At 43.4% G+C, this 121,896-nt stretch overlaps 3 protein-coding genes across 26 annotated transcripts; 2 read left to right on the top strand and 1 right to left on the bottom strand.

Moving 5' to 3' along the window:
* The first annotated feature begins 11,274 nt into the window (after positions 1–11,274).
* On the top strand, positions 11,275–44,414 carry ZNF674 (zinc finger protein 674). 16 transcript variants are annotated; one of them, XM_025468908.3, is made up of 8 exons: positions 11,275–11,429; positions 12,565–12,668; positions 13,344–13,410; positions 13,515–13,662; positions 14,261–14,305; positions 18,403–18,529; positions 18,830–18,925; positions 41,284–44,414. In XM_025468908.3, exons 3-8 carry the CDS (start codon positions 13,382–13,384, stop codon positions 42,786–42,788), a joined length of 1,950 nt encoding a protein of 649 aa, XP_025324693.1. In that variant the 5' UTR covers positions 11,275–11,429; positions 12,565–12,668; positions 13,344–13,381; the 3' UTR covers positions 42,789–44,414. The 16 variants fall into 16 exon arrangements, with proteins under 16 accessions (XP_025324693.1, XP_025324701.1, XP_025324696.1 ...); XM_025468911.3 differs by having other exon boundaries at positions 11,276–11,381; XM_025468906.2 differs by lacking the exon at positions 11,275–11,429 and adding an exon at positions 11,638–11,774.
* Positions 29,113–68,791, bottom strand: KRBOX4 (KRAB box domain containing 4). 9 transcript variants are annotated; one of them, XM_049107713.1, is made up of 10 exons: positions 68,634–68,791; positions 67,395–67,498; positions 66,653–66,719; positions 66,401–66,548; positions 65,758–65,802; positions 61,533–61,659; positions 61,137–61,232; positions 45,576–45,608; positions 45,413–45,490; positions 35,160–35,837 (listed from the first exon to the last, which is right to left on the bottom strand). In XM_049107713.1, exons 3-10 carry the CDS (start codon positions 66,679–66,681, stop codon positions 35,731–35,733), a joined length of 663 nt encoding a protein of 220 aa, XP_048963670.1. In that variant the 5' UTR covers positions 66,682–66,719; positions 67,395–67,498; positions 68,634–68,791; the 3' UTR covers positions 35,160–35,730. The 9 variants fall into 9 exon arrangements, with proteins under 9 accessions (XP_048963675.1, XP_048963670.1, XP_048963669.1 ...); XM_049107712.1 differs by lacking the exon at positions 68,634–68,791 and adding an exon at positions 68,289–68,396; XM_049107715.1 differs by lacking the exon at positions 68,634–68,791 and adding an exon at positions 68,199–68,307.
* A 45,632-nt stretch (positions 68,792–114,423) lies between these two features.
* Positions 114,424–115,017, top strand: LOC112673281 (FXYD domain-containing ion transport regulator 5-like). Its single transcript, XM_049107710.1, has one exon. It carries the CDS (start codon positions 114,494–114,496, stop codon positions 114,884–114,886), a length of 393 nt encoding a protein of 130 aa, XP_048963667.1. The 5' UTR covers positions 114,424–114,493; the 3' UTR covers positions 114,887–115,017.
* The last annotated feature ends 6,879 nt before the right edge of the window (positions 115,018–121,896 follow it).

The following is a 121,896-nucleotide window of genomic DNA, read 5'->3' as shown; positions in this document are numbered from 1 at the left end:
TGGTTAAAGTGTTACATGTTATGTGCATTTTACCACAATAAAAATATTTTTAAAAAATAAAGGGATGGATAAATATATACCATGCCAACAGCAATTTAAAGAAAGCTGTTTAAAGAATACCTATATATATTTCATACAATGTGGACTTCAGAACAAGGAGCAATAAAAATCCTCAACATATATGCACCTAACAACACAGCGTCAAAATACCTGAAGCAAAAAGTGATAGAACTGCAAGGAGGGGTAGATAAAACACTATTATAGTTAAAGACTGTAACACTCTTTTATCCATATTTGACAGGTTCAGCCAGCATAAAATCAGTAAGGATATGGTTGAAATGAATGGCATCATTAATCAACTGGATCTAGTTGACATTTATCCAACAACAGCAGGATACACATTCTTCTCAAGCTCACATGGAACATACACTATGATAGACTACACACTGGGCTGTATACATACTTTAACCTATTTGAAAGAGCAGAAATCATGCAAAGTATGCTCTCTGATTATAGCAGAATTAAACTAGAAACCAATAGCAGAGATAATTGGAAAATCCTAAAATATTTGAAGATGAAACTACACACTTCTAAATAACACATAAGTTGGCCAGTGAACATCATAGACAAATGAAAAAGCTGCCAAAGGCGAGCAACCCTGAATCCAAGAGGATCCCAGTCACTTTGAAATACCAACAACAGGGCAGCCCTGGTGGCTCAGTGGTTTAGTGCCGCCTTCAGCCCAGGGCGTGATCCTGGAGACCTGGGATTGAGTCCCATGTTGGGCTCCCTGCATGGGGCCTGCTTTTCCCCTCTGCCTGTGTCTCTGCCTCTGTGTGTGTGTGTGTGTCTCTGATAAATAAATAATTAAAAAAAAGAAATACCGACATTAATAGCTAACACTTAGATGTGCTGACTCTGTATCTAAATACAAATAGGCACTGATTATTTAGATAAATATCTGAACACAGATAAGGCCCTGTTCTAAATACTTTATTGATATTAGTTCCATTTAGTCCCCACAATGGTCCTAAGAAGTAGGTATTCTTATTATTCCTGCAATAACACAGATGAGAAAGCTGAGGCACAGATAGTTTAATTAACTTGCCTAAGACTACACAGCTAGGAAGGGGCAGAGCCAAGCTTCAAACTCAAGCCGTTGGGCTCCAGAGCACATGCTTTTAGTCACTGTGCCATGGTGACTTTCAGGAAGACAAGGAACTCACTGCAGTCTGACGGAGACAGGGCCGGGTCACCAAGATGAAAGAATACCCCTTATGCCTGAGAAATACAGAGACTGCTGCCAAGGAGAAGAAAATGAACAACCATTGGCTGGGTACCAATGAACCTGCTAGTTGAAGTAGATTCTGTTGGGGTCATGCATAAGCATTGTTAATATGTTCCTTATAAATGCTTTATTTAGAGATGTCTGGGTGGCTCAGTGGTTGAGCATCTGCCTTTGGCTCAGGTTGTGATCATGGGGTCCTGGGATTGAGTCCTGCATCAGGCAGGACTGCATCAGGCAGCCATAATAAATGGCTCTCATAAATCAATAAAATCTTTTTTTAAAAAAATGCTTTATTTATGTGAAAGGGAGAAAAGAGAGTGTAAGTCAGATAGGTCTTTTTAAATAAACCTAGTTGAAAGTATTTCCTACTTTTTATGTATTGGTTTTGAGAAAATTCATTTCAAGTGAAACATTTAATTAGTCTTCTCTTTTCACGAGGCTAATTGTCATGGAAATCTAGAAGTAGGTATATTGTGTTAGTCTAACAGCTTTGGAACTGGGCAAGAGACATGAAGTTGCTTTGGGGTAACACCACAAGGATGTTGGGAATTCCTAGAAAGGAAATGTAAGATGTGAGCACTACAACCCAGGCAACTGAACTAATTATAAATGAAGAAAAGTATAGGGGTGCTGGTTGGTGACTCTTGATCTTGGGGTTGTAAATTCATGCCCCATGTTGGGTATAAAGATTACTTAAAAATAAAATATTCAGGGGTGTCTGGGTAGCTCAGACATTTAAGCATCTGACTCTTGATTTTGGCTCAAGTCATGATCTGAGGGTCGTGAAATTGAGCACCGTGTCAGGCTCTGCACTCAGCTGGGAGTCTGCTTGAGTTTCTCTCTCTCCCTCTTCTTCCCCCTCTGCCCCTTCTCTCATTCATGCTTGTGCTCACTCTCTTGCTCGCTCTCTCTTTCTCAAATAAATAAAATCTTTTTAAAATTTTAAGTCTTTAAAAAGAAAGAAAGACATACAGACAAGTGCAGGCCAGTGTCACTCATGAACAAGGGATGCAGAAATCCAAAATAAATATTAGCAAACTGAATCCAGTATATATATATATTATATATATCTTATTCCAGAATGCAAAGAAGGTTTGTTTTGGGGAACTCTATCAATGTAATGTGCCATATTAACATTCTAAAAAAGTGACTTGATAAAATCAATTGATGCAAAACAAATTTGAAAAAATTCAACATCTCTTTATGATAAAAGTCCTTGGCAAACTAAACTAAGAGGAATTCATCCTCTTGACCAGGGCTTGACTTACGATAGATGAAGGAGGCATTTGATAATGATATAATAGGGACTGATGAGAACAAAACAAAACTTGCCTTAGAAAAAATGTTCTCCTTCAGGTTCTTTTCACAGGCTTTTCTTCTTGTTTGTCTACCTGGACTCACGATAAGCCCATATACTCTAGTAGAGGATATGAAGTCACACTGTTTTCAGTCATAGGAGGTTACTGTAAGGGAAAGATCTCATCAATCACTGAAAGTCTAAAAAATCCATAACTTGTTCTTTAGTCTTTAATTCTTCTTGCCTTCCCTTTCCATCATTCCCTTAGCCCTCACTCCAGCTCCAGTTTCATTACTTCCTACCATCATCTACTCCTTCCATCTCAAAAGCCTTGACAAGTAATGTAATAAAGTGTAAGGTACACAGCAGTGTGCCTCTCAGATGTCCCTCCCTTCAGAACTAAGTTACTCATCCTCTCAGTTGCTAAGAGATTTGGCAGCTAATAATTCTCATCTGAGTCTCTCCAGGCATTGCCTCAGGAAGAAGAAAGTTACTTGACCATAGTTATGACCCATCTCCAAGGGCAGTCCACATCCAGTAACTCGTAGATGTGGGGTTCAAGGCCTGGCACCTTTGCCCCGATTAGGGATAACACTGAAGGACATTTCCAAATCCATGAAGACTTTGTACAATTCGCCAACTAACATAGGGTTCCAAATCTTGACAACTCTATTTGGAAAATTTTATCCCCTCATATCTGAGCTGGATATTTCCCTTTGCTTCTACAGATCCACTCACCACCCTTTCTATCCTGTCCGCGTGTCTTAGGAAACTGGCCTCTGCATTTACCAGGCTCCCTTGCCTTCTGGTTTCTAGTTGGATTCGGCCAATGGGGGTACCATCAAGAGAGGCTACATGAAAGGCAGGAAAGCAGTTGAGAAAATGGGAGTCCAAAAGCAAATATTAACAGAGCAAGAACATGGGCATAGTCAAAAAGCCCATCTGGGAGAAATTTTTTAGGAATGGTGAGTTCAGGAACGCCTGGGTGGCTCAGTGGTTAAGCGTCTGCCTTCAGCCCAGGGCATGATCTTGGAGATCCAGGATCGAGTCCCACATTGGGTTCCCTGCATGGAGTCTGCTTCTCCCTCTGTGTATGTCTCTGCCTCTCTCTCTCTCTGTCTCTCATGAATAAATAAATAAATATTTTTTAAAAAAGGAATGGTAAGTTCTGCTCCTTTCCTCTTATTTTTCATTACAAAGCTCTCTGTGCACTTATGAGCCTGAATTAGACTTGTCATCCTTCTTTATTAAGGTCATAATGAGAAGATTTCTGCAGTGAGAAGACAATTAAGGCACTGGTTTGATGGTAGTACTTAAAAAGCAGATTAATTCTAAGGCTTACATATTTAAGATATTTTACCTCTCAAGTGCACACATTTAAGACAAGGTATAAAACTTCTCATTTATTTATCTATCCATTCAACAAATATTTATTGAGCCTCTATTATGTTCCCAGCAGTATTCTAGGCACTGAGGTACAAAATATGTAAAAATCCCTGTCCTCGTGAGAGCTATATTCTATAGAAGTGGTGGAGAATAACAGCATATCCATGCTTGAAAAAGATGACCTTACCAGAGGATTTAAGGTGTGTTTTTGTAATTGTTAAATTAAAATTGAATTCACATAACATAAAATTTGCTGCTACAGAGGATCCAATTCAATGGTTTTTGGTATATTCACAATGTTGTCCACCATCACCATTGTCTTCACTCCCAGAAAATTTTCATCACCCTGAAAAGAAACTCCACACCCATTTGTGACAGGCTGAATGGTGTCTGTCCCCCAGATTCCATGTTTAAGCCCAATCCCCAGAATGCAACCTTACTTGGAAATAGAGTCATTACAGATGGAACTAGTTAAAAAAGGGGAACTTTAGACGCTGAAACAGATACATACGCAGGGAGGACATAAGTGAAGATGAGGTTTACACTGCTACAAGCCAAGGAACTACCAGAAACTAGGAGAGAAGTCTGGAACAAATCCCTCCCTAGTACCTTCAGAGGGAGCATGAGCCCTGGTGACACCTTGATCTCAGACTTCTAGTCTCCAGAGCTATGAAACCATAAATTCCTTTCCCTCCCCCTTCTTTTTGGTGAGACAATAAATCTGTTATTTAAGCCATCCAGTTGTCATACTTTGTTATGGCAGCCTTAGCAAACTAATAAATTATTAACAGTCACTCCATTTCCCTTTCCGCCCAGACACTGGCAACTGCTAATCTGTGGTATGTCTCTAGGTATTTGTCTCTTCTAGATATTTCTTTTCCTTAAGATTTATTTATTTGAGAGTGAGAGAGGAGGGGCAGTGGGCGAGGGAGAAGCAGACTTCCTGCTGAGCACAGAGCTCAACGCAGGGCTTATCCCAGGACCCATGAGATCATGACTTGAGCTGAAACAGAGTCAGACCCTCAACTGAGCCACCCAGGTGCCCCTATTCTGGATATTTCTTATAAATGGAATCATAGGATATGTGGCTTTTTGTGTCTGGCTTTTTCCACTTACAGTGCTTTCAAGATCCATCCACAATTGTTTATTGCATCAGCACTTCATTTCTTTTTATGGGTAAGTAATATTTTATTGTATGGATATACCACCATTTGTTTATTCATCATTTGATTGACATTTGGTTTGTTTCCACTTTTGGTTATTAGGAATATTGCAACTATGAACATTCATGTATAGTTTTTTTTTCTATATGTGAACAGGTTTTTTCAATTCTCTTGGGTATACACCTGGGAGTGAAATTGATGGGCCATATGGTAACACTATGTTTGACTCTTTGAGGAACTGTCAAATCGTTTTCCAAAATGGCTGTAACTTTTTACATTCTCACCAGCAAAGTAGGAGGGTTCCAGTTTCTTCTCAGTAATTTTAATGCAATGATTGTATGTTAGCATATGATTAAAAATATGATGATGAATTTGTTTGGGTCTTAATAGATTTGAAGTGTGAATTTGATTTCCAAGCATTAAGAGCAGTAGGCAGCAGGAAATGCAGAATTAGAGCTTAGAAAAAAGTCAGAGTCAGAGATATGGATATGAGATTCATCACACTTTCCCCTCAAATACAAACTTCCTTTCTTCCACTGTTGAAACTATAACCACATGGTGTATCATTCAAAAGAAAAACAAAACTAATTTTAAAATAGTGACTTTTTTCTTGTTCTAGGACTTCCCTCTTCATATTCTTCGTTTATTTTTCTATTTGTATATTCTCTTTTACATAAAAGTTTGTGAGGACATTGTTTACTAGGGATATTAACTCTTTGTCACAAATGTAAATATTTTCCCCAATGTACAGGTTTGTCTTTTGATTTTTTGTGGCATATATTCTTTTGGATTTTATGTTTATTCTATCTGGATATCCGAAATATCCATGTCAGGCACCTGGGTGGCTCAGTTGGTTAGCACCCACCTTCATCTCAGGTCATGATCCCAGGTTCATAGGATCAAGTCCCAGGTTGGGCTCCCTGCTCTGTGGGGAGTCGCCTTCTCCCTCTGCCTCTCTCTCTGTGTCTCTCATGAATAAGTAAAATCTTTGAAAAAAATAGTAAAAAAATTTTTAAATATCCATCTATTTTTAAATCTTTTTATTTTTTAAGTTTTAAAAATATTTTATTTGACAAAGAGAGTGAGAGCACAAGCAGGGGCAAGTGCAGAGGGAGAGGGAGAAGAGGTTCTCCTCTGAGTAGGAAGCCCTAGATGGTATTCAATTCCAGAACCCCGGAATCATGGTCTGAGACAAAGGCAGCTGCTTAACTGACTGAGCCACCCAGGCACCCCTATTTTTTAAATTTTTAAAAAGTCATCTCTACATCCAACGTGGGGCTCAAACTCATGACCTCAACATTAAGAGTCAGATGTTCTACTGACTTAGTTCCTTCTTTTGGATTTTAAAGATGTTTTAATGAAATCTAGGATTTACTTTATGGCTTCCAGATTGTTTTTGTTTACAATTTTTTTGTTTACACATTTATCATAAATTATTTTCCATATATACATGAATATACATTGGACTTTTTCTACTTTTTTGTCAACCATTATAACTTAGCACTATGTATAGGAAGTCAAATTCCCCTCTTAATTTATTTTCATACTCTAGTTGGCTAAACTTTAGACATTTAGTGTTTCATATACTCCATTCTGATTTCTTCTTCTGTTACAGTGATCTTTTTTATTCTGCTCTATACTAGATTTCATTTGTTTCTAAATTTTTTGTGTGTGCCAATTTTATTTAGTGTAGAGTATGACAGAGTATGAGTCTTCCCTTATTACAACTAACCTCAGAATACCCTTGGCTGCTTTCATATATAATTTTTCCCTACCAATTAAAATAAAGGATTGTACTATACGTCCTTGAGCCTATTGAGGACATTGATTCAAACTGGCTGAAATTCATGGACTAGGTTTATGGACAATTGGGTTTTTACAGTATTGCATTTACATTCAGGAGTACAGTTTCTTTTTTTAAAAGATTTTATTTATTCATAGAGACAGAGAGAGGGGCAGAGACACAGGCAGAGGGAGAAGCAGGCTCCATACAGGAAGCCTGACATGGGACTCGATCCTGGGTCTCCAGGATCATACCCCAGGCTGCAGGCGGCACTAAACCGCTGCAACACTGGGGCTGCCAGTTTATTTTCTTTATATAGATGATGTGTAATCTTCTTTGGTTTATTTATAGTTGTGTTTTTGCTTTTTGATGTGCATCATTCTTAGATATATTTTACTAGTTATCACTGACACGTGCATGATGGCTAATCTAGATTCTACAAAGTCCCTAGTTGGCAGCTAAGAGGTCCATGTACACTGACAATGATCATTTCAGAAAAACAAAAGTGACAATGAAAAAGTTGATTTGAGTTGCAGAGGGGAAAAGGGAAGCATTTCAGGTAAAAGAGAGTTACCAATACTAAAGAAAAACACTAAGAAGGCACAAATGTAATAAACCTGGTAAAGGTAACCATTTGAAGTCAGTGGTTGTTAAACAAAAGTATTTTCACAAAAGGAATTAAGAGAACCACAATATTATGTGTCTGATGAAAAATTCCCAAATAAATTTAGTCACAATAAAGGAAGTTGCTTATGAAAAAGAAAAATCTTTGAAATGAAATGGAAGTGAAAAGAATTCTACTCATTTGCTCAAGGAGAGATTGTCTTTTGAAGAAAATTCTCTTAAGAAAAGGCAGAGATTTATGTAATGCTTAGACTTTTCGCAACATCAGAAAATGTATGGTGCAGAGAAAAACCTACAATTTATTTTTTTTAAGATTTTATTATTCATGAGAGACACACACAGAGAGAGAGAGAGAGAGAGAGAGGCAGGGACATAGGCAGAGGGAGGAGATGCAGACTCCATGCAGAGTCCAACGTGGGGCTCGATCCAAGGACCTTGAGATCATGACCTGAGCCAAATGCAGATGCTTAACTATCCGAGCCACCCAGGTGCCCCCAAAATGAAATTTAAATAATTGTAATTCATGGGTGATCTGTGGCTTAGCATGTGAAATTCACACTAGAGATGGTCATTAAAAATTTTGGTTTGTGCTTCAACATTATTAATCAAGAGGAAGTCCACACAGAGATAACTAAAGCAGGGAGAAATATAAAATTCTATTTGATTATAGGTGATAATTTTCTTACATGAACCAGGACTCCAGCAAAAGATACCCAATGAGAAGCTATATGGCAAAAACTACTGTTAAATTCACATGAGAGAGTGACCTCAACATAGGAGGTGACAAAGCACCAATGAGTGCAGGGACAGGCACTAAAGACCTTCATTTCTGACTACAGCAGGGCCACTCACTCTTGGTACGCTCTCACCTGTGCAAATCCAAAGGACCAGCAGGACAGAGGACAATGTAGTCCAGCCAGGAGAACTCCTGCAACTGGCCTTACATCCTTTACAGCAGGTCAAGTTCAAATAGAATAACATTAAGGCATTGTTTGATGGGCCGAACACCTTGGCCATTATGCAGAACTCCGGGAAGAGGCAGATACCAGGGACCCTCCACAAACACAGAAAGAAAGCAAGCTTGGTGAGCTCGCTCAACTCCTACCCTGGGCATGCGCTCAGGACCTCTATTCATCATCACAGATGAAAAAGCACAAGTGTCCTCCTGATGTTACTGCTGCTGTAGTCGGCGACCTGTGTATCCCTGAGGGCAGTCAAACTGGGTTCAGAAGGTCCGCCTAGTGGGATGCTTGAAACCAACTGGAGAGTGAGTACACATCTGAGCATCAGGAGCAACGGTGTAAAGAGAGTCTCTAAGACCACCCTCAGGCGAGATGCCGCTCTAGGACTCGGGACTCAGAAAAGCTGTTCTCCTTTCCAGAGTCCTGAGAGTCCTTCTGAGCTGTTTCTTTTTTAAGATTTTATATATTCATTCATGAGAGAGGAGAGAGAGAGAGACAGACAGACAGACAGAGGGAGAAGCAGGCTCCACGCAGGGATGTGGGACTCGATCCCAGGTCTCCATGATCAGGCCCCGGCCTGAAGGCGGCGCTCAACCGCTGAGCCACCGGGGCTGCCCCGCCCTGGGCTGTTCTATACCCGGTTATGACCTACTACAGTGAAAGCCTGCAGAGTAGAATCAGCAAAGGGAAGAGGTGCCTGGCGGGCAGGGGGCGGAGTCCAGCAGAAACCAGTCATGAGAGGTCAGTTGTTTTCTCCCAAAGGAGTCACACAGTCAATGCTTAAATTCTCCCAGGAAGGATGTGTGAACAGAAACCTGCCAGGTGCTACCAGCCAGGGAAGCTCCCCCAGCCCTGGGGGTCCAGGGTTTTTAGGGAGGTGATGTGGCCGTGCAGCATCCATGGGACTGATGTTAGCTCCTCGGGCGACAGCCCTCCAGAGGTCAAGCTAATATAGCAGGGCCCAGGGCCTCACACATGCAAAACCAGATGTTCACCATAAGTCACACTGTTTGCATAAACGATCTGGCCAAACTGGAAAAGCAGTGCTTAGAATACAAAAACACTCTTACTAGGCAGAATGTGACACAGGGGCTTAGTGGTGGTCTCCCCAGAGCCAGATAAGGGGCAGTCCTCCTGAAACAGGATTTTCCTTTGAATTTACGGGGCTTGAGCAATCCAGGCCTCCTAGGTTTACTCCTTACAAGTCATCTCCACTTCTTTAGAAGTCTAGTCGCCAACAGAAAAAAAAAAAAAAAAAAAAAGGTGTTCAGCTGACTACGAGGGGCGATCCTGGGTGAGGCTGGAGCCAGGCACGGGCCCACAACCGGGCACGAAGGTGGCAAAGGGGAAGGCCACACTGTGGGAGGGGACCGCAGCGGCCACAGGCACGTTTACCCGGTGTGTATGAGAAAAGAGTGTACACCGTCACCACGAACCAGGTGCCTGCTGTGGGCTAAGCCCTGGGCTTGGGGCTATCAGATGCACCTGACATCGATCACAAAGCCCTTTAGGCAGGTGGTCTTCAGCTGTGAGCCAAGGGGCCAGAAAGAGGTGGAGACAAGCCTTCTCCCCTATGGACTGACATACCCTAAGAGCCCGGACAGAGGATGCACCGGAAGAACACCCCGGCATGTTTCGAGGTTCCAAAGTGACAGAGTCACACTAGAAATGCTGGCATTGCAGGAGTGCCAGACCCGTGTCCTTCACCAGGCCCTACCCGGACCATTAGGTCTTCCCTTTCCGCGTGAGCACTTGTCCCTGTATCGTGAGGACACGGGCAGGGTCTGACCAGGGCCGGAGACCAGGTATTTCTGCAGCTGGGGCTTTCTCCATGGTCCCCGGGGCACTGGCCTACTAACTCAACTTTTCGCGCCTCCTGATAGGCATGTCTGAAAAGAAGGTTAGCGGGTCACCGCTCCTCTAGAAATGCAGAAGCAGTATCTCTCGGCCTGGCCATCACTTATGGAATTCATTCCCAGCGGAGAGCAATACCCCCTCGCATGCCTGAGGGAACACAGGCTCTTCTCCCTCCCGGGACGCCAGCACAAAGCTTGCACGGTCACTTCCCAGAACCGTGCGCTGTAGATCTGGGCTATGAATCATCTCGATCATCCAGGGAACATAAGTTTCCCCTCACAGAGGGGAAAGGGAAAGAGAGGGGGGAAAGCAGTAGGTTCAAATGGAAGATCACATACACGTACGATGGATGCCACGATGGTTTTTGTCACATGCTTCTCTCCACGGTGCGTGGCACCTGCTGTGGCTCTAGCGCAGGAGGAGCTCGGCGCCAACTGAGCTGACACCCGACCATGCACCGCCCGAAGAGTTCTGCGGGGTGACCAGGCACCCTTGTAGGGCCTGGTCCTACAAGGGCGGCACACACTTGGCCTCTTTCCCCCAGATCCTGACAAGTAGCAGAAGTCTGTCCCCAAGGGCACTTAACAGGCTTTCTGTGTATGCTACCCACTGTGTATGCTTACTGTGTAAGCTACCAACGACTGCCACTGGCAGAGACCAAGACTCTCTGCTTACGTTAGGCAATGTTGTCCAAAAGCAAAAACCAGTCTCCCCGGACGCCCGGGATGCCTGACTGGGGCCACGGGATTTATTTCAGGAGAATCCGGCATCGGGGTTTCTCAGTCTGCGCGTGGGAGTGGCCCTGCAGCTTGCTCCCGAGCCCTCCTCCGGGCCACTTCCCGCAACTGGGCCTGACCCCTGCTCTCTGACCCCTGGGCCTGGGAAGCATATGGCGCCCAGGGAGCGGCCCCGCCCCCAAGATGGCCGCGCCCATGTGCCGCTGAGGACCGCAGCAGGCGCCACTACCGTTTCTTATTCTGAGAGCCCAAGGAAGCGGACAGCGCGGCTTTGGGAGACGGAGGTTGCGCAGCAGAGCGGCGCGACAGAGGGCGCTTCGGCCTCGAAGGCGGTGGGACCGGGGCCCCTGACAGCCTCCGCTGGCGCCTCGCCGACGGGAGACGCCACCCCACCCCCACCCCGGCCCCCGCGCCGGCCTGATGTGCGCCGAAAATGGTTGCACGAACCGCTGTTGGCGGCGCGAACAAACCGGGGCAGAATCGCTGCCCGCGACGCGCGCCATCTTGGGCACTGGCAGCAGCGCCCCCCTCCTTCCCAAAGCCGATCGTGCGCGTGCGCGGCGCTCCGACCTCGGGCTGCGGGGCGACGGGAGCGGAAGTGCTCCGCCGACCCGAGGGCGGTGCGAGGTCGCGCCGGTTGTTGTTATCCGCCCGGACTGGCGGGTTCTGGTAGCCAAGTACGGGGAGGCGGAGCGGACACGGGCCGGAGGGGAGGGCGGGGTGATGGGTTCGCGTCCTCTGAGGGCTCGGGGGCCCGGGGCCGAGGGGTGAGTGTGGGCGGCGCGTCGCGGGCGACGCCGAGTGACACAGTCAGTGACTTTGCTGAGGGCCTAGTAAGTGCAAGGCGCCCTTGGGGGTCACGGTCATCTTCGCGATGGCCTGTGAGCAGGTGTTACCGTTATCTTCGTCGCGAGAAAGCAAGAACAGAAAGGCTCGGAATCCTGTCCAAAGTCACACAGCTAGTAAACCCCTGCGGATCCTTCTAGCCACCACCCCCGCCCCGCCCCGCCCCAACCCGCCCGCCAGCCCTTAGGCCTTTCTAACTAACGTTCCCTCCCACCCTCCCGAAGGTGATCGCGTTTGCTGCTTGCTGCCTGCCTTCACTGGTAGAATAGAGCTCCACCACAAGGGCGGGGAACTCTGATTCTTTGGTTCCCTGATGTGTCTACCTGTCTGCAACACGCAGAACAGGCATATTGCGGGCACTGACATTTTCACCGTGAATGAAAGGGACAGGGCAGTTTCATTTCAGAAGGGGGGGGCTGCGGGGGGGGGGGCTTTTATGAAGGAAGTGTGTGGTCAGGTCCTTGTCTGGTGATAATTGGGGCCCTACTAAGCGTCACTCTCCAGACTCAGACGAGGCCTTGTGCTTCCTTCCATAAAGGAGAACATTTGAGTTTTCCTCAACTTCACGCCATAGGGTGAAGGGGTTGCTAATTGCATCTCCTGTTTGGTCCTTCCTTCCAGGATCAGGTTGCAGCGCTGAGACCACTGCTCACCAACTGCAGATTCCAGCTCACCTGCACCTGAGCTTCCTGGTCTACAGAAGAGCCAGTCTGAGGCCTCGGAAGGTGAGTTCCAGCGTCAGAGGCACAGATGGGGTGCTGCAGTTGATGGTCCTAGCTGAGGTGCGTTTGTCGTCTCTGAATCCTTTGGTCCTGCATCCTTAGGAGCAAGAGAGCTCTTCTGAAAGGCTTAGGAGGAGGAACTTCAGCCCAGACCCAGAGCCCAGGGCAGAGGATGCAGGCTCTCAGGACAGATCCAGAACCCAGAGTGGGGAGTACAGGCTCACAGGACAGACCCGGACCGTAGGGCAGAGGGTGAAGGCTGAAGGACAGCCGATCCAAGAAAAGCTAGACCTGGAGTGGCCCCTGTCCCTGCTCCCCCTGGGAGAGAGCATGCTCAGCATGTGACGGTGGGCAGTTGAACCCCATCAGAGGAGAGAGGTGATGTGTACAGGTGGATGGAGGGATGCTGCCAGGAGGCAGGTGGCCCGCTACAGTCCTGCACGGGCAGGGGCAGGGTCACGAGGATCACTGCCAGCCTCACAAGAGTTTCTGGTCTCCTGACGCTAGACACACATAATGCTCCCCTCTTTTCCATTGGCTGTTTCTGGAATGCGTCAGCCCTAGAGTGTGAACATCCCACCCACCTCTAGCAGAAATGTGGGTTTTCCCTCTAGTCTGGCTAAAGCGTACAATAGTTTTGTATCGGTTTCTTTTTTACTTGGCAAAATCTGTAATCAGTCTGGAGGTACGCCGTCTTCTGGTTCTGCTACCTCGTTATGGTGCTGCTGTCATTGGACCTGAGGGCGTGAGTTGTGAAGCTGCACGGAGCCGAACCCTGTTGTCCCGAGGCTGCCTGCCTGGCGGGAGGGGGGGTGTGTGTGCTGTGGTGACAGCAGCTACTCTGTGCAGAAGCTCCTTGCGGAGACTCCTTTTGAAACTGCAGAGCAGGGAAGAACAGGCCGTTGAATGGACCTCCTGGGAAAGGAGGAAGTCAGGAGCCAGGAATGCGGTGGAGGCGGGCCAGCGAAGGGCAGCGTGTGCAGTGCAGGGTGCCAAGGTCGGTGGTTTCCAGCTCCTCGTGGAATGACCAGTGCTGGGCTCCTCCCCTCCCTCCCTGCGCCCTGCCTCCCCTCCCTGCCCCTTCTCCAGCCCTGGTTTCTCTCCACCTGCAAACCACAGCCAGCCAGATGTCACTGTCCCCCAGACTCTGCTCGGGGTCTGTCACCTCCGAGGCTCAGTGTAATCATTCCTCATTTGCATCTTATGAGTAATGATGTTCACGTTCAAAAACGCAAGTAAAGAAAAGCAGAAAAGTGAAATCCCCCGTCCAAGAAAACCAATGTCAGCCATTTTAATAAATGCTCTCGTATGCTGCTGCTCATCAGTATGCATGTAACGGTGAACAAATGAGCTTGCGTTGCACTTGCTTTTTCTTAATCTGCTTCTAAATATGTGGAGAAATGAAACAAAATTCGTTTTGGAAGCCCGTAAACACAAGTCGTGGGCTTATCCACGTCCCAAGGGACCGGGCTGGAGGTCCCAGGCACGTTTGCACGTCATTCTCCCCAGGACGCAAGGGTGATTGTTATTAGGCTGGTGGGGATGGTCTCCTGGCTGAGCACCCTGATCTTGAGCCCCTCATTCTGTCTCCCTAGATCTCCGCCCTTTGTCCAGGGCAGACCGAGATGGCCACGGCCCAGGTGAGTTCCTCTTTACCCCCTCCTTTGTTTCCAGTGGACTTGAGGCAGCTTTGGGGGATCTGCACTGTAACCTTAACAAATCGGTCCCTCCCCTCAGCTGTGGCTGCTTTCTCTTCAGGCTCTGATCCACCTATGGTTTCCCTGATCCTTCCCCTCCCCATAGAAACTAAACACAATAAAACAAGAGAAGACAGCAAGAGAGTGAGCATTCTTGTCAGACTTCTTCCTCTGGGAAACGTGCCTCCTCCGTTTTCTTTTACTTCTCGGGGAAGCTCGTTCCGGTCCATAGACTCGTGTGCTCTTCCCGTGTCTCCATTTCCACCTTCCACCTGTTTGCTTTTTCATTATGTTCAAAATGGCGAAAGGAAAGCCATGCCTGACATTCTGTGCGTTAAAGAATAGTCCGAATGCCCCTGTTCCTTCTGCCCCCGGTGCCACGTTTCTCCTCAGACTCCCCACTGGTAATAGTTTCGGGATGGTGTGGGGTGGCTGCATTTCCGTCAGGTTCACTTGCTGAGAACGGGTCCGTCGGCCGTGTCGGGTGGGTGTTTTTGCACAAGTGCCATCCGAGCCCCGCTCCCATCTTCTTTTCCTGCCTGGTTATTTTCTGGATGGTGTTCCTCCTCAGCACAGAAAGATGATTTCCGTTACTCTGCAGTGCTAGGGATGTATCATCCAACTCTTGCTCTGTTTGCGTATTCAGGTTTTGAACGTTCTTTTTCTGTTGTATATGGTGCCTCTTGGATGACTCTTTATGTGTGTGCTCAACAGTGCGGGGGGGGGGGGGTTTATGTATCCTCACCTGGAGGTTGGATTTTGGGTCTAAGGTATTCACACTTTAATTGGCTGTCCCAAATCCTACACTGATTACTCCTTTCCCAGAATGTGAAAAAAAAAAAAGAGACCAGATAGTTCCTGTGTCCGGCTTTTCCAGGATGTTGAAAGTCGAAAATGAGTCCAGTCGGTTCTGTGAAGCCACTTCACCTTAGGTTTGATAAAGATGTCACAGAAAGTAAGTTACATTCCCGATGCACTTGACAACACGGATACCAAGATTCTAGAAACATGTTCTGAATAGGGCGTTAATAAGCTGAATTGAGCACTGCCGAATGATTTGTCCATACGGTAAAAAAAATTCAGACAAAAGCCTTGTTTGACAAAGGGTACACACTAATTCTTGTGTGTCCCCCATGCCCCTTCTCCTTCCTCGTTCATTCATTCTTGGAGAGATCACGCATGCACATCTCTTTCTTGTAAGAATGCCCTTTACTTCAGATTTCTTCCTTCACGTGAGACTCAAGCACATTCCGGACTTTTCCGCGACCATTCCATTTCATTGTGCGTCTGAACAACCCCAGAGTTGGGCACGCTTGGCACGTGGGTCAGGTCAGGCTGTGTGTAGAGGGCGGTTGTGTGCCTTGGAGGATAGCTAACTGTGTCACTGCCCTGGATTGTCTTGATGTCAGTGTCCCCACCCACTCCCCCTTGTGGTGACAATGAAGAGTTTCTTTTTTTTTAATATTTTATTTTATTTTATTATTTTTTTTATTGGAGTTCAATTTGCCAACATATAGCATAACACCCAGTGCTCATCCCATCAAGTGCCCCCCCTCAGTGCCCGTCACTCAGTCACCCCCACCCCCCGCCCACCTCCCTTTCCATGAGAGACTCCTAAGAATGAAGAGTTTCTACAGACCTTGCCAGCTGTTCCCCGGAGGGCTAAATCACCGGCGCGTGGTACCCCATTTCCAAAAATGGCTATGCGATATTCCACTGGCTGGAAATACCAGTATGTCTTAACCCTTCTGCCAGGGATGTACATCGAGGATACCCTGGTCTTTTGATGTCATAAACGGTGCAGCAGTACTTCCCCGTGTACGTTTTCAGTTTGTTCCTCGCAAGCATGTCTGGTCTGCAAGGTAGCTTATTAGACGTGAGGATTCTAGGTCAGCGGCGATGTGCATCTTGAATTTTGACAGCAGATGGCCACTGAGCCAGGTGTTGCCCTGTGCTCACCAGTGTGGTCATGGTCCCTAACACCTGACTTGTCACTTGGGAAGGGTGAGCAGGGGTGGGCTGCTCTGAGAACTCCTCCTGCTGGCAACACATGCCTGTCACTGCCCCTGTGCACACGGTGTGGCCTGGCGTGTGTCGGTCTGCTGGACTGAGTGAACTGCTGCCACGTGTGGCCTGTTGGGGCCCTACGGGTGCCACACATCCCCCAGATCAAAGACCGGCCAGTGTGGGTGGGACAGGAGGAGATCCAGAGCGTAAAGGGTTGGAGTATTGCGCGCGCGCGCTCTCTCTCTCTCTCTCTCTCTCTCTCTTCCTCCCTCTCTCTCTCTCTGGTGGGAATCTGGCCACTCAGAAACTTCTGAGCTTCTGTGTGGTGCTGACAAGACCTTTCCTTCTCTACCTCAGTCTGCTGACCGGGTCAGACTCCCACCCTCCTGCTTCCTGTTCCCTTTCGTGATGGAGTAGCCACAATCAGCAGTCTGAGGACTGTGAAGGAAAAACCCAACGCAGCCGTCGCAGTCCTGGAAACAGCCCGGTTCTTCCCACTGTGTCTTTCCTGCCTATCTTTCTCCCGTGTGTCTCCTCCACGCTCACACGGAACACTTTCTCCCCAGAGGTGTCGAAGGTTTGCCCCACCCCCACACAGCTCTCTGCCACAGCAGCTGGGCGTCCTGCCCCGAACTCAGTATTGACACCATCTCTCTGGAGAGAGATCCTAGATCACATCCCACAGGTCGAGGGTTTGGTCCCACCAGACTACCACCCCCCCCCACATGCCCCATCAGATGCCAGCACCAGGCACAGGCTTTCGAGCAGCACGCTATAGATGAGAGGGACCAGTGATCCCCTCCTTGGATTTGATTACTTGCTAGAGTGGCTCGCAGGACTCGGGGGCACAGTTACTTACATTTACTAGTTCATTAAAGGACACGATGAAGGACCCGCATGAATGGCCAGATGAACAGATATATAGGGCAAGCCTGGGAGGGCCCTGAGCTCGAGAGCTTCTGTCCCCATGGACTGGCAAGCATCATCCTCCCGGTATATAGATGTGTTCACCCACCTGGAAGCTCCCCGAATCCCACGCTATTGAGACTTTATGGAGGCTTCAGAGCACAAGTACGATCAATTGTTAACTCCACCTCCAGCTCCCCCCCTCCCAAATCTGGAGAAAGGTGAGTGGGGCTTAAAATCCAGAGCTTCCAATCACAGCTTGGCCTTTCTGGTCACCAGCCCGTCAGCTCAACTAGAGTCACCTCATTAGAACATGAGGTGCTCCTTGTATTCTTCTCACTTGGGGATTTATAAGGGTTTCAGGAGCTCTGCAACAGGGACCTAGAGCAAGGCCTGTATATACTTTGTTACGTCCTAGTCCTGACGGAGGCGCTGTGTTTAGAACCGTTGTCATAGCTCTGTGTCCCCGCGAAGCCTTCTCTGCCAGTCCCAAGCGGAACCGACTTCCTTCTATTCTCTGTTCCCTGTGCTGCATCTGCACCGCCCTCGGACAGCCCCCCTCCGCACCCCCGCCGCCCTCCCTCCCTTTCATAGGTGAGTTTGTAAGTGTTGTGTTCCTCCCTCTACTAGGTGGAAGCTCCTTCCGTTCAGAAGGTGTGTGCTTGTTTTTATCAACCTTTATATCCTCTGGCCGTACCAGCTTGGTCTGTGTTCAGTCAGTGAGCCGAAAGACTGCATTTCCAGAGGAAGATACTTTTGACACCTATTCTGTTTCTTTATAAAGTTTACGATAACTTTGGTTACAGAAACACTCCGTGCACTACATGGTCTCAAATTGCGTAGTGACTGGCAAAGAACAGTTATGTAGAGAAAGGCGGTGCAGTGTCGTGTTGAAACACGTGGGTGCGGAAGGCAGAGCACACGTGTTCTGATCCCTGTATCGGAGCTGTGTGACCCTGGGCAGGCGACTTTCCGCTCTGTGTAAAGCCAATCTGTCCTCATCTGTCGGGGTCTCCTGGGGTGGGAGCCATATTGAGTCTCTTCTACCTGTGGAAGACTTAGGATGGGACATACCGTCCGTTCCCCAAGCCCATCCCTCTGGGCTAATGAGGCCTGTGCTGTTGCAGGAATTGTTGACCTTCAGGGATGTGTGTGTGGACTTCACCCTGGAGGAGTGGCAGCAACTGGACTCGGCTCAGAAGAACCTCTACAGGGATGTCATGCTGGAGAACTACAGCCACCTGGTGTCCGTGGGTGAGGGCGGTCCACAGTGTGACCGGAACACAGCCCACTCGTGTCACCCACTCTGGGGCTTGTGAAGCCCAAGGCTCCCTGCTGAGAAGTCACAGTCCCGATTGCAAACACCTCCCCCCACCCCGCCCCGGGATATGTATGGCTTGCACTCCTCTGTGAATGTTCTGGGCTGAGGGGCAAAGGGCTCTCCTCATGGGGCAGGCTTCGAGGCTGGACCCTCTGCAGTTGGCAAGGCTAGGTCTCGGTTCTGGAACGCCTCTGGCGTTGATAACGACCTCCTGTGTCATTTCCCGTCCTCAGGATACCTAGGTGCCAAACCAGATGTGGTCCTCAGATTGGGACGAGGAGAGGAGGCCGGCATGACAGAGGGAGAGACGCCAACGTGGAAGTATCCAGGTGAGCGGGCGCTGGGCCAGTCAGGCCAGGCCAGGGGACCTAGGAGGTGAGCGAGAGCTGGGTGTCAGGGCCATGCCTGGGAGCTCTTCTCGGCGCCCCGGACTCGGGGACACGACTTGGGTTCGAGGAAACGAGCCGCCGTCATATCCAGGAGCCGCCTGCACCTGCCACCCTCCTGGGGTTCAGACAGTGTGGCCACTGCTGCTGTCAGATGCCATCTCTACCTGCCAGTACCCTGAGCCTTCCCTCTTCCCCGCTCCCCCTCCTTTCTGGAAGGTTTCAGGGTGTTTCTCCTCCCCTGGGCATTGGCTTTTTCCTCAGAAGAGGCACGGCTGTAGGGGTGAGGCTTCCCCTTTATTTGTCATGCTGTGGGCCTCTTACATCTGATGCTCAGAGTTTCTTCAGCCTCAGGGAAGTTATCCTGCCTGACTTGTCGGGGTTGGTGTGGCCCTAAAGCGTTGCTGGCACCCTCTGGCTCTGCCAGGCCAGGCGGCCGCCATGCTCTTCTCTGCGCCCGTGTCGTGCTCGTCAGCGTCTGCCTTCCCGGGACCGTGTCCTCTCTTCTCAGGTCCTCAGTCTCTTCCAGACGTGACTGGACTCTCCACCTGATGTCAGATTCCAGCTCTTACCCATGCCTCCCTCCCACTCACCCATTTTTGTCTTCTGTGTCCTCTCTGTGTCTACTCAGAACACAAGGGACCTAGACAGGACGTTACTCCCAGGCAGCCTGCTTCACGGAGCTTGGCCGCCATCCTGGGCACAGCTGCTCTTTGCCTTGGTCGTGGGTTTGGTTGGTCTGGGTCCCTCGAGCGCTCCACATGCTCTTCAGATGCCGGTCTGCCCCCGTTCCTTGCGCACTCACAGTGGCGTCTCTGTGGGCCTGTCCGAAGACATCTGTCTAGAGCCCTGGGACTACCGGGTGTGCTCTGTGACCTGCAGCCCCGGCTCTAAGCAGGCTCTCGGGGGCCACCTCAGCTTACACATGTGAATCCGCTCTGCACGGGGGTTTGGAGTTTAGCTGCAGAGCCCTGGCTCTACTGCACTCTGGCCCGGCCACGACCCCTCGTGTCTCCCGGACGGCTGCCCCAGAGCCCTCCTCTGCTGGGCTGTGCACCCTCTTCCTCAGGGCCTCCCTGGGCTGGCCCTCACCCACCTCCCTGTAGCTTCTCCCAGGGCTGTGTGGGGGTACGGCGTCCTCTTCATTGCTCCGTCAACCTCATACCCACTGCTGCTTTGCACAGATTCCTCAGGCTTTTTGCTCTCCCCGTGGCATACTTTTCCCTGCCTCCAGGGCTTTCCAGGTATTGAAATGTCCAAGTCCCATTCTCAGTTCAGTGGTGCCCTGGGAGGAGGAAGCGCAAACTCAGAGGCACAGTCCAGTTGCCTCGAGTCCAGTTGCCTTATGTGAAAATCTGTGTCATACTGAAAGTAACCGTGAGCATGCTCATTGTCAGCGCGGGCAGTACAGGAGACGGGTCGCGTCAGCACATCCCCAGCCACACCTCCAAGGGCTGCCTGCCTCTTCTCTCGGTTTCTGTTTGTAATTCTGCTGAGGGTCACCTCCTGGGTCCCGGGAATGCCTTCACACCTGCATTTCTGGAGATTTCTATGTGATCTCCCCTCTATATGGAAAATGAGGATTTAGCTCAGTTACACCGTGGCCTTCTCCTCAGATCTTCGCAATGTCTGTTAAGTTGTTATTTGTAGTTTTCCTGTTACATTTATAAGGGTAACCAGTATATCTAAGGTGCTTTTTTTTTTTTTTTTGAAGATTTTATATATTATTTATTTAGAGAGAGCAAGCAAGGGGAGGGGGCAGAGGCATAGGAGGAGAGGGAGAGAGAATCTCAGGTGGACTCTACACTGAGTGTGGAGCCTGACTCGGGCTCTCTATCACGATCTTGAGATCATGACCTCAGCCAAAAGAGGCAGCCCAATAGAGCTGAGCTTCTGTGCCTGCATTCCATCTGGTAGCTTCTTTTAAACGGAGCTATGTGTCTCTGGCTGATTTTCTGCCTGGAACACAGAGCCCTAGAGAGTACCTGCATCTCATTCTTACCCATCCAGGTGTGGGAACATTCGGTAAGTATTTTTTCCTTTTGGAGAAGAGCAGAGGAATGAGGTTCTGTGTCCATCTGCAGCCAGCCGTCAGCAGCTTGGGCTTTGGAGCTCAGAGCCTGGATTTGATTTCTGGCTTCTTTGCTCACTAGCTGTCCCTCTGCGCACTTGACTCAGAGTCTCTTTTTTTTTTTTTTTTTTCCCCTGTTTGTAGAATGGGGCTCATGCTAGAACTTACAGGATTGTTAGAATTTCATGAGTGGATGAATGTAAAGCACCAAGAAGGGTGCCTGGCACCCTGGGAGCTTTCAGTAGATGCTATCACTGTTTTTGTTGTTGACAATAAAATATTTCTTAATACAGTCTTTGTTACCCCAAGGTGTATCACATAGTGACCTGTGGACCCCTCACGATACTCACGCGTAGGCCCACCACCATGTGGAAATGGTTTCAGAAAGCCTCGGGTGGTACTGGTTCTGTGTATTTTGAGTGACGCTCCAGACAGTTCTGATGCCCATGTCCAGTTGAGATCCACTGGTTTCAGTATCCCCTGACAAGGGTTCAAAGGCACAGGGAGACATGGCCAGGCCTCACCCAGGGGCATGGGATCAGGTGGGGTGGGAAGACAGGAGCACGTGGACTCACTACTGGACTCCCTTGTTTTCCCTTTCCCCATTGTTCGAGACTTCAGGCTACTTCGGGACTGCTAATTCCCCTGGGCCCTGGAGGAAGTTTCTGGCAGGTCCCATAAATTCTCTAGTTGTTCTAATGGCGCCTCTGGGTGCCTCAGTTGGTTGGGCTCTTGATTTTGGCTCAGGTCATGATTTTAGGGTCTTGGAATTGAGCCCTATGTCAGGCTGTGCACTCAGCTGGGCACCTGTTCGTCTTCCTCTCCCCCTCCCACTCTCCCTGCTCGTTCTCTGTCTCTCTCAAATAAATAAATCCTAAAAAAAATTCTCTGGTTTTTCTGAGATAAATCTTCTAGGAATGGTTAGTCTCAAGAGTGGCCTCACTATAACCTGAATTTTCCAGTCATGGGGGAGCCCTGGGTAGCTCAGTGGTTTAGCGCCTGCCTTCGGCCCAGGGGCGTGATCCTGGAGTCCCGGGATCGAGTCCCACATGGGGCTCCCTGCATGGAGCCTGCTTCTCCCTCTGCCTGTGTCTCTGCCCATCTCTCTCTCTCTCTCTCTCTCTCTCTGTCTCTCATGAAAAAATAAATAAAATATTTTTTTAAAAATGAATTGTCCCATGTAGTAGTGTGAAGTCTGAAGTTCATCAGAAGGTTGTTGAGCTCTTCAGAGAAAGGTCTTTGCCTTTCTGCGTTTTCCCTGTGTTTTGTTTTCTGTTTTGTTCACTTCTCTTTTACCTTTATTTCCTTTTTTCTACTTACTTTGGGTTTCCTCTGCTGTTCTTTATTTAGTTTCCCCCCCAACATTTTATTATAAAAATTTTCATGCCAAACAAGTGAAAGAATTATAGTTTGAACACCCATAGAATTCCCCCTAGATGCTACAATGTACATTTTGCTGTATTTGCTTTTTCTTCTGTTTGTCTGTGTACTACTAATTCCTCTGTCCTTCCATCAGTCCCTTTTTTTTTAAGATTTTATCTATTTATTCATAGAGACACAGAGAGAGAGGCAGAGACACAGGCAGAGGGAGAAGCTGGCTCCATGCAAAGAGCCCGACGCGGGACCCCACCCGGGGTCTCCAGGACCACACCCCGGGCTTAGGCGGTGCTAAGCCGCTGCGCCACCGGGGCTGCCCAGTCCCTTTTCTTTTTGTGATGAGTTTCATAGTAAGTTTCGGAGATCAGTACACTTCACCCCGAAATACTTCCACAGGCCTGTCATTAACTAGAGGTCACTACTTGTTAATATTGTTTGTCCTTAATGCTTAATAGGTATTTTAATTAAAGGAAATTCATAAGTAGCATCATATGGTATTTGGTTGTATGTGATAAAGTTTTAACATAATCCCCATGTGTATTACTCACATATTTTCGTTTTATATTTATGGTGATGTGACTCTTGTTTTTTTAAGTGAGCTTTATTGAGGTATAATTTATATTTTTTGAAGTTCACCATTGTTAGGTATACAGTTTTGTATATTGAGAAAGTGTTAGTCTTGTAATACCACCAGGTTCAATATATTGGACCTTTGCATTCCCCTAAGGGATCTCTTTGCCCTGTTGTAATTCAACTTCTTTCTCTCATATCTGGGATTTGGACACTTGTCATTTCTATTCTTCTAGTTTTATCCTTTCTGTAATACCTTATAAGTGCCTCTTACGGTAAATAACCTTATGTGTGTTGCTTTTTTCACTTACCTTAATGACTTTTAAGTTCATCCATGTTTGATGTATTATCAGCATTTTGTCCTTTTCAAAGGTGAATAATGTTATATCTGTTTGTTTTATTAAGCAGTTTACACACTTTAGAATTTTTAAAAATTTTTGGTTACTAAAGGAAGCCTGTATGAACCTTCATGTTCAGCTGTTTGGACATGTTTTCATCTTCTTGGGTAAATATCTTGACTGGGATTGTTTGGTCTTATGGTAAATGTATGTTTAACTTCACAAGACATCATCACACCGGTTCCCTGCATGGCTGACCATTTTTGTCGACCAACAACAACATGGGAGTTCTAGGTGTTTTACATCCTTGCTAGCTCTTGGTATTACGAACATGGTTAGTCTTTCTAGTAGCTGTGTTGGAGCATCTCATTTTGATTTTAATTTGCATTTCTCCAATAACTAATGTTTAGCGTCTTTTCATGTGCCTATTTGCCATCTGCATATCTTGGGTGAACTGTTTGCCATAATGTTTTGCCATTTTTGTTGCTATGCAATGTTTAAGAGTTCTTCATATATTCTGGATGCAAGTCTTTTATCAGCGCCGTGTTTTCCACATATTTACTCCCAAACTGTGGTTTGTTTTTAATAATGTCTTTCAAAACAAGACATTCTTTTGATAATGCCCTATTTATCAAGCTTTTCTTTTATGATTCATGCCTTTTGTGCCCTATTAAACAATTCTCTAATCGATGGTAACAAAGAGCTTCTCATATGATTTCATTCAGAAGATTTACAATTTTAGCTCTTATATTTAGGCCAATGGACATAACGAGAGAAGTATTTCTTACCAGGTGTGAGGTAAGGATCAGTGTTCTTTTTTTTAAGATTATTTATCCGTTTGACACAGAGAGAAAGAGAGAGCATGTGCATGCGTGTGTGCCCACAAGCAGTGGGAGTGGCAGGGAAAGGGAGAAGCCGGCTCCCCACCAAGCAGCTTGATGCAGGGCTTGATCCCAGGACACTGCGATCATGACCTGAGTCAAAGGCAGGTGCTTACTTAATGGACTCAGCCACCCAGGTGCCCCTCAATGTTCTTTTGTGTGTGTGTGTGCATATTCAGTTATTCCAGCAGCATTTTTGAAAAGACTGTATTTCCTCTATCAGTTTACCTGGGCCCCTTGTTGAAAACAGTTGAGCGACAGGTCTACACGCCTATACCACACTTCTTAATTACTAAAGCCTTACATTAAATGTTCAGATGAAGTGGTATGAATCTTCCAACTTTGTTCTTCCTTTTCATAATGTTTTGGCTATTCTGGGTCCTTGATATCTTCATGTAAATTTTAGCATCAGCTTGTCAGTTTCTACATAATAGCCTGCGGGAATTTTCTTTGGGATTGAACTGAATCTGTGGATCATTGAAATACTAACAATATTGAGTCTTCCAATTCACGAACATGATATCTCTCTCAATTTATTTTGGTCTTTTAAAATCTCTCTCAGGAATATTGTAGTTTTGAATGCATGAGTCTTACATAGGAAATGCAGTTGCAATTTAAATATTCTATTTTCAACATACTTTTAAAAATATTTATTTGTTAGAGAGAGAGAGCAAGAGAGAAAGAGTGGGTGAGTAGCAGACAGAAGGAAAGGGAGAAGCACTCCCTGCCCAGCAGGGAGCCCAATAGTCCAGGATTGTGACCTGAGCCCAAGTCAGACCTGAGCCAAAGTCGGCTGCTTAACCAACTGAGCCACTCAAGTGCCCCTCAACATATTTATTTTTATTTTTTAACATATTTATTTTTTGACAATATCTCCTTAATCTATTTTTTTTAGTTTAATAGTTGCTCTAGGGATTAAGATCTGGTGTGTAAGTTAACCTTTTACATTTTACTTAGACTTACATTTTATTTTTTGTTTTAATAATTTTTAATTTTGATATAGTTTCAAATTTATAGAAAATTTCAAGATTAATACCAGAAGCTTCTATAGACTCTGCCCAGATTCACGAGTTGGTTGCATTTCACCCCGTTTGGTTTGTCATGTTCTGTGTCTACATCTATTTATTATCTATATGCATATACTTATATTTAAATCCATTTATTCTGAACCATTTAAGACTGGAGGCACAATGTTCCTTCACCCATTAACACATCACCATATATTTTCTAAAAACCAGTATTCTCTTGTATAACCCACTGCTGTTATCACAATTGGGAACTTTCACGTTGATATGGTTCTCATATCTAACACACTGTGTTCAAATGTCACCAGCTGTTCCAGTGATGTCCCACTGGGGGGCCTTTGCAACACAGGTTGCCATGGCAACATTTTTTTTTAAATAGTCAAAACTACAAATTTATTTATTTTTTAATAATAAATTTATTTTTTATTGGTGTTCAATTTGCCAACATATAGAATAACACCCAGTGCTCATCCCGCCAAGTGCCCCCCTCAGTGCCCGTCACCCATTCACCCCCACCTCCCACCCTCCTCCCCTTCCACCACCCCTAGTTAGTTTCCCAGAGTTAGGAGTCTTTATGTTCTGTCTCCCTTTCTGATATTTCTTACCCATTTCTTCTCCCTTCCCTTCTATTCCCTTTCAATATTATTTATATTCCCCAAATGAATGAGAACATATAATGTTTGTCCTTCTCCGATTGACTCATTTCACGCAGCATAATACCCTCCAGTTCCATCCACGTTGAAGCAAATGGTGGGTATTTGTCGTTTCTAATGGCTGAGTAATCCATTGTATACATAAACCACATCTTCTTTATCCATTCATCTTTCGATGGACACCGAGGCTCCTTCCACAGTTTGGCTATTGTGGACATTGCTGCTATAAACATCGGGGTGCAGGTGTCCCGGCGTTTCATTGCATCTAAATCTTTGGGATAAATCCCCAACAGTGCAATTGCTGGGTGGTAGGGCAGGTCTATTTTTAACTCTTTGAGGAACCTCCACACAGTTTTCCAGAGTGGTTGCACCTTCACATTCCCACCAACAGTGTAAGAGGGTTCCCTTTTCTCCACATCCTCTCCAACATTTGTGGTTTCCTGCCTTGTTAATTTTCCCCATTCTCACTGCTGTGAGGTGGTATCTCATTGTGGTTTTGATTTGTATTTCCCTGATGGCAAGTGATGCAGAGCATTTTCTCATGTGCATGTTGGCCATGTCTATGTCTTCCTCTGTGAGATTTCTCTTCATGTCTTTTGCCCATGTCATGATTGGATTGTTTGTTTCTTTGGTGTTGAGTTTAATAAGTTCTTTATAGATCTTGGAAACTAGCCCTTTATCTGATACGTCATTTGCAAATATCTTCTCCCATTCTGTAGGTTGTCTTTTAGTTTTGTTGACTGTATCCTTTGCTGTGCAAAAGCTTTTTATCTCGATGAAGTCCCAATAGTTCATTTTTGCTTTTGTTTCTTTTGCCTTCGTGGATGTATCTTGCAAGAAGTTACTGTGGCTGAGTTCAGAAAGGGTGTTGCCTGTGTTCTCCTCTAGGATATTGATGGAATCTTGTCTCACATTTAGATCTTTCATCCATTTTGAGTTTATCTTTGTGTATGGTGCAAGAGAGTGGTCTACTTTCATTCTTCTGCATGTGGATGTCCAATTTTCCCAGCACCATTTATTGAAGAGACTGTCTTTCTTCCAATGGATAGTCTTTCCTCCTTTATCGAATATTAGTTGACCATAAAGTTCAGGGTCCACTTCTGGGTTCTCTATTCTGTTCCATTGATCTATGTGTCTGTTTTTGTGCCAGTACCACACTGTCTTGATAACCACAGCTTTGTAGTACAACCTGAAATCTGGCATTGTGATGCTCCCAGCTATGGTTTTCTTTTTTAAAATTGCCCTGGCTATTCGGAGTCTTTTCTGATTCCACACAACCTTTAAAATAATTTGTTCTAACTCTCTGAAGAAAGTCCATGGTATTTTGATAGGGATTGCATTAAACGTGTAAATTGCCCTGGGTAACATCGACATTTTCACAATATTAATTCTGCCGATCCATGAGCATGGAATATTTTTTCCATCTCTTTGTGTCTTCCTCAATTTCTTTCAGAAGTGTTCTATAGTTTTTAGGGTATAGATCCTTTACCTCTTTGGTTAGGTTTATTCCTAGGTATCTTATGCTTTTGGGTGCAATTGTAAATGGGATTGACTCCTTCATTTCTCTTTCTTCAGTCTCATTGTTAGTGTATAGAAATGCCATTGATTTCTGGGCATTGATTTTGTATCCTGCCACGCTACCAAATTGCTGTATGAGTTCTAGCAATCTTGGGGTGGAGGCTTTTGGGTTTTCTATGTACAGTATCATGTCATCGGCAAAGAGGGAGAGTTTGACTTCTTCTTTGCCAATTTGAATGCCTTTGATGTCTTTTTGTTGTCTGATTGCTGAGGCCAGGACTTCCAGTACTATATTGAATAGCAGTGGTGAGAGTGGACATCCCTGTCTTGTTCCTGATCTTAGGGGAAAGGCTCCCAGTGCTTCCCCATTGAGAATGATATTTGCTGTGGGCTTTTCATAGATGGCTTCTAAGATGTTGAGGAATGTTCCCTCTATCCCTACACTCTGAAGAGTTTTGATCAGGAATGGATGCTGTATTTTGTCAAATGCTTTCTCTGCATCTAATGAGAGGATCATATGGTTCTTGGTTTTTCTCTTGCTGATATGATGAATCACATTGATTGTTTTACGAGTGTTGAGCCAGCCTTGTGTCCCGGGGATAAATCCTACTTGGTCATGGTGAATAATTTTCTTAATGTACTGTTGGATCCTATTGGCTAGTATCTTGTTGAGAATTTTTGCATCCATGTTCATCAGGGATATTGGTCTGTAATTCTCCTTTTTGGTGGGGTCTTTGTCTGGTTTTGGAATTAAGGTGATGCTGGCCTCATAGAACGAATTTGGAAGTACTCCATCTCTTTCTATCTTTCCAAACAGCTTTAGGAGAATAGGTATGGTTTCTTCTTTAAACGTTTGATAGAATTCCCCTGGGAAGCCATCTGGCCCTGGACTTTTGTGTCTTGGGAGGTTTTTGATGACTGCTTCAATTTCCTCCCTGGTTATTGGCCTGTTCAGGTTTTCTATTTCTTCCTGTTCCAGTTTTGGTAGTTTGTGGCTTTCCAGGAATGCATCCATTTCTTCTAGATTGCCTAATTTATTGGCGTATAGCTGTTCATAATATGTTTTTAAAATCGTTTGTATTTCCTTGGTGTTAGTAGTGATCTCTCCTTTCTCATTCATGATTTTATTAATTTGAGTCTTCTCTCTCTTTTTTTTAATAAGGCTGGCTAATAGTTTATCTATCTTATTAATTCAATTCTTTCAAAGAACCAACTCCTGGTTTTGTTGATCTGTTCCACAGTTCTTCTGGTCTCGATTTCGTTGAGTTCTGCTCGAATCTTAATTAACTCTTCTTCTGCTGGGTGTAGGATCTATTTGCTGTTTTTCCTCTAGCTCCTTTAGGTGTAAGGTTAGCTTTTGTATTTGAGTTCTTTCCAGTTTTTGAATGGATGCTTGTATTGCAATGTATTTCCCCCTTAGGACTGCTTTTGCTGCATCCCAAAGATTTTGAACGGTTGTATCTTCATTCTCATTAGTTTCCATGAATCTTTTTAATTCTTCCTTAATTTCCTGGTTGACCCTTTCATCTTTTAGCAGGATGGTTCTTAACCTCCACGTGTTTGAGGTCCTTCCAAACTTCTTGTTGTGATTTAGTTCTAATTTCAAGGCATTATGGTCTGAGAATATGCAGGGGACGATCACAATCTTTTGGTATCATTTCAGACTCGATTTGTGACCCAGTATGTGGTCTATTCTGGAAAAAGTTCCATGTGCACTTGAGAAGAATGTATTCAGTTGAGTTTGGATGTAAAGTTCTGTAGATATCTGTGAAATCCATCTGGTCCAGTGTATCATTTAAAGCTCTTGTTTCTTTGGAGATGTTGTGCTTAGAAGACCTATCAAGGGTAGAAAGAGCTAGATTGAAGTCACCAAGCATAAGTGTATTATTATCTAAGTATTTCTTCACTTTGGTTATTAATTGATTTAAATATTTGGAAGCTCCCACATTCGGGGCATATATATTGAGGATTGTTAGGTCCTCTTGTTGGATAGATCCTTTAAGTATGATATAGTGTCCCTTTTCATCTTTCACTACAGTCTTCGGAGTAAATTTTAGTTTATCTGATATAAGGATGGCTACCCCTGCTTTCTTTTGAGGACCATTTGAATGGTAAATGCTTCTCCAACCTTTTATTTTCAGGTTGTAGGTGTCCTTCTGTCTAAAATGAGTCTCTTGTAGACAGCAAATAGATGGGTCCTGCTTTTTTATACAGTCTGAAACCCTGCGCCTTTTGATGGGGTCATTAAGCCTGTTCACGTTCAGAGTTACTATTGACAGATATGAGTTTAGTGTCATCATGATATCTATTCAGTCTTTGTTTTTGTGGATTGTTCCACTGAACTTCTTCTTAAAGGGGAATTTTAAGAGTCCCCCTTAAAATTTATTGCAGAGCTGGTTTGGAGGTCACATATTCTTTCAGTTCCTGCCGGTCTTGGAAGCTCTTTATCTCTCCTTCCATTTTGAATGAGAGCCTTGCTGGATAAAGTATTCTTGGTTGCATGTTCTTCTCATTTAGGTCCCTGAATATATCTTTCCAGTCCTTTCTGGCCTGCCAGGTCTCTGTGGAGAGGTCTGCTGTTACCCTAATACTCCTCCCCATAAAAGTCAGGGATTTTTTGTCTCTTGCTGCTTTAAGGATCTTCTCTTTATCTTTGGAATTTGCAAGTTTCACTATTAAATGTCGAGGTGTTGAACAGTTTTTATTAATTTTAGGGGGGGAATCTCTCTATCTCTTGGATCTGAATGCCTGTTTCCCTTCCTAGATTAAGAAAGTTTTCAGCTAGGATTTGTTCAAATACATATTCTGGCCCTCTGTCCCTTTCGGCACCCTTGGGAACCCCAATTAAACGTAGGTTTTTCTTCCTCAGGCTGTCGTTTATTTCCCTTAATCTATCTTCATGGTCTTTTGTTTGTCTCTTTTTTCCTCAGTTTCCCTCTTTGCCATCACCTTGTCTTCTATGTCACTCACTTGTTCTTCCATCTCGTTAACCCTCGTCGTTAGGACTTCTAGTTTGGATTGCATCTCATTCAATTGATTTTTAATTTCTGCCTGATTGGATCTAAATTCTGCAGTCATGAAGTCTCTTGAGTCCTTTATGCTTTTTGTCTAGAGCCACCAGTAGCTGTATAATTGTGCTTCTGAATTGGCTTTCTGACATTGAATTGTAATCCAGATTTTGTAACTCTGTGGGAGAGAGGACTGTTTCTGATTCTTTCTTTTGAGGTGAGGTTTTCCTTCTAGTCATTTTGCTCAGTGCAGAGTGGCCAAAAACAAGTTGTATTGGGAAAAGGAGAAAAAGAGAGGAGACAAAGAAGGAAAGAAAAGAGAAAAAGAGAAAAAGAAAAAAGAAAAAAAGAGAAGAAAAAGAGAAAGAAAAAGAAAGAAAGGGAAAAAAGGGTGGGGGAAGCAAACAGAAATCAAAAAGCAAAAAAAAAAAAAAAAACCAAACAAACAAAAAACAGGGGGGAGTATCTTCTGTTTCTGTATACTTTAAGTCCCTTGACTTCCCCTGGAACTTGTCCTTCTAGCTGGTCTTCTGGGGGAGGGGCCTGTTGTGCTGATTTTCAGGTGTTAGCACTTGGGGGAGCTGCTCTTCCCCCTGCTGGTGCAGGGCTCAGTGGGGGTTGTTTAACCCGTGAGGCCCCAGGAGGAACAACCCCAGTGGAGGGGCCAGCTCCGGAGCCCTGGATTCAGCTCCCACAGTTAACTATGGAGCTCTCTGTCTGCAGGGCCTGGAAGTTCCGGGGGCGGGGCCGCTTATCTGCTCAGCTCAGGGCAGGAACGTCCTTGTGGTCCTGGGCCCTTCCGGCCTCTGCCTGTCCCGTGGGGAAGGCCGCATCCTGAGCTGTGTCCCCGCGCCCTGGGCTCCCGGGCCTGCGCTGTTGGATTCGTGGTCCCACGCGCAGCCCCCTCAACGGAGCCCCGGCCTGAGCCCCTCCGAGCTGCTCCCGGAGCCGCGCAGCCCCCTCCGCACGGAGCCTCTTCCTCTGCTGGAGCCGCCTCGGAGCTGCTCCGGGGGCGCGCAGCCCCCTCTCCGCGGAGCCGCCGCCCGAGCCCCTCTGAGCTGCTCCCGGGTCCCCCGCGCTGTAGCCCTTAGGGAGCTCGGCGTACTCTCCTGGGCGCTCAGGAGTCTGTTAGTGTCCCAGGGAGCCTGAGGGCATCCCCGCCCTCCTAGGGTCTTGCTCTAACTCCTTGCGGGCGCCTTTCCACCCGGGAAGATTGGTGAAGCTCCTGCTTCTCCGGGACGGGGCTCTCCTGTCCTGGGGGCGCTCGCCCCGGCCTTAGCCCGGCTCCTCGCAGGGCCCCTCCCCCTTGGATGCCTTTTGTTTATTTCTCCCCCCCCCCCCCCCCCGTCTTCCTACCTTGATAGAAGCACGAACTCTTCTCACTGTAGCATTCCAGCTGTTCTCTCTTTAAATCTCAGGCCGAATTCGTAGATTTTCAGGATGATTTGAAGGTTATCTAGGTAATTTGGTGGGGACAGGTAATTTGGGGACCCTACTCTTCCGCCATCTTGCCCCTCCCTCTGTTATAGTTTTCAAATGCATTATATCTATATACATTTTAACCTCCTAGACAATGTTACAGTTGTTGCTTTCAACTATCATATATACCAAAGAATTCAAAAGGAAAAAATAATCTGTTATACTTGCCAAGATATTTTACCATTTCTGCTGCTTGTTATTTATTCCTGAAGTTCTGTGCTTCCCTCTGATATTATTTCCCTTCACTCTGAAGATCCTGTATCATTTCTCTTAGAACAAATCTACTGGTGACAATGTCTTTTGTTTTCCTTGTGTGAATGTTTAAATTTCATCTTCATTGTTGAAGGATATTTTTGCTGGATATAGAATTCTGGGTTGACATTTCTTTACCTTTAGTATTTTTAAGGTGCTCTAATATTGAGCTGCCTGGGTGGCTCAGTCAGTTAAGTATCCAACTCTTGATTTTGACTCAAGTCATGATTTCAGAGTTGTGAGATAGAGCCCTATATGGGGCTCCCCTCTGGGCATGGATCCTGCTTAAGATTCTCCCTCTCCTTCTCCCAGTGCCCTTCCCCCCTCCCTCTAAAAAAAATTCTGAAAGCAAAAAGAAAGGCCATTATCTTCTAGCCTGTGTTGTTTCTGATAACAACTTCACAGACATTTGAATCATTGTTTCCTCATAGGCAGTGTGCTTTTGTTCAAGATTTTTTTTCAAGTTTGCTTTCCAGCAATTTGATTGTAATAATTCTGGGGGTTTCTTTGAGTTTGTTGTTTCTGGTGTGCTAAGTTTCTTGGATGTGCAAATTTATGTCTTTCTCTAAATTTGGAAATTAAAAATTATTTTAATTAATATTTAAGTATTTAAAGATTTGAGAGAGAGAGAGAGCTAGAGAGGGAGCATGAGTATGGGGAGGAGCAGAGTCAGAGGGAGAAGCAGACTCCGTTGCTGAGGAGGTAGCTCAAGCGGGACTTGATCCCAGGACTCTGGGATCATGACCTGAGCAGAAGGCCAATGTTTAACTAACAGAGCCACCCAGGTGCCCCCATATTTGGACATTTTTTGGCCATTATTTCCTCAGATCTTTTTTTTTTTTTTTTTCTGCAGTGGTCTCTTTTCCTTTGAGGGTTCTAATGACATGAATGTTGGGCCTTTTGATATTGTCCCACAGGTATCTGATACTGTTTTTCCTTTTATTTTTCCCAGTCGTTTTTCTCTCTATTCCACAGATTGGCAGGTCAGATCATCTTTGTCAGTTTAACTCCAAGTTCATTGACTCTTGCCTCTGTCATTGCCATTCTAAGTCCCTCCCATGAGTTGGTTTTTAAATTTCAGATCATTTTGTTTTTTAGTTGTAAATTCCAATTTCTTTTTTACAGTTTCTATCCCTCTTGAGAACTTCTATTTATCCATTTATTTCATGTATATTTACCTTTATCTCATAGAGCTTAGTTTTAGTAGTTGCTTAAATGTCTGATAATTCTAGTACCTGAGTGATCTCAGGACTGGCATCAGTTGATTGTCTTTTCCCTTACGAATTGGTCACCTTTTGCTGGTTGTTTGTTATATTGAATAATTTTGGATTCTATCCTAGCTATTGGAGATTGTTTTGTTGTTTTTAATCTTTTTTTGTTACATAATAGGCCTGGTTAGATTCAGACCACCTGTTTTGTCTCACCTCCTATGGGCATTAATTTCATCTAGTTCAGATTTGAGCCATTGCCATGCTTCTTTGAATCTTTCCTGTGTATGCACCATTCAGGGGTTAGTTTGAGACTTGAGTGGTGATTTAAGTCTTTGTGCAATTATCAAAGACTTTGCTGTCCTGCTTTGGGTCTGTCTCATGCATTTGTTACTCTGACTTGAACTGTGATTTAGATCTTAGTTTAGTTCACTTCTTAAAGCTTTGGTGTGAGGCTTTTCTTGCCTTTGCATGCATAGCCCTTGGACGAGCTCAGGACTTGTGGAGGTACCATGGGGACAAAGTTTTGCAATAGGATAAGGGAGAACAAAAGGGAGACTCACTCTATGAGCTGCTTCTCTACCTTTTAACTCTCCTTCAGAGACTGTCTGCTTTTATTTATTTCTCAGAACCTTCAAGTAGTTGCTTTACATATTTTGTCCAGAGCTTTTTCCTTGCAAGAATCAGTAAGAGAGGCTGTTGTAGATCTCCATTGTGGCCGGTAATGGAAACCTTGATTTTATTCATTCTCACTTTTTTCTTTGTAATTTCTGTCCTGCTAGTTTGAATTGAATTTTTTCCTTTTCTGGTTTCATAAAGTAAAAGCTTAGATCATTACTTTGACAGCTTCCTTTTCTAATGTAGACATTGGGAGAGCTATAACTGTCTCTGAGTACTGATTTAGCTGTTTTCACCCCCTTTGTTATGGTGTAATTGACATATAAGAAATTGCACATCCTTATGTGCACGATCTGGTAAGTTTTGACATGCACATCCATGAATCTATCACCACAATCAAGATAACAAAGTCATAGAATATGTTGGGAAGGATTTCCTCCCTCTTCAGTTCTATGGAAGAATTTGTATAGACATTGGTATTACTTTTTCCTTAAGTGTTTAGTAGAATTCTCCAGTGAAGTTGCCTGGGCCTGGAGTTTTCTTTATGGAAGGGCTTTATACTACAATTTCAATATCTTTAATAGATATTGGTTTATTCATATTATTTATTCTTTTTAAAAGATTTTATTTATTTATTCATGAGAGAGACACAGAGAGAGGCACAGACACAGGCAGAGAGAGAAGCAGGCCCCATGCAGGGAGCCTGACGTGGGACTCGATCCCGGGTCTCCAGGATCATACCCTGGGCTGAAGGCGGTGCTAAACCACTGAGCCACCCAGGCTGCCCCATATTATTTATTATTATTTATTCTTTTTTTTTAAAGATGTATTTATTTATTTATGATAGACACACACACAGACAGAGAGAGAGGCGCAGAGACACAGGCAGAGGGAGAAGCTCCACGCCAGGAGCCTGACGCAGGATCCATGCCGGGAGCCCGACGCGGGACTCAATCCTGGGACTCCAGGATCGCACCCTGGGCCAAAGGCAGGCGCCAAACCGCTGAGCCACCCAGGATTCCCCATATTATTTATTCTTGAATGAGCTTTGGTCATTTGTGTCTTTCAAGGAGTTCATCTGTTTTACCTAGGTTGTCAAACTTACTGGCATAAAGGTGTTCTTAATATTCTTTCATTATATTTTTAATTTCTGAGGGTCATTGGGTAGCCTCACTCTAATTGTATTTTTTTAAGATTTTATTTATTTATTTATTCATGAGAGACACATAGAGAGAGGCAGCGACAGATGAGGGAGAAGCAGGCTCCCTGCAGGGAACCTGATGCGGAAGTCAATCCCAGGACCCCAGGATCACGCCCTGAGCTGAAGGCAGATGCTCAACCACTGAGCCACCCAGGCATCCCACCTCTCTTTAGTTTTAAAAGTTCAGTCACGTGTAGTGGTGAAAACTATGAACTTCACTGAAAGGGAAATCTCTCCTCCAATGAATGCCTGCTTCACTGCTTCGGGCTGGGCATTTTTAGTAGCAAAAGAAGCATGTTCCACTTTTTCTTTCTTTACTCTCCTCATCAGCGCTTCCTTCTTCCTCTTATCCCCTACTCGACAACTAGGCCATCTCTCGCTCCCTGGCTGAAGCAAGTGAGGAAGGAAAAAAATACGAAGGATAAAAATACTTTGTCCGAACTGATCAAGATGTAATCTGATGCTGGTACCCTTGGCACATGGCAGATTCTGAAGACTGATGCTTCTTCCTATCCTTGGCACTTTGATGGTTTCCCTGGAGATGCTTGGCTAGGGCCGTGATCGCAGTTTTCTCATCATAGGCATCTGGATGCTGGCAGGAAGCCTTCTTTCCAAAGTAGCCCAGTCCTGTTCACATCCAGAGGGGCCACATCTGGCTTAGAGAGAGAGAGAGAGAGAGAGAGAGAGAGAGAGAGAATGTATGTGTTTGTATGTGTGTCCCTGTGTGTCTGTGTGTCCATGTCTGTGCACCTTGACCTCTATACCCCCTATGCAACCTCTTTACTACCACAGACTGCCTCCATCCACCTGGCACCTATAGTTTTTCTAGGTGCAAATTAGGTGCCAAGCTCTAATGTGTTTACCCAAACTCTAGCAGACATGTATCAAGCAAGTTGTCTCCTTGAAGTCCTTACTAGGTTAGGGGTCAGGTGGACATACTCCACCCACTCATGTTGTTGAAGAGAGAAAATGCTGCCACTTTCCTGCAGCCCTCCCAGAAACAGTCTTCATCTTCAGCTTCTTCAACCTTAACCTCTTAGACTTTTCAGGTATATGTTAGTGCTGAGGGACATTGAGTGGTTGTAACCTGCTCTTTTTAAGTCCTGCAAGGGTGTCTGGACTGGAGAAGCACTTGGTAGGATTTTATTATCAGGCTTTGAAACAGAAAGAGTGTACTTTTTTTTCTTTTTTGGTCTTGTGATGAGAACTTTTAAGATTTACTTTCTTAGCTGCTTTCTAATATATATTACTATTATTATTTATTATTATTATTTTAAAGATTTTATTTATTCATGAGAGACACAGAGAGAGAGAGGCAGAGACATAGGCAGAGGGAGAAGCAGGCTCCCTGCAGGGAGTCCAATGTGGGACTCAATCCCAGAATCCTGGAATCAGGACCTGAGCCAAAGACAGATGCTCAACCACTGAGCCACCCAGCTTCCCCTATAATACAGTATTATTATTAAGTATAGTCACCTTGCTTTATGTGGATTTATTAATGATAAAATAGATATTTTACTTTGATGAAATATGAAATAATTATGGCATTTGTGTTACAAACAACATGCTTCTCAAATATAAAGATGTAAATGGAGAAACAAAGCCACGAATGGTCCAAGTTTACCGTACCACTCTCAGAAATGATTATCCATAGCCTAACATTATAAAGTATTACAGTATAATATTATAATACAGCTAGGTTTCAGAAATATTTACATCTGACAAAAAATAGAATTTACATTCTTTTTAAAGTCTTATGGAACAATTACAAAAATCTCTTTGGCTACAAAAAAATCTCTAAAATTTCTCCTAAGTAGAGTTTCAATGCTTTACATTTTCTGGGCATAATATAACTCTAGTTTAATGGGAAAAAGAGAAAGTAGTAAAATAAACCTACCTAATTTGCAATAAACATTCTTCCTGGGCAGATGACCAAAAAAAACAAAAAAACAAAACAAAAACACCAAAATTGAACTTAAAAAAACAAAACAAAACAATGTAAAGAATCTATCAGTACCTTATGACAACAGAAAATCACACACAGACATAGACACACATACACTGATGTTCATCATAAAATTGAGGACAACCTGGGTGGCTCAGCGGTTTAGCACTGCCTTCAGCCCAGGGCATGATCCTGGAGACCCGGGATCGAGTTCCACATCGGGCTCCCTGTGTGGAGCCTGCTTCTCCCTCTGCCTATGTCTCTGCCTCTCTCAATCTCTGTCTCGTCTCTCATGAATAAATAAAATCTTTAAAAAATACTCTTCCTTTTTAAATTTAAATTCAGTTAGCCAACATATTAGTTGGCTAACATCATTAGTTTCAGATGTAGCATTCAGTGATTCATCAATTGCATATAACACCCAGTGCTCATTGCATCATGTGCCCCCCTTAATGCCTATCACTCAGTGACCCCATCCCCCTACCCACCTCCCCTTCAGCTTTACATGAGTTTTAATATCATGTTAAACCAATTCCCCAAGAGTATGGGTTGCAGCTGGGTGGGCAGATAGACCTTCCTGAAATACACACACACACACACACACACACACACACACAATGGAATATCACCCAGCCATCAAAAAGAATGAAATCTTGCCATTTGGAACAGCATGGATGGAACTAGAGGGTATTATGCTATGTGAAACGAGTCAGAGAAAGACAAATACCATACAATCTTACTCGTATGTGGAATTTAAGAAACAAAACAGATGAACATAGGAGAAGGGAAAGAAAAAGAGAGGGAGGCAAACCATAAGAGACTCTGTACTAGAGAACAAACTGAAGGCTGTTGGAGGGGAGGGGGGCAGATATGCTAAACAGCAATGGGGATTAAGGAGGGCATTTGTGATGAGCACACTGGGTGTATATATAAATGATGGATCACTAAATTCTACTCCTGAAATCAATACTATACTACATGTTTACTAAGTAGAACTTAAATCAAAACTTTAAAAAAAATGGATGCCTGGATGGCTCAGTTGGTTAAATATCTTCCTTTGGCTCTAGTCATGATCCCAGGGTCCTGGGTTCGAGCTCCACATTAGGCTCCCTGCTTAACAGGGAGCCTGCTTCTCCCTCTCCCTCTGTTTGTGCGCTCTCTCTCTTTTATTTGAAAGAGAGAGAGCTCAAATAAATAAATAAAACCTTAAAAAAAATAGAGGTGGATGCTATGAAAGCATAGAGGGGAGGAAGTAATAACCTTGCCCAAATCTTTTCACAAACTCCCCCACTGAAAAACGGTATGTGTCTCTCATTTTGTTCTAATTGTCTTTGGAAAACAAAGCTGATTTTTAAAAATACAATTTAATATGGTTCCCCTTTAACGGGGTTAATATATATTTATTGTGTATTACTATGTTAGTATTTCTTCTTTCTTGTATTTTCTATATATCCTGCTTCTTCTTTACCTCTTTTTTTTTAAAGACTTTATTTATTTTAGAGAGCAAGAGTGAGTGGAGAGGTAAGGGCAGAGGGAAAGGGAGAGAATCCCAAGCAGACTCTGCTGAGCATGGAACCCAATGTGTGGAGCTCAACACAACCTGAGCCAAAATCAAGAGTTGGATGCCCAACCAACTGAGCCACCTAGGTGCCCCTCTTTGCCTCTTTTCTCTTGCCTTTACTGCATTTTTTACCCCCACCCCCATTTTTTCCCTTTGGTTATTTTCCTCCTGAAAAATTCAAGTACCAAGCATTATTCTCAGCCAGACATTGTATGTGGCCAATTCCCTGCCTTTTCTTGTCCACAGACATCTTTATTTTTGTCATCTTTTCCTGTGATCATCTATCTGGGGATAGAATTCTAAGATGACACCAAGCTTCTCTCCGGACTTTTAAGTACATTGTTTAATCTTTTAGTTTCTTTTATTGCTGATGAAGTCTGATGTTGAGCTCATTGTTTCTTTACAGCAATTCTAAAAATTTCTCTGTGGCAGCTTCCCATATGTACTTTCTGAATTGAAAGTTCTGTGGTTCCACTGAACTCTGTCCAGGTTCAGTTTTGCTCTTATTTACCACACTCAGGACTCTGGACATTCAGTGGTAGGATGTGTACCTTTCTTCCATCCAGAAAACTATCGGTCATTGTCTCTTCAAATATAGCCTAGTTCAGAGGTCACCAAGACCACTACCATATTTAGAGATTTTTGAGGACTCGTGGGACTGGGCAGATAGTTGCATCCATAGCTACAATTTCTTACAGCAATGTAGTAAGGAGATTCCACTAAATCCAAAGGGAAAAGACACTAGCAGAGGCTGGATGAATCCACAAATAGGATTCCTTATGCTTGCTCTCTCCCTCCCAGGAGATCTAGGGTCATCCAGGGCACTCTTCTCCCAGCAGAGAAGCTGCAACAACATATGTGCCCAGGGAAGCCCATTAGAAACTCCACACTGCCAGTTGTTCTGCCTAGCATGTATACCCAAATTTCAGACTCACAGAAGGAAAGGAGATGTGCCGCATAAATCACATTGTTTGTATAAGCAGCCTCATCAGTTAGGGAATGGTGGAGACGTTCTTGATCTCCCAAGTTCCCAGATGTCAGCCAGGGTCCAGCCTTGCAAGCTAGCCTTTCTCAGTATGGCAGTCTCAGGGCTGTCCTGTTAACCCTTTTCTTGGCATGTTGCCCTGTCCCTTTTTCTCCAACCTTTCTGTTTGGATTTTCTATTAATCCCATGTTGGAGCTTAACATTTTTCTGTTTGTCTTGCCATATTTCCATTTTGTTAGCTCTTTATGCCACATTTTGGGTCATTTCCTAAGATCTCTCAGCCGATTCATTAAATTTGTCTTTATCTGTGACTAATCTACTGTTCAACCTCTCTATTTAGAGTTTTAAGAATGCCTATATTTTCTTTTATGCTTCCTTTCTCGTGTTCTCCCTCTTACCCCATAATATAGCTCTTAAACCCTGTTTCATTGAATATTTGAAATATACTTATTAAAAAATATTTATTTTTTCATGAGAGACAAAGAGAGAGAGAGAGGCAGAGACACAGGCAGAGGGAGAAGCAGGCTCCATGCAGGGGGCCCGACATGGGACTCGATCCTGGGTCTCTAGGATCATGCCCTGGGCCAAAGGCAGCACTAAACTGCCTGGCCACCAGGGCTGCCCGAAATATACTTATTTTAAAGTCCAGATTATTCTGTTAGCTACAGTTTTAGGAATGGGAGTATCTTTAGTGTATCTGCTGATTATCTCTGAAGATGCTTAATTTCTTTGTGAGGTTTAAATTATTTTACTGTGAACTCTTCAGTGAGAATTGGTTTTCCTTAGAAGTGATGTGAGTCCTAAACTATAAAAAGATAAGAATGTATCTTTTAGAGTTTGCCACTGCTAGGAACCTACTAATAATAGGACCAATTTTCACGTTAATTATTCAGCTTGTGGGCTCTGTACTAAAATTATAATCACTTCAGATTGAGTTATACAAATGGATTTTGATTTCTTATATATAGTATCTTTATTTCCACTTTCCTTGACCAGTGGGGAGTCTTTCCAGCTCCCCGCTAACAACCATGGACGTTCCTTATGATTCCAGCTTTAAGCGAGAATTACATATCAGTTTCCTGAACATTTTTGCCCTAGGTCTGGATTTCACTGCAGATCCTCAGCCTTCAGTTTCTGTTCATCCCATCACTTTAAATTTCCACTTCACTTTTGACACCTAATACATTTCTTGTTTTTTTTTTAAGACTTTATTTATTCACAGGAGTCACACAGAGAAAGAGAGAGGGAGAGAGAGGCAGAGACACAGGCACAGGGAGAAGAGGCTCCATTCAGGGAGCTTGATGTGGGACTCAATCCTGGGTCCCTAGGATCATGCCCTGGGCCAAAGGCAGCACTAAACCGCTGAGCCACCCAGGCTGCCCCATTTCTTGGTTTTGAGCTTGACTATGTAGTAAAATATTTTTGTTAAATATGGCCCACACGTTGTGTTTGCAGTCAGAGGAGGTGGTGCTAGTGGGAGATAGAGAAAGTCCATCCACATCAGCTCAAGTCCCTGATAGTTCACAGCAAGACATTTATAAACTAATTTTATTCCATAACATTATGGTAGTAATGTTTGCAAGTTTGATGAGTTTCTTGCATTTTTTTTAGAATTCTGGCAAGTTGATGACCAGATAGACCACCACAAGGAGAGCCAAGACAGACTTCTGTGGCAAACTGCATTAGTAGACAAGGAAGCACAGAAAGATCAAAGTGGCCAAGAATTCACAACCTTCAGAAAAATCATTTATCCAAACACAGACTTTGTTTCGATAAGACAGAGACTCCCCAAATATTATTCGTGGGGAAGGTGTTCAAAACATAATTTAAACTTTCTTTGTCAAAATAGAAGCTCTATGAGACAAAAAGATGATGAATATAAGGTACATTGGAAATCATGCTTCCATTCTAATCTTGATAAAGCTCAATCATTTGCAGAGACATTTTTTGAGCCTAATGAACATGGAAAAACCCTCCACCATAAGCAAGCACTTAATAAAACTCAAAGAATTCAAACTAGGGAGAAACTCTATGAGTGTTCTCAATGTGGGAAAGTGTTTATGCAGAAAGCAAACCTCGTGGTACATCAGAGAACTCACACAGGAGAGAAGCCTTATGAATGCTGTGAATGTACAAAAGCCTTCAGCCAGAAATCAACCCTCATTGCACACCAGAGAACTCACACAGGGGAGAAGCCCTACGAATGCAGTGAATGTGGGAAAACATTTATACAGAAGTCAACTCTGGTTAAACATAAGCGAACTCACACAGCAGAGAAACCATTTGTATGTGGTGAATGTGCAAAAGCCTTTAAGAGTTCTTATCACCTTATTAGACACGAGAAAACACACATTAGACAAGCATTTTATGAAGGAGTCCACTCTGGTAAGTCCAGCCTTATGCATCAAAGGACTCTTAAGGGTGAGAAAACTGAGTGTAATAAACATGGGAAACCCTTCAATGAGAAACACAACCCCATTAAACACCACACATTTCATACAAAAGAGAAACCTTATGAGTGCAGTAAATGTGGAAAAAGCTTCAGGGGAAAATCACACCTCTCTGTTCATCAGAGAATTCATACAGGAGAGAAACCTTATGAGTGCCGCATATGTGGGAAGACATTTAGTGGAAAATCACACCTCTCTGTCCATCATAGAACTCATACAGGAGAGAAGCCTTATGAATGCAGAAGATGTGGGAAAGCATTTGGTGAAAAGTCAACCCTTATTGTACACCACAGAACTCACACAGGAGAGAAACCCTATAAATGCAATGAATGTGGGAAAGCCTTCAGCGAGAAGTCACCACTGATAAAACATGAGAGAATTCATACAGGAGAGAGACCCTACAAATGCAGTGACTGTGAGAAAGCATTCAGTAGGAAGTCAACTCTAATTAAACATCAGAGAATCCACACAGGAGAAAAACCCTATGAATGCAGTGAATGTGGGAAAGCCTTCAGTGTGAAATCAACTCTCATTGTACATCACAGGACTCATACAGGAGAGAAACCCTATGAATGCAGGGATTGTGGAAAAGCCTTCAGTGGGAAGTCAACTCTCATGAAACATCAGAGAAGTCATACAGGAGATAAAACCTATAAAGATACTTGAGAATGAGATAATTTATTAGTCATGCCTCTTTAGGTATCCATTCATCCTGAGGAGTAACCTTATAAACATCAAGAATGTCAGAAACTCTTAATATGTTATTTAATCTTCCTTTAGTATAATAAAAGGTATAAAAGCTTAATTCCAGAAGCATGTAATAAATGTGAATTTTTTTACCCAGAATTCTTACCCATGAGTGGAAAATTGCACATCAAAGAATTCAAAAGTGGCAAAATTACAGGTGTATGGATGTGAGATGACCTTGAGAAAGAATTTAAGGGTCATTGCCTGTCAAGAGTATTTAATAAGTTTAGAAAACCATGTTAGCAAGTATGAGAGAAACATGTTCCGTATTTTTAAAAAGATTTTATTTATTTGAGAGAGTGTGCATTAGTAAAGGGCAGAAGGAGAAGCAGACTCCCACTGAGCGTGGAGCCAGATGCAGGTCCCAATCCCAGGACCCCGAGATCATGCCCGGAGCTGAAACCAAGAGTCAGTCACCCAACCAACTGAGCTACCCAGGCACCCCCATGTTCCATATTCTATACCAAACATTTTGTGGGAAAGGTGCAGAGGTTGCAAACAAGCACTTAAATATAAAAAACAAGGTTTACTGTGGAGTAGAGTCCATTTTTGAAAGAACAGTATAGAACATAAACCATTAATCCTAGTTGGGGTAGACTCCCCCTGTTGTTTCTTAAACAAATAGAAAAATTGCTCCCTTAAAAAGCATGAGAGAGGTTGAGTCATCAGGATCCCTGAAACAAAGGGGCTAGAAGAGATCTTACATGTTCTTCTTCATCTTAAGTACAAAAATGCAAATCTCACACAAAAGGCACACCTCACTTAGAAACAGTGCTAAAAATTTAATATTCTTTGTCTTTTAAGAAAACGTAATCAATCAGTTCATGGTGAGGCAGTAAGAGAGTTTTAATTTTCAGAGTATCTCCTGTAACAGCAATATTTAAATTCCAAAACAAATGAATTGAATATCCTATAATAGGCAATTGATTAAAATTTGATATATCTTTAAGGTGGGATAATATAGACCAATCAAAATCATCTTTATTATGTTTGAGGAAATGTTTATGGCAATCTGTTAAGTAAAAAACATTAAAAAACAATATACCATATGATTTACATTATAAAAAAGTACACAGAAGGCTATGCACTATTGTATCAGTGATTCTGGGTGGTAGAAATATGGCAAATTTATGCTGAGTAAAATTATATGCCCATATATATTTGTATTTATATGTTTTAGATGTGTTTATAGGTAGATACATATATTTGTATTATATTTATAAATATTTTAGGTGTGTGTGTAGGTAGGTAGACATGTAGAACAAAAAGCTAGGAAGGAAATATACCAAATTATTAATCAAATTATCATTTGGGTGTTGGGATCATTGATTTTTAAATGTTTTGAGTGTAGTCTCCAGAGACTAACAAATTGTTTAAAGTAATCCTGTGCATATTTAATTCTGTCTTTCCATCCATTTTCCCTTTCAGCTTTGTATTTGATATTGAGAATATATTTTGCATGTTGAGAATGGGTATCCTGAGATTTTAATATCTGTATGTGATTTTTTTTCTGTAAGAATAAAAATATCTCCACAGTTCACCAAATCCTGTGACAAAAGTTGTCAGCTAACAGATTTAACAGATGAGATGTAGTGAATGGTCAAAGATACCACAAGTAATGAGACAAAACTGACCTCAGACACCAAATGTAAAGCTCATTTCACTGTGATATCGGTGAATGCTTTTTGCTCATATTCCTTCCTTCTCGTCCTAGTATCAGCAGTTGTATCAGGCACATCCTAGGTGACCCCAGTGAACTGTGCCCTATGTAAATCCTCTTCCCTTGAGTGTGGGCAAAACAGACTTGCGAGGCAGGGAAAGATGGTGGAAGAGTACAGTCCCCAAGTCACCTGTCCCCACCAACTTACCTAGATCACTTTCAAATCATCCTGAAAACCTATGAATTTGGCCTGAGATTTAAAGAGAGAACAGCTGGAATGCTACAGTGAGAAGAGTTCACGCTTCTATCAAGGTAGGAAGACGCTAAAAAAAATAAAAAAGCATCCAAGGGTGGGGAGAGGTCCCCGTGAGGAGCTGGGCTAAGGCTGTGCGGGGAGTGCCCCCAGGACAGAAAAGCCCAGTCCCCGAGAAGTAGGAGCTTTACCAACCTTCACAGACGGAAGGACGCTGGTAGGGAGCTCGGGCGGGATCCCAAGAGGGGCGGGGATGCACTCAGGCTCCCAGGGGCACTAAGAGAGGAACTGCACCCCAGGGAAGAGTGCACCACACACCTGGGCCAATTTCCCTAAAGGCCTGGAGCAGGCGCCCAGCAGGGCAGGAACAGCTCGGGCAGCTCAGGTGGCGGCTCTGCATGGAGGGGGCTGCGCGGCCCCGGGAGCGCAATTCCAGCAGTGCAGGCCCCGGAACCCAGGGCACTGGGGGACACAGCCCAGGATCCGGCGCTCCACCGGGACAGGCAGAGGCCGGGAGGACACAGGACAGCCAGGACGCTCCTGCTGCCAGGCGACCCCAAGCTGTGCAGATTGGCGACCCCTGCCCCTGGAGCATCCAGGCCCCTGTGGACTGGGAGCTGCGGTACTTACTGTGGGAGCTGACTCCCGGGCTGGAGAGCTGGCTGCCGCCACTGTTGTTGTTTCTCCTGGTGTCACCTTGTACCTGGACTGAGCAGGGGCGTCACAGGATAAACAGCTCCCACTGAGCTGTGCACCTGGCAGGGGCCTGGGCAGCTCCCCCAGGTATACACACCTGAATCACCAGGCCCCTCCTCCAGAAGACCAGCTGGAAGAACAGGGGAAAAGCAAGTTATTCACCAAGCAGCGCTGGAAAGTTGCAGAAGTCAAGGGATTTACAGTATATAGAATCAGAGGATAGTCCCCCTTGTTTTTTGTTTTCTGTTTGTTTCCCCTCCTTTTTTTCCCTCTTTTTCTCCTTTTTCCAGTGCAACTTTTTTTTGGCCACTCTGCACTGAGCAAAATGACTAGAAGGAAAAACTCCCCACAAAAGAAAGAATCAGAAACAGTACTCTCTCCCACAGAGTTACAGAATTTGGATTACAGTTCAATGTCAGAAAGCCAATTCAGAAGCACAATTATAAAAATACTGGTGGCTCTAGAAAAAAGCATAAAGGATTCAAGAGACTTCATGACTGCAGAATTTAGATCTAATCAGGCCAAAATTAAAACTCAATTAAATGAGATGCAATCCCAACTGGAGGTCCTAATGACGAGGGTTAATGAGGTAGAAGAACGAGTGAGTGACATAGAAGACAAGTTGATGGCAAGGAAGGAAGCTGAGAAAAAAAGAGAAAAACAAAAAAGATCATGAGGAAAGGTTAAGGGAAATAAATGACAGCCTCAGAAGGAAAAATCTATGTTTAATTGGGGTTCCAGAGGGCGCCAAAAGGGACAGAGGACCAGAAAGGGTATTTGAATAAATCATAGATGAGAACTTCCCTAACTTGGGAAGGGAAATAGGCATTCAGATCCAGGAGATGGATTCCCCCCCCTTAAAATCAATAAAAACCGATCACCACCCCAACATTTAATAATGAAACTTGCAAATTCCAAAGATAAAGAGAAGATCCTTAAAGCAGCAAGAGACAAGAGATCCCTAACCTTTATGGGGAGAAGAAGTATTAGGTTAACAGCAGACCTCTCCAGAGACCTGGCAGGCCAGAAAGCACTGGCAGGATTTTTCAGGGTCCTAAATGAGAAGAACATGCAGCGAAGAATACTTGAGCAAGGCTCTCATTCAGAATAAAAGGAGAGATAAAGAGCTTCCAACATAGGCAGAAACTGAAAGAATATGCGACCACCAAACCAGCTCTGCAAGAAATATTAAGAGGGACTCTGTAAAAGAAAGAGGAAGTCCAAGAAAACAATCCACAAAAACAGGGATTGAGTAGGTATCATGATGACACTAAATTCATATCTTTCAATAGTAACTCTGAACGTGAATGGGCTTAATGACCCCATCAAAAGGCGCAGGGTTTCAGACTGGGTAAAAAAGCAAGACCCATCTATTTGCTGTCTACAAGAGACTCATTTTAGACATAAGGACACCTACAGCCTGAAAATAAAAGGTTGGGGAACCATTTACCATTCAGATGGTCCTCAAAAGAAAGCAGGGGTAGCCATCCTCATATCAGATAAAGTTTATCCCAAAGACCGTAGTAAGAGATGAAGAGGGACACTTTATCATACTTAAAGGACCTATCCAACAAGAGGACCTAACAATCATGAATATTTATGCCACTAATGTGGGAGTGGCCAAGTATATCAATAAATTAATAACCAAAGTTAAGACATACTTAGATAATAATACACTTATACTGGGAGACTTGAATACGGCACTTTCTGCAATCGATAGATTTTCTAAGCACAGCATCTCCAAAGAAACAAGCTTTAAATGATACACTAGACCACATGGATTTCACGGATATTTACAGAACTTTACATCCAAATGAACTGAATACACATTCTTCTCAAGTGCACATGGAACTTTCTCCAGAATAGACCACATACTGGGTCACAAATCAGGTATTAACTGATACCAAAAGACTGGGATTGTCCCTTGCATATTTTCAGACCATAATGCTTTGAAACTAGGACTAAACCACAAAAGGAAGTTGGGAAGTAATTCAAACATGTGGAGGTTAAATACCATCCTGCTAAAAGATGAAAGGGTCAACCAGGATATTTGAGAAGAATTAAAAAGATTCATGGAAACTAATGAGAATGAAGATACAACCATTCAAAATCTTTGGGATACAGCAAAAGCAGTCCTAAGGGGGAAATACCTCCCAATACAAGAATCCATCCAAAAACTGGAAAGAACTCAAATACAAAAGCTAACCTTGTACCTAAAGGAGCTAGAGAAAAAACAGCAAATAGATCCTACACCCAGCAGAGGAAGACAGTTAAAAAAGACTCGAGCGGTACTCAATGAAATAGTGACCAGAAGGACTGTGGAACAGATCAACAAAACCAGGAGTTGGTTCTTTGAAAGAATTACTAAGATAGATAAACCATTAGCCAGCCTTATTAAAAACAAAAGAGAAAAGACTCAAATTAATAAAATCACCAATACCAAAGAAATACAAACGATTTAAAAACTTATTACGAGCAGCTATATGCCAATAAATTAGGCAATCTAGAAGAAATGGACACATTTCTAGAAAACCACAAACTACCAAGACTGGAACAGGAAGAAATATAAAACCCGAACAGGCCAATAACAAGGGAGGAAATTGAAGCAGTCATCCAAAACCTCCCAAGACACAAAAGTCCAGGGCCAGATGGCTTCCCAGGGGAATTCTATCAAACGTTTATAGAAGAAACAATACCTATTCTACTAAAGCTGTTCCGAAAGATAGACAGAGATGGAATACTTCCAAATTCATTCTATGAGGCCAGCATCACCTTAATTCCAAAACCAGACAAAGACCCTACCAAAAAGGAGAATTATAGACCAATATCCCTAATGAATACAGATGCAAAAATTCTCAACAAGATACTAGCCAATAGGACCCAACAGTATATTAAGAAGATTATTCACCATGACCAAGTGGGATTTATCCCCGGGATGCAAGGCTGGTTCAACACTGGTAAAGCAATCAATATGATAGATCATATCAACAAGAGAAAAAACAGGAACCATATGATCCTCTCAATAGATGCAGAGAAAGCATTTGACAAAATACAGCATCCATTCCTGATCAAAACTCTTCAGAGTGTAGGGATAGAGGGAACATTCCTCAGCATCTTAAAAGCCATCTATGAAAAGCCCACAGCAAATATTATTCTTAATGGGGAAACACTGGGAGCCTTTACCCTAAGATCAGGAATAAGACAGGGATGTCCACTCTCACCACTGCTATTCAACATAGTACTAGAAGTCCTAGCATCAGCAATCAGGCAACAAAAAGAAATAAAAGGCATTCAAATGAGCAAAGAAGAAGTCAAACTCTCCCTCTTTGCTGATGACATGATACTGTACATAGAAAACCCAAAAGACTCCACCCCAAGATTGCTAGAACTCATACAGCAATTCGGCAGTGTGGCAGGATACAAAATCAATGCCCAGAAATCAGTGGCATTTCTATACAGTAACAATCAGACTGAAGAAAGAGAAATCAAGGAGTCAATCCCATTTACAACTGCACCCAAAAGCATAAGATACCTAGGAATAAACCTAACCAAAAAGGTAAAGGACCTATAACCTAAAAACTACAGAACACTTCTGAAAGAAATGGAGGAAGACACAAAGAGATGGAAAAATAGTCCATGCTCATGGATTGGAAGAATTAATATTGTGAAAATGTCTATGCTACCCAGGGCAATTTACACGTTTAATGCAATCCCTATCAACATACCATGGGGATCCCCGGGTGTGCAGCAGTTTGGTGCCTGCCTTTGGCCCAGGGCGCGATCCTGGAGACCTGGGATCGAATCCCACATCGGGCTCCCAGTGCATGGAGCCTGCTTCTCCCTCTGCCTGTGTCTCTGCTTCTCTCTGTCTGTGTGACTATCATAAATAAATAAAAATAAAAATACCATGGGCTTTCTTCAGAGAGTTGGAACAAATCATCTTAAGATCTGTGTGGAATCAGAAAAGACCCTGAATAGCCAGGGGAATATTAAAAAAGAAAACCAGGGCTGAGGGCATCATAATTCCAGATTTCAGGTTTTACTACTACAAAGCTGTGATCATCAAGACAGTGTGGTACTGGCACAAAAACAGACACATAGATCAATCGAATAGAATAGAACATCCAGAAATGGCCCCTCAACTCTATGGTCAACTAATACTTGACAAAGCAGGAAAGACTATCCACTGGAAAAAGGACAGTCCCTTCAATAAATGGTGCTGGGAAAATTGGACAACCACATGCAGAAGAATGAAACCAGACTATTCTCTTACACCATACACAAAGATAAACTCAAAATAGATGAAAGATCTAAATGTGAGACAAGAATCCATCAAAATCCTAGAGGAGGGATCCCTGGGTGGCGCAGCGGTTTGGCGCCTGCCTTTGGCCCAGGACGCGATCCTGGAGACCCGGGATCGAATCCCACATCGGGCTCCCGGTGCATGGAGCCTGCTTCTCCCTCTGCCTGTGTCTCTGCCTCTCTCTCTCTCTCTCTCTCTCTGTGACTATCATAAATAAATAAAAAATTTAAAAAAATTTTAAAAAAGTCCTAGAGGAGAACACAGGCAACAACCCTTTTTGAACTTGGCCACAGCAACTTCTTGCAAGATACATCCATGAAGGCAAGGGAAACGAGCAAAAATGAACTATTGAGACTTCATCAAGATAAAAAGCTTCTGCACAGCAAAAGAAACAGCAAGAAACTAAAAGACAACCTACAGAATGGGAGAAGATATTTGCAAATGACCTATCAGATAAAGGACTAGTATCCAAGATCTGTAAAGAACTTATTAAACTCAACAGCAAAGAAACAATCCAATCATGAAATGGGCAAAAGACATGAACAGAAATTTCATAGAGGAAGACATGGACATGGCCAACAAGCACATGAGAAAATGCTCCGTATCACTGACCATCACATCAGGGAAATACCAATCAAACTCACAATTAGATACCACCTCCCTCACACCAGTGAGAAGGGGGAAATTAACAAGATAGGAAACCACAAATATTGGAGAGGATGCAGAGAAAGGGGAACCCTCTTGCACTGTTGGTAGGAATGTGAACTGGTACAGCCACTCTGGACAACTGTGTGGAGGTTCCTCAAAGAGTTAAAAATAGATCTGCCCTACCACCCAGCAATTGCACTGCTGGGGATTTACCCCAAAGATACAGATGCAGTGAAACACCGGAACACCTGCACCCCAATGTTTATAGCAACAATGTCCACAATCACCAAACTGTGGAAGGAGCTTCAGTGTCCATCAAAAGATGAATGGATAAAGATGTGGTCTATGTATACAATGGAATATTACTCAGCCATTAGAAACGAAAAATACCCACCATTTCCTTTGATGTGGATGGAACTGGAGGGTATTATGCTGAGTGAAATAAGTCAATAGGAGAAGGACAAACATTATATGGTCTCATTCATTTGGGGAATATAAAAAATAGTGAAAGGGAATAAAGGGGAAAGGAAAGAAAAATGAGTGAAAATATTAGTGAGGGTGACAAAATATGAGAGACACCTAACTCTGGGAAAATGAACAAGGGGTGCTGGAAGGGGAGGTTGGAGAGGGGTTGGGGTGACTGGGTGACAGGCACTGACGGGGGCACTTGGCAGGATGAGCACTGGGTGTTATGCTGTATGTTGGCAAACTGAAGTCCAAAAAAAAAAAAAAGTTAAGAAAAAAGGAAATGAACCATGGGTTGAAACTTAAGTCCACAGAAAAACTTTCTTGTAGCAATAACAGCTTTATAGTGGCTTTATTCACAATGATCCAAAACTGGAAGCCCTTTAGCAGCAGAAAGGATGAACGAACTGGTACATCCATACAAGGAATATTGCTTGGCCATACAAGGAAATGAGCTACCAAGCTCCAGAAAGATTGGAGGGATCTTAGATGCTTATGGCAAATGGAAAGAACAGTTAGATAAACTGTGGCAGATCCATTTAGTGGAATACTAGTCAGTGACAAACAAGAAGAAACTACTAATACAAAAACCAGATGACTCTCCCAAGAATTATGCTGAGTGTAAAGAATCAATCCCATAAGAGTACATACTACATGACTCCACTCATATAATATTCTTGAAAAAAAACAAAATTATAGAAATGGAGAACAAATTAGTACTTGCCAGCTTTAAGGAGAGGTAAGGGTAGGGGTAGGAAGATGTGGGTGACCACGAACTAGCTGGAGTAACTGAACCAAACAGGCCCGGACTTGCATCCCTCATTCACTCAAAAGGCTCGGGAGCCTAAAGGGTGAATAGTTGGTAGACACTTGAGAAAGGGCTTGAGCAATGGTTCTCAGGGCTCACTTGTGCGTGATCGCCCACATAACACAATAGATACAACTTATTCTGACCTGGCCATAAATGTAAATAAGGGTCTGTCTGTCCTTGCTGGTCTGTTTACCATACCTAATATTCCTTTGAAGTATGCACATCTGGAGCAACAAGCTTATCTATTTACCAAGGTCTTCTGGCACCTGTGAGTCTGTCTTGCATGCTGAGAAAAGGGAACTTTGGAGGGTTTCACAAACCTGCTAAAAATAAACACCTTCTTGGCTTTGTTTTGCTCATGCTATAAAATGTTGTAAAACCTTGAATAAAGCTGGCACTGCTTGGACATCATCCACTGTGTCCCTCCTATCCCCATCTCTTTACTTTAATTTTCCTCATCCCCTTATCCTCAGGACCCTGATCGTGTTGCTGCAGCGCGTGCAACAGGAAGAAATGAATATGGCTATAAAATTCCTTATGGTGATGGAAATATTCTGTATCTTACTTGCATTCATGTCAATATCCTGGTTGTATTTTGTACTATAGTTTTGTAAGATGTCACCACTGGGGACACTGCGTAAGGGTACAGGAAATGTCTCTGTACTGTTTCCTATCAGTGCATGAGAATCTAGTTATCCCAAAATAGAAGTCTAACTTAAAAAATAATCAGATATTCCAAAGAGAGGAATGAGGAAGCAAGATAACAACAACCAAAAAAGAGAGGACAAAAAGAAAAGAAATAAAATGACAGACTTAAATCCAACAATATACATAATTATGTAACATGTAAGACTAAGAAAAAACACAGTCATATCGATTAATACATAAAAGCATTTGCAACATTCAATACCCAGTCATGATAAAGCTTCCCAGAAAACTAGGATTAGAAGGAAATGTCCTCAACTTCTACCAGGCATTGATGAAAAACCCTACAAGTTAATACCTAATGGTGAAAGAATGAATGCTTTTGGCCCAAGCTCAGGAACGAGGTAAGGATGTTCCTCTCCCTATACCTAGTCAACATTATACTGAAGATCTTAGCTGGTAGAATATGGCAAGAAAAAGAAATAAAAGTATCTAGATTGGAAAAGAAGAAATAAAATGGTTGTTTTTTCACAAAAACAAGATTATTCACATAGAAAATACGAAACTATACACAAAAAACCTACTAGCACTAATATGTGAGCTGAGGAAGACCCCAGGATATAAAGTCAATATAGAAAAATCAATAAAATTTCTATAAACTAGCAATGACCAATGGAAATCTGAAATTAAAAAAAAAAAAACACACAGCACATAAACCCGAATCAAAAGACACAGGGTATCAGATTGGATAAAAAAGCAAGACTCATCAATATGCTGTCTGCAAGAGACTCATTTTAGACCCAAAGACACCTCTAGATTGAAAGTGAGGTGGTAGCAAGCCATTTATGATGCTAATGAACATCCAAAGAAAGCTGGCATAGCAATCCTTACATCAGACAAATTAAATGTTAAACCAAATACTGTAATGAGATGAGCAAGGACACTATCATAATTAAGGAAGATCTAACAATTATAAATATTTATACCCCTAACAAGGGAGCAACCAATTATATAAACCAATTAACAACAAAATTAAAGAAACCCATTGATAATAATACAATAATAGTAGGAGACTTTAACATCCCACTCTCAGCAATGGACAGATCATCTAAGCAGAAGATCAACAAGGAATCAAGGGCTTTGAATGACACACTGGACCAAATAGACTTCACAGATATGTTCAGAACATTCCATCAGAAAGCAACAGAATGGGGCAGCCCAGGTGGCTCAGCGGTTTAGCGCTGCCTTCAGCCCAGGGCATGATCCTGGAGAACCCAGGATCGAGTCCCATGTCAGGCTTCCCGTATGGAGCCTGTTTCTCTCTCTGCCTGTGTCTCTGCCTATCTCTCTCTCTGTGTGTCTCTCATGAATAAATAAAATCTTTAAAAAAAAGAAAGCAACAGAATACACATTCTTCTTGAGTGCACATGGAATATTCTCCAGAAGAGACCACATACTGTGTCACAAATCAGGTCTCAACTGGTACCAAAAGACTGGGATCATTCCCTACATATTTTCAGATCACAATGCTTTGAGACTTAATCACAAGAAGAAATTTGAAAGAACTCAAACACATGGAGGTTAAAGAGCATCCTACTAAAGAATGAATAGGTCAACCAGGAAATTAAAGAATTTAAAAAATTCATAGAAACAAATGAAAATGAAAACACAACTGTTCAAAACCTTTGGGATACAGCAATTAGAGCCCAAAGCAAATATCATTCTCAATGGGGAAAAACCGAGAGCTTTTCCCCTAAGGTCAGGCACATGGCAGGGATGTCCACTCTCACTACCATTGTTCAACATAGTACTTGAAGTCCTAGCCTCAGCAATTAGACAACAAAAAGAAATAAAAGGCATCCAAATCAGCAAAGGAGAAGTAAAACTCTCATGACATGATACTCTATGTGGAAAAACCAAAAGATTCTACCTCAAAATTGCTAGAACCCATACAGGAATTCAGCAAAGTGGCAGGATATAAAATCAATGCAAGAAATCAGCTGCATTTCTATACACTAACAGTGAGACAGAAGAAAGAGAAATTAAGGAGTTAATCCCATTTACAATTGCACCAAAACCGTAAGATACTTAGCAATAAACCTAACCAAAGAGGCAAAGGATCTATACTCTGAAAACTATAGAACACTCATGAAAGAAATTGAGGAAGACCCAAAGAAATGGAAAAAAATGCTCCATGCTCATGGATTGGAAGAACAAATATTATTAAAATATCTATGTTACCTAGAGCAATCTACACAGTCAATGCAATCCCTATCAAAATACCATCAACTTATTTCACAGAGTTAGAACAAATAATCCTAAAATTTGTATGGAGCCACAAAAGACCCCAAATAGCCAAAGGAATGCTGAAAAAGAAAACTAAAGCTGGTGGCATCACAATGCCAGACATCAAGCTCTATTACAAAGCTGTAATTATCAAGATAGTATGGTATGGCAGAAAAACAGACACAGAGATCAATGGGACAGAATAGAGAACCCAGAAATGGACCCACAACTATATGATCAACTAATTTTGACAAAGCAGGAAAGAATATCCAATAAAAAAAAACAGTCTCTTCAACAAATGGGGTTGGGAAAATCAGCCACATGCAATAGAATTAAACTGAACCATTTTCTCACACCATACAGAAAAATAGACTCAAAATGGATGAAAGACCTACAAGTGAGACAGGAATCCATAAAATCATAGAGAACACAGGCAGCAACCTCTCTGACCTCAACCACATCAAATTCTTGCTAGACATGTCTCCAAAGGGAAGGGAAATAAAGGCAAAAATGAACTATTGGCACATCATCAAGATAAAAAGCTTCTGCACAGCAAAGGAAACAGTCGACAAAACCAAAAGACAACTGACAGAATAGAAGAAGATATTTGCAAATGACACATCAGATAAAGGGCTAGTATAAAGAATTTATTGAACTCAACACCCAAAGAACAAATAATTCAAACAAGAAATGAGCAGAAAACATCCACAGACATTTCTCCAAAAAAGACATGCAAATGGTCAACAAATGAAAAAGTCCTCAGTAACACTTGGCGTTTAAACAAAAATAAATAAATAAATAAACACAACCTTTACTGAATATCTTAAAAAACCCTTATCATAAAAAAATGTTACTGAAACAAATGGAATTGAGTATGCAAAAACAGTGATAATAAAAGAATGTTGACCCACATCTCATATCAGATATAAAAGTTAACTTATTATCAATCATAGCTTTAATTATAAGAACAAGGGGGCAGCCTGGGTGGCTCAGCAGTTTAGCGCTGCCTTCAGCCCAGGGTCTGATCCTGGAGACCCAGGATCGAGTCCCACATCGGGCTCCCTGCATGGAGCCTGCTTCTCCCTCTGCCTGTGTCTCTGCCTCTGTGTGTGTGTGTGTGTGTGTGTGCGCCTCCCTCATGAATAAATAAATAAAATCTTTTTAAAAAATTATAAGAACCAGAGACGCCTGGGTGGCTCAGCGGTTGGGCGGCTGCCTTCGCCTCAGGTCATGATCCTGGGATTCGGGATGGAGTCCCGCATTGGGCTCCTGCAAAGAGCCTGCTTCTCCCTCTGCCTATGTCTCTGTCTCTCTCTCTCGCTCTCTCTCTGTGTCTCTCATGAATAAATAAATAAATCTTTAAAAACAGAACTGTAAGAACCAAATTATTATCTTCTGGGAGAAAATCCCTTGGGATTGAGCATCATGTTGTCGGGCTCCTGGCTCAGCAGGGAGTCTGCTTCCCCCTCACCCTCTGCCCGTTCCACCCACTCATGCTCGCTCTCTCAAATAAATAAAATCTTTTAAAAATGCAAATTTAAGTCACAATGAGCTACTCTTACACACCTATACAAAAGGTGTGTTGTTGGTGGGAAAACAAAATGGTACAGCCATGTTGGAGAATAGTCTGGCAATGTCTTATACAGTTAAACATATGCTTACCATATGACCAAGCAACCCCACTTGGTTAGTTACCCAAGAAATATAAAAAAGCATGTCCACCTAAATAGCTGTACAGGATGTTCAACAGTTTCACTAATAATAACCAAAATCATGAACAATTCAACTGGCATTTAAGTGGTTCACGGATAAACGATATACCTTGGCTATAAAAGTTAACAACACAGTGCCTGCGTGATTCAGTTGGTTAGGGGTCTGCCTTTGACTCAGGTCATGATCCCAGGGTCCTGAGATTGAACCCTACCTCAGCCCCCTGCCTCTGCCTCTCCCCTTCCTACTATTCATCCTCGTGCATGCTCACACACTCTCTCTCAAATAAATAAAACCTTTTTAAAACTCCACAAGCTACCAAAAAATGCCACAACATGGATGAAATTAAAAAGCATTAAGTGAAAGAAGTGAGGGGAATAAGGCTACATACTAAAAGATTAATTTATATGACATTTTGGAAAGAATCAAACAACAAGAAGAAAAAAAAACAAATCTGGAGATGGAAAGAAGTTTAAGAATAAAAGGAAACAAAAAATAATAATAATAAATAAAACAAATAAAAAAGAATGAAAGGAAAAAAGAAGTTTTTCTGCAGGACAGAAAATATCCAGTATCTTGATGGTGGTGGTGGTAACGTGACAATCTATTGGCCAAATCAATAGAACCGTACACGCAAGAAAGGTAAACTTCAGAGTATAGAAGTTATACCTCAATAAAGCTCACTTAAAAAAACAAGAGTCACATCACCATAAATATAAAACGAAAATATGTGAGTAATACACATGGGGATTATGTTAAAACTTTATCACATACAACCAAATACCATATGATGCTACTTATGAATTTCCTTTAATTAAAATACCTATTAAGCATTAAGGACAAACAATATTAACAAGTAGTGACCTCTAGTTAATGACAGGCCTGTGGAAGTATTTCGGGGTGAAGTGTACTGATCTCCGAAACTTACTATGAAACTCATCACAAAAAGAAAAGGGACTGGGCAGCCCCGGTGGCGCAGCGGCTTAGCACCGCCTAAGCCCGGGGTGTGGTCCTGGAGACCCCGGGTGGGGTCCCGCGTCGGGCTCTTTGCATGGAGCCAGCTTCTCCCTCTGCCTGTGTCTCTGCCTCTCTCTCTGTGTCTCTATGAATAAATAGATAAAATCTTAAAAAAAAAGGGACTGATGGAAGGACAGAGGAATTAGTAGTACACAGACAAACAGAAGAAAAAGCAAATACAGCAAAATGTACATTGTAGCATCTAGGGGGAATTCTATGGGTGTTCAAACTATAATTCTTTCACTTGTTTGGCATGAAAATTTTTATAATAAAATGTTGGGGGGGAAACTAAATAAAGAACAGCAGAGGAAACCCAAAGTAAGTAGAAAAAAGGAAATAAAGGTAAAAGAGAAGTGAACAAAACAGAAAACAAAACACAGGGAAAACGCAGAAAGGCAAAGACCTTTCTCTGAAGAGCTCAACAACCTTCTGATGAACTTCAGACTTCACACTACTACATGGGACAATTCATTTTTAAAAAAATATTTTATTTATTTTTTCATGAGAGACAGAGAGAGAGAGAGAGAGAGAGAGAGAGAGAGAGATGGGCAGAGACACAGGCAGAGGGAGAAGCAGGCTCCATGCAGGGAGCCCCATGTGGGACTCGATCCCGGGACTCCAGGATCACGCCCCTGGGCCGAAGGCAGGCGCTAAACCACTGAGCTACCCAGGGCTCCCCCATGACTGGAAAATTCAGGTTATAGTGAGGCCACTCTTGAGACTAACCATTCCTAGAAGATTTATCTCAGAAAAACCAGAGAATTTTTTTTAGGATTTATTTATTTGAGAGAGACAGAGAACGAGCAGGGAGAGTGGGAGGGGGAGAGGAAGACGAACAGGTGCCCAGCTGAGTGCACAGCCTGACATAGGGCTCAATTCCAAGACCCTAAAATCATGACCTGAGCCAAAATCAAGAGCCCAACCAACTGAGGCACCCAGAGGCGCCATTAGAACAACTAGAGAATTTATGGGACCTGCCAGAAACTTCCTCCAGGGCCCAGGGGAATTAGCAGTCCCGAAGTAGCCTGAAGTCTCGAACAATGGGGAAAGGGAAAACAAGGGAGTCCAGTAGTGAGTCCACGTGCTCCTGTCTTCCCACCCCACCTGATCCCATGCCCCTGGGTGAGGCCTGGCCATGTCTCCCTGTGCCTTTGAACCCTTGTCAGGGGATACTGAAACCAGTGGATCTCAACTGGACATGGGCATCAGAACTGTCTGGAGCGTCACTCAAAATACACAGAACCAGTACCACCCGAGGCTTTCTGAAACCATTTCCACATGGTGGTGGGCCTACGCGTGAGTATCGTGAGGGGTCCACAGGTCACTATGTGATACACCTTGGGGTAATAAAGACTGTATTAAGAAATATTTTATTGTCAACAACAAAAACAGTGATAGCATCTACTGAAAGCTCCCAGGGTGCCAGGCACCCTTCTTGGTGCTTTACATTCATCCACTCATGAAATTCTAACAATCCTGTAAGTTCTAGCATGAGCCCCATTCTACAAACAGGGGAAAAAAAAAAAAAAAAAGAGACTCTGAGTCAAGTGCGCAGAGGGACAGCTAGTGAGCAAAGAAGCCAGAAATCAAATCCAGGCTCTGAGCTCCAAAGCCCAAGCTGCTGACGGCTGGCTGCAGATGGACACAGAACCTCATTCCTCTGCTCTTCTCCAAAAGGAAAAAATACTTACCGAATGTTCCCACACCTGGATGGGTAAGAATGAGATGCAGGTACTCTCTAGGGCTCTGTGTTCCAGGCAGAAAATCAGCCAGAGACACATAGCTCCGTTTAAAAGAAGCTACCAGATGGAATGCAGGCACAGAAGCTCAGCTCTATTGGGCTGCCTCTTTTGGCTGAGGTCATGATCTCAAGATCGTGATAGAGAGCCCGAGTCAGGCTCCACACTCAGTGTAGAGTCCACCTGAGATTCTCTCTCCCTCTCCTCCTATGCCTCTGCCCCCTCCCCTTGCTTGCTCTCTCTAAATAAATAATATATAAAATCTTCAAAAAAAAAAAAAAAAGCACCTTAGATATACTGGTTACCCTTATAAATGTAACAGGAAAACTACAAATAACAACTTAACAGACATTGCGAAGATCTGAGGAGAAGGCCACGGTGTAACTGAGCTAAATCCTCATTTTCCATATAGAGGGGAGATCACATAGAAATCTCCAGAAATGCAGGTGTGAAGGCATTCCCGGGACCCAGGAGGTGACCCTCAGCAGAATTACAAACAGAAACCGAGAGAAGAGGCAGGCAGCCCTTGGAGGTGTGGCTGGGGATGTGCTGACGCGACCCGTCTCCTGTACTGCCCGCGCTGACAATGAGCATGCTCACGGTTACTTTCAGTATGACACAGATTTTCACATAAGGCAACTGGACTCGAGGCAACTGGACTGTGCCTCTGAGTTTGCGCTTCCTCCTCCCAGGGCACCACTGAACTGAGAATGGGACTTGGACATTTCAATACCTGGAAAGCCCTGGAGGCAGGGAAAAGTATGCCACGGGGAGAGCAAAAAGCCTGAGGAATCTGTGCAAGGCAGCAGTGGGTATGAGGTTGACGGAGCAATGAAGAGGACGCCGTACCCCCACACAGCCCTGGGAGAAGCTACAGGGAGGTGGGTGAGGGCCAGCCCAGGGAGGCCCTGAGGAAGAGGGTGCACAGCCCAGCAGAGGAGGGCTCTGGGGCAGCCGTCCGGGAGACACGAGGGGTCGTGGCCGGGCCAGAGTGCAGTAGAGCCAGGGCTCTGCAGCTAAACTCCAAACCCCCGTGCAGAGCGGATTCACATGTGTAAGCTGAGGTGGCCCCCGAGAGCCTGCTTAGAGCCGGGGCTGCAGGTCACAGAGCACACCCGGTAGTCCCAGGGCTCTAGACAGATGTCTTCGGACAGGCCCACAGAGACGCCACTGTGAGTGCGCAAGGAACGGGGGCAGACCGGCATCTGAAGAGCATGTGGAGCGCTCGAGGGACCCAGACCAACCAAACCCACGACCAAGGCAAAGAGCAGCTGTGCCCAGGATGGCGGCCAAGCTCCGTGAAGCAGGCTGCCTGGGAGTAACGTCCTGTCTAGGTCCCTTGTGTTCTGAGTAGACACAGAGAGGACACAGAAGACAAAAATGGGTGAGTGGGAGGGAGGCATGGGTAAGAGCTGGAATCTGACATCAGGTGGAGAGTCCAGTCACGTCTGGAAGAGACTGAGGACCTGAGAAGAGAGGACACGGTCCCGGGAAGGCAGACGCTGACGAGCACGACACGGGCGCAGAGAAGAGCATGGCGGCCGCCTGGCCTGGCAGAGCCAGAGGGTGCCAGCAACGCTTTAGGGCCACACCAACCCCGACAAGTCAGGCAGGATAACTTCCCTGAGGCTGAAGAAACTCTGAGCATCAGATGTAAGAGGCCCACAGCATGACAAATAAAGGGGAAGCCTCACCCCTACAGCCGTGCCTCTTCTGAGGAAAAAGCCAATGCCCAGGGGAGGAGAAACACCCTGAAACCTTCCAGAAAGGAGGGGGAGCGGGGAAGAGGGAAGGCTCAGGGTACTGGCAGGTAGAGATGGCATCTGACAGCAGCAGTGGCCACACTGTCTGAACCCCAGGAGGGTGGCAGGTGCAGGCGGCTCCTGGATATGACGGCGGCTCGTTTCCTCGAACCCAAGTCGTGTCCCCGAGTCCGGGGCGCCGAGAAGAGCTCCCAGGCATGGCCCTGACACCCAGCTCTCGCTCACCTCCTAGGTCCCCTGGCCTGGCCTGACTGGCCCAGCGCCCGCTCACCTGGATACTTCCACGTTGGCGTCTCTCCCTCTGTCATGCCGGCCTCCTCTCCTCGTCCCAATCTGAGGACCACATCTGGTTTGGCACCTAGGTATCCTGAGGACGGGAAATGACACAGGAGGTCGTTATCAACGCCAGAGGCGTTCCAGAACCGAGACCTAGCCTTGCCAACTGCAGAGGGTCCAGCCTCGAAGCCTGCCCCATGAGGAGAGCCCTTTGCCCCTCAGCCCAGAACATTCACAGAGGAGTGCAAGCCATACATATCCCGGGGCGGGGTGGGGGGAGGTGTTTGCAATCGGGACTGTGACTTCTCAGCAGGGAGCCTTGGGCTTCACAAGCCCCAGAGTGGGTGACACGAGTGGGCTGTGTTCCGGTCACACTGTGGACCGCCCTCACCCACGGACACCAGGTGGCTGTAGTTCTCCAGCATGACATCCCTGTAGAGGTTCTTCTGAGCCGAGTCCAGTTGCTGCCACTCCTCCAGGGTGAAGTCCACACACACATCCCTGAAGGTCAACAATTCCTGCAACAGCACAGGCCTCATTAGCCCAGAGGGATGGGCTTGGGGAACGGACGGTATGTCCCATCCTAAGTCTTCCACAGGTAGAAGAGACTCAATATGGCTCCCACCCCAGGAGACCCCGACAGATGAGGACAGATTGGCTTTACACAGAGCGGAAAGTCGCCTGCCCAGGGTCACACAGCTCCGATACAGGGATCAGAACACGTGTGCTCTGCCTTCCGCACCCACGTGTTTCAACACGACACTGCACCGCCTTTCTCTACATAACTGTTCTTTGCCAGTCACTACGCAATTTGAGACCATGTAGTGCACGGAGTGTTTCTGTAACCAAAGTTATCGTAAACTTTATAAAGAAACAGAATAGGTGTCAAAAGTATCTTCCTCTGGAAATGCAGTCTTTCGGCTCACTGACTGAACACAGACCAAGCTGGTACGGCCAGAGGATATAAAGGTTGATAAAAACAAGCACACACCTTCTGAACGGAAGGAGCTTCCACCTAGTAGAGGGAGGAACACAACACTTACAAACTCACCTATGAAAGGGAGGGAGGGCGGCGGGGGTGCGGAGGGGGGCTGTCCGAGGGCGGTGCAGATGCAGCACAGGGAACAGAGAATAGAAGGAAGTCGGTTCCGCTTGGGGCTGGCAGAGAAGGCTTCGCGGGGACACAGAGCTATGACAACGGTTCTAAACACAGCGCCTCCGTCAGGACTAGGACGTAACAGAAAGTATATACAGGCCTTGCTCTAGGTCCCTGTTGCAGAGCTCCTGAAACCCTTATAAATCCCCAAGTGAGAAGAATACAAGGAGCACCTCATGTTCTAATGAGGTGACTCTAGTTGAGCTGACGGGCTGGTGACCAGAAAGGCCAAGCTGTGATTGGAAGCTCTGGATTTTAAGCCCCACTCACCTTTCTCCAGATTTGGGAGGGGGGGAGCTGGAGGTGGAGTTAACAATTGATCGTACTTGTGCTCTGAAGCCTCCATAAAGTCTCAATAGCGTGGGATTCGGGGAGCTTCCAGGTGGGTGAACACATCTATATACCGGGAGGATGATGCTTGCCAGTCCATGGGGACAGAAGCTCTCGAGCTCAGGGCCCTCCCAGGCTTGCCCTATATATCTGTTCATCTGGCCATTCATGCGGGTCCTTCATCGTGTCCTTTAATGAACTAGTAAATGTAAGTAACTGTGCCCCCGAGTCCTGCGAGCCACTCTAGCAAGTAATCAAATCCAAGGAGGGGATCACTGGTCCCTCTCATCTATAGCGTGCTGCTCGAAAGCCTGTGCCTGGTGCTGGCATCTGATGGGGCATGTGGGGGGGGGTGGTAGTCTGGTGGGACCAAACCCTCGACCTGTGGGATGTGATCTAGGATCTCTCTCCAGAGAGATGGTGTCAATACTGAGTTCGGGGCAGGACGCCCAGCTGCTGTGGCAGAGAGCTGTGTGGGGGTGGGGCAAACCTTCGACACCTCTGGGGAGAAAGTGTTCCGTGTGAGCGTGGAGGAGACACACGGGAGAAAGATAGGCAGGAAAGACACAGTGGGAAGAACCGGGCTGTTTCCAGGACTGCGACGGCTGCGTTGGGTTTTTCCTTCACAGTCCTCAGACTGCTGATTGTGGCTACTCCATCACGAAAGGGAACAGGAAGCAGGAGGGTGGGAGTCTGACCCGGTCAGCAGACTGAGGTAGAGAAGGAAAGGTCTTGTCAGCACCACACAGAAGCTCAGAAGTTTCTGAGTGGCCAGATTCCCACCAGAGAGAGAGAGAGGGAGGAAGAGAGAGAGAGAGAGAGAGAGAGAGCGCGCGCGCGCAATACTCCAACCCTTTACGCTCTGGATCTCCTCCTGTCCCACCCACACTGGCCGGTCTTTGATCTGGGGGATGTGTGGCACCCGTAGGGCCCCAACAGGCCACACGTGGCAGCAGTTCACTCAGTCCAGCAGACCGACACACGCCAGGCCACACCGTGTGCACAGGGGCAGTGACAGGCATGTGTTGCCAGCAGGAGGAGTTCTCAGAGCAGCCCACCCCTGCTCACCCTTCCCAAGTGACAAGTCAGGTGTTAGGGACCATGACCACACTGGTGAGCACAGGGCAACACCTGGCTCAGTGGCCATCTGCTGTCAAAATTCAAGATGCACATCGCCGCTGACCTAGAATCCTCACGTCTAATAAGCTACCTTGCAGACCAGACATGCTTGCGAGGAACAAACTGAAAACGTACACGGGGAAGTACTGCTGCACCGTTTATGACATCAAAAGACCAGGGTATCCTCGATGTACATCCCTGGCAGAAGGGTTAAGACATACTGGTATTTCCAGCCAGTGGAATATCGCATAGCCATTTTTGGAAATGGGGTACCACGCGCCGGTGATTTAGCCCTCCGGGGAACAGCTGGCAAGGTCTGTAGAAACTCTTCATTCTTAGGAGTCTCTCATGGAAAGGGAGGTGGGCGGGGGGTGGGGGTGACTGAGTGACGGGCACTGAGGGGGGGGCACTTGATGGGATGAGCACTGGGTGTTATGCTATATGTTGGCAAATTGAACTCCAATAAAAAAATAATAAAATAAAATAAAATATTAAAAAAAAAGAAACTCTTCATTGTCACCACAAGGGGGAGTGGGTGGGGACACTGACATCAAGACAATCCAGGGCAGTGACACAGTTAGCTATCCTCCAAGGCACACAACCGCCCTCTACACACAGCCTGACCTGACCCACGTGCCAAGCGTGCCCAACTCTGGGGTTGTTCAGACGCACAATGAAATGGAATGGTCGCGGAAAAGTCCGGAATGTGCTTGAGTCTCACGTGAAGGAAGAAATCTGAAGTAAAGGGCATTCTTACAAGAAAGAGATGTGCATGCGTGATCTCTCCAAGAATGAATGAACGAGGAAGGAGAAGGGGCATGGGGGACACACAAGAATTAGTGTGTACCCTTTGTCAAACAAGGCTTTTGTCTGAATTTTTTTTACCGTATGGACAAATCATTCGGCAGTGCTCAATTCAGCTTATTAACGCCCTATTCAGAACATGTTTCTAGAATCTTGGTATCCGTGTTGTCAAGTGCATCGGGAATGTAACTTACTTTCTGTGACATCTTTATCAAACCTAAGGTGAAGTGGCTTCACAGAACCGACTGGACTCATTTTCGACTTTCAACATCCTGGAAAAGCCGGACACAGGAACTATCTGGTCTCTTTTTTTTTTTTCACATTCTGGGAAAGGAGTAATCAGTGTAGGATTTGGGACAGCCAATTAAAGTGTGAATACCTTAGACCCAAAATCCAACCTCCAGGTGAGGATACATAAACCCCCCCCCCCCCCGCACTGTTGAGCACACACATAAAGAGTCATCCAAGAGGCACCATATACAACAGAAAAAGAACGTTCAAAACCTGAATACGCAAACAGAGCAAGAGTTGGATGATACATCCCTAGCACTGCAGAGTAACGGAAATCATCTTTCTGTGCTGAGGAGGAACACCATCCAGAAAATAACCAGGCAGGAAAAGAAGATGGGAGCGGGGCTCGGATGGCACTTGTGCAAAAACACCCACCCGACACGGCCGACGGACCCGTTCTCAGCAAGTGAACCTGACGGAAATGCAGCCACCCCACACCATCCCGAAACTATTACCAGTGGGGAGTCTGAGGAGAAACGTGGCACCGGGGGCAGAAGGAACAGGGGCATTCGGACTATTCTTTAACGCACAGAATGTCAGGCATGGCTTTCCTTTCGCCATTTTGAACATAATGAAAAAGCAAACAGGTGGAAGGTGGAAATGGAGACACGGGAAGAGCACACGAGTCTATGGACCGGAACGAGCTTCCCCGAGAAGTAAAAGAAAACGGAGGAGGCACGTTTCCCAGAGGAAGAAGTCTGACAAGAATGCTCACTCTCTTGCTGTCTTCTCTTGTTTTATTGTGTTTAGTTTCTATGGGGAGGGGAAGGATCAGGGAAACCATAGGTGGATCAGAGCCTGAAGAGAAAGCAGCCACAGCTGAGGGGAGGGACCGATTTGTTAAGGTTACAGTGCAGATCCCCCAAAGCTGCCTCAAGTCCACTGGAAACAAAGGAGGGGGTAAAGAGGAACTCACCTGGGCCGTGGCCATCTCGGTCTGCCCTGGACAAAGGGCGGAGATCTAGGGAGACAGAATGAGGGGCTCAAGATCAGGGTGCTCAGCCAGGAGACCATCCCCACCAGCCTAATAACAATCACCCTTGCGTCCTGGGGAGAATGACGTGCAAACGTGCCTGGGACCTCCAGCCCGGTCCCTTGGGACGTGGATAAGCCCACGACTTGTGTTTACGGGCTTCCAAAACGAATTTTGTTTCATTTCTCCACATATTTAGAAGCAGATTAAGAAAAAGCAAGTGCAACGCAAGCTCATTTGTTCACCGTTACATGCATACTGATGAGCAGCAGCATACGAGAGCATTTATTAAAATGGCTGACATTGGTTTTCTTGGACGGGGGATTTCACTTTTCTGCTTTTCTTTACTTGCGTTTTTGAACGTGAACATCATTACTCATAAGATGCAAATGAGGAATGATTACACTGAGCCTCGGAGGTGACAGACCCCGAGCAGAGTCTGGGGGACAGTGACATCTGGCTGGCTGTGGTTTGCAGGTGGAGAGAAACCAGGGCTGGAGAAGGGGCAGGGAGGGGAGGCAGGGCGCAGGGAGGGAGGGGAGGAGCCCAGCACTGGTCATTCCACGAGGAGCTGGAAACCACCGACCTTGGCACCCTGCACTGCACACGCTGCCCTTCGCTGGCCCGCCTCCACCGCATTCCTGGCTCCTGACTTCCTCCTTTCCCAGGAGGTCCATTCAACGGCCTGTTCTTCCCTGCTCTGCAGTTTCAAAAGGAGTCTCCGCAAGGAGCTTCTGCACAGAGTAGCTGCTGTCACCACAGCACACACACCCCCCCTCCCGCCAGGCAGGCAGCCTCGGGACAACAGGGTTCGGCTCCGTGCAGCTTCACAACTCACGCCCTCAGGTCCAATGACAGCAGCACCATAACGAGGTAGCAGAACCAGAAGACGGCGTACCTCCAGACTGATTACAGATTTTGCCAAGTAAAAAAGAAACCGATACAAAACTATTGTACGCTTTAGCCAGACTAGAGGGAAAACCCACATTTCTGCTAGAGGTGGGTGGGATGTTCACACTCTAGGGCTGACGCATTCCAGAAACAGCCAATGGAAAAGAGGGGAGCATTATGTGTGTCTAGCGTCAGGAGACCAGAAACTCTTGTGAGGCTGGCAGTGATCCTCGTGACCCTGCCCCTGCCCGTGCAGGACTGTAGCGGGCCACCTGCCTCCTGGCAGCATCCCTCCATCCACCTGTACACATCACCTCTCTCCTCTGATGGGGTTCAACTGCCCACCGTCACATGCTGAGCATGCTCTCTCCCAGGGGGAGCAGGGACAGGGGCCACTCCAGGTCTAGCTTTTCTTGGATCGGCTGTCCTTCAGCCTTCACCCTCTGCCCTACGGTCCGGGTCTGTCCTGTGAGCCTGTACTCCCCACTCTGGGTTCTGGATCTGTCCTGAGAGCCTGCATCCTCTGCCCTGGGCTCTGGGTCTGGGCTGAAGTTCCTCCTCCTAAGCCTTTCAGAAGAGCTCTCTTGCTCCTAAGGATGCAGGACCAAAGGATTCAGAGACGACAAACGCACCTCAGCTAGGACCATCAACTGCAGCACCCCATCTGTGCCTCTGACGCTGGAACTCACCTTCCGAGGCCTCAGACTGGCTCTTCTGTAGACCAGGAAGCTCAGGTGCAGGTGAGCTGGAATCTGCAGTTGGTGAGCAGTGGTCTCAGCGCTGCAACCTGATCCTGGAAGGAAGGACCAAACAGGAGATGCAATTAGCAACCCCTTCACCCTATGGCGTGAAGTTGAGGAAAACTCAAATGTTCTCCTTTATGGAAGGAAGCACAAGGCCTCGTCTGAGTCTGGAGAGTGACGCTTAGTAGGGCCCCAATTATCACCAGACAAGGACCTGACCACACACTTCCTTCATAAAAGCCCCCCCCCCCGCAGCCCCCCCCTTCTGAAATGAAACTGCCCTGTCCCTTTCATTCACGGTGAAAATGTCAGTGCCCGCAATATGCCTGTTCTGCGTGTTGCAGACAGGTAGACACATCAGGGAACCAAAGAATCAGAGTTCCCCGCCCTTGTGGTGGAGCTCTATTCTACCAGTGAAGGCAGGGAGCAAGCAGCAAACGCGATCACCTTCGGGAGGGTGGGAGGGAACGTTAGTTAGAAAGGCCTAAGGGCTGGCGGGCGGGTTGGGGCGGGGCGGGGCGGGGGTGGTGGCTAGAAGGATCCGCAGGGGTTTACTAGCTGTGTGACTTTGGACAGGATTCCGAGCCTTTCTGTTCTTGCTTTCTCGCGACGAAGATAACGGTAACACCTGCTCACAGGCCATCGCGAAGATGACCGTGACCCCCAAGGGCGCCTTGCACTTACTAGGCCCTCAGCAAAGTCACTGACTGTGTCACTCGGCGTCGCCCGCGACGCGCCGCCCACACTCACCCCTCGGCCCCGGGCCCCCGAGCCCTCAGAGGACGCGAACCCATCACCCCGCCCTCCCCTCCGGCCCGTGTCCGCTCCGCCTCCCCGTACTTGGCTACCAGAACCCGCCAGTCCGGGCGGATAACAACAACCGGCGCGACCTCGCACCGCCCTCGGGTCGGCGGAGCACTTCCGCTCCCGTCGCCCCGCAGCCCGAGGTCGGAGCGCCGCGCACGCGCACGATCGGCTTTGGGAAGGAGGGGGGCGCTGCTGCCAGTGCCCAAGATGGCGCGCGTCGCGGGCAGCGATTCTGCCCCGGTTTGTTCGCGCCGCCAACAGCGGTTCGTGCAACCATTTTCGGCGCACATCAGGCCGGCGCGGGGGCCGGGGTGGGGGTGGGGTGGCGTCTCCCGTCGGCGAGGCGCCAGCGGAGGCTGTCAGGGGCCCCGGTCCCACCGCCTTCGAGGCCGAAGCGCCCTCTGTCGCGCCGCTCTGCTGCGCAACCTCCGTCTCCCAAAGCCGCGCTGTCCGCTTCCTTGGGCTCTCAGAATAAGAAACGGTAGTGGCGCCTGCTGCGGTCCTCAGCGGCACATGGGCGCGGCCATCTTGGGGGCGGGGCCGCTCCCTGGGCGCCATATGCTTCCCAGGCCCAGGGGTCAGAGAGCAGGGGTCAGGCCCAGTTGCGGGAAGTGGCCCGGAGGAGGGCTCGGGAGCAAGCTGCAGGGCCACTCCCACGCGCAGACTGAGAAACCCCGATGCCGGATTCTCCTGAAATAAATCCCGTGGCCCCAGTCAGGCATCCCGGGCGTCCGGGGAGACTGGTTTTTGCTTTTGGACAACATTGCCTAACGTAAGCAGAGAGTCTTGGTCTCTGCCAGTGGCAGTCGTTGGTAGCTTACACAGTAAGCATACACAGTGGGTAGCATACACAGAAAGCCTGTTAAGTGCCCTTGGGGACAGACTTCTGCTACTTGTCAGGATCTGGGGGAAAGAGGCCAAGTGTGTGCCGCCCTTGTAGGACCAGGCCCTACAAGGGTGCCTGGTCACCCCGCAGAACTCTTCGGGCGGTGCATGGTCGGGTGTCAGCTCAGTTGGCGCCGAGCTCCTCCTGCGCTAGAGCCACAGCAGGTGCCACGCACCGTGGAGAGAAGCATGTGACAAAAACCATCGTGGCATCCATCGTACGTGTATGTGATCTTCCATTTGAACCTACTGCTTTCCCCCCTCTCTTTCCCTTTCCCCTCTGTGAGGGGAAACTTATGTTCCCTGGATGATCGAGATGATTCATAGCCCAGATCTACAGCGCACGGTTCTGGGAAGTGACCGTGCAAGCTTTGTGCTGGCGTCCCGGGAGGGAGAAGAGCCTGTGTTCCCTCAGGCATGCGAGGGGGTATTGCTCTCCGCTGGGAATGAATTCCATAAGTGATGGCCAGGCCGAGAGATACTGCTTCTGCATTTCTAGAGGAGCGGTGACCCGCTAACCTTCTTTTCAGACATGCCTATCAGGAGGCGCGAAAAGTTGAGTTAGTAGGCCAGTGCCCCGGGGACCATGGAGAAAGCCCCAGCTGCAGAAATACCTGGTCTCCGGCCCTGGTCAGACCCTGCCCGTGTCCTCACGATACAGGGACAAGTGCTCACGCGGAAAGGGAAGACCTAATGGTCCGGGTAGGGCCTGGTGAAGGACACGGGTCTGGCACTCCTGCAATGCCAGCATTTCTAGTGTGACTCTGTCACTTTGGAACCTCGAAACATGCCGGGGTGTTCTTCCGGTGCATCCTCTGTCCGGGCTCTTAGGGTATGTCAGTCCATAGGGGAGAAGGCTTGTCTCCACCTCTTTCTGGCCCCTTGGCTCACAGCTGAAGACCACCTGCCTAAAGGGCTTTGTGATCGATGTCAGGTGCATCTGATAGCCCCAAGCCCAGGGCTTAGCCCACAGCAGGCACCTGGTTCGTGGTGACGGTGTACACTCTTTTCTCATACACACCGGGTAAACGTGCCTGTGGCCGCTGCGGTCCCCTCCCACAGTGTGGCCTTCCCCTTTGCCACCTTCGTGCCCGGTTGTGGGCCCGTGCCTGGCTCCAGCCTCACCCAGGATCGCCCCTCGTAGTCAGCTGAACACCTTTTTTTTTTTTTTTTTTTTTCTGTTGGCGACTAGACTTCTAAAGAAGTGGAGATGACTTGTAAGGAGTAAACCTAGGAGGCCTGGATTGCTCAAGCCCCGTAAATTCAAAGGAAAATCCTGTTTCAGGAGGACTGCCCCTTATCTGGCTCTGGGGAGACCACCACTAAGCCCCTGTGTCACATTCTGCCTAGTAAGAGTGTTTTTGTATTCTAAGCACTGCTTTTCCAGTTTGGCCAGATCGTTTATGCAAACAGTGTGACTTATGGTGAACATCTGGTTTTGCATGTGTGAGGCCCTGGGCCCTGCTATATTAGCTTGACCTCTGGAGGGCTGTCGCCCGAGGAGCTAACATCAGTCCCATGGATGCTGCACGGCCACATCACCTCCCTAAAAACCCTGGACCCCCAGGGCTGGGGGAGCTTCCCTGGCTGGTAGCACCTGGCAGGTTTCTGTTCACACATCCTTCCTGGGAGAATTTAAGCATTGACTGTGTGACTCCTTTGGGAGAAAACAACTGACCTCTCATGACTGGTTTCTGCTGGACTCCGCCCCCTGCCCGCCAGGCACCTCTTCCCTTTGCTGATTCTACTCTGCAGGCTTTCACTGTAGTAGGTCATAACCGGGTATAGAACAGCCCAGGGCGGGGCAGCCCCGGTGGCTCAGCGGTTGAGCGCCGCCTTCAGGCCGGGGCCTGATCATGGAGACCTGGGATCGAGTCCCACATCCCTGCGTGGAGCCTGCTTCTCCCTCTGTCTGTCTGTCTGTCTCTCTCTCTCTCCTCTCTCATGAATGAATATATAAAATCTTAAAAAAGAAACAGCTCAGAAGGACTCTCAGGACTCTGGAAAGGAGAACAGCTTTTCTGAGTCCCGAGTCCTAGAGCGGCATCTCGCCTGAGGGTGGTCTTAGAGACTCTCTTTACACCGTTGCTCCTGATGCTCAGATGTGTACTCACTCTCCAGTTGGTTTCAAGCATCCCACTAGGCGGACCTTCTGAACCCAGTTTGACTGCCCTCAGGGATACACAGGTCGCCGACTGCAGCAGCAGCAGCAGTACCATCCAGAGGGCACGGTTGTGTTCTTCCACCTTTGAAAAGCCAGGTCCTGAGCGCATGCCCTGTGCAGGAGTTGAGTGAGCTTGCTTTCCTGTTATTTTTAATTATACTTTGTGGTTACCCTAGAGATTATGCCAAACACCACTGATTTATTACCTTTCCTTCCTCCAGAATTCAACGATGTAAATAATTTTAGCTCATGTCCTTGTTATCTTTTTTTATTTTATTTATTCATGAGAGACAGAGAGAGAGGGAGAGACACAGGCAGAGGGAGAAGCAGGCTCCATGCAGGGAGCCCGACATGGGACTCGATCTGGGGTCTCCAGGATCACGCCCTGGGCTGAAGGTAGCACTAAACCACTGAGCCACCCAGGCATCCCACCGTGTTCTTTTTACTATTGCCGACCTGGATTTTTAACTCCTCATATATTTTATTTCTTTTGTTGTGATTTTATTTTTTTTAAAGATTGTTTTATTTATTCATAGAGATGCAGAGAGAGAGAGAGGCAGTAACACAGGCAGAGGGAGAAGCAGGCTCCATGCAGATACTTGATCCAGGGTCTCCAGTATCACGCCCTGGGCTGCAGGCGGCGCTAAACCGCTGCGCCACCAGGGCTGCCCTCGATGTGATTTTATAATTGTGTAAGACATTCAGTTGCCATATAGATTTATCCACATTTTGTCTTTACAATACTCTTTATTGCTTTTGCACTTTGATTTTTTTTAAGGATCATTATTTTCTAACATTAAGAAATATCTTCAGTATTTATTTCAGTGTAGGTCTGTTGAAAATTCATTTTATCAGTTTTGTTTTTTCTAAAACCAACTGATCTCAGACTCATTTTGAAAGGGTGTTTTCTCTGGTCACCTGGGTGGCAAAATCAGTCAAGCATCAGACTCTTGGTTTCAGCTCAGGTCATGAGCTCCTGGTCATGAGATTAAGCCCTGCTGACCAAGCCCTACTTCAGTATCCATGCTAGGTGCAGGATCTGCTTGAGTTTCTCTCTCCCTCTACCTCCCCCCTCCTCTACATGTGCTTGCTCTCACTATCTTTCTTAAATAAATAAATACTCTTTTTTGAAAAGATGTTTTCTCTGGGAATAGAATTCCAGGTTAGCTTTGGTTTTATTTCAGAACTTTAAAAAAATTTTTTTTATCTTATTTATGATAGTCATACAGAGAGAGAGAGAGAGAGGCAGAGACATAGGCAGAGGGAGAAGCAGGCTCCATGCACCGGGAGCCTGACGCGGGATTCGATCCCGGGTCTCCAGGATCGCGCCCTGGGCCAAAGGCAGGCGCCAAACTGCTGCGCCACCCAGGGATTCCTATTTCAGAACTTTAAAGATAGCTCTTCAGTCTGTGAGTTGAGCATTTGACTCTTGATTTCTGCTTGGACCACGATCTCAGGGTTGTGGGACTGAGGAGCCCTGCATTAGGCTCTGCACTGAGCATGGACCCTGTCTATGTTTTTCTCTCCAGGGGTACCTGGGTGGCTCAATCAGTTAAACTCATATCTGTCTTTGGCTCAAGTCATGATCATAGAGTGCTAGGATTGAGGCCCACATGGGACTCCCTGCTTAATAAGCAGTTGGCTTCTCCTCCCTCTTCCTCCCCTCCCATGTTGTCTCTCTCTCAAATAAATAAATAAATTAAATAGTTTTAAAAAGGTTCTCTCCCCCGCCTTTCCCCCCTGCTTGTGTATGCATACACACTCTCAAAAAAAAAAAGAGAGAGAGAGAGAGAAAGATACTCTTATTGTATTCCGGTTTTCATTGTATTTGTTGAAAACTCAGCTGCCATTTTTATTGTTTCTCCTTTGAAGGTGATGTGCCTTTTTTACTCTTGTTGCAATTAGATTTTCCTTTATTCCTTTTTGTTTTCAGCAGTTTGACTATGATTTGCCTACCTATGATTCCCTTTGTATTCATTCTGCTTTACTTGAGTATAGCTTTTTAAATCAATGGTTTGTTATCTTTTGTGAATTTTGATATCTCTTCAAATTGCTATCCCTTCCAATTAAACATATTAGATCTTTCCACCGTGTTCTCTGTCTCCTACATTTTTTCTATTGTTTTTCTTTTTTTCTTTTCACAGTGATTCAGCCTGGACATTCTCTACTAACTCTCTTCCAGTTGACTAAGCTTCAATTATGCTGCATCTAAGATCTATTTAGTGCTTCATTTAAGATATGTTTTCAGTTCTAGAATTTCCATTTGATTCTTTCTAATAGATATCAATCATTTTGTCACCTAATTTCTTGACATAGTAATCATAGTTTTTTTTTAAGTTTGTGTCTGATAACTCAAATATTTGGATTGCTCTTGGGTTTATTTGTATTATCTGTTTTATCTTGGTTTCCTTCGTCTGACTCATGGAAGCCTGTGATTTTTTTTTGAACACTATAAATTGAATATGAGGGGATCCCTGGGTGGCACAGCGGTTTGGCGCCTGCCTTTGGCCCAGGGCGCGATCCTGGAGACCCAGGATCGAGTCCCACATCGGGCTCCCGGTGCATGGAACCTGCTTCTCCCTCTGCCTGTGTCTCTGCCTCTCTCTCTCTCTCTCTCTCTCTCTCTCTCTCTCTGTGATTATCATAAATAAATAAAAATTAAAAAAAAATAAATTGAATATGAAAGTTTTAAAATATTTCTCTGGATGATGTTGTCCTCCAGAAATGATTTACTTTTTTCTGGCAGCCCAATAGAGTAAAAGCAGATAACATGGATCTCATTAAGGAATAAGATGACTTGAGGCTCTATTTCACATTCATGAGGCCTCCTCTAAATCTGGTTTGCCACTCCTAGGACAAAACCATTCAGGATGTTTACCTGAAACCCTGACAGAGTTTGATCTCTGATTTTTGTCTCTTGTCACTGAGATTTCTAAAAGCTCTGCTTAAATTTTTGGCTTCTTACTGCTTTCTGCTTGACTTCATAACATCTGGTCTTATGTAGTTTAGAAATTGCACTATGCCCACTATTTGGAGTTCCATTTTCTGCAGTTCCTTCTTTTGTTGGTCTTGCCCTTCAAGTTCTGGTTACCTTAGCAGCCAGCAGTAAATCCAACTTTTATGCCCTGCTTTGTGAGACTTCTCGACACTCTGAATTACCATTTCTTGCTCTTTAGTTTGGCTCTGTACAGCTTCAGGATTAAGAAATGTGTCAAGGGAAAAAGAAGCAGTTCACTTCAGTTTGTTTCTCTTTACTAAATCAGACTGTTCTAAAGATTAGTTTCCTTGCTTTATATCTGACACCTTTAAAAAGCTAAGGTTTGGGGGGTATTTTATCTAGGTTTTATGGTTTCCATCAGCCAAAGAATTAGGATGAGATGAGATAACCTGTCATATTTAGAAGAAGAATCTTTGCCATACAATTTCTGTAGATACCAGTTACCAGTTTAAGAAAGTTCCCTTCTGGGCAGCCTGCGGGGGGTGGGGGTGGGGGGTGGGGGTGGGGTGCTCAGCGGTTTAGCGCCACCTTCAGCCCAGGGCCTGATCCTGGAGACCTGGGATCAAGTCCCACGTCGGGCTCCCTGCATGGAGCCTGCTTCTCCCTCTGCCTGTGTCTCTGCCTCTCTCTCTGTCTCTCATAAATAAATAAATAAAATCTTTAAAAAAAAAAAAGTTTCCCCTACCTTTGGCTCACAAAGAGGCTTTCATATGAATGAATGTTGCATTTTTAAAATGCATCTTCCAGGGATCCCTGGGTGGCGCAGCGGTTTGGCGCTGGCCTTTGGCCCAGGGCGCGATCCTGGAGATCTGGGATCGAATCCCACGTCGGGCTCCCGGTGCATGGAGCCTGCTTCTCCCTCTGCCTATGTCTCTGCCTCTCTCTCTCTCTCTCTGTGACTATCATAAATAAAAAAATAAATAAAATAAAATAAAATGCATCTTCCATATCTAGTGAGATGTGATTTTTTTCTTTTATCGATGTAACATATTGTATTCATTGATTTACAAATAATTGCATTTCCATAATAAACTCAGTTTAGTAATGACCTATTATCTTTTAATATACTTATGGATTCAGTGTACTAGCGTTTCATTTAGGATATATTGAAAAAGATTGAACTGAATTTTACTTTCTTGTAATGTTCTTGTCAGCTCTTGGATCAAAATAATGCTAATCTCATAGAACAAAATGGGAAAAGTTCCCTATTTTCTCTGGAAGAGTTCTTTTTCTTTGGAAGACTTTATGTAACATTAGTGTTGGTTATTCCTTAGCCACCTGATAAAATTCATCAAGCAAGCCATGTCAACCTTGAGTTTTCCTTGTGGAAAAGTTTTAAATTATGGATTAAATGTTTATCATAGATACAAGGCAATTTTAGATTTTCTGTCCATGGGTCCTGTCCCTGACAGGATTGTTGAGCCATTGCATTAGTCACAAACTGGCTATCACCAGACTCCTTATTAGATGAACAAACTAAACATTTTGCTTTTCTAAGCTATTATGGGCCAACTTCCTGTCATTTACAGCTGGAAATATTTCTAACTGATATAGAATGATATGCTGGAGAACTTGATTGTAATTCTAATGTGGACACAGTGAAATGTCTATATAAAGATAAATTGTATTTCTGTATACCAGCAAAAAGACATTTAGAAAATGAAACTAAAAGAAAAATAGTTTACTCCTAGTACCCAGATCTTGATTTTTAACCACAACCAGAGATTTTTTAGAGAAATGTCTGGTTCTGGGGCTGGGGCTAGGAGAATACATGATGAGCATGGGTTTAAAGCCTATTGGGACATGTCTAAAGGACATAGGAAGCATCATGAAGGACCTTCACTGGCCACATTTGAGATCATTTGAATACCAAAAAGAGTTATGGCTGCAATTTATTGTAATACATTAAATAAAAATCTATGAGTTCATCATGATACTCAAAAAAGGAACAAACAAAAAAAGATTTTAAAAAGGAGAAAGCTCTTTGTCTTATTCTTAGAATGAGTTCCAAGTTAACAGAAATGGAGCTGCATACAGATTTATTGAGGAGAAACATCTGCAAGAGGTTGAAAAAGAACTGGACAGAGGGAGGGTTTGCCCAGAATGTAGTTGCAACCGAGGTCTCAGACAATCCTACAGGGAGCTCTGGAGCTGAGGTGGCCCTTCAGAATTGTCCCAAGTCGGGGAGATTAGGCTGGACCTTTGTATTCCTACATGAGACACTCATTGACTACCACCTGCTCCCTGGGCAGTGGTGAGAAGTGAAGGTATAACTTTGAGTGAGGCAGTTCTCCGTGGCTGAGAGCAGTTTCTAGTGAGAGACAGCTGTGAGGTCAGCAGCTGGGGGGGATGATGTATTGGCCCTCAGCAGGAGATCTGAGTGAGCACCATAGTATTCACTACAGCCATTATTTCTATAAGAATGCCACCTGAGGGATCCCTGGGTGGCGCAGCGGTTTGGCGCCTGCCTTTGGCCCAGGGCGCGATCCTGGAGACCCGGGATCGAATCCCACATCGGGCTCCCAGTGCATGGAGCCTGCTTCTCCCTCTGCCTGAGTCTCTGCCTCTCTCTCTCTCTCTCTCTGTGACTATCATAAATAATAAAATAAAAATTAAAAAAAAAAAAAAGAATGCCACCTGATAAATATAAAAAAGAATGATATAATTAGGAAATCACTATTTTACAAACCTCCATGTAATAATTGATTCAAGCGAGGAAGCTTAAGGAATACTGTCTTAAAAAAAAAAAGGAATACTGTCTTAACTTGAACTGTTATAACAAAATACCATAAACTGAGTGGGTTATCAACAACAGAAATTTACTTTTCATAGCTCTGGAGGCTGGAAGTCCAAGATCATGGTGCCAATATGGTCGGTTTCTTGGCAAGAGCCCACCTTCAAGTTGCTATATTCTTACTGTATCCTCACATGGTGGGGAAGGGAGTGAGCTGGCTCTCTGGCCTCTTCTTGTAAGGGCACTAATTCCATTCGTGAATCCACATCTGTGACCTAATCACCTGCCAAAGGCCCACCTCCTAACACTATCATATTGGGAGTTAGGATTTCAACATATGAATTTGGAGGGAGGGACACATTCAGCCCATAGCAGATGTTGAAAGCATTTAACAAAAGGTTGTTTTAGAACAGGTTCTTAAATGTAGAATCAGAACATCACTCTACAGGTTATTTGCTCATTGCATAGAAAACTTAGCATCATAAATAGTGGGTTGCACAGTAGCACCTAGGATGTATTCTTGGCAAAAATGCTTAACCTAAAACTGATCAAGACTGGAGATCTAACTTCAATTCTATAGAAAGTACAAGAGATAAAGGAAAAGTTTAAGTGATACCATGAGGTAACAATTAGATTATACAGAGTGTGAGACATTCTACAAGCCAACTGGTCTGGTTTCTTCAAAAAGTCAGTATTAACAGGTCAGGACCAGGTGATGATGACTGTAGTTTTTTTATTTCCTTAAATACTGTCTTCAAAGCAGAACCATTATAGTGAAAGAAAAAAATGTCACAGACTACATTTTTTTTATGATAGTCACAGAGAGAGAGAGAGAGGCAGAGACACAGGCAGAGGGAGAAGCAGGCTCCATGCACCGGGAGCCTGACGTGGGATTCGATCCCGGGTCTCCAGGATCGCGCCCTGGGCCAAAGGCAGGCGCCATACCGCTGCACCACCCAGGGATCCCAGACTACATTTTTTTTATTTAAAGATTTATTTTTATTTATTTATGAGAGAGAGAGAGAGAGAGAGAGAGAGAGAGAGACAGGCAGAGACACAGGCAGAGGGAGAAGCAAGCTCCATGCTGGGAGCCCGACGCGGGACTCGATCCCGGGACTCCAGGATCGCGCCCTGGGCCAAAGGCAGGCGCGAAACCGCTGAGCCACCCAGGGATCCCCTACATTTTAAACAAAACAAGGTGACAAGCATCCCCAGGAACCCCAGAATGCAAATGGGTGACATCAAACCATTGACAATAGCAAGACCTTTGCAAATTCTGCACAGGTTTAGCAGTCATACAAAAGAGAACCAGAGGGACTATAGGATCATTCTGATGGTTCCATGAGCCCCCAAACACTAAAATTCATACAAATGCTCCTCAGTTCAGTTACTTACTGCCTCAGTTTCTGCCACAGGGGATACTCATAGCTCCCATCTCTTCACCTGATGGACTATCAACTAGGGTCAAGACCCCTCAAGATTCTTCAAGGTAGCTGTGTTCTGTGGCATTCACCTGACCCTTTGGAAAACTCTCACACCCTTACTCCACCAAACTCTAGACCTGCACGCTGTCTACACTGCTCCTCTCTTTCTTCACTCTGCTATTTCAGGCTGCCACACCAGCCTCCTCTTTACAGATTTGTCCAGGTAAGAGCAATCATTCATCTGTCCTCACACTCTTGAGGACAAGCTTTATCCAAAACTCAAGCTGCACCACAGAGACAGAATTGGATGGGCTTGTGAGTTTCTGCAGATCAGATATTAGTCTCCCCACTGAGAAGGCAACCACCAGGATTCTGAATTACCTTGGGGTCCCCCTCTCCTAGCTTGAGGTGGTGATGGGGAGGTCCAGAAAAAAAGGGGCAAATTGCTCTCGACTGCAAAGTTTCCTTTCAAAAAATAATTTTTAAAAGGAATCTCCAACCTACTCTTTTTTTAAGATTTTATTTATTCATGAGAGACACACAGAGAGATAGAGACACAGGCAGAGGGAGAAGCAGGCTCCATGCAGGGAACCCAACGCAGGACTCGATCCCAGGTCTCCAGGATCAGGCCCTGGGCTGAAGGCAGCGCTAAACCGCTGAGCCACCGGGCTGCCCTCCAACCTATTCTTACATCAGTTGGAGGAGGATGATGGGCTGATAATCTAAGAACTTGTTGGCATTTCACAGTTAAATTTTCCAGAATGTGTGTAGACACCAATGTGAATATGAATATGCCTGGAATTAATGGATACAAATAAAATATTTGTGCCCTTCCCATTTTATCCTTGTACCTGCCTCTGGGTTAGGTTACCTGGTATTTTGTAAAGCCAAAATAATCTTATTTTTTCATAGATGGATGTGTTTTTCCAGAAATGATAAAGTCCTTCAGGTTGCTAGGAAATGACACTAGATAGTAATTCTAATTCATGCAATGAAATTAAAAGCTTGGACACCTGGATGGCTCAGTGGTTGAGTGTCGGCCTCTGGCTCAGGTCGTGATCCCAGGGTCCTGGGATCAAGTCCTGCATCGGGCTCCCCACAGGGAGCCTATTTCTCCCTCTGCCAATGTCTCTTCCTCTCTCTGTGTGTCTCTCGTGGATAAATAAAAAATCTTTAAAAAAAAGAAATTAAAAAAAAAAAGAAATTAAAAGCTCCAGAAAATGTAAATATGTAGGTAAATATAAAATACTGTATATTTTAAAATCTTCTCTTAACAGATTTAAAAGATACAGTAGTGCATAAAATAATGATCATAAAACTGTTATTGAGCTTATAACATATAAAGGTATATATGACAACAATGACACAAAGAAGGGAGAGGAAGAAATGGAGCTATATTAGGGCAAGTTTTCTATATTTTACCAAAAGTAAGTTAGTATTAATATGAAGTGGATAGTGACAAGTTAAGATATATTTTATAATCCCTAAAGCAACAATTAAGAACATGGTTTTAAAAAAACAGTAAAATAATTCAACAAGGAATTCAAATGGTGTAATAGAGGAAAAAACCTCACAAAAGAAGAAAATAAAGAAGGAAGAGTGAAACAAAAAGACATGAAACATATAGAAAAGAAATAGCAGAATGGGAAATACAAATTCATCATGTAAATAACTAGATTAAATGTGAATAGATTACACACTCCAGCAAAGGTAGAGACTGTTAGGACAGAAAACAAGATTCCACTATATGCTGTCTAAAAGAGATGTATTTTATCTTGGAAGACATATCTAGGTTAAAAGTAAATGAATGAGGAAAGATATACCATATAACAGCAACCATAAAAGTGCTGGGGCAGCCATACAAATACCTGACAAAATAGACTTTAAGACAAAAAATATCAGAGTCAAAGGGGTATTTTGTAATGATAAAAGTGTAAATTTACCAGAAACATATAACAATTTGAACCTAAATGCATGTAGCAATAGAGCCCCAAAGTACATGAAGCAAGAGCTGACAAAATTGAAAGGAGAAATGGACAATTTAACAATAGTAGTTGGAGATGTCAACAGCTCAGCTCTCAATAATGAATAGAAAAGCCAGACAGAATATCAACAAGGATACAGAACACTTGAACAACACTATCAACACACTTGAAACGACTAACGTCTATAAAACAGTCCATCCAGAGGACAACAATGGGGTGGCTAAGTCAGTTGAGGGTCTGCCTTTGGCTCAGGTCGTGATCCTAGTGTCCTGGGAGAGAGTCCCACATCAGGCTACCTGCTCCATGGTAAATTTAAGATTTGAAATTCTACAAAGTATATTCTCTAAACACAGCAGACCTGTATTAGAAATTTGGGAAATTTCCAAATATTTGGAAACTAAATAACACTTTTTTTTTAAAAAGTAGGCCCTATGCATGATGTGGGGCTTTAACTCATGACCACAAGATCAAGAGTTGCACACTCCACTGACTGAGCCAGCCAGGTGCCCCTAAATCACATACTTCTAAATAACTAATGAGTGAAAGAAAAAATTACAAAAGGAATTTAAAAATATGTTGAAGTGAAAGAAGGTAAAAATACAACATATCAAAATTTTGGGGATGCAGCTAAGGCAGAGCTTAGAGGAATGTTTTATTTATTTATTTATTTATTTATTTATTTATTTATTTATTTTTATTGGTGTTCAATTTGCCAACATATAGAATAACACCCAGTGCTCATCCCATTAAGTGCCCCCCTCAGTGCCTGTCACCCCCACCCCCCGCCCACTTCCCCTTCCACCACCCCTAGTTTGTTTCCCAGAGTTAGGAGTCTCTCATGTTCTGTCTCCCTTTCTGATATTTCCCACTCATTTTTTCTCCTTTCCCCTTTATTCCCTTTCACTAATTTCTATATTCCCCAAATGAATGAGACCATATAATGTTTGTCCTTCTCCGATTGACTTATTTCACTCAGCATAATACCCTCCAGTTCCATCCACGTCGAAGCAAATGGAGGGTGTTTGTCATTTCTAATGGCTGAGAAATATTCCATTATATACATAAACCACATCTTCTTTATCCATTCATCTTTCGATGGACACTGAGGCTCCTTCCACGGTTTGGCTATTGTGGCCATTGCTGCTATAAACATCGGGGTGCAGGTGTCCCGGCGTTTCACTGCATCTGTATCTTTGGGGTAAATCCCCAGCAGTGCAATTGCTGGGTCGTAGGGCAGATCTATTTTTAACTCTGAGGAACCTCCACACAGTTTTCCAGAGTGGCTGCACCAGTTCACATTCCCACCAACAGTGCAGGAAGGTTCCCCTTTCTCCACATTAGAGGAATGTTTTAAAGCTTAAATACCTATATGAGAAAAGAATAAAAGAATCCCAAATCAGTAACCTAAGTTTCTACCTTAAGAAAGTAGATAAAGTCGATCAAACTAAATCCAAAGCAAACAGAAGGAAGAATATAATAGAGATTTGAGCACAAATAAATGAAATAGAAAAATAACAACAAAACTATTAAGAAAATCAATGAAACCAAAAGTTGGTTCTTGGGAAAGGTCCACGCATTTGAACAACCTTTAGTTAGACTGACCGAGAAAACAGAGAGGAGGCACAAATTCCCAATCTGGAGTGAAAAAGGAATCATCACTATTGATCTAACAGAAATTAAAAGAACTGTTAGGGAACACAATGATCAACTTTATGCCAACAAATTAGAAAATGTAGATAAAACAGACAAATTCCTAGAAATATGCAAATAACCAAAATGGACTCAAGTAGAACTAGAGAATCTAAATAGACTTATAATAAGTAAGGGCATTGAATTAGTAATTAAAATCCTGCTCATGAAGAAAAGTCCAGACTCAGATGAATTGGTTAAGTCTATGTAACATATAACAAGAATTAACTGACTCTCACAATTGTTTTCCAGAAAATGGAGAACACTTTCCAACTCATCCTATGAGAACAGTATTGCCCTGATACCAAAGCCAGCCAAAGAGCAAGAAAAGAAAAAATACTGACAGATGTCCTTCATGAACACGGGCATAATAATCTTCAACAAGATATTAGCAAACCAAATCCAGCAACATATAAAAAAGATCATACATTGTGACCAAATGGAATTTATTTCAAAAATGCAAGATTTATTGGGGTGGCTCAGTCCATTGGCATCTGAGTCTTGGTTTTGGCTCAGGTCATGATCTCAGGGTGATGGGATCAAGCCCCACCTCAGGTTCCATGCTCAGCATGGAGTCTGCTTGTCACTTTCTCTCTCTCAAATAAATAAAACATTTTTTAAGAATGCAAGATTAATTTATCATCTGAAGATCAATTTATATAATAAATCATATTAATGGCATAGTGGATTAAAAAACACTTTCATCTCAAATAGATACAGAAAAAAATTTTGATAAAATCTTATACCCATTCATGATTTTAAAAGCCAAGAAACAAAACTTCTCAGCAAACTACTAATAGACAGGAACTTCCTCAATTAGACAAATGGCATCTATGGATAACCACAACTAAAATCATACTTAATGATAAAAATTATTTTTTTAAGATTTTATTTATTTATTTGACAGAGAGAAAGAGAGAATGAGCTAGTGAGCACAAGGAAGGGGAAGCGGCAGAGGGAGAGGGAGAAGCAGACTCTCCTGTTGGGCAGGGAGCTCAATACAGAGCTTGATCCCAGGACCCCGGGATCATGACCTGAGCAGAAGGCAGATGCTGAACCAACTGAGCCACCCACGCACCCCTAATGATGAAAATTAAAAGCTTTCCTTGAATTGGGAACAAAGCAAGAATGTTCACTCTTGCCATGCCACCTTTATTCAATATTGAGCTGGATGTTCTAGCCCATGCAGGAAAGAAAAAAATTAAAGGCATCCAGATTAAAAAGGAGGGAGTAAAATTATCTTAATTTGCTGATGGTATGATCCTGTATTTAAAAATTCCTAGGATAGGGCACCTGGGTGGCTCAGTCAGTTGAGCATCTGTCTTTGGCTTAGGTCATGATCTCAGGGCCCTGAGATCGAGCCCCAAGTTGGGGCTCCCTGCTCAGTGGGGAGTCTACTTCTTTCTCTCTCTCTGCCCCCTCCCCTTGCTTGTGCTCCCTCTCTCAAATAAATAAATAAATAAAACCTTTAAAAATAAAATAAAGTTCCTAGGGTATCCACAAAGTATTACTAGAACTAATAAGCAAGTAGAACAAGGTCAATAATAAGATCAATACACAAAAATCAATTATGTTTTTATATACTAGTAATGAACAATCTGAAAATGAAATTTAAGGAAAGGATTCCATACACAATAGCATCAAAGATATATAATATTTAGGAGTCAATGTAACAAAAGAAATGCGAGACTTGTACAAAACATTGTTGAAAAATTAAAGAAGACCTATGTAAGTGGACAGGCATTCCATGTTGATGGATTAGAAAACTGAATACTGTTACATAGATCTATAGATTGGTATAGATAGCAAACAGATCTATAGACTTAACTCAATCCTTATAAAAATCCCAACCGGCTTTTCTGCCCCAGAAATGTACACGCTGATTTCAAAAGGTCCCAGAATAGCAAAAACATTTTTGTAAAAGAAGAACAAAGTTGAAGGACTTTCACTTCCTGATTTCAAAAATAAATAAATAAATAAAACAACTATAAACAGTAATCAAGGCAGTGTGGTATTGTCATGAGGACAGACAACGGTACAGAATTGAGAGTCCAGAAACAAACCCTTACATTTATGGTTAAATGATTTTTGGCAAAGGTGCCAAGACAACCCAATGGAGAAAGGAAAGTCTTTTCATAAGACAGTGCTGACAATTGGATATCCACATGCAAGAGAATTCATTTGTACCCTCGCTTTTGCAACATACACAAAAATTCATTCACAATGGGTCACAGATCTGAATGTAGATGCTAAAGCTATAAAACTTTTAGAGAAAATCATGGGAGAATATTGGGACTCATGTTGGATAGGCAAAAATTTCTTAGGTGTAACATCAAGCACAATACATGAAAGAACAAATTGATAAAATTTGTGATAAAATTGTCGACTTCATCACAATTATAAATAAAACTTTTGTGCTTCAAAATACACTGTTAAGGAGTGCCTGGGTGGCTCAGTCAGTTAAAGCATCTGCCTTCAGCTCAGGTCATGATCTCAGGGTCTTAGGATCAAGCCCTGCATCAGGCTCCCTGCTTAGTGGGGAGTCTGCTTCTCCCTTTCCCTGCTTGTATCCTCTCTGTCTCTCTCAAATGGATAAATAAAATCTTAAAAAAAAATACACTGTTAAGAAAATGGAAAGACAATCCACAGACCAGAAAAAAATACTTGCAAATCATATTTCTGGCACAAGATTTGTGTCCAGAATGTACAAAGAACTCTTACAGCTCAGTAATATGATAAAAACCTTAATTTAAAAATGGGCAAAAGTTTTGAATGTATATTCAAACCAAGGAAAATATACAAATGACCAATTAGCACAGGAAAAGGCACCCTACATCGTTAATCTTAAGGGAAATGGAAATAAAAACCACAATGAGATACCCCTGCATACCCAGAAGAATGTTGGTGAAGATGTGGAAAAACTGGAAGAAAAAAAAAAAAAAACTGGAAGCCTCATGTATTGCTGGTGGGAATGTTAAAACAGGACAACCACTTGGGAAAAACAGTTTGGCGGTTTCTTAAATAAAGTTACCATAAAACCCAGTAATTCTTGAGGTATCTACTCAAGAGAAATGAAAACATAATACACAAAGACTTGTACACCAATGTTCATAGCTGCATTATTCATAATAGCCAAAAAGTGAAAAGAATTCAAATGTCAATCAATTGATAGATGGATAAACAAAATGTGTTATAATACACTCAATGGATAATAGAGATGAGCAGTGATACATGTTAAAACGTGGATGCATCTCAAAAACATTTATGCTAAGAGAAAGAAGCCAGAGGCAAAAGACCATATATTATGTGATTCCATTTCTATGAAATGCCCAGAGAAGACAAATATATAGGGATAGAAAGCAGTTTAACAGTTGTCTGGGGTTTGGTGGTAGGAGTAGGGATGGCAAACATCATGCAGGATATTTTTGGAGTGATGGAAATGTTCTTTTTTTTAAAGATTCTATTATCTATCTATCTATCTATCTATGACACAGAGAGAAGGCAGAGACACAGGCAGAGGGAGAAGCAGTCTCCATGCAGGAAGCTGGATGTGGGACTTGATCCCGGGACTCCAGGATCATGCCCTGAGCCAATGCCAGGTGCTAAACCACTGAGCCACCCAGGGATCCCCTGGAAATGTTTTTTTTTTAAATATTTTATTTATTTATTTGAGAGAGAGAGAGCACAAGGGGGGAAGAGGGGCAGAGGAAAAGGAGAAGCAGGCTCCCCACTGAGCAGAGAGCCTGATGCGAGGCTCGATCCCAGGACCCTGAGATCATGACCTGAGCTGAAGGCAGACAGCTGAACCAACTGAGCCATCCAGGTGCCCCTGAAATGTTCTTAAACTGAATTGTGTTGATGGCTTCTCAACTCTATAAATTAAAAAAAAATCATTGAATCGTACATTCAAAATGGGCAAATTTCGTGGTGTATAAATCATTCATCAACATAGCTGTTTTTAAAAAAGTCAAAGCAGGCCCGGTTCTTATCCACAAGATGCAGGGTGCCTGACATTTAACAAGAGACAGACACATCTGCAAATGTAATATTTTGAGCTAATTTCATCTCTAGAAGTGTATTCAATGCACTGTGGTTTTCTTTCTAATTGTGTTTCACACCTGATCTCAAAATCCAACCTTCTCCATGGAAAAGGTGGATTTAAATAACAGTATTCTGAAATCTCTCAGTATTAACCCTGTCTCTCTCTCTCTCATCTATCTGTCAATCAATCCATTATCTATCTACCATTGAAATAGTGTAGGAGAAGGGGCGCCTGGGTGGCTCGGCTGGTGAAGCATCTGACTCTTGGTTTCAGCTCAGTTCATGATCTCACAGGGCATGGGATCGAGCCCCACATGGGGCTCTGCACTTGGTGTGGAGTCTGGTTGGGATTCTCTCTCCCACTTTCTCTCACAAATAAATAAATAAATAAAATCTTTAACAGGACGCCTGGGTGGCTCAGTGGTTGAGCATCTGCCTTCAGCTCAGGGTGTGGTCCTGCGGTCCCTGCTCTGCCTCTCTCTCTCCGTGTCTCTCATGATAAATAAAATCTTTTAAAAATTAAATAAATAAATAAAATCTTTTTAAAAATGTAGGAGAAGACAAAATGGAAAGACTAGATGGAATTCTTGCTTTTGATTAGTTTATATGTAAGTACATAAATAACAGCAGTTTCCCCGTCGTTCTCTCTGTCTCTATCTCTGTGTCTGTTTTTTTTTCTCCAGGTGGAAGATGCTGAAATGATTGGTTTGACTCGGTTTCTTGCATGGAGTCTGGAAACATTTTGCAGAAAAGATGAATTTACGGATAGAAATTTCCTGGAGTGGGAGGAATTGGTGTGGTGAAAAGCGTAAAGTGAATGTTCCAGAAAAGGGAAATACATATGGGAGAATAATTTGATTCAGTTGTTGTTGGCCTATGTATGGAGAAGAACAAATGCATTTGCTTGGCTAACCTTATTCTGTAACAGATTTTTTAAGGAGTGGGTGGAGGATGGAGAGATTAGTTGAAGAAGGCCTAAACCAATTTGAAATTTGGTTGAAATTCCTCACGATTTGCACAGCTCATAGCTAAGACGTTGATCAAAACAGTTTCCAAAATTTGTTTACTGAATTCCCGGACAGAAACTGTTTTACCAGTTTGGAGGTTGCAGAAACTTACGGAATTCGGAATGCCAGAACAAAGGTCTTCAATTCAAAAAGGATAAAACAGATTTTACTTCTAGGATCTCTTAAGGTGTCCTGGAGAGATTTAATTTTTTCCCCGTTTTTATCATAGGAGTTTGCTTGGGGCATGGTAAAGGAGAACTCCCCCCCCCCTTACCCAACATTATAGCCTTATTCTCCAAAATTCTTAATTTCACACATGCGATGTTGGTGTAGGAAATGTACATTTATGTGATTGCTGAAAGCAAAGAGTATACTGTGGCCACACTGGGGCAGCAGACACTTGGCTTTTCTAGCTTTCTTTCCTGGAACTGTAATAAATGGAGCGATCATACACATTACTCTCTGATTTAAATGTCTTTTCCAGGCTGCCGAACAGAGAGAAAGGACTATCCTTAAAATACTAACAACAGAGACCTCATGTGTTAATTGGAGGTTGGGGGAGGGCTTGATTTTTTTTCCTAATGGCTAGTTTTTCAGAGGTCACAGAGAGCAAGGGACTGTTTGTCATTGGATAGCTTCAGGGCAACCGTAGTGCCTGGTATCTCACGAGAGCTCAATAAATTTTGGTTGTCATTAGTGTTTTTAGAAGGCAACTGCTCTGACTCGCCAAAGCATTATCTCTGAGCTTTCAGACCACTGCATCCAGAGGGACCTGCATCTCTTCAGCTAAGGGTACTCACACTGTCTAGCGGATCTGCACCTTTTCTATAGTTCTACAGTCATGATTTACACATGATTCAGTTCCCAGCTTCTCAAGGAATCTTTAAAAAATCAGCGATTCTGAGAAACCATATCTAACATGGTTACTTTTTGTTTACCTTGTGAAAATTAATAAAAGGAAACCTCCTTCAAGCAGAGGTAGGATGCTAGAAGAGGGGACTGGTAAAGGAAGCCTGCCAGGAATGTCAGTTACAGGAAAACTTGTCAATTACAGACCTCTAACAGAAGAATCTTCTGGAGAGAAGAGTGATCAATTACAGGCCCCAAGAGGAAAAGATATACATTGCATCTCCCACAAGAAATCCACTACCCCTGCAACTCAGCCACTGAGAAACCCATCATCACCTGAACTCTTGCTTCTCTCCTGTGGACTTTTGTTCAAAACGACCCCTCCCAACTCCCTCCTTCTTCTCCATAAAATAAGGATCCTTTCTTTTGTTTGTCAGACCTGCCTATGGCTTTGCCCAACCTTGTTTGTTCTGGAATGCACTTCTCTGCTATACCCACATAAACCCATTTTTGCTGGTAAGAAAACTGGATGTTTTATTTTTAAAAATATTTTATTTATTCATGAGACACACACACACAGAGGCAGAGAGACACAGGCAGTGGGAGAAGCAGGCTCCAGGCAGGGAGCCCGATGTGGGACTTGATCCTTGGACTCCAGGATCATGCCCTGGGCTGAAGGCAGGCGCTCAACCGCTGAGCCACCCAGGGGTCTCCTATTTTTAAAGTTAATAACCCACATGATGCCAGCGCAAGAACTGCAGTTGGAGGTCTGGGTGTGGAAGTTGAGGGTGGGAGAGCCAAGGTTGCAATCCTGTACTTATTCCCCTATCAGCCATAAACAGCATGGTCTCCTGGATGAGATGTGGCACTCATGATGGCACCACCAGCTGCCTAACTCTTGTGAGGATTAGTAAAGGGAAACCTCACTAAAGCTAAAGAGGAAGGCTAGAAGGGGGAAACTCACCACTCAATGTCAATTACAGAAAAAATTGTCAATCATAGACCCTAATGGAAGAGTCCTCAACAGGAAAGAATGATCAATTACAGGCCCAAGAGGAAAAGATGTACACTGCATCTTCTATTAGAAATTGACTACCTCTACAACTCAACCCAGGAGAAACCACCATCTAGCTGCACCCTTGCTTTTCATCAGTGGACTTTCATTCCCAACAACCTCTCCCAACTTCCTCCTCTAAAAAAGTAGTGTTCCTCTCAGTTTGTTGGATTCACCTATGGTTTTGCCATCGCTTGCATGTGCCAAATTGTAGTTCTCTGATATTCTGGGATAAACTCCCACCCCTTCTCTAAAATGCTGTTAAGATAGCTGGCTATTTGCTTTTTAAGGTTAACACTTTTTGCCTTTCACTGGCTCCGCCCCATTTCTTTACCCCATTTGTTGAATGCCTGCTTTTTCTTAGGTGCTCCTTACAGATTTTGTTTCATATTTCTCTACGTTGCAGGAAAGCTGGTTCACACCTAGTTTTGCAGGTGCTGCTCCTTCTGCCTGGAATATACCCTTTTCTTCTTTTTGGACTGATTTCTCTATGTCTTCACAGTCCAGCTCAAGGCACACCCTACTGCAGTTTAGACGTGGCCACAATGGACTCTAAGCCGCCAGACTCACCCTCAGCACAATACCAGACCCCTTCCTTTTCCTCTGCTATGAGACCATAAGCTCCCTGAGGCCAGAGCCCTGCCTTACTTGGCTTCGCATTCCCAGAGTCTAGCAGCATTTCTGGCACATTTGAGTGGCTCCATACGTATCTGTGCAATGAGTAAATGAATCAATCCACTTACCACTGAATGAGATGTTTCCTTTCCTTCCCTTCTCCTCCCCAGTTAAAATGCCTTGATATTAAAAAAAATCCCTCCTAGGAAATAACTTTAGAAAGAGGCAGTCAGCTCCCACCTCCCACACGAGGAACATCAGAGAATACAAATGAGCCATAATTTACAAGTGGGACTTCCTGAAGGAGGAAATTTGTAGTGTGAACCTCTCAATGTCTCAGCCACTGTGAGGTCCTTGGTGATGACTCCAGGCCCACAGCTCTGGGAGCTGCCCCACATCCGGCTTCCAGAAGCTCCTCAGTGTTCTAAGGATTCCATTCATCGATTTTCAGAGCATCTGAAGGCTAAGCATGAGAAATGGAAATGGAGAATTTCTTTCCTTCCTACCGTTCTCTCTTTCTCCTTGAACCTTCTTAGTAGTTAGGGAGTTGGAAAACTGAAAAAGACCTAAGCAAATTGCCTAGCATTGCTCAAATGAGAACAGCCAAGCCAGGACGCACTCTGGTGCTCATTCTACAAATCTGTGCTTCCTGTAACTCAAACAGGTCTGTGTTTTAAGGAATTCATGGCATATGGGCCATAATATTCAAAGTGCCTGGCATTTCCTGCAATTTATGATCAGGCAGGGAATAGGTTGTTTTCTCCTTTTGAATGAATTTTCACATGCTTAGCTTTGGAGTTAATAAACTTGACATAAGTCTAGTTGCTAGAATAGGTAATGCTTTTTTGTTTCTCTTGCCGTCTGGACCCACATCTTCTCTTTCTCACCCCAAACCTCATCCCTACCCATGAACTGCCGTCACTGTTTCTTCTCTGGCCTTTAGAGAATGAGCAGTGAGATATTGTTCTCAAAGTCTGCATCGCAGGGGAAGAAAGATGATTTTGTTTGCTGTCTTCTCTATGAACAGAGAAATTCACAGTCCCTCTTCAGTGACCTACAGCTGTTAGACACTTGTCTGTAGATAAAGAGCTCTTCTTTTGGCTTGATTTTTGTTTTTCTGGTTTCCAAAAAGCCTTGTTGATTCAGGTAGCAGGGAAAGTCTGTGAATTCAGAAATAGCCTAACCCATGTGCTCTGTGTTTGGCAGAGTCTTTCGGAGTTGTCTTGAGTGTGAGAACCGTAGCTAGGTCTGTTTGGTCCAACTTGCTGAGAAAGTAGCCATTGCGTATTTGTTGTGGGCATTTAATGCTCAGTACAAGTTGTACCAATTGATGCCAGTGAACTTAAGCAAATACCTGCACTAGTAATATTGATGTTTATGTTATGTTCTTGAAGTGAATTGGAGTTCCCTGTAAGCCTGACCCTCTCTTCTCCATCAAATCTCTGGTTGGCAATGCAAGCAGTGATTTTTTTTTAAGAACCTCAAATTGTGTTTCTCAGGAGTGCCTTCTAAAGGAGATTTTCCCATGCTTTGTTTTCTAATATCTTATGCGTGCAGTTCTTACCAGCTTGCAAGAACTCTTTAAAATGGAATCCCCGAATATGCCTGTCAAATGCGTTCTTTTCTGAGACAGACTGTCATGGGAGCTATTTAGAGCCTACATCATTCTGTTTGAGGGATGAATGCTGCGCTTTCCTAAGCATATTCTTAACTCAAACAGCAAAAGGCTGCAAGTTTGCTGAGTATTTCCAGACCCAGGCAATTTGTCAGTGAGCTGTAGATCTTCAGGATTTTCTCTTGCACTAGGAGCCCTCCAGAAGTGCCACTGGAATTTCCAGAATGAGTCGTGAGTATAATGACTCCACTGGCATGGTCCTGGGTTCCCTGGCATCTAGAGAGAAGAAAGTCCTTCTCTCTAGGTTGAAACTACCCCTGCAATACACCTTGGTTAAAATATCTGGAATTCCTAAGCTAATATAATAATGAGGAAACCTCTAGGTTTCAAAGATCCCAGTTCAAATATAAACATCAGGAAAGCTAGGAAGTAAGTCTCCTGGGTTTGCAATTCATTACAGATGTGCAATTCTTGGGGTCTACGGGGGCACACAAAGTCCTTCTCTCACTGGGGGAGACAGAGGCTGGGTCAGAAAAGAGAAGCGCTTTCCAGGGAACTCAATTCAGCCAGGTACACAGTATCTACATTGGATCTTGTTAGTGGTTGATGAGGCAAGAGGGTTCCCATGGTAATTCCCTGAGGTTAGCCAGCTGTGACAGGGGAAAGTGATAGCCGAATGATTCATGAATGTGTATAACCAAACTGTCCCACGCAGAGTTCACAGGGTCACATAGAGACCAGCGTCTGAGGTCAGATTTCAGGCTGCTTACATGTTCTGTCCTGTAAGAAGACTGAAAAAGCAGTAAGTGTTGACTTGAATAATACCCCAATCCATGATTCAACACCAGTTAGGAAGGAATTTGTAGGGGCATGAGATGAAAAAGTGGCCTTTCTTTTCCTGTCACATGAGAATGGATGAGAAGAAAAATAGCTCATAATTTTACTTGGATTTCATTGAGTGTAGGTTGGTATCATTTAATTTGTTTGGATCTTATGGGACTTCTCAGATTCACAACTGATTTACCTGGGTTGTGAATTGATTATTTTAAAACTTGAATGATGGATGGTAACATTCCATGGTTCATGGTGAGATGAATTGAGAAGGGGAAACAATGACCCATGGTGTAAGCCAGAGGCACGTCAAAATCAGAATCTGTACTAATTAAAATAACTTCCTCTTGAATCTCAGATTACCTTGGGAAAGCGTATGATTTTCTGTACCAGCATTTCGAAACATTTGAGCTTCCGTGATGCCTGCTTGAGTCTATTCCAAATGCATTACCTCCTACAGATAGAACATGAGAGCAGGAATTGACTTTGTAAATAGTATAGATGAAATGAGGCCCAGTGATTTGACTTGTCCAGGCTAATAAGTGGTAATCCAAGACCAGAATATCAGAAAGCAGGGCTTTGCCTCCTAAGCAAGTTTCTTTAGTCTTCCCTCCCTTTAGCCACCCCAACTTTGAAATTGGTGGTGGTATATTTATCAAAAGGATTCCACGCTAGAGTCATCCAGTCTCATATTTTATTCCTTTTCTTAGAAATCGTAGTACAGCAAAGAAACGTTGATATTGCATTGTCTGCGTTATTTGCTTATTACATCACAGGAAGCACATACGAAATTGAAGAAGTCACTTTTTATAGTGTTTTTATAGTGTTCAGTTTAGAAATCTTAGTAGTCGCATTTATAAATGTTCCTGAATTTTTTTTGAGTAAGTCTACTTTTAATATAAGAAACTGCGACTCAAGCCGGTAGTCAAAAAACGTGTTTTCCTATAGGCATAGGCTTAGAATAAACTGAAACCATATTGAAGCAGGTTTATCAGCTGAAGTTGGAGAGGCGTTGCTGATCTAATTTTAATGTGTTTTTAGTCTGACAGTTGAGCTGGTAAATTCTTTGCTCTTAAACAGATTCTATTAAGAATTATATATTACTTGAGACTGTTTGATCCAGCATAGGTTTTACCCCGTATTTTCTTAAAGATTAAAAAAAAATTTTTTTTTAAGTTTTATTTATTTATCCATGAGAGTCACACAGAGAGAGAGAGGCAGAGACACAGGCAGAGGGAGAAGCAGGTTCCATGCAGGGAGCCCAGTGTGGGACTCCATCTCGGGACTCCAGGATCACGCCCTGAGCCAAAGGCAGGCGCTCAACTGCTGAGCCACCCAGGTGTCCCCTCTTTTTTTTTTTTTATTTTTAAGTCATCTCTACCCCAACGTGGGGCTCAAACTCACAACCCCAAGATCAAGAGTTGCATGCTCTTCTGATGAGCCAGCCAGGCGCCCCCCCCCTCCTGTATTTTCAGTTAGTCTCACAATTGGTAGGGAAAGGTCCTGGTTTATAATATGAGACAATCCCTTTTTTCTCTTTTTATTTATTTCTGAATTTTGTTTTTAGGCAACGAGTGTGTATTTTTGCTTGTATAGGAATTACAAATGCTTTTTACCATTTTTCGGAGACTGGAAACCCATGCTCCATGACTAGGTTCAAATACTAGTTCCTTTGTGAAGCATTATTGGTTTCTACTCCTCCACAGGTATCAGAAGAAATTCTTTCCTCTTCAATACTCTTAAACCTATTTCATTATAAATGTATGCCAGTACTTAATTTAAATCTGCCTTCAGGGACGCCTGGGTGGCTCAGTGGTTGAGCATCTGCCTTTGGCTCAGGTCATGATCCCAGGGTCCCTCTGCCTATGTCTCTGCCCCCTCTCTCTGTATGTCTCTCACGAATAAATGAATTTCTAAAAATTGTTTAAATCTGCCTCTGAGTTTGTTTTGTTGAGCATCTACTACATGCTAGGTACTGGTCTAGGCCTAGGTATAGAATAGTGAACAAAATCTCCAATCTCATGGAGATTGTATTCTACTGGTTGTAGACAGACAATAAATGATTTAGTATTGAGAGAAAGACAAAGCTAGGTAAGGGATATAAGGACTGCTGGAGAGAGAGATGTGTTACTATTTTTTATGGGCAGTTGGGGAATGCTTTGCTGAGAAGGTGACATTTGAGCAAAGATCTGAAGGAAGGGTGGGAGTGAGCCATGCAGATATTTGGCGGAATAGCGTTGCAAGCAGAGGGAAGAACAAGTACAAAGGCCCTAAGGCAGAATTGTGCTTGGCATGTTTGAGGAATAAACAAGGAAAACAATGATGTGGAATGAGTGGGGGGGGGGGGGAGGTAGAAGGAGATAAGATCAGACTTTGAGCAGGACTTGGATTTTTACTCTGGGTGGAATGCGAAGTCCCTGGAAGGTGTTGAGCTGAGGTGTGACAGAGCTACACTGTTGAGAATAGACTTGTTGGCAGGCCAAGGGAGTAGAGGAGATAATGGTGGCTCCTCCTGGGAAGTTGTGAGAAGAGGTCATATTCTGGATATATTTTGAGAGGAGAGCAGAATGGTAGAATTGAGGGACTGGACATGGAGTGTCAGAAATGATGACTCCAAAGTTTTTGCCCTGAATAGCTGGAAAAATGGAATTGCCAAATACCAAGATGGGAACGCCAGGAGCAGGTGAAGGTGGCAAGATCAGGAGGGGATTTTTGTTGTTGTTAATGATTTTTTACTTTAAAAAATATTTTTAATTGAAATATCATCTTCTAATAGAAAAAAATAGTCATTGAATTTTCACAACGTGACTTCCCCTGAAACCTGCATCCAGATCAAGGAACAAAACACTGTCATAGACACAGAAGTAGTGATTTCAAGTGGATATTTGGATAGCAGGTCTGTTGTTCAGAAGACATGTAAAATTTGAGATTCATCAGCATATAGATGGCAGTTAAAGCCATGAAACAAGATGAAATCAGGAAGTGGGTGTGGGTAGAAAAGAGGTTTGAGGATGAAGCTGTAGGATCTTCTAACATCTAATTATTGGGGAGATAAAGAGGACACAGTAAAGGAACTGAGAAGGAGCACACAGTGAAGTAGGATACACCAAGAGAACATGAGAAGAAAGGAAGAATATCTCCTAAGTACATAGATTCTGCTAGATATTGGGGAGAAAGCAGTGAACAAGATAGACCATGTACCTGCCCTCAAGGAGCTTATGTCAAGGTATACAGACAGGTTAAAAAAATCATCTATCTATCTGTCTGTCAATCTATCCATCCAATCTGTCATCTCGCTATAAAGTATAAAAAAGACTGAAGAAAAAGCACAATGAAGATATTTGTGGGGGGATCTGATTTAGTTAGGAATGGCTTCTCTGAGGAAGTGATATTTAAGTTGAAGCTTGAAGGATAGAAAGGGATTATTCAAGATAAAATGTGGGGTATGTATTAATTTCCTAGGGCTGCCATAACAAACTACCATAAACTGGGTGGCTTAAAACTACAGAATTTTATTCTCTTACAGTTCTGGCAGCTAGAAGTTAGAAATCAAGGTGTAGCAAGGTCATGCTCTCTCTGAAGTCTCTAGGGAAGCATCCTTTCTTGCTTCTTCCAGCTTCTGGTAGCACTTATTGGCATGTGGTAGCATCCCTCCAGTCTCCGTCCCTGTCTTCACATGGCCTTTTCCTCTGTGTCCTCTCTTCTTATCTCACACCAATTATTGGACTTAAGGTCTACATTAAATCTAGCATGATTTCCTCTCGAGATCCTCAACTGATTACATCTGCAAAGACTCTATTTCCAAATAAGGTCACATTCTGAGATTCTGAGTAGACATGAATTTGGCTGGAGTTGGGGGGGGGGGGCAGTAATACATCGTTCAATCCACTACAGAAGATGACCAGAAGAAATAATACTTTGAAGCAGTGATGTGATGGAGTGCTTTGAACCCACTCTGAAGAGCTAATTGTTAAGTTTTTAGCAACTTCGTCATCTGGTTCACTTAACATCAGTAGCTTGGTACTGGCCATCATGGGAATATTTACACCAAGGAAACTGCCAAAGGCTACAAATCGGGATTAGTTGTTAGTTGTTTTAATTCTGGAGAGGCTTAAGAGTTTTATTTTAATTCCAGTTAGTTCACATACAGTGTTGTATTAGCTTCAGGTGTATGATACAGTGATTCAACATTACCATACAATACCCGGTGCTCTTCACAACAAGTGCACTCCTTAATCCCGGTCAATTATTTCACCCATCCCCCTTACTCCTCTCCCTACTGGTAACCCTCAGTTTGCTCTCTATAGTTAAGAGTCTGTTTCTTGGCTTGTCTGGAGAGGCAGTTGTTAAACATTTAACCAGTACACCATTGGTTTGAAGACTCTTGAGTCCAAAAAAAAAAAGTGTCTTGTAGGGCTGGACCATAATGAAGTGTGGTGCAGACTAAGGCATACAGGGCCTTGAATACCTTAGCAAGGCTCTTGGATTTTAACTCAAGTACACCTGAGGTTTCTGAGAATTTTAATCAGGAGAGTGGCAGGGTCAGATTTATGTCATTGTTCTAGTCGTTTATATGCCAGTCTTTCCTAGGAGAGAGTGAGTTCCTTAAAAAGGATTTTATATTCATTGCTTTCTGCATCCCTCATGAAATTTTGCACATAAAAGACATTTGATAAATGCTAGTTCATGTAAACAGGGCTCTATAAATACCACACAGGTTGGTAAAAACAATGGTTAGTGAAGCCAGCAAACTCTATCAATCAGGAATACGTCATGGGGGAATCACAGGACAGTTCCATCATTATGTATGCCATCCTTTTAGCAGACGCACATTTAGAATTTATTGTCTACAAGCACTGGGCAGGAGGCGGGGGTGAATACAGCGGTGACAAATACACAGTCTTACCTGTAACTCGGAATCTTGTAGAAAATGCAACAAAAGCCTTTCAGAGCCCTTTTGTGATTAAATGTGTGCCAAAGTGAACATGAGAGGCTATCTTGAATTTGGGGAATTTGCGGAAGTTCCCATACTAAGCATAATTCTTGAGAAAGTATTGCCATCCAAACTGTGCTCCGAGTTCAATATTGCCCCTTACATGATCTTGGAGGCTTGTTATACCCTCTACTTGCCCACATCCACTATTCTGTCACCTTTATCCCTGCAGACTGAAGTAGTAGAATTCTAGGATGGCTCCCAATGACCCTTACCTTTGTATAATCTTCTCCCCTTTGAGGCTGGATGAAGCCTGTGAATATAAGATACTCAGTCTGTGTTGATGTTTGTTATATAACAAAAGGGAGATTATCCTGAGTGGGTCTGACATAATCAGGTGTTCTCTTTAAAAGCAGAGGGTCCACTGGCTGGTGGCAGAAGAGGAAGGCAGAGGTTTGACGCCCAAGGATTCAATGAACAGTGGCTGGTTTAAAGATTAAGGGAGCAGTGTGAGAAAGAATGTAGGTGAATTTCTAAGAGTGGAGCATAGCCCCCCTGTTGACAGCGAGCAAGGAAATGGGGACCTCAGTCCCAGAGCTGCAAAGAACTGAATTCTGCCAACAATTAGAATGAGCTCAGAAGTGGATTTTCTCCCCAGAGTCTTCAGACAGGAATCCAGCCAGGCCAGCACCTTGATTTCAACCATGTCCCACCCTGAGCAAAGAACCAGCCACACTATGCCTGACTTCTGACCTTGTACAGAACTGTGAGGTCCTACATTTGTGTTGTTTTAAGCTGGTGCTACATTTGTGGTAATTTCTTACCTAACTAGAGAACCAGAACCAGGGCTTCCACTTCGGAGGGCTGGCTCAAGAATAGTGAAGACAAAATGCCCTTCACTTACCCTGCTAAGGTGAGGTGAAGAAAGCTCAGTGCTAGTTTGTAGAGCACCAGCTGACCACAGAGAAATATCTGTAAGGCAGCAGAAGTTCCTAAGAGGGCAAGAGTGACATTATTACAAGGTGTTATCAATATGATTATGATTTCACAACTGTCCTGTAAATTCTAATCACGTTTATGGTATTCTGTGCCAATTCTTAGGTGATATGCTATTTTAAAAAAAGATTTTATTTATTTATTCATGAGAGACACAGAGAGAAGCAGAGACATTGGCAGAGGGGAAAGCAGGCTCCCAGCAGGAAGCTCGATGGGGGACTGGATCCCAGCACCCTGGGGATCATGACTTGAGCCAAAGGCAGACTCTCAATTGCTGAGTCACCTAGGTACCCCATGTTATGTGCTATTACAAATAACAAGCATGCCACTCTGTGGACCTTGTAGGCAAACCCTGGCCATGGATAAAGAAACCACATGAAATGCTACATCATGTTCTTTCACAATCCAAGTTGTTCTCTTAAAATCTAGTGTTTCTCTTTTTGCAGGTTAGGCAGGTGCTCTGGAGGGTGTGGGGCCTTGGTTAGAACTCCAGACTTCAGGGATCCCTGGGTGGCGCAGGGGTTTGGCGCCTGCCTTTGGCCCGGGGCGCGATCCTGGAGACCCAGGATCGAGTCCCACGTTGGGCTCCCGGTGCGTGGAGCCTGCTTCTCCCTCTGCCTGTGTCTCTGCCTCTCTCTCTCACTGCGTGCCTATCATAAAAAAAAAAAAAAAAAAAGAACTCCAGACTTCAGTTGCTCTAGAGAAGCAGCAGCTTGCACAACAGAAGCCTAGTGAGAGAAAGAGAATGCAATATCTCTAGAAATTTCCAACTGGTGCAAAGGGGCATTCTCAAAAGAGAATTTCTGATGCAGGGAGGCATCATGGCTCACTTTACTTGTACATATTGACATAACTGGCTTTCTGAGGCATGCTCAGATGAACAGAGATGATAAGTGATAGGTGCTATCGAGGAGAAAGACCTTCCTCTGGTTCTTCTAGTTGGACTTAGAGTCAAATTGACATGAGTGAGATTAATAAGAGAAAATCAAATTTAATAGGAGTACCTACAGGGAATCCACAGAGACATGGAAATTTCAAAGACAATGAGGCAACACGAAACTTATATGAGCTGAGGAGAGGGGTAGGGTCTGAGGATACAGGGAGGAGGAAGACTGTTAGTAGGAAGATGAGAGGAGAAGTTTGGAAAAACAAGGAGTAAAGAGGAATCTCTGTTAACAGCTTTTTCTTCCTGGTACAGGCTCTCCTTTCCAATGTAAATTTAGGCAGCTGAGAGGTAGGGAGAGAGCTTTTCCTGCATCTGCTGGGTTTGATTACTTTTAACTTGAAATAATCTTTATGCCAACATGGCACATTCTGGGTTGTCTCATCCTTCACTGCCTCATGGCTCATGCGTTGACTAGGACTTTGTTTTTTAATGTTCATTTCCTTCTGATTCTCCCTAAAAATGAGTTCTGATTCAAATTTCATGCTTCCTAGCTTCGTTTACTTAAGGCTGGGGCTCTACAGGAGTAATCAATCTTCTATGTAAAATTAATGCATGTTGGGCAGGAGGAGGGTGGGTACAGATGACAGGGAATGGCTTAAAGGAACCGGTAAAGGAAACAGAAGCATCTTCCCCTTCTCCCATGCAGATGTCCTTGAAAAATAATATAATAAACCCATAATAATACGTTTCCTTTATATAGTACTTTTGAATCAAAAGCATTTATTATCTTCATTGGACATATACACGAACAGTGAAAATCAGTAACTTCCCATTGAGAAGAAATAGATCTGGCCAAATATCTAAAACAAGATACGTGAATGAGAAGAGAATTAGCACAGCAAAGCACTGATGATGCAGAGGAGGAGGAGGAGGAAGAGGAGGAGGAGGAGGAGGAGGAGGAGGGTTTTAGAAGAGGGTTGGATGGGAGGGAACTTGCTGAATGTGTACCAATGGTCTTGATTTTAGAATTTGTGTGGTTTGGGGGACCTGGATTGCTCAGTCAGTTAAAGGTCTGCCTTTGGCTCAGGTCCTGATCCTGGGGTCCTGGGATCCAGCCCTGAGTTGGGCTCCCTGCTCATTGGGGAGTCTGTGTCTCCCTCTGCCCCTCCCCACTCTTGTATGCTCTCTCTCAAATAAATAAATAAATAAATAAAATATTTAAAAATAAATAAATAACATTTGTGTATGTGTTTTGTTTAAAAAACTTGTATTGATTTATTCATGAGAGACACAGAGAGAGGCAGAGACATAGGCAGAGGGAGAAGCAGGCTCCCCACAGGGAGCCCGATGTGGGACTGATCCCAGGACCCCAGGATCATGACCTGAGCCAAAGGCAGATGCTCAACCACTGAGCCATCCAGGAGCCCCTGTGTATTTGAGGGTTTTTTTTTTCTGTTTCAGGTAACTTCTAGAGTGGGCTAAGAAGAAAGACTCTCTCCCACTTGATAAAGATAAATTCAAAGGGAGAAATGAATTTTATTAATTAAATCTAAAATATTTCTTACAGAAAATATTTCACGGTGGTGTAGGGAAGGAAAAATCATTTCCCCTCTGTCCTCCTAGGTTCACTGGCCAAGGCTTGTGAATCAAGTTGATAAAAGAACCGAATAACAGGAGAAAACAGTTTTGATTACATATGTGTACACAGGAGTTCACAGAGAAAAATGTTGCTCAAGTAGGCAGCCAGTCTATTGAGGCTCATATACTATCCTAGGCTAAACAAAGGAAAAGGGGTTTGGGGTTTCTGGGCAGGGGATATAAGTTATGGGGAGGCAAGGGGAGGAAATGTATGGTAAATTAGGGTTGTCTTGTAAACAGATAAGAGTCTCTGGGTGATGAGTTGTCTCCTGAGGAGTAGTTCTCTTCCCGGTAGAATACATCTTTACAAATGGAAATTTCCTTTATAAATGTAAATTTCCTTTACAAAAGGGAAAATTTGTCCTCTATTTTTAGGCAGTGAGGGGGAGGTAAAGAGCTTCTCTTGTGTCTGCTGGTTCTCAATTGCCTTTAGCTCAAAATAATTCATATGTCAAAGAGGCATATTTTGGGGTGGCATATTTTGATCTCTTCAGTAGGTACATATCAAGTTTTCTTTAGAAGTGGCTTTTTTGGTGTCACTTATTTTGCAAATTCTTCTCACATATTTTTGCCTCTTTAAGTTAGAGAGAGAAGGAAAAACCTGTCCAGTCAACTTACAGCAATATTTCCTCCGTTCATTACTTTAGGTGAGACATATCTGAGGGAACACTTGAGCAGGGACAGAACAAATCCAGGTCAATTCATTCAGCAAATAACAGTTGAGCCAGGGGCCAGGTAAGATCCCTGCCTTCATGGAACTTACAGTCTTGTGGAGAGGAAACAGAGATTTAAGAAGTGAAACTTAAGGGCCACCTGGGTAGCTCAGTGGTTGAGCATCTGCCTCTGGCTCAGGTCATGTTCCTGGGGTACTGGAATCGAGTCCCTGCATAGAGCCTGCTTCTCCCTCTGCCTATGTCTCTGCTTCTCTCTGTGTGTCTATCATGAATAAATAAATAAAACCTTAAAAAAAGAAAGAAGTGAAACATAATAAGATACTTGAAGGTGGCAAAGAGGATCAGAATATACCACCCCAAAATATGCCACTTTGGCATAAGGATTATTTTGAGCTGAAGGCAGTTGAGAAACAGTAGACACAGGAGGAGGTCTCTGCCCTCCCCCTTTAATGTCTAAAAGCAGGGCAACAATTTCCTTTTGTCCTGGTGTCTCATTCTCACTTACCAGGAAGAAGAGAATGACCCTTAATCATCAGAATTGACTCTTATCCCTGGAGATGGCACTGACTTGAATCTGCATAATGAACTGTACAAAATAGCCCTTATCTACCATTAATTTCCCCCATAAACTTACCTTCCCACAATTTACTGCCCCTAGGAACCCAAATCCCTTTTCCTTTGTCCCATCACTTTTTCACAATTTATCATTCCTTTGCTCAAATGGTATATAAGGCCCTGGATCTAATCACCACTTTGGACTTTTCACTTCATTTCCATATAGCCTCCTCCACCCTCCTCAACACCTCAACAGCCTCCTCCACCCACCCCCACTACACACACATAAAATTTAAAGTATCAATTAACTGTGAATGTTTTTTTTCTCCTGTTAATCTGTCTTTTATCATTTTAATTCACAGGCCTCCTTCAGAACCTAAAAGGGTAGAGTAAACTCTTTCTCCTCCCCTATGCTGGTGGTCACAGTTATGAAGAAAAAAATGAGATAGAGGATTGAGAGAGGTCACTTAAGTAAGGTAGTTAGGGAAGGCTTGTCTGAGGAGACATCTTAGTTGAGACCTGTAAGGTTAAAAGGCACAGGCCATACCAAGACCTCAGAAAATGCATTCCAGGCAGAGGGAATAGCAAGTGAAATATCTCTGGGTTAGATGTCAGCCTGGAGTATCTAACAGGCAGAAAGAGAAGGTCAGAGTGGTTGCAGTTGACTGCACTAGGGCAAGAGTTGAATGAGATGAGGTCAGAAATGTTGGCAAGGGCCAGATCATGCTGGATCTTGTAGGTCAGTGGTTCCCAAACTTGAGTGAGCATCAAAATCACCTGGAGGACTTAAACTTAGTACAGGTTCTTGGACCTCACCCCTAGAGTTTTTGATTCTGGGTATCTGGGGTGGGTCCCAGGATTTGCATTTTGGAAGGACCTGAGTTCTTACCCTACTTCACTACACCTTGAGTGACACCATTGAGGTCACCAAGTCTCAATTTCCTACTTGAGTATTAAACATCAGAAATGAAAACTTCATGAGGTGTTAAATGATCTCATCTATGTGCTAGAACAGGGAAAATTTAAAGTCTTATGATTGTTAACACAGATTACATTTCTGGGTTGCAAACAAAGGAAGTCCCAAATGTAGCTGTGGAACATGCTAAATGAAAGAAGGACACAGAAGAAGGAGGAGATGCGGAGAGTTGCAGGCATGATTTTTTAAAGATTAAATTTAGGGTTAAAAATATTTGTTAAATAGAGAGCCCAATTTGGGCCAGAGGTTAGGTTTTTAGACTGAACTTGAATGTTTTAATCTTGAATGCACTTATTCATAGAGCTGTGTGACTTTGATCTTTGAAGAAATAAAACACTCTGTTAAAGGCTCAAAAGACTTTTGTCAGAGGAGACCAGTAAGCAACTCTTAAACCTTTTTGAAGTAGAAATGATTTTAACTGCCCAATATTTTACCCATCAGGGGAGAGGGTTTGGTGAGGCTCACCCTAGGGGCTGTCTTGGACAGTACCTTTAATGCTGATAACAGCTGGGAATTTAACCTAAAGGTTTTCGAACATAATGTGTGTGTATGGGAAGAGTCAATATTTATTTAATTTTAGATAACACAATTGAGAAAGACTGGAGGTAAAACAAGGTGTGTGTGTGTGTGTGTGTGTGTGTATGTGTGTGTGTGTGTCTTCACATGTGTACTGGATATTCCTGTTTCTAGTTTGTTGCGGTAAAAAAAAAATCTACTTGATCTATATGGAGAAGTTGAAGATGAGGATAGAAATTAAAGTACTCTTATTTTCTTAAATGACTTGACACTAGTCCTTACACATTTTCAAGGGCAGAAAGACCAACAACCTTATAGTTTTGTATGTAAGCAATCCTTCCATGCCTCTGTTTGGTAAGAGTCAGGTGGTAGAACCCTTGTGTTTTATGTTTGAGCTATTTGAAATGAGAAGCGGATAGCAGGAGACTTTTTCTCAAAATTTCTAAGGAAAAGGCAGACTCCTATCTTATAGGAATAGTGTCTATGTCATGCTTTGTGGGTGTGGGTTAGATCAGAGTTTTAAGTTATATCTAAAGTGATCTGCTAAATCCTCCTTCACTCATGTTCTCAAGAGAAGGGATAGGATTGGAGAAGACTTTGCTTGGGTATCCTTTACTGGAATTCAAATCCTGGGAGGCTGTCACACTTTCAACTCTGATCAATTAACAGGGACTAATGATATTGACACCTAGAGTTGATGAGGTACAAACCCAGAAGGGAAAAAACAAGAGGTGATATCTGAAGTGGTGGGCTGGTGCCAAAGTGTAGATGTTGGCCTGGAGCCCTCTCCTTTACCCCAAATGTAGCAGGCCCTATGATGATGGTGCAGGAAAGTTTGGGTAAGACTCAGGTTACTTAGACTAGAAAGTGGCTCCATTGTAGTATCCTCTTGATGGAACTTTTTAATGCATAGAATAAATACCTACCTGATATCATGTCCTTTTGACATTTCTCTAATGTGTCCAACAGCTACAGAATGGGTTTTTCCCCTAGGAGAGATTATACTGGTGGACTCATTCTTCTCATGCCTTCTCTCATTTCCCTTCCTGCTCTCAGAACTCCATTCAATCTGCCTTCATGGAGATGGTCATTCCTGGATGGAAAATTTGCGATTCAGGTACTGCTGGCAAACCAGGGAGGTGGTAGACAAGGAACTTGGTCTATGGAATCAAACAGAGTTGGATCAAAAGTTTAGCTCTGTGCTTACAAGGTTGGTAACATCAGGCACCCTTGTATCAGTCAGGGTTAGGACAATAAAACAGAAATTCCTCTTGGTATTTTAATGAGTGATAACACAGAGACTTAGGTGCTTATATGACTTGGAAAGGCTGGAGGAACAAAGGTCAGGGAAAGCCACTGCTAGCTTCAGAGACTTGGAAGCCTGCTTCAGGTGTCTAGGAAGGGAATCACAGGAGACCATCATCGATAGTCATGGCTGTAGTAGCATCACAGATGGTGATTAGTGGAGAAACCCATGGAGGCCAGTGGGGAAAAAACCATGTCTTTTGACACATACACGTGTACCTGCTGGTGCTTCTGCTTCACCTTCCAAATTTTGTGCATCTCCATTTCATTAGGGGAACCTAAAATGAATCTAGAATCCTGCTGGCAAGGAACTCTGGGAAAGGTGGTTCCCAGACTTCTAATCCCTGAAAACCAAGATAGGCATGGAAGAAGATGCAAAGAAATGGTGAGTGCCAGCATATTCCATGTCTGGCAGAGTAAGGCATTATATCCTCGAGCCTATGTCATCATCAGTAAAATAGAGATCCTAATATCCGTAACTATAGCTATCACCAAAAAAATGTATGCAGAATGATCAATACAGAGTCCTACAACCATTTGTCCCTTTTTTGGAAAATCATCATATGATTATAGAAAACCAAAACGCTTTTTGAAAGGAAAATGTACAAAAGAACTTTTGTGCTACTTATTCTTTTTTTAATATAAGAATAATGAAAGCATTCAGAACATGCCACTCCAAAATATGTCACTCTGTATGAGGATTATTTGAGCTGAAGGCAACCAAGAAGAAGCAGACACAAGAAAAACTCTCTGCCTCCTCTTTCTTTCCCAGGAAGTGCAGGAAGATTCTTAATCACTCGAGACCACTCTAGACTTTCATCAGCCCAGAGATGGCACCAGAGGCATTACTAATTCTGATTTTCCGTTCATTTCCCCACATATTTGCCTTCCCACAATTTGCCATCTCCCAAAACTCAAAGTCCTTCTCCTTCGTCACTTCTCTAAAATATATTCTTCTTTTGTTAAGATGCTGTGTAAGTCCAAGTTATTTTTTTAAAAAATGTTTTATTTATTTATTCATAAGAGACACACACAGAGAGGCAGAGACACAGGCAGAGGGAGAAGCAGACTCCCTGAGGAGAGCCAGATGTGGGACTCAAACTCAGGACTCTGGAACCACACCCTGAGCTGAAGGCAGATGCTTAACCGCTGAGCCACCCAGGCATCCCTGTAAGTTCAAGTTCTAACCACCTCTTTGAGTTAATACTTAATAATACTCGTCACTGAATATTCCTGTGTATATGTACAATGCACATGTTAATAAATTGTTTTCTCTTGTTAATCTGCCTTCTGTGAGTCCAATTTGCAGAGCCCCAGTCAAAGAACCTAAGAGGGCAGAGGGAAAAAAGGTAAGTTTCTCCTCTTCTATGACAATAAATGCTGATTATAAAAATGCTGACCATACCAAAAGACAAAATGCTCTGGACAGTGAAGGAGATTATTGTATTCATGCCACTGCAAGAGGAAGATGGTCATTAATTAGAGACCTCAAAAAAGAGAGAGAGAACACTTGGGGTTTTATAGAGGCAAGTAAACAAGGGTGTCATGGGGCAGGTGGACAAGGAATCTTATGGGAATCATCAGAAGGCATGAGAAAAGGTGGAAGTGGGTCTTATCTCTGAATACCAAGGACAAGGTGGTCCTTTGCATTTGCTCTTTCCTGGAAAAGGAGGGGCAACTTCTTAACCATTGCTGTTTCCTGGAAGCCCAGGACTCAGATAAAATTTAACATAGTCAGCAACTCCCTGTGTTGAAGACAAATAACATGAGCCACTTAACAACTCAAAGGTGATCATAAACCCGAGTGTAGAAAGAAGGATCTAAGAAATCGTCTTTCTGGGACTCTTGTTGTCATTGGTCCTATAAAACCAGTTAAACCAAAAAACAAACAAACAAAACAAAACAAAACAAAACAAAACAAAAAACAGTTAAACCATCAGTTGAGATTTGCTGTCAAAGGTAAGTTGTTTTAGGATTCTGGAGATCAGGCATTTCAAAAGAGGGTTGTCTGAAGTGAAAAAGAAATGCTGATACAAAAATTACAACCCCCTCACAAAAAAAAAACAAAAAACAAAAAAAAACAAACCCAAACAACCCAAACTAGATCCCCCCAAATGGATGGGGGAAATCTTTAGCTCAGGAATCAAGAGAATTGTAGATGTTTGACATATTTCTTTCCTTGAATGTAATTATTAACTGTAAAGATGTCAGAGAAATTTGGGGGAACAAATGGATTGCAGTTGCTTTGAACTACTGTGCATGCACCCTCTTTAAAGGTCAGAATTCTGTGAGTGCCAGTCAGGCAGCACAGTCCACTGACCTTGAAGCTCTTAAGTCAGTTTGTTCATACTCTTAGTCATGTTGTCCAGTCTTGGTTACCACTCCTATCAGGGCGTGCATGACCTGAACATTTCACTGGACTTCTTTAGTGGTCCAGACAGTGGTTCTGGTCTGTTGCAATAGTGAGTGTCTCAAGGGTTATATCAAGTCTTTGCGATGCAACTTGAAAGGTTTCTTTAGGTCCCGGGGAAAAGGCCAGCTGCAAGGAAGCCCAAGGTCTCTGGGCAGTCAGGTTTTAGTTTGTGGTGACTCTGAGTCAGGCAGGAGGGAAAAAGATTGGATATGTTAGTTTGGAGTTTATAGTTATTGCCAGATACTGAAGAAAACTGGAAGCATTGACAATTTAGCAAGAATGGATAATTTGGGCAAAGTAACAGGATCCAGTCCAATTTGCTGGTAGGAACCAACACTGTTTTTTCCAGAGGGAGAAGAAGTCAACTAAATCTCTGTCAGACAAGATAGCATTTGTATATCTATCAATTACCTGCAATTTACAAAGAGATGGGAAATAGTTCATTGATGGGAACAGGATCACAGTCTGGCAGGCTAGAAGAGTGTGCTAGAAACAATGAAGAGATCTCAACTGAAATGAAACTTGTCTCTGCCATTGAGAACTATTCCCTTATCAATTCTTTTTTTAAATAAAGATTTTATTATTTATTCATGAGAGACACAGAGAGAGAGGCAGAGACATAAGCAGAAGGAGAAGCAGGCTCCCTGCGGGGAGCCTGATTCAGGACTCGATCCCAGGACCCTGGGATCACTACCTGAGCTGAAGGCAGATGCTCAACCACTGAGCCACCCTGGTGCCTCTTCCCTTACTAATTCTATGAAGATTTGTTATATGGTTGAGACCATAATGAATTTTCAGTTCAGTATTTTGATTTATCTTTTATGTGCTTTTCCCTCCTCAATGAAAAGGAATTCTTTAGAAGGGGAAAATGTTATATATGTATAGAATGACACATCACTCTGAAAACAGAATCTATTTTCAATGCCAAAAAAAATTAGCAAACAAGGTTTAAACATCAACAGGATATAAATTGGGAAATTTAGAGAGGAAGGAAATGATACCACAAAATGCCAAATATTTATGTACTGGACTCTCACAAGTGACTTTTCACATATTTATTTTTGCATCTCTCCAGCAGGAACTAGGCATGACCACTGAGAAGCTCTTTATTGAAGGACAGGAATGAGTGTGTTTTGATCCTAATTAGAAACAGAGTTGTGTCTGCCTCAGTGAGAGGAGAAGCTAAAGTAACACAGCAGTCATTGTTCCTGCTAATTTGATGTTATGATTCAATGTGGTGTTGGAAAACTGTTCCCATAGGGCCAAACCCAACTTTGGGGGAGAAAAAAAAATCCCACATTTTCTACCCTCTTAGGTTCAGTGCTTGGAGGCCTGCAAATTAATATGACGAAAGGCAGATTATCATTGATTGACATAGGTATTCAGTAGTTCACAGAAAAATGTGACTCAGAGAGAAATTAGAATTTGGAACTTCTATATCATCTCAGTGGGGTATGGGGAGAAGCAGAGGTCCTTAAGAGAAGAGATGGGAGATATGGTAGTGTTGTGGCAATGGCTATTTGGGTGTGGTGTCACCTCCTCCTGTCCAAGAGAAGAGAAGATTAGAGTTGCTCCTGGGAAGGGGATTTATGACAATGGAGCTCTTTGGGAGATTGGTTTTGTCATATCCTTTGATCCTCGGAACTTAAATGCCTTCAACTCAAAATAATTCTTATGCCAAAGTGGCATATTTTGGTGTGATACCACGATCCCTTTCATGGCCCGCTTTTATAAACAATGCTTTATTGGAATACATCCATGCCCATTTATTTATACATTGTCCATGGCTGCTTTTGCCATAAGAGTAACAGAGATCTTATGGTCCACAAAGCTGCAAGCATTTACTATCTGGCTCTTCTCAGAAGAAGTTACTGATCTTTGATTTAATTATATGTAGTATATAAGTAGATATACTCCACATTTTGTCCCTGAAGATAAAAAAATCTCATACAGATAAAAACATTGTGTAGAGAAATGTATTGTGTGGCCTGGCTACTGTCAATAAACTTCAGTTTAATACATAATTTTTTTTTTGAGCTTCTACTATGTGCCAGGCCCCATGCTCGGAATATACCCCTTACCTCTGCGCTCCAGGAGCTTTTCTAGCAGGGAGAACCAGAGACAGGAATGCTTGCAATCTGAGGTAGCTAGTGGAAATGTTAGAACAGAGAAGAGCTGAACAAGAGAAGAGAGACATGGGCAGGGAACAAGATTCTGTGAGGATCACCAGGGAGGGATGGTGAAGGAGGAGTGATTTAAATGATGCATGGAAAAAACTGATAGTACATGGACAGGTAAGGATGGGAGACCAGAACATTCCACACAGGGAGAATACCATTCATTCCCTCATTCATTTAACAGATCTTTATGGCGCACCAGATGAAATTTCTGTCTTCACAGAACTTACACGTCAGAGAGGGAGAAGTGTTTTGAAGCAAAAAATAAAAATGCTCTGACAGGGGGATCCCTGGGTGGCTCAGCGGTTTAGCACCTGCCTTCAGCCCAGGGCCTGATCCTGGAGACCCAGGATCGAGTCCCACGTCAGGCTCCCTGCATGGAGCCTGCTTCTCCCTCTGCCTGTGTCTCTGCCTCTCTCTCTCTCTCTCTCTCTCTGTGTGTGTCTCATTAATAAATAAATAAAAATCCTTTAAAAAATGCTCTGATAGGAAAAAAAAATGCTCTGATAGGAAAATGGCAGGTGTTTTAGGGAATGATTACCTTGTCTTATATGACCACAGAGAAGGATACAGGGGGGTGGGGTGTATCAGGAAACCATCTTGTCTGGAAAAATAAACAGGATCAGATCATGAAGGGCCTTTAACACCAAACTGAGAACTGTGTTTTGCGTTGCCTTTTGCTTTTCCATTTTGTTCCTGTTTCTGCCTTGGCATAAGGGCTTGAAGATGATCTGTGTGCTTTATGTTAATAGACTGATGTGCTTTGGAAGATAAGCTCTGGCTAAATCACAAGGAAGAACAGGGTGGTGGTGGGGTTGAGGGGTGCAGAGAAGGAAGCCACTTCAGAGGCCAGAGTGAAGAAGTATCTGCAACAGAAAGGAAGTGGGAAGAAAAACGATTGCAGAGCTAGAATGACAGTACTTAGCAATTGACAGATCATAGAGATCGTTCTGAGGATTTTTAAACCGGGGAGAGAAGTTATTGCTACTCAAAAGACTGGAAGCACGGGAAGGGAAAGTTGAGGTGTGGGTTATGATAGATTACTTCCTTCTGCCAAAGGACAGTCCGGAACTTCACGGTGCCAAGATGTGAGCCACATCTGGATAAGTCCACTAAACATATTATTTTAAAAACACGATTCAAACTAGCTATTTCCGGGTCTGGTTTTGAGACTTCTCAGCCTGGAAACATAATTTCAAGCACCGTCATATCTTTAATAGTTTTGAAACCTACATTTTCCCATTCTAATTTATTTTTTATTTTTTAAATTTGATTTTATTTAAATATAATTAACTAACACACAGTGTACGATTAGTTTCAGAAGTCGAGTTCAGGGATTCATCAATTGCATATCACACCCAGGGCTCATTCCATCACGGGGCCTCCTTAATGTCCATCACCCAGTGACCCCGTGTCCCCCACCCTCTTCCCTCCATTCTAATTTAAAACAAAAATATCAGCTATATAACACTCTTTAAAAATGGGACATATTAGCAAATAAAAATGTAGCACTGAATCCTTAAGACATGGAAATTAATATTAGATTGACAGTTTTGTTTTTCATACTGATAGTTTGGCTTTCTCTAGACTAGAGGAAACTCTGTGACTTTTATAATGACATTTTCTATGAGTTAACCCTGCCCTTGTCCTTTGAATGACTGAGAAAGAACAGGCCATGGAAGCCCTGGGAGTGAATAGTCAATCCCTGACGCTGGAAGACAGAGTTGCATAACATGAGGCATCCGAAAGACAAGAACTGCCCCGATCCCCAGACTTTGTCACTCTCTAGCTGCTAGCCTCTCTACACCTAGTTTGACAGGTTAGTTAGTTAGTTAGCCTCTCAATGCCTCTGTCTCCTCATTTTAGGATGGATATAAAGACACTGCCATGATAATTAAATGATCAAAATGCAGGTAGAAAGCAGCTGGTATGTGGCCTGGCCTGTGGTCAATGTCAGCTATGATTATATTTCTATGGGAGGCAGTCATCCCTTGGTTCATGAGCAGGGCTGATGATGCAGGCTGGTAGTCTGTGCACCTCTGCTCAGTCCACCCAAAGGATTCCCTTTTTTTTTTTCTCACCGCATCAATGTATTGAAGCAGGATCTTGGTATGAACGCAGGAAATTCCTTTTATAGATGTTACTTTTTGTATTCTCATTTTCTCTTTTAAGGATACTACATTTAGCTCTTCTGTCTCTTTTGGGCAAATTGCTTAGGTATGGGAAAGACTTTGTTTTTCTTGAAAAGTTTGAGTTTTTACTTCCTACATTCTTCCTTAAGCTCAAGGTGAATTTGAGGCTGGATGGGATCTCTAATAGGCTGATGCTTTATAAAAGTCTGTGGTAAATTTATATGTCTTCCCTATGGAGATTTTAACAATTTGAATACGATCATCTCTTTCCACTCTTACTTTCTACCTTGGAAGTTTGGAGTTAGCCTTCTAAGAGTATTTATATCACCAGGTGATACAAAAGTCACGCTTTCCACATTCCATAAGAACATTGCTATGTTATTCAGAATTCTCCAGAGAAACTGAACCAATACAACAGATCGATAGATAAATAGATACATAGATACATAGATATAAGAGATTTATTATAGGAATTGGCTCATATGGTTTTGGAAGCTGAGAAATCCCATGATCTGCATCTGCCTCCTGAGAACCCGAAAAGCTGGTGGTATAATTCTGTCTGAATCCAAAGGTCTAAGAACAAGAAGCACCCATGCCCAAGGGCAGGAGAAGATAGATGTCTTAGCTTAAGCAGAGAGTGAATTTGCCCTTCCTCCCCTCTTTTGTTCTGTTTAGGCCCTCAGTGGATGGATGATGCCCTTGCATTGGTGATGCTAATTTTCTCTATTCAGTCTACTGACCCAAATGTTAATCTCTTCCAGAAACACTCACAGACAGACACACCCAGAAATCATGCTTTGCAAACTAATCCCCTAGCCCAGTCAAGTTGACTCATAAATTCAGCCATCACAACTGATCTTCCTTCTGAAGGACTTCCTGCTTTCAATTGTGTTTTTTGTTGGGGGTGGGAGATTCTTTAAACTAAGTAGCAGAGTCAGTATAGAAAATAAGGCCTTTGCTTGTTCCTTCATCAGCATGACCAGCACAAGGAAAGTGATGGTTAAATACATAAGAAAAGGTACCTGTTTTGTTAGGTTGGTTTTTTTTTTAAAGATTTATTTATTAGAGAGAGAGAGAAAGAGAGAGAGAGAGAGATTGCAAGCAGGGACAAGGCAGAGGGAGAAGCAGACTCTCCCTTGAGCAGGGAGCTGAACACAGAACTTGATCCTAGGCCCTGGGATCACCACCCCAACTGAAGGCAGACACTCAACCAACTGAGCCACCCAGGTGCTCTGTTAGGTTGTTTTTAAATGCACTGCCTTCTAGTTTCTTGGCTGCTTTTGGCCTGCTTTCCATGGAATTTGGGAATCTGCAAGCAAATATGCTGGGGCTATTTGCTATGGGAGGGTACTTGTACTTTTGGCCTTGTGATATAGCAGTGTGGGAAGGCAGATAAAAGTCTTGGGTCCTGAAACTCCTTTCGTTGGAAACTGGATAACTCTGGTCCATGCTAAAAAAAAAAATCAGAAAAAAAGAGGATGCTGAGTGCTGGAATTATGCCTTCAATTAAAATATATCATCTTTCCACAATTGGAGAACTAATTGACATGGACAGTCATATAGGTGTCAGTTGACTGTCAAAGTAGTTACCCGTGTGTTTTCATCATCTTGTTTTCAGAGAACTGGCAAATTCTATCATTCTGGGGAGTTTTGGGCCTTTTTGAGTAAAAGATGAAAAAAGCTGTGTCTAGAGTGATATCTAGAAGGGTTTTCATGTCTCATGCCTACTTTATTTTTTTTAAAGATTTTATTTATTTATTCATGATAGTCACACAGAGAGAGAGAGAGGCAGAGACACAGGCAGAGGGAGAAGCAGGCTCCATGCACCGCAGTCTCCAGGATTGCTCCCCAGGCCAAAGGCAGGCGCCAAACTGCTGCACCACCCAGGGATCCCTCATTCCTACTTTAAATTTAAAGCACAGTATGTTTGAGGATGGTTATCTGTGAGGCATAAGTTCTAAACTTTGCTCCCTGCCCATCTCTTATTTCTGTACTATTTTGAGCATGTTCTTCACTAGGAGTTCTTGGTACAATTAGGGACAGAAAGTGATTCTGTTCATCTCACTTATATTAATTAAAGCATGTTCAGCTTTTATACAATTCTCATAACTGAGTTTTTAAAAAAGATTTTATTTATTTATTTTTAGAGAGAGAGCAAATGAGAGCAGGGGGAAGGCAGAGGGAGAGGGAGAGAGAGAGAAGCTCAAGCAGACTCCATGTTCAATGCAGAACCCGATATGGGGCTTGATCTCAGGACTCTGAGATCATGACCTGAGTGGAAATCAAGAGTCAGACACTTGGGATCCCTGGGTGGCGAAGCGATTTGGCGCCTGCCTTTGGCCCAGGGCGCGATCCTGGAGACCCGGGATCGAATCCCACGTCGGGCTCCCGGTGCATGGAGCCTGCTTCTCCCTCTGCCTGTGTCTCTGCCTCTCTCTCTCTGTGTGTGTGACTATCATAAATAATAAATAAAAATTTAAAAAAAAGAGTCAGACACTTAACCAACTGAGCCACCCAGACACCCCTCATAACTGAATTTTAAGACCAACATTAGCTGGTCTATTATAGCAATTGTATGTATTAATTTTCTCTGCCAATTTGATTTCATTTGCATTTTTTCTCTCTTATGAGTATTCTTTGAGGATAACATCACTACTAAAAGTTCTTTTGTTCTCCAGGCACCTTTGTATGAATTAACTAAACCTATGTTTAACTCAACAAAACACATCTGCCCATTTGTTTAATTGTATGAAAATAGCTTTTCTTAGTGAGAAAGAATTCTTTTCTCATCTCTTTGATTTAACATCAAACTTTCTTGTTAATTTCTTTGTTATTATGTAAGGGTCTAATTAATGACTCACAAAAGGTTATTCATGGGAATGAAAAAAAAACTGACCTTGTCAAAGATGCCTTAATTGGAGGAAAATGTGATATCTTTCCCACATGCAGTCATGGTTTGGACATATTGGTTTATGTTCCCTGAGACCCAGTTTTCTTCTTTTGTTTTTAAATTTGAGTTCTATGGTCTGTGAATTGCCATCTCAATGCATGCATACTTGACACGTATGCATACACACTCACACAAGTGAGTGGACACCCCACCAGTCCCAGACACAGTCCACCGCGAACCCCAGTCCACACCTCGGATGGGCCTGCAGACTGGTGGAACAACATGGGAGCAGATGGAGGGGACCCAGACCCCACAACTCCCGGAAGCGTCTGAGCTTCTAGCAGCAGATCAGGCGATGGCAACGATGACAACGGGCAAGAGCAGCCTGAGAGCAACTCCTCCTGAACCCACCAAAGGCACCACGCTCTCCAAGAGACAGTCTCCAGGCAGAGACATCAGGCGGGACCCCCCACTCAGGCCAACTGGTTCCAGCGAAGACGACCCCTTCTCCTACGACGAGGACACTCTCCGGAAGCGGGGGCTACTGGTCACAGCTGTGCTGTTCATCACAGGCATTGTCATCCTCACGAGTGGCAAATGTAGGTGGTTACCCCAGTTATGTCGGAATTATAACAGGTGGAGGCCGTAGGAAGTAGGGGCCGGAAACACCATCGATGGGCACCCCAGGACTGAGTCCTCACCAGCTCACCGTGCCCAGCCTCCTCCCTCCCCTCTCCTACAGAATAGTCAGTAAAGCCCAGCCTGGGAGGGAAGACCCGGATGGAGTGGGGGGGGGGGTGGGGGGGGGCTGACGGCCCGAGACCCCTCTGCTCCTCACCCTGCCCACCCTGAGGGCTGCCTGGCTCCCTGGGCACTGTCCCCCAATTACCCATTCTGTTCAGACGAAAAGTAAAGCACTGTGGTCCTTGAGAAAAAAAAAAAAACAGATTACTTGGTTAATGAAATTAAGTAGCTGGACTAGTAGGTTTTTCAAAGTTGAATCAGGGTGTCTGACACTTGGGGGAAAAAAGGCTGGTATGTGATCAGTTTGATGCTCAGAGCCAGGCATGAGGGAACTCGGTCCTTAATAGTGAGCCCAACTCTTCCTGCCATGTCATAGATGTCAGTAGGAGAAAGCTTTCACTCAAGGGCGCTGTGATTATGCCTCAAGCAACTGTGGAACAGTGGTACTGGGAACCAGAAATAAATATGCTCTTCTTGTAGTCATTTATTGCTTTCACAGAAACAGTATATCCAATGGTTAATTGAGTACATAAGTCCTTATTTGTAGAAGACATCATGAAGCAGTCTCTCAAAAGAAGCATTTTCAAAAATTGAAAAGTTCGACACTTGTGATAAAAGGGAACTATGCTAAAATCAACTGCACATATTTTTGTAGATATTTGACTTAAATATTGACATTTTGGAGCACTAAATATAAATGGAGAACAACAATTGGCAATGTTGCTGATTGAAGTTATGTTTATATATTTCTTTTTTCTTTTCTGTTTTTTTAGAGAGAGAGAGCAAGCTGGGAGGGAAGGGCAGAGGAAAAGGAAGAGAGAATTTTAAGCAAGCTCCACACCCAGCACAAAGCCCAACGTGGGGGTCTATCCCATGACCCTAAGATCATGACCTGAGCCAAAATCAAGAGTTGGACACTTAAGTGACTGAGCCATCCAGGTTCCCCACAGATCATATTTATATTTCTATTATTAAATTTCAACTATATTTTTATTTTTATTTTTACTTTATTTTATTTTATTTTTTTAAAGATTTTATTTATTTATTCATAGACAGAGAGAGAGAGAGAGGCAAAGACACAGGCAGAGGGAGAAGCAGTCTCCATGCAGGGAGCCCGATGTGGGACTGGATCCCGGGTCTCCAGGATCACACCCCAGGCTGCAGGCGGCGCCAAACCGCTGCGCCACTGGGGCTGCTCTCAACTATATTTTTAAAGATGAAGTCTCTTTAGTTTATCTTACTAATACTGTTAATGATAACAAGCTAATATTTCATATTTGGGAGAAATTCATGCTCTTATACTTCTGTAACACAAAGCAATCTTCTGTTTTTGTATCAAATGAATGGCAGATTATTATGTGGCAAAAATATTATTACCTTTCACAGTTCATTCAACCAATCAATAATACTTTCTGAGCACCTACTATGACAAGGCTCAGGCCCAGGAGCATTAAAGAATACAGTCCAGAGTTTTTCCTGTTTCCTGCTCCTTGAATGTATCATGTTTTCTATCTTGATTCTTCATTTACTTCTGTCCACCAAAATGCTCTCTTCTCATTCTCTAAATCCTACTCATTTCCATCAGACCTAGGTCAAGTGTCTTCTTGGAAAATCCTTTTCAAACTACTTCAGGGCTCAGTGATTTCTCCATTGTCTAAATTCTCATGCAGTTTGTTAATCGTGGGCAATGTTTCTTCTACCTTGGTATATTTTTGTTCTGATTCATTTGTCTTAATAGAAAGGAAAACCCTTGGGCAAGGTGAGCATTAGTTGAGGGAAAGAGACAATGTTTTATATTTGTGTTCCTCACAGTGACTTGCTTGAAGTGCATTGTCCCTGAGAAGTGATTTGGGAATTCAGAGAAGACAGTGATGCCTGGAATAAGGTCAAGGAAGGGTTCAAAGAGGTGAGATTTGATCTGTACTTAGAAGGGTAGGTAAGATTTAGGTAAGGGGAGAAGGTGGCGGTCATATTTCAAAGGAGAGTTGAGTGAAGGACAATTATGAGTGAAATTGAGGACTTAGCATCAAACAGAAATGTATACTCTCCAAACTGTTAAAGCCTGCCAAGGAGATGGATGAGTTATGGAGCATACTGGTGTTTTAGCTTCCTGAAGCACACAGCAGAGTATTTAAGCCCAGAAAGTGGGGGAGAACAAGTGATGCCAAATGCAGTGATTTCTCATTGGCTGTTTTTCTTATAAGACTTTACTGGTATATACTTTTTCTCTACCTCTCTTTTTCCAACATGATTTAAAGAATTTTTTAATGTGGGCTATTAGGTAAGAGATTCAGAGGTTTCCTCTTTCATCATGGGAAAAACTAGGAATGAACCTCTTATAAAGATTAAAAAGTCCTTTGACTGAAATATCCTAGAAGAGAGGTCAGGCTTTAGTTAGGGGCACACAAACATAGAAACAATCATTGACCAGTAAACAAGCTTTCTCATTCATTCCTACTGGGAAAATTAAAGTTCTCATATCAAAGAAGAGTGTGAAGTTTTACTTTCCTCTTGACTTGAACACTATGATGAAGAATGCCTATGGGCTGTTTGGAATAGGGAAGTTGACAATTAAGTAACAAGATTAGGAGAAGCTCTGGGATTTGAGAAACTGAAGAATTAATGAATCAGTAATTTTCCACTAACTAAATTAAGGAAATTGCTACATATATTTGGCAACACGAGTGGAGCTGTGAATTCCTTCATCCTGGAAAAGTTCTGAAAGTAAATAATTATGGGCTTCATCCATGTAGCATAAAATTGTATTCAGTTGGACACTACCCAGTGAAAATTTTATGATACTTGAGAGTGAGAGGTTAAATATTTAAGAGGATAAAAAGACATTGAATATTTTCAATGCTTGTCATTAGGGATGTGCAAATTACAAACATGTATTATCTCATCCTTGAAGCAGAGCCCCTAAAGATTTTTCCAACTCAACATTTTTTAATACAGTTCAATTACATGGAAGTAATATGTTCTGTCCTTCATGTGTTTATTTATTCCTTCATCCCACAAATATTTATTGAGCACTTAACTATGTGCCAGGCACTGTTCTAGCAGCTGGGGATATAGTGGTGAATAAGAAAAAGAATGTATTCTTACGAAGATTGCTTCTAATAAAGATAACCACCAACTAGAAGAGAAAACCAATCAATATATAACATAAAGTTAGTGTTTTATGTTATTGTCTTATAAAAAAGAATAGGGCAGCCCGGGTGGCTCAGCGGTTTAGCACTACCTTTGGCCCAGGGCTTGATCCTAGAGGCCCGGGATGGAGTCCTATGTCGGGCTCCCTGCATGGAGCCTGCTTCTCCCTCTGCCTGTGTCTCTGCCTCTCTCTCTCTCTCTGTGTCTCAAATAAATAAATAAATAAATAAATAAATAAATAAATAAAATCTTTAAAAATAAATCAAACAAAGGTGCCTGGGTGGCTCAGTCAGTCAAGTGTCCAACTCTTGGTTTTGGCTCAGGTTATGATCTCAGGGTCATGAGATCAAGTCCCACATTGGGCTTGGAGCTGAGAGCAGAGTCTGCTTGAGATTTTCTCTCTCCCTCTGCCCCTCCCTCCACTCTCTCTCTATGTCTCTCAAATAAATAAATATATCTTTAAAAAAAGAATAGAACAAATTGAGGGGGTAGAATATTATAAAACAAGAGGACAAGGATAATTTTTCATAGAGTAGTGAGGGGGAAACTCTTTGAGGAGGTTATATGTGAGATGAAAAGACAGAATTATAGAAGTTCTATTGAATATTTCATAATTATGTTGGAGAAAGCCATATAATTTATAGTATTGAGTCTTAACATCTCATAATTTAGTATATCTGTCCAATCAGATTATCTTTGATGAAGTTTCATACTTTGTTTACTATAGGTCTTATCCATTTCTTGTTAAAATTTTCTTAGGTTTGGTTGTGGCTCAGGTTGTGATATCAAGGTCCTGGGACTGAGTCCAGCGTCGGTTCCCTGCTCAGCAGGGAGTCTGCTTCTCCCTCTCCCTCTGCTCCTATCCCTGTGCATGCTCTGTCTCTCTTGTTTGCTCTCTTTCTCAAATAAATAAACAAAATCTTTTAAAAATTATTCTTAGGTTTAAAATAGGTTTGTTTCAGGGCAGCCCCGGTGGCTCAGCAGTTTAACGCCACCTTTGGCCTAGGGCCTGATCCCGGAATCCTGGGATCGAGTCCCGCATCAGGCTCCCTGCATGGAACCTGCTTCTCCCTCTGCCTGTGTCTCTGCCTCTCTCTCTCTCTCTATGTCTCTCATGAATAAATAAACAAAATATTTTTTAAAATTAATAAAATAGGTTTCCATTTTAAGTGGAATATTTTGTCATTACAGTTTTTATCTGATTATAGTTAGCATAGGAAAGCCATTAATTTTTTGATATTTATCTCATATCTTGTATATCTTGTATAAGACAGTTACTCAACTTGTTAGGTCTGCCTTGGGGGGAAACAATAATATCACTTTTTTGTGTTGACTATATTATCTAGAACAAAATGGAATAATAAGTTATGATCACCTTTTTTAAAAAAGATTTTATTTATTTATTCATGAGAGACACAGAGAGAGAGGCAGAGACACAGGCAGAGGGAGAAGCAGACTCCATGCAGGGACCCAATGTGGGACTTGATCCCGGGACTCCAGGATCATGCTCTAGGCTGAAGCTGGTGCTAAACCACTGAGCCACCTGGGCTGCCCTATTATGATCATTTTTTAAACAAATTCTGACATTAAAAATCTATAACATTCATTTCGCCAATATGTGGGATGCTCACTGATGCTTTCTTGTAAAAATCCTTTTTTTCAAGTTCAGGAAGTTTCTTTTTATTATTTGTTTGCTAAGAGGTGTTTAGCAGGAATGAGTATTGAATCTTACCATATGCTTTTTGGTGACTTTTTATGCTAGTATATGACTTTTTTCTCATTTAATCTATTTATGTGAAGTATTAGATTAACTTTTCTTAATGCTGAATACCCTTATTTTTATGGGACAAACCCTTTTGGATCAAAATGCATTAATTTTGGAATGTGATTGGTAATGTTATCTCCATTGTTATCGATATGTTTTTCAAGATTGATTGATTTATTTATTTATTTATTTATTTATTTATTTATTTATTTATTTATGACAGACAGAGAGAGAGAGACAGGAAGAGGGAAAAGCAGACTCCATGCTGGGAGCCTGACACAGGACTTGATCCCAGGACTCCAGGATTGCGCCTTGGGTCAAAGGCAGGCGCCAAACCGCCGAGCCACCCAGGGATCCCCCCTTTTTTTTAAAGATTTATTTATTTATTTATTTATTTATTTATTTATTTATTTATTTCAGACAGAGAGAGAGAGAGAGAGAGGCAGAGACACAGGAGGAGGGAGATATTATTATCTATATTTGTTAGTGAAATTGGTATATAAATTTTGCATGCACGCATGTGTGTGTGTGTTGTGTGCTCACTTTGATTTTGATGTCAGTCTCATTTGTGCTATCCATATAGAATGAGCTGTGCAACTTTCTGGATTTAGATTGGAACCTTAAAGTGACTGTCCTTGAAGTTTTGATAGAACTTTCTCTTAAGTGTCCTTTGTGTGGTGTCTTTATTTGGATAGGGTAGCCCTTCGAATAACTTGAAATTTTCCTATGGTCACTAGATAATTTTGGTGGTGTGCTACATCTTCAGTCAATATTTGTGATTTGAATAGGAAAGGATATTTGGGAACATACATAACAGAAAAAAGATTAGTAGCCAGAATATATAAAGAATGTTTCCAGTGGTTGTTTTCTTTAATCTGATTTTATTAGTTTGTTACAACCCTTTTATCTTTATTTAAATATTGATGAGAGGCTGGAATTAATTATACCAAATTCACAATTATGATTTTTCTCTGTGGGGAGGAAAGAAAAGGGGGAATGGAGATATGCATCTTACCAGTTTTGACATGATCATTTCTTTGGTCTTTATTCATAAATATTTCATAACTCAGTTTTTATTTCTCTTTTTTTTTTAAAGATTTTATTTATTCATTCATGAGACACACACACACACACAGAGGCGGAGACATAGGCAGAAAGAGAAGTAGGCTCCATGCAGGGAGCCCGATGTGGGACTCCATTCTGGGACTCCAGGATCACACCTTGAGCTGAAGGCAGACACTCAACCATTGAGCCACCCAGGTGTTCTTTTCTTTCTTTCTTTCTTTCTTTCTTTCTTTCTTTCTTTCTTTCTTTCTTTCTTTCTTCCTTATTTCTGTTTTAACTTGAGTCATTTAGTAGTTTTTAAAAAGTTATTTATAATTTCTTAGTGCATAGCTCTTTATTAGCTGTTCTTTTGTTGTTAATATCTAATTGTATTTCATATATGAAAGAATAGGTCTATATGATATTGATCTTTTGAATTTATTGAAATATTCTGCGCTGTAATGCATGGTCTGTTTTAGTTATTGCCCCCATTAGTTGAAAAAAGTAAGCGGTCTATTTGTTGGATTCTGTGTTCTACATAAGTTTGTTAAGCCAAACCTATTAATCGGGTTCAGATCCTCCATACTGAAGTGTATTTTAAGGCAGTCAATCTGTCAAAATATGAGTGAGCATGTAAATTACCCACAAGGATTCACTCATTAGTTCAACAAATATTTATCAAGGATCTGCCACATGCTGGGCCCTGTTTTAGGTACTGAGGGTATAGCAGTGAATTAAACCAAGATTGTACTTTCAAGGGACTTACCTTCTGGTTGGAGGAAAGACAATAAATAAACAGGGTGCACGTGGGTGCCTCAGCCGATTGTGTGTCGGATTCTTGATTTCCTCTTGGGTCATGATCTCAGCATTGTGGGATTGAGTCTCTCAGAGAGAGATTCTCTCTCTTTCTCTCCCTCTCCCCCTGCCACTCCCTCCCCCGTGCTCTCTCTCTTTCC

The sequence above is a fragment of the Canis lupus genome, chromosome X, assembly GCF_003254725.2.
Source record: "Canis lupus dingo isolate Sandy chromosome X, ASM325472v2, whole genome shotgun sequence".
Lineage (NCBI taxonomy): Eukaryota > Metazoa > Chordata > Mammalia > Carnivora > Canidae > Canis > Canis lupus.
Note: the sequence above shows the minus strand (reverse complement) of the source record. Positions and strands in the feature narration are given on the sequence as shown.

Bases quoted from the DNA above. Each gene is read 5' to 3' on its own strand.
- KRBOX4 (XM_049107711.1), bottom strand. From the start codon at position 68,091: ATGGCCTGTGAGCAGGTGTTACCGTTATCTTCGTCGCGAGAAAGCAAG. The intron at 65,803-67,394 runs GTGAGTTCCAGC...CTGTCTCCCTAG, and splicing joins CCAGTCTGAGGCCTCGGAAG to ATCTCCGCCCTTTGTCCAGG. The intron at 45,491-45,575 runs GTGTGTATACCT...GCCCCTGCTCAG, and splicing joins GGAGGGGCCTGGTGATTCAG to TCCAGGTACAAGGTGACACC.
- LOC112673281 (XM_049107710.1), top strand. From the start codon at position 114,494: ATGGGCCTGCAGACTGGTGGAACAACATGGGAGCAGATGGAGGGGACC.
- ZNF674 (XM_025468905.2), top strand. From the start codon at position 11,972: ATGGCCTGTGAGCAGGTGTTACCGTTATCTTCGTCGCGAGAAAGCAAG. The intron at 12,060-12,564 runs GTAAACCCCTGC...CCTTCCTTCCAG, and splicing joins TGTCCAAAGTCACACAGCTA to GATCAGGTTGCAGCGCTGAG. The intron at 12,669-14,260 runs GTGAGTTCCAGC...CTGTCTCCCTAG, and splicing joins CCAGTCTGAGGCCTCGGAAG to ATCTCCGCCCTTTGTCCAGG.